At 40.4% G+C, this 144179-nt stretch overlaps 4 protein-coding genes and 2 pseudogenes across 8 annotated transcripts; 2 read left to right on the top strand and 4 right to left on the bottom strand.

The window, feature by feature from the left end:
• Positions 1 to 1732, top strand: part of LOC148843466 (L-type lectin-domain containing receptor kinase IX.1 pseudogene) — a 2239-nt pseudogene extending 507 nt beyond the window's left edge.
• Positions 1733 to 38870: 37138 nt separating this feature from the next.
• Positions 38871 to 41079, bottom strand: LOC148843465 (L-type lectin-domain containing receptor kinase IX.1 pseudogene; annotated as a pseudogene).
• Positions 41080 to 50230: 9151 nt separating this feature from the next.
• On the bottom strand, positions 50231 to 55519 carry LOC148843464 (cuscuta receptor 1-like). Its single transcript, XM_088959415.1, has 4 exons — positions 55372 to 55519; positions 54751 to 54906; positions 54130 to 54207; positions 50231 to 52491 (listed from the first exon to the last, which is right to left on the bottom strand). The coding sequence occupies exons 1-4, from the start codon at positions 55517 to 55519 to the stop codon at positions 50231 to 50233; spliced, it is 2643 nt and encodes an 880-aa protein (XP_088815541.1).
• A 7740-nt stretch (positions 55520 to 63259) lies between these two features.
• Positions 63260 to 96921, bottom strand: LOC148843463 (protein RRC1-like). 4 transcript variants are annotated; one of them, XM_088957800.1, is made up of 18 exons: positions 96783 to 96921; positions 96195 to 96296; positions 95957 to 96092; positions 95758 to 95803; positions 78434 to 78494; positions 78158 to 78304; positions 77775 to 77894; positions 77493 to 77658; positions 72640 to 72752; positions 72397 to 72468; positions 70201 to 70422; positions 70026 to 70084; positions 69822 to 69906; positions 69527 to 69664; positions 69047 to 69271; positions 68119 to 68948; positions 67847 to 68028; positions 63260 to 64279 (listed from the first exon to the last, which is right to left on the bottom strand). In XM_088957800.1, exons 2-18 carry the CDS (start codon positions 96267 to 96269, stop codon positions 63993 to 63995), a joined length of 2964 nt encoding a protein of 987 aa, XP_088813926.1. In that variant the 5' UTR covers positions 96270 to 96296; positions 96783 to 96921; the 3' UTR covers positions 63260 to 63992. The 4 variants fall into 4 exon arrangements, with proteins under 4 accessions (XP_088813926.1, XP_088813924.1, XP_088813925.1 ...); XM_088957798.1 differs by lacking the exons at positions 96195 to 96296; positions 96783 to 96921 and having other exon boundaries at positions 95758 to 95806; positions 95957 to 96088; XM_088957799.1 differs by lacking the exons at positions 96195 to 96296; positions 96783 to 96921 and having other exon boundaries at positions 95957 to 96088.
• Positions 96922 to 96924: 3 nt separating this feature from the next.
• Positions 96925 to 109545, top strand: LOC148843462 (cyclin-dependent kinase-activating kinase assembly factor-related / CDK-activating kinase assembly factor-like protein). Of its 2 annotated transcripts, none has more exons than XM_088957801.1 (6): positions 96925 to 97491; positions 97604 to 97815; positions 98208 to 98281; positions 98370 to 98473; positions 98682 to 98750; positions 109145 to 109545. In XM_088957801.1, exons 2-6 carry the CDS (start codon positions 97748 to 97750, stop codon positions 109409 to 109411), a joined length of 582 nt encoding a protein of 193 aa, XP_088813927.1. In that variant the 5' UTR covers positions 96925 to 97491; positions 97604 to 97747; the 3' UTR covers positions 109412 to 109545. The 2 variants fall into 2 exon arrangements, with proteins under 2 accessions (XP_088813927.1, XP_088813928.1); XM_088957802.1 differs by having other exon boundaries at positions 97303 to 97510.
• A 7204-nt stretch (positions 109546 to 116749) lies between these two features.
• On the bottom strand, positions 116750 to 143571 carry LOC148843461 (enhancer of rudimentary homolog). Its single transcript, XM_088956978.1, has 4 exons — positions 143306 to 143571; positions 140634 to 140727; positions 118097 to 118217; positions 116750 to 117277 (listed from the first exon to the last, which is right to left on the bottom strand). The coding sequence occupies exons 1-4, from the start codon at positions 143306 to 143308 to the stop codon at positions 117184 to 117186; spliced, it is 312 nt and encodes a 103-aa protein (XP_088813104.1). The 5' UTR covers positions 143309 to 143571; the 3' UTR covers positions 116750 to 117183.
• Between the last annotated feature and the right edge of the window lie 608 nt (positions 143572 to 144179).

Below are 144179 nucleotides of genomic sequence, written 5' to 3'. Positions count from 1 at the left end.
TTTGATCCAGTGCCTTACTCTGACAACTTAAGTCGTCCAATGTATCACGTAGGCATTGATATCAACTCCGTCAAATCTGTGACGACCGCTACTTGGACCAGTAATAATATCGGTAGTGGGAATATTACTTGGGTTTGGATTAACTACAACTCAAGTACAAAGAACTTGAGTGTTACATGGACGTATTCTGACAACCCAACTTCTAGCCTGTTTTATATAATTGATCTGAGAAAGTACTTACCGGAATGGGTTACCATTGGGTTTTCTAGTTCCACGGGTCAGCTTAAAGAAATAACTTCAGTTCATTCCTGGAACTTTTATTCGAGTTTAGAAGTAGAGGAGTCTAATTCTACTTCAGAGATCCCAAAAGCAAGCAAGACAGATAAGAGAGGGTTGATCATTGGATTGGTTGTCGGTGCAAGTAGTGCCTTGATCGGTGTGGTTTGGCTTGTCCTGTGGATAAAGAAGAAGAGAGATGTTACTGAAGAAGAGGATGAAATGGTGCTTGATGATTCAATGAATGATGAGTTTGAACAGGGAACTGGACCTAAGAGGTTTTTGTACAGTGAATTGGCCCGAGCAACAGATAACTTTGCTGAGGATCAAAAGCTTGGAGAAGGAGGATTTGGAGGAGTTTATAAAGGGGTTTTAAGCTATCTCAACTTGGATATTGCTGTTAAAAGAGTATCCCAAAAGTCTAAACAAGGGATAAAGGAGTATGTGTCTGAGGTGAAGATCATTAGTCGATTACGACACAAAAACTTGGTGCAACTTGTTGGTTGGTGCCACCAACGAAAAGAGTTCCTCCTCGTATACGAGTTGATGCCTAATGGGAGCCTTGACACTCATCTCTTTGGACGAAAAGCGTTGTTGACATGGGAAAGAAGATACAATATTGCTCTGGGCTTGGCATCTGCATTATTCTATCTGCACGAAGAATGGGAACAATGTGTCGTGCATAGAGATATTAAGTCAAGCAATGTGATGTTGGATTCTGATTTCAATGCAAAACTTGGGGATTTTGGGCTGGCTAGGCTTGTAGACCATGGGAAAGGGTCACAAACAACAGTTTTGGCTGGAACTATGGGTTACATGGCTCCTGAATGTGTTATAACAGGGAAATCTAGTAAAGAATCGGATGTTTACAGCTATGGAATTGTTGCTTTGGAAATTGCTTGTGGAAGGCGGCCTATTGAACCATGTGTTGAAGCAAACAAGATAATGTTGGTAGAATGGGTGTGGGAACTCCATGGGAGAGGAAAGATTCTTGAAGCTGTGGACTCAGGGCTTCTAGAAATGGGTTTTGATGAGAAACAAATGGAGTGCTTGATGGTTGTTGGACTATGGTGTGCTCACCCAGATTGCAACTTTCGACCTTCCATAAGGCAAGCGATTCAGGTGCTTAGTTTTGAGGCACCATTGCCCACTCTCCCATCTAAGATGCCTGTCCCAACTTATTGTGCCCCCCCACTGATGAATGTTGGTGATGATTCATCTGGTGGTTTGTTTTCTTCCGCTGCTGCTCCTTCTACATCCCTTTTGTACCCTCGTTAAGTAGAAGTGTTCTATCTGGCTTTGCCTTGTTCAATATATTTGTTCTTTTTCTGTTTTGTTTGGAAGGGAATGCATAGCATGCATGGATTGTAACATTTTGTAGTTTTAATTCCTTAGATGTTATGTTTTACCTGAAATTTTGTTTGTAGGAAATATTTTGTAGTTTTAATTTCCTTAGATGTTAGGTTTTACCTGAAATTTTGTTTGTAGGAAATATTTTGTAGCTTTAATTTCTTTGTAAGCTTTTTTACTTTTCATTTTCTTTTAGTCGCTTGTGGGCTTATTTGGTTATAGAACAGAATATTTTTGTTTCAGTTGTTTGTTTCTCTCCTATTATTATTATTATTATTATTATTATTATTATTATTATTATTATTATTATTTAACTAACTAAGTCATGGTAAGAGAGTTACCTTTCAGTATTGATAATTGGGTTATCACATCGTCTGTCCCCGGGTCCCATCCAATGGAAAATCGCCACGCCACCTTTTATACCTAAAACTTAAATTTAAACGGAGTTTCGGATCTAACGACCATCTGGACTCCAAAAATCATTTTAATTTTATTAACCCGCCCAGCCCTCCTCTCTTACCTACTTGGTTCTTTCTCCTCCCCTCTCTCCCTTTTTTTTCTCTCTCTCTCTCTCTCTCCCAAACTGCCATTTGAGTTCGAATTTGCACCCCATAAGGAGCCGCCCCACAAACACCCCACAGCACATCCCGCCGTATATTGTGAAAATCTCCATGATGAGCGGTTTCTTGTGGGGTGCAAATTCCAACTGTACTAAATCGGGACCCATCAAATCCCGAAAGTCCTTGTAAACAAGGGTAGGCATGCCATCTAGACCTAGTGACATTAGATTCCCTATTGAAAAGAGAGCTGATTTGGCTTCATCTTCTATAGGAGTAATAAAAAAATAATCATTTTCAGTTTATGTTGCAATAGGGTCAAATGAGGGAATTTTGAGCTACAATCGGGGTGAAGCGGATGGTTCTGACCCAAAAAAGATATGGTCGATCTTGTTAATCATTTAGGGCCCTTAGAATGTGATATTGACATTTTCGTTGTTGATCACCGTAGATTTGTGGTGGAATTCGCTACTTGATTGCTTCCTAGTGATTTTGAGGTGATGGATGTGTTGAATTTGATTTTGGGGGGTTGGAGTTTAAATGTCACATGGATCGGGGTTGTTAGAAAGGGGGCTAGTATGATGAATGAGGGATCTTTGTAGTTTAGTCATGAAAGTTGATATGTAGCTAAGTTATAGTTTTTCATATTTGGAGATGGTGTCTAATCGTACGTTGATGTTGATCTCAAGGTTGTTATTTGTCTTGTGGATTGTGAAAAATTAGGGTATGATGAATGAGGGATCTTTGTAGTTTAGTCATGAAAGTTGATGTGTAGCTAAGTTATAGTTTTTCATATTTGGAGATGGTGTCTAATCGTACGTTGATGTTGATCTCAAGGTTGTTATTTGTCTTGTGGATTGTGAAAAATTAGGGTATTTTGGACTTTGGCAAGTCTCAAGTTGATATGGTTGTGTTTCCAAGCTTTTGAAGTCTAAGAAGGGGGTACAAAGAGGTAGAGTGAAGGGATCGAGAAAAAATTGGATGCTAATAGAATTAATTACTCTCGCCTTCCTTACACATTGACCTCCTTGATCTATCGATTGACTTGGCCATTGGTGTCTACACCCTTGGGACCACATCTTGGGGCCTTTGACATTTTCTTTCAACATTTGTGGGTGGGACCCTTGATGTCATCATACGGAGGTAACGAAGTTACCCTTGTTGCTACCTTTAGTAGCACCAATATTGTATAAAGACTAAAAGATTATGTCGCTTACCTTATCAAATTCAAGACATGAAAAAAATGACCTCATTATGTTCGACTTTAGTAGTACAGAGTGCTTCTTACGTGAACAAAAATTTGGTGCCAAATGCAAGACATTAAAAAAAATGACCTCATTGTGTTTTGTATGTTTGACTTTAATAGTAAAGAATGATTACTGGGTAAGGTTGTATTTTCTTAAGGTGTAAAGTCGAACTATGGTATACTTTACACCTTGGTTTGATTTTGCAATCGTTTGGATAGTATATTTTACACCTTAAATCGATGCAAAACTCCATCTGAAGTCCTTTTACATTGATAGTCAATGTAAAAAATAGATCGAAACGATTGATTATCTAGTACAAGATTATACTCTCTCTCTCTCCCAAACTAGTGAATAGAAAAAAGTCGAAGAAGCAGTACCAAAGACCGATTAGAGAAATATGAACCAAGCGAATCCCTCAAATTGTTGCTCCTTTGTCTCCTTCTCAACAATTCATTCATCGCCAGGTTCAGTGGAAGAAAACTCCAGATTCATGCCTCCTTAGAGTAGGAAAACGATTGTAGTGTTAAACTCTTCCAAACCAGTGAGTAAAAAAAGGCCAGAGAAAAAATATCTGAGTTTTTACTTATTCTCTCCTCTACCTTCTCCTCATCTCTATTTTTGTCTTCTCTCCCACTCTGTTTTTATTCTCTTTCTTTTCTGCTCTAATCTCATCTTTTTTTGTTCTTCACTCCTCGTAAAACCCACTCTGAAGTTGCATTTATGGTTAGGATCATGTAAAACGTGAGATGCAGGATCCCAAAATCATGTAATCGGGGGGATGGGATGAGTAAAACGTAAGGTGCAGGATCCCAGAATCATGTAATTGGGATCGCACCAAAATAGTGTGGCCCTGATAGGAAAACTTGAGAAAATATTTTGGGCCTTCTTCAACCTCTCGAGAAAACTTGAGAGACACTTCCCTCCGTCAAAGGACTATTAGTTGCATCATTGATGATAGTCTTAGCAAGTGGTAGTTTTTGTCTTGTTTCATCAGCCATCAGGAGAGGTTTAATCCCTTCATAAAGGGTGGGGGTTTCAGTATTTAAGGAGGTTCAAGTCTTTTATAGTTTTTTATTTTTTATGAAACAATACACCATATAATTTCCAAATACATTATAGGTCCTATGACTGGCATGGTATTTTATTATTGGCCTAGGAATGACAATGAGGTAGGGAGGGATTGGGTTTTGCCAGCCTTGTCTTCGACCCCGAACTCAAATGCCTTGCCCTATCCCTAAATTTGCTCCAGGCCGCTCGATCATTTCTTCAAAAAACCCGCCCTGACTAGGGTGGGGCAGGTAGGGCCCCATAGGAATGGGTCAAATTACCTTGTAGAAAATGTGTATTGCTTCCTTTGCAATGGATAAGGAAGGTAATTTTCCCCAATTTTCATGATCCCTGTGGGACCCATTCCGAATGGGTCGGAATGGGGATGATTTTTCCTTATGGGGAAGGAAAAAATTTTCATCCTTATTGGTAGGGACGGGGAGAGTACTTCCTGAATGGCCTTGATCTCCACCTCATATATATTTATATATATGTATATGTATTTAAATCTTTTTTTTTTTAAGTTATAAATTTTAACTATTTTATTTTTAATTTTTAAATAAAATAAAAAAAACAAAATGATTAATAACATAAAAAATAACATGGAGTTAGAATCTTGTGAGAACAAAGATGGGAATAACCTTGTCCCCCCTTTAGGAATAGGGATGATGACAGTAGGCGGGTTAAGGATTTTTACAAGTATAGGTTGGGGAGTGGTTGAGACCTTGAAGCAATTTTTTAATGCTTATAGTGTGACTTGAACCAGGATCAATTAATAATAGCACCAAATCTCTTACTACTACTTTAAGCCACCAAGCCCTCTCACATTTTATGTTATTTAATGAAATAAAATAGGTTTTATTAACTTTTATGTTCATCAAAACAATATATATATATATATATATATATATATGATTAGCAATTCCAAATAAAAATTAAAAGAAATAATATTTAAAATTAGCATTTTATAAGTAAATGAAATAAACAATCTATTATATCCAAATTTCAAATGGTGATTTTAATCCCAATAAATTTATACAAATAAAATATTAGTAATAGAATAATTATCTTAATATTTAAAATTTATAAATTTATACATGATATATAATATAATAGGTTCATATTTATGCATCCCGGGTATCGAATACCCCAAAATCAAAATCCAAACCTATAGGGTTTTAATCTAAAATCCGAAACCCTATAGGGTTTATTGGGGCCGACTAGACACTTGAAAATTCCCGCAAAATTTGCATCCCTAGAAGGCAACCAATCCGAAGCACACTGAATCTTGATTATTAAAATATTGTCAATTTGATGATAAAGAAAGGATTTTGATAAGCTGCTCTAAAATTAAGTGTGATATTTGGCCAAGCCGAGTAGAGCATTGACCTAATTAATTTTCACTTTTTTGTCTTAAATTATAATCCAATAAATTATAATCTACTATGAGAGCCCGAATTCCCAAAAAGAGAAATTTGAGAAGAAGGAATCTATTCGATTCTCGCAACCACCATTTGGTGGGGGTGTTATTAATGGTCCGTTGGTTACCACATACCCCCCCCCCCCCAAAAAAAAAAAGAAAAAAAAAAAAACCTAACAAATTGGCAATTGGGTTTGCCACCCTAAAATTAAGGGTGATATCTGGCCAAGCCGAGTATTGGCCTGATTAATTTTTACTGTTTTTTTTTGCAGGATGTGATGTATAGGAAGAGGGCTACTAATAGATTATGTGGGCCTGTCATTAAAAATTCTGCATTAGATTGCAGATTACTTAGCCCGAAAAGAAAAGGAAACAAGTTGAAGAAAAAATCCAATAAATTATAGTCTAACTATAAGCTGAGCCCGAATTCCCAAAAAGTGAGATTCTCTATTCTCGCAACCACCACTTGATGGGGTGTTATTAATGGAGTGTTTGATGAGAGAGGAAAGATTCTTGAAGCTGTGGACATGGGTTTTGATGAGAAACAAATGGAGTGTTTGATGGTTGTTGGACTATGGTGTGCTCACCCAGATTGCAACTTTCGACCTTCCATAAGGCAAGCGATTCAGGTGCTTAGTTTTGAGGCACCATTGCCCACTCTCCCATCTAAGATGCCTGTCCCAACTTATTGTGCCCCCCCACTGATGAATGTTGGTGATGATTCATCTGGTGGTTTGTTTTCTTCCGCTGCTGCTCCTTCTACATCCCTTTTGTACCCTCGTTAAGTAGAAGTGTTCTGTCTGGCTTTGCCTTGTTCAATATATTTGTTCTTTTTCTGTTTTGTTTGGAAGGGAATGCATAGCATGCATGGATTGTAATATTTTGTAGTTTTAATTCCTTAGATGTTATGTTTTACCTGAAATTTTGTTTGTAGGAAATATTTTGTAGTTTTAATTTCCTTAGATGTTAGGTTTTACCTGAAATTTTGTTTGTAGGAAATATTTTGTAGCTTTAATTTCTTTGTAAGCTTTTTTACTTTTCATTTTCTTTTAGTCGCTTGTGGGCTTATTTGGTTATAGAACAGAATATTTTTGTTTCAGTTGTTTGTTTCTCTCTTATTATTATTATTATTATTATTATTATTATTATTATTATTATTATTATTATTATTATTATTATGTAACTAGCTAAGTCATGCTAAGAGAGTTACCTTTCGGTATTGATAATTGGATTATCACATCGTCTGTCCCCGGGTCCCATCCAATAGAAAATCGCCACGCCACCTTTTATACCTAAAACTTACATTTAAACGGAGTTTCGGATCTAATGACCATCTGGACTCCAAAAATCATTTTAATTTTATTAACCCGCCCAGCCCTCCTCTCTTTTACCTACTTGGTTCTTTCTCCTCCTCTCCTCTCTTCTCTCTCTCTCTCTCTCTCTCTCTCTCTCCCAGTCTGCCATTTGAGTTTGAACTTGCGCCCCATAAGGAGCCGCCCCACAATCGCCCCGCAGCACATCCCACTGTGTATTGTGAACATCTCCTGATGATGAGCGGTTTCTTGTGGGGTGCAAATTCGAACTCTGCCATTTTACCCTCCCACTTCTCTACAGGTGAACCCGTAGATCTCCTAGTCCGTCATTTGCTCCATCGGTGATCATTCTCACCATGTGAGAGCTAAGAGGATAGGTCTTCCATCCTCTCTATATTGTTTCGAAAAACAATCCTCCTTATAATGAGTGCTAGAGCTGATTATTGGAAAATGAGGTCATTGAAGCTTGGAGGAGAAGCTTTGAGGTGCATTTGAAGACACTGTCTTTAGAACGTTATTTGCCCCAATTCAAGTTCACTGAGTTTGTTGTTGGGTTAAAGGCAAATCCGTTCCCAGGATACAACAGAGCCATGGGCGAGAATCTGTAACCAACAAAGTTGAAGAGTCTCCAAAGAAACATTCTATGAGACTATAGTAGACTGGATTGAGAGAGAGAGAGTGATTTTCAAAAATGTTGTGTGAAAGTTTGATTCACTCTCCTTAAATAGTTTATGAAGAGTTAGGTAGAAGAAGGTGCTGGTTTAGAGAAAGACACATTTTTTTTATGAAATAAAAAGAAGTGTACTACACACAACGGGGGGTAACTGATGGAGGCCCATCCCAAGGCTCATCTCACCCTTAGGGGCGGCAGCTCCTAGGATAAGGTCAAGAGTCCAAGATAAGTCAAGAAAGGATAATTCAAGATCCATCAAGACTTAATCCAAGACTCCAAGACTTATCAAGAATTTAAGATTATCAAGACTCTTCCAAGATTAGCAAGAACTCAAGACTCCAATCAAGATCCAACAAAGACTCCAAGAAGCATCAAGAAATCCAAGACTCCCAGATTCATGCATAAGGAGAGCCAGGGAGATCGGACGGTGGAAGATCAAGCCCAAGAAATCCAAGAGGGTTCGACCTTATCAAGACAGCCCAAGAGGATCAAGATCAAGATCAAGATTCATGTTCTTTCTTAGTCCTTTTACAATTTCCAAATGTATTATAAATACTGCTATTTTTCCAAAGTTATTCATCAATTCATACTTTAGATTTTCAGAATTTCTTCAAGTTCTCTTCTTCCTATTTTCGCCACCTTTTCTCTCTCCTAGAGAAATCAGTGTTTTTCGCTAGGTGCTAGCGAACGCTCGGTGCTTGCATAGCCAGCTCCGGTTCTCATTGCTTCCACGCTGCGTCAGGTGGTATCAGACGGTAGCAGTCGCAACCCACCCCGTGACGGAGATCAGGGGTTCCCAGCTGTTTGGAGAGCAATCGAAGAGCAGCGTACAGCCACACGTAACATTGAACGACAGTTGGCAGAGGTGACTGAACAACTGCAAACCTTGTTACGGGAGGTTGTCCCACGAATCTGGGAAAATCCACAGCAGATCGCAGGAGACGACCACGACAGACCACCCGTCGCTACTGCGTCCCGACATCCAGTTCTTGACGATGACAGTGATGACGATTTCGAATTTGGTGGTGCTCCAGCTCTTCCCGGCAATGACAGAAACGGTAGAAATTGGCACAATCAAGGTAATTTCAACCCCCGTAGGAATAATGATGAATTTAAACTCAAGTTAGATATTCCTACTTTAGTGGAGATCTTGGTATAGAGGGACTTTTGGATTGGATCACAGAAGTCGATAAGTTCTTTGATTACATGGAAATACCAGAGGAACGAAGGTAAAATTAGTAGCTTTCTGATTAAAGGGAGGCGCATCTGTTTGGTGGGAACGGATGAGAGAGACCCGGATGAGAGAAGGAAGGGGTCCTGTTCGAACCTTGAGGCGCATGAAACAATTAATCAGAGGTAGATTTTTACCTCCTGACTATGAACAATATATGTTTGAATCTTATCAAAGGTGTGCGCAGGGTTCTCATAGTGTTAATGAATATACATATGAATTTTTGAGATTAGCTGAAAGAAATCAATTATCTGAAAGTGATAACCAGCAGGCAGCCCGTTATCTAAGCGGTTTAAGACCGTCAATCAGAGATAAAATTGGTGTACAAATGGTTCTTAGTGTGCAGGAAGCAAGGAACCTAGCCTTGAAAGCAGAATTAATGTTCCAGGACAAGGCACGCAGTGATAATTATCGCCGGTACAGCGGGAGCGACAACAGACCGACAACTGTCGACAGGAACAAATCAGTTTCGGCAGTACAATCTTCTCACCCGGCAAGTTTAAGTAACGCCGATAAGGCTACTACAGGAGGACATACTCGAGGTATTCCTTCCAACCCTCCTAAACCCAGTAACCCTTATGCAAGGCCTGCTCCTATTAAATGTTTTAAATGTAATGAGGTTGGACATAGATCCAGTGACTGTCCCAGGAGGAAGGCAGTTAATATGGTAGAAAGGGAAGAGGAAGAAGATATTGAGGAAGAAGTATATTGTGGACCTGATGGGGAGGATGAAGAGGGTCCATATGAACATGAGGAGTATACTTGTGTGGTAAGAAAATTAATGTTGTTCCAAAAAAATAAGGATACTTCTCAAAGGCACAGATTATTTCGTACCAGATGTACTGTCAAGGGAAAATTATTTAATTTAATTATTGACAGTGGTAGTCAGGAAAATATTATATGCAGGGATGTTATCCAACAATTACAGCTGATTCCTGAAAAACATCCCAACCCATACACAATTGGGTGGATCAAGGAAGGAGGCGGCATACGAGTGGAAGAACGCTGCAAGGTACCTTTTTCAATTGGTAAGTCCATGATGAAGCATATTGTGATATTGTAGATATGGATGCTTGCCATATTTTGTTAGGGAGGCCTTGGCAATTTGATACAGATGCAAGGCACATGGGTAGGAAGAATACCTACCAACTTGAAAAAGAAGGTACACGTTATACTTTGTTACCCATAGTAGAAAAAAGTATTACAAATACTCTTAAGGCACATGAGAAAAATTTTCTTACCATCACCCATCATCATGCTGAATTTGTTAAAGAATGTAAGGATACTCATGAGATACATTTGTTAGTAGTAAAAGGAGAAGATGTTAATGATGAAAATACAATTCCAGCTGAAATACAGTGACTACTGGATGAATTTAATGATGTAGTTCCAGAGGAGTTACCAAATGAACTCCCTCCCATGAGAGATATACAACACCATATTGATTTTGTTTCAGGTGCTAGTCTACCTAACCTCCCACATTACAGGATGAGTCCTAAGGAGAATGAAATTTTACGAGAAAAGGTAGAAGAATTATTGAAAAATGGACACATTCAAATCAGCATGAGACCTTGTGCAGTACCTGCCTTATTAACACCTAAGAAGGATGGCAATTGGAGAATGTGTGTCGATAGCAGGGCCATTAACAAGATCACCATTGGGTACAAATTTCCCATTCCTAGGCTGGACGACATGCTGGACCAACTAAGCGGAGCTGTAGTTTTCTCAAAAATAGATCTTAGGAGTGGATATCATCAAATCAGGATCCGTCCCAGAGATGAATGGAAGACAACCTTCAAGACTAGAGATGGCTTGTTCGAGTGGTTGGTCATGCCCTTTGGACTAACCAACGCACCCAGCACTTTCATGAGGCCGATGAACCAGGTATTGCGCCCCTTCATTGGTAAATTTGTGGTAGTCTATTTTGATATACAACAATTCTATCACTGAGCATGTGGGACATATTAGGGAGGTCCTGAAAACATTGAGGGAAAATAAATTATATGCTAATTTGGAGAAATGCATCTTTATGAATGATAATTTATTATTCCTGTGATTTATTATAAGCAAGGATGGTGTGAAAGTAGATGAGGAAAAGGTGAAAGCCATTAGGGAGTGGCCGACCCCATCCACTGCCACAGATGTCAGGCGATTTCATGGGTTGGCAACCTTCTATAGGCGTTTTATTAAGAATTTTAGTAGTATCATGGCTCCCATTACTGAATGCTTGAAAAAGGGGAAATTTCAATGGGGAGAAGAACAAGAGCAAAGTTTTGCTCTCATAAAAGAAAAGTTATATATTGCTCCTGTTCTTGCCTTACCAGATTTCAATAAATTATTTGAAGTTGAATGTGATGCCAGTGGAGTTAGCATAGGGGCTGTATTGTCCCAAGAGAAAAGGCCCATTGCCTTCTTTAGTAAAAAATTATGTGAAGCCAGGAGAAAGTGGTCTACTTATGACAAGGAGTTTTATGCTGTGATAAGAGCCTTGAAAACATGGGAACACTATTTAATTGCAAAAGAATTTGTTCTTTATACTGACCACCAGGCCCTAAAATATCTCAGTGGGCAAAAGCAATTAAGAAGTGATTTACATGCTAGATGGTCTGCTTTCCTAGACAAGTTCCCATATAAAATTGTGTATAAGACAGGACAGCAAAATAAAGTGGTTGATGCACTTAGTAGGCGTGTAGCTCTCATCAAGACCCTCAGCGTTGAGATTGTGGGTTTTGAGTGCCTAACAGACTTATATGCCCAAGATGAAGACTTCCAACAGGTATGGGAGAAATGTGTGAATAAGCAGTCAGCAGAAGACTTCTTTATTTATGACGGGTTCCTTATGAAAGGGGAACAGCTGTGTATCCCTTGCACCTCCCTCCGTGAAAAGATCATCAGGGATTTGCATGGAGGTGGACTAGTAGGACACTTGGGAAGGGACAAAACAATAGAAACTGTTAAGGGGCGATATTACTGGCCGAAATTGAGAAGGGATGTGTCTACCATCGTAAGCAGGTGCTATGTTTGTCAGACAACTAAGGGGCAAACCCAGAACACATGTCTCTACATGCCCCTACCCGTTCCTACTGCTATATGGGAAGAATTGTCCATGGATTTTGTGCTAGGCTTGCCAAAGACCCAGAGGAACATGGACTCCGTCTTCGTGGTGGTTGATAGGTTCTCAAAAATGGCTCACTTCCTCCCATGAAAGAAAACATCAGATACATCCGCAACAGCCAAATTATTTTTCAAGGAGATTATTCGCTTACATGGGGTACCCAAGACCATCACTTCAGATCGTGACACACCGTTCCTCAGTCACTTTTGGATGACCCTGTGGAGGTTGTTTGATTCATCACTTAATTTCAGCAGTACAGCCCATCTGCAGACAGATGGACAAACAGAAGTGGTAAATCGAACCTTAGGGAATTTAATTCGCAGCATATGCCGGGAACGGCCGAAACAGTGGGACTTCGCAATAGCCCAGGCTGAGTTCGCCTATAACAATGCAGTGTATAGTTCTACAGGCAGATCCCCATTCTCCATCGTGTACATGAAGGTCCCTAACCATGCGCTGGATCTAGTGAAACTACCCAAGGTACCCAGCACCAGTATCTCAGCAGAGCAGATGGCAGAACAAATCCAGTCCGTCCAAGACGCCGTGAAGCAAAAGCTAGAGCAATCCACCGCCAAGTACAAGATGGCCGCAGACAAACACCACCGACCTCAAGTGTTTGATGTAGGTGATGAGGTTATGGTTTTCTTAAGGAAGGAAAGAATTCTCGTAGGTAACTACAACAAGTTGAAGCCTCAGAAGTATGGTCCATACAAGATCGTGAAGAAGATTAATGATAATGCCTATATAGTGACATACCAGATCATATGGGTATATCCAAGACCTTCGACGTTGCTAACCTTCACCGGTACCTGCCAGAGATAACACTTGCCTATCCTCGTCACGACTCAGGGTCGAGTTCTCTCCAAGTGGGGGAGAATGATGGAGGCCCATCCCAAGGCCCATCTCACCCCTAGGGGCGGCAGCTCCTAGGATAAGGTCAAGAGTCCAAGATAAGTCAAGAAAGGATAATTCAAGATCCATCAAGACTTAATCCAAGACTCCAAGACTTATCAAGAATCCAAGATTATCAAGACTCTTCCAAGATTAGCAAGAACTCAAGACTCCAATCAAGATCCAACAAAGACTCCAAGAAGCATCAAGAAATCCAAGACTCCTAGATTCATGCATAAGGAGAGCCAGGGAGATCGGACGGTGGAAGATCAAGCCCAAGAAATCCAAGAGGGTTCGACCTTATCAAGACAGCCCAAGAGGATCAAGATCAAGATCAAGATTCATGTTCTTTCCTAGTCCTTTTACAATTTCCAAATGTATTATAAATACTGCTATTTTTCCAAAGTTAATCATCAATTCATACTTCAGATTTTTAGAATTTCTTCAAGTTCTCTCCTTCCTATTTTCGCCACCTTTTCTCTCTCCTAGAGAAATCAGTGTTTTTTGCTAGGTGCTAGCGAACGCCCGGTGCTTGCATAGCCAGCTCCGGTTCTCATTGCTTCCACGCTGCATTAGTAACACGTCCCAAAAAATCAGCAAAGCAAATAAGAAGGGAAGGGGGAAGGGAATTGATACAAAAATCTAGGGAAGGGGAAGAAGAAGAAAGAGCTTCATGAGCAAGCCAATCTGCCGCCTGGTTAGCTTCTCTGAAAATATGCTGGTATCGAAGACCTCCCTCGAGCAGACCTCTCCTCTTCAAGTAGCAAGAGATGATGCCTTGCAAATTCCAAGGAACATCCACTTTTTTGTTGAGGCACGAGATAACCAATAATGAACCACCCTCAATTATAATAGGATGCTCCCTATAGTTTGTTGCTTGATTATGTGCTTCCCATGCAGCCCATGCTTCCACTTGGTTGATGGTACAGGTGCCAAGTTTATATGCCTTAACCACTGTCACCCGTCCAAGATGGTCACGGACAATACTAGCCACAACACACTTGCTGTCACTATTACAAGAGAAAGGCACCTTGAACAGTCACAATGTTGAAATTGTGACTGTTTAAAAGGTAGTTAATAATTAATGACTATTAACTTTTAATTATGCCTCTTGATTACACCTGATCGAATCATGGCCGTTGATCATATCAACGGTCAGTATCACACCAAAAAGACAAAGCCGCCCTTCATGAACCACGCAGGTGTGAGCAAAGTGCGCCTCTAAAGTGCCTCATTGCACCACACACGCGCACGCACATTGTGCAATAGCAAGCCTCCATACTCTCCTCTTCTATTTCTAAGGAGTGTAAATCAGATCTTATTAAAAAACCCAAAACAAAACTTGTAATTTTTCAATGTGGGACAAATTCAAAACTGGTTTTAGAAAAGAAAAGCTATTTTTTTAAAACAAGCGTGCATGTGTAATTTCTCATGTAATTGACCAATCAAACCCATTGGATTTAATCTCTAATGAGATTAAAATCCAACACTGATAGCATTCCAAACATTGCTATCAACAACAATCTTCCTTGAACCACAACCACCATCTTCCAAAATGAACCAACAGCTGACAAACCCTAGAAGCTATTGTTGCCTTCATTGAAGTTTGATCTCCTCAACCTCCTCATCTTCAAAGAGTTGATCTTCTTGTCCAACTCTCTCTCCGTCTTACCCTTGGAAATCACTTTGGCAATGTTGTTGCGACAAAATGGACAGATTGGGGCAAGCATGCATGCGGTGTGATTCATGCAATGCTTGCAAATCCGGTGGCTGCAGTCTCTAACCTCGATTGTACAGACTTTGTCAAAGCAGATACAAAACTATTTGGTGTTATTGGCCTGCATGAGATGATTTTTTTTTCCTGAGTGAATTAGATTGCAATTTGCAAGTGCATCGATTGCTTGGGTTTCAATTTCTTTAGCAGACTTTTGTTGAATAAAGTTAGGTTTTTAAAGCCTAATCCTCCTACATTTTTGGGGAGAGTTAGTTTATGCCGAGCACACCAATGATAAGGGTGGGAGTTGTGGTCATTAGAATTCCACCAGAATTGATGAAAAGTTTTTTCAACAAGATATATAGACTTTTTTGGAAATTTGATAAGTGACATGGCATGGATAGGGGTTGCCTTAAGGACTGATTGGATTAGGACTTGTTTACCAGCTTGGCTTATTGCTAAGGCTCTCCATCTATTTAGCTTTGCTACAACATTTTCCAGGATAAAAGTTAAATTCACATGTTTATTCCTGGACCAGAAAAGAGGAAGTCCCAGATGTTTGGTATTTTCTGATAAAGGCTTCATGTGAAGTTGATGTTTGATCATTCTTTGAAGCTAGGGGTGAATGTTTTTACTACAATATAACCTAGATTTCTCAAAATTAATTAGTTGGCCTGATACATTTTAGAAAGTGTTCAAGATTTGGTTAAGATTATCAATTTCATGTCTATAGGCTCTGATGAAGAGCATGATGTCATCTGCAAAAAAACAGTGAGAGATCTTCGGAGCTAGGGAGGCAGAGGATAGGCCTTGGATTCTATTTTCCTTTCGGCTTTGTACAATAATCTAGAGAGAGGCCCTCCATAGCTAAGATGAAAAGGTAGGGAGGAAGAGGGTCCCCTTGTCTTAGGCCTCTAGAAGGATAGAAGTGACCTTTGGAAGTACCGTTAATGAGTATCAAGTAGGAGACTGACGAGATACATTCCTTAATCAGGTGACTGAAATCTTTAGAGAAACCAAGAAGGGACAAAATTTTCAATAGATAACTCCATTCTAGCCTATGATAGGTCTTTGACATATCTAATTTTAGACCTTTGTACCCTGGACCTTTCTTTTTGTGCTTTAAACAATGAAAAAGTTCTTGAGTTATGATGGAGTTTTTAGCCATTTGGCGATTAGGTACAAAAGCCATATAGTTTGGGGATATGCACTTTCCTAGAATAGGATGCAAACGGTTTGCAATGATGGGTCGAAAATCCTGAACTTTGGTATAATCAACAATTTTGGGGACCAAGCAAATAAAAGTATGGTTTATTTCTTCTTAGGAGCCTTTTGTTTATAAAGAATTCCTGCACCAACTGTACTAAATCGGGACCCATCAAATCCCGAAAGTCCTTGTAAACAAGCGTAGGCATGCCATCTAGACCTAGTGACATTAGATTCCCTATAGAAAAGAGAGTTGATTTGGCTTCATCTTCTATAGGAGTAATAAAAAAAGAATCATTTTCAGTTTCTGTTGCAATAGGCTCAATTTTCTCATCTAGGAAATCTAGATTGTTAGGATTTTGACTCAGAAATAAATTAGAGAAATAGTCCACAAAAATTTGAGCAATCTCCTTGTGATTAGTCTTCTACTCATTCTGAGGATTCTTAATTCCTTCAGTAAAGTTTCTCTTTCTCCTAAACAATGTACTATTATGAAAAAACTGTGTGTCGGTCTCCCAAATGCAACCAGGTTTGATGGGAAGTTTATCTCTAAAAGCTCTCAATTTGCTTATGTACCAGTCCATACTCTTTGTACAGGCAAATGAGATTGGAATATTCTTCCCGTTGTTTTGCCTATAAGATCTGATCCTCTAGTTGTTTGAGCTTAAGCTTTGGATCAACAAAGTGGGTTGATTTCCGAGAGATGAGGTTCTTTTTCATAGAGTCTAGTTTTTTTTTGTGATTCTATAAGCTTCATATCTTGTAATAGGAATATTGCAGCCATTCTCTATGGCTTGTTTACAGGAATGAACAATGAGCAACATTTCTAGGAAGCGGAAAGGCTTAGGAAGGTTAGCTCTGGGTGGGGAAAATTAAAGATTAAGGGATGATGATCCGATCCCCATTTGGTTCCTAAAGTCAAGCTGGCATTTGGGTAGGCTCTTAACCAGTCAAGGGAGACAAGGACCCTATCTAGATTTCTTTGAATGTGACCAGTGTAGCGCTTATTGGACCATGGGAGACCTCCTCCCTGGATATTCACTTGTAATAAATTGTGTTGAATAACGAAATTACGATACTGCTTGGAAGAAAGAGAAGAATGGTTAAAGGAAATAGAAGGCTCCAAAGAATTTAAAGTAGCTGCTTCATTAAGGTCACCAATTATAGCAAAAGGAAGGTTAGCTTGTTGAAGATACTCATTAAGTTTTAACTAGAGTCGGTTTCTTTGATGTTTTTTCGGTGGTCCATAAATAAAACCAAGAGTCCAAGACAAGAGAGAGTCCTGAACTTGAAATAAGACGACCCTAGCAGAAGAAGACAAAAAAGAAACCTGAGACCCTGCTTTCTAAAGGACTGCTAACCCTCCTGCTCTTCCTTCAAGATTGATAGTGACATAATTAGGATAACATAGAATATTCGATAAAGTATTAATTTTTTCTTCAAGGAACTTTATCTCGCACAAGAAAAATAAAGTCAGGATTGATTCGGTTGACAAAGTCCCTAAGTCCCTGAACTGCCTTGGGGCACCCAGCCCCTCGGCATTTCCAGCTGAAAACATTCATTGATAAGGGTGGGGCTGTTTTGGGCCAGCCACCTCCACCCACAAAGAAAAGAAATAAGGGAGCAATACAAGAGAACTTACTGAATGTTGATCTTTAGAGTTTTGGTTTTCCTCAGTATGGGCCACCATGTCGATCCTGAGAATACGGTCTGTATGGATCTCCTTAGATAGCTGATCTAGCCTATCATAAGTGGGCAGGTCTGGGGAGTCAAGATGCTCAAAATGGCTTAACTGAAAGGAGACATAGACATATTGTTGAGACGGGCCTTACACTTATGGCTACAACATCAGTACCTTGGAACCGATGGTATGATGCCTTTGAAGCGGCTGCATTCCTGATAAATAGGTTGCCCACACCAATTCTTCATATGAGCTCGGCTTGGGAGAAATTATACGACACTAAACCCGATTATTCACTTCTTCGAGTCTTCTGATGCGCCTGTTATCCCCACATTCGCCCTTATAACAAAACCAAATTGGATTTCAGGTCTGTTAAGTGTGTGCTCTTGGGCTTCAGCCCACATCATAAAGGGTACAAATGCCTTGAACCTAACACGGGCTGGATCTTCATTAGCAGTAATGTGGTATTTGATGAATTGAACTTCCCTTTTGCTGTGACCGCTAAGCCTACCCTATACTCTACAACCACCTTCCCTCATCCTATTGGGCCCCCACCTATAATATTTCCTTGCAAATCTACCCCTGATCCTGATAATTTGGGCCCCATGCCAGCCCACATGCAACCGCCAACCCAACCCTCAAGTCAACCCTCTTCACCTCAACTACTAGGCCCATCCACCTCCGATGCATCCAGTGCACTACCCTCACCTGCACTACCCCATCCCCCTTCCTCTCATCCCATGCTCACCAGGTCCAAGATTGGTGTTTTTATACCAAACCCTCATTATGCAATGCAAGCCAACCATCTTCTTGAAACCGAGCCCAATAGCTACACAAAAATCCACAAAGATCCTTGTTGGGTTCTAGCGATGTTAGAAAAATACAAGGCCCTCATCTATAACTCCACTTGGTCTCTTGTTCCCCCACATCCCGACAAAAATGAATTGGCAATCGTCGGGTATATAAAATCAAACGCTGAGCTGATGGTTCAGTTGGGCACTTCAAGGCGTGCCTGGTTGCCAAGGGCTATTCTCAAGAGGCCGGTGTGGATTTTGAAGAAACTTTCAGCCCCGTGGTTAAACCAACCACTATTAGAACTGTGCTTGCTTTGGCCACATCATTTCATTAGGAGGTGAGACAACAAGACATCAGTAATGCTTTCCTTAATGATTTTTTGAATGAGGAGGTCTATATGAAACAACCCATTGGGTTTGTGAATCCCCAAAATTCTAACTATGTCTGCAAGCTACACCATTCACTTTATGGCTTAAAACAAGCTCCTCGAGTCTGCTATACATGTCTACGTGACTCTCTTCTTCAGCTTGGTTTCAAGGATTCTAAGTTTGACACATCTTTGTTCACTCAATGGTGTGACTATGATGTCTTGCTGGTATTAGTCTGTGGATGATATTTTAATCATTGGGTCTGATGGCTTTGTTGTAACTTCTCTTATTAACCACCTCTCCTTTCAGTTTGCATTGAGAGATCTTGGCCTGGCCCACTATTTTTTGGGCCTTGAACTCCATCGCACTACAGCAGGAATGCACCTTACTCAGCACAAATATGTCCAAGATCTATTGGCGCAGTCCTAGATGCATGAAGCAAAGCCAATTTCTTCTCCGGTGGCAGCCTCTACCCGATTAGATGCTTCCTCAGGGGGTCCTCTCCCTGATCCAACCTTTTATCGTAGCATTGTTGGGGCATTACAATATGTCACCCTTACACACCTAGAGATTTCCTTTGTAGTCCACAAAGTATGCCAATTCATGAAGGCACCCACCACGATTCACTAGGCTGCTGTGAAACATATTCTAGGTTACCTTAAAGGTACGAGAGATCATGGCATCCTCTTCACCCCTTCTAAATCACTACAGTTGAAGCCTTCTCCAGTGCAGATTGGGCCAACTGCCTAGTAGATCGCCACTCACAAGGCGGCTTATGCATATTTCTTGATCCCAACCTCATATCATGGAGCTCCCGAAAGCAACCTACAATGTCTCGCTCTAGTACAGAATCTAAATACCATAGCTTGGCATCTGTGGCCTCTGATTTAGCTTGGATACAAATATTACTTCAGGAACTCGGTTTCTCTTCTCCCCTCTCTCCTTTGTGGTGTGACAACCTTAGCGCCACATACTTATCACTCAACCCAGTGCTGCACTCCAAGGCCAGGCATATTGAGCTCGATGTACATTTCCTTTGTGAACGTGTGGCCAACAACTTCCTTGTGGTTTGTTTCATCCCGATCTCCAAGCAGGTAGTAGATATGCTCACTAAGCCCTTGCCTACTACTTGCTTTCGTGGACTAGCTGCCAAGCTCACAGTCTGCAGATGGCCATTTCACTTGAGAGGGGATGTTATGAGTACATCCAAATGACATACCACCTTGAAATTCTCTTCTGAGAAGGATGAGGATTACTCAACGGAAGACTCCTATCTTGTAACTATTATTTAAATTTTAAATTCTGTAACAATCTTATCCTATAACTTGTCTATTTATACTAATTCAATCCAACCTAATTGAATGAGTCTTTCCTTTTCACTCAGTCTCAAGTTAAGATGTGTGGTGTGAGATGATGTTGGTAGCACTACAAGAAAATACATCTCTAGTGGCAGTTTTCGACTTGGATATTTGGCGACTGCCACTATAAATATTGATCTTTAGCGATAGTCGATTAAAACTGCCGCTAGAGACCAAATCGTTGCCGCTACAAAAAATGGTGCAAGATAGGTTTCATCCCTCATGCCCCTTCCACCCCCTCTCTCAGTCATCCCTTTCTTGCTCTCTCTCACTTAGTTGTCTCTCTCCTCTCTCTCTCTCTCTCACTTAGTCGTCCCTCTCTCGCTCTCTTTCTCTTGCTCAATCATTCTCTCCTTCTCTCTCTCTCCCTCTCTAGCTCCGTCATCTCTCACCTCTCTTTCACCCCACACTCTCTATCTCTATCTCTCTCACACACGGTCGTACATTAGCAAACTCTCTCTCTCTCTCTCTCTCTCTCTCTTCCCTCTTCATGATTGATGATCTGTGTTGTCTCTTTTTCTCTATTTGTTAGGGTTCCTTCATTATTGCCACCACTTATGCTATGTCTTCTTTGATAAATGCTACTCTGTTAGTCCAAGTACTGAGGAACTCTAAAGGACAATTTCAATTTCCCAAGGAGGTACTAAACTTGATCTCTCTTGCTTTCTCCTTCGCATTCCTCTGTTTTCTTTTTTCTTTTTATTTTGTTCCTCTATTTTGAATGAAAATTATACTAGCTGTTATTTTGTTCCTTGTAGTCAACAACTGTCTTAGTGGTTGGATTTGGTTGGTTAGTCATGATCCTGTCTACTTAGCATTATGGCTTCAAATAGGGCCTTAGAGAGCAATGGCTGTAGAGAGGTAGTTTTAGCTTTGAATTATTAGGGAAAATAAGAAGATACCAACTTTACAAAAAATGTCTGAATATGAAAGGCACATGTATGGCATAAAGGCTCAAGTGATTGCAGACTCATAAATGGTTTAGTACATTGGATTTGTGCTATCTCTTCTCTATCAGATTTCAAGAATTTGTTTGTTCAGTCCCATTTCAGATTCCTTCTTGTAGGCTATAGCCAAATTGGTTAGCAAGATAATTGAATGAAAGCTACATTTGTGCTCAGATCTGCAGGTCTCTGTTATGTCAATTCAGATTTTTTTAATTAATTTATTTTTTTATATAATGAAAGTGAGGGTTTGATGGAATTTCGTATTTTGCTTTGTCTATAGGTCTCTGTTTAATGTCAATTCGGATTTTTTTTCTTTTTCTTTTTTCATATAGTGAAAGTAAGCATTTCATGGAATTAATTGTTATGATACACCGTTTGAATGTATCAAATGGTTCTGATCTATGGAGTTCTATATTTGGAGTAGGAATAAATAGAAAAGTAAAATCCCCTACAAGTTATGATATACCAGGTACAGCTCTATGAACACATAAGAATAGAATAATAAATGATGTTTATCTACTTTTTACTGATTCGGTCTTTGTAGCTAAGCTTTAGATTTATGAGGGTTGTTGTTTTACCAAATGATTTTTCATATTCTTTCTTCCGTTTCCCTTGGAGATTCATAAAGTGCAATCAGATCTAGTATCAAACTTATCTGATACTTGATTAGTAACCGATTTATCTTTTTGTTGGTAAGCAAGTGACAAGATAAAAGTTCCTTGGTTCTGTCTACTAAAAGCAACCAGGAACAGTCACCTTTGGAGATGGTTCACCCATCAGAAGAAATATCACCAATATTTCCTTGGTTTAATCAGACAATATAATTGAATCTGATGGAGCGCGATCCGGCTGGTCTTAGCTGTCCGCTGCCTTGCTTTCGAACGGGGTAGCAGGGATCCTGAAACGGGAGAGATGGGAAAGCTCCGGGGGAACCCGGTGTAGAGGCTCCGAAGCTCAAGTTAGAACCTTTCAAAAGCAAGGTAATACCAGATAGCGCAAAGTTTGCATACCTCCGTTGTCGGGGGGCAGGGGGCTCTTATAGTCACTTCGCGTACTCGTCCCGAGGCCCTTGTCAGATCGGGTATGATTACCCTTGCGCTTGTCAACTCGGCCGTCGTCCCTTCTGCTGAGACAAAACCGTCACTGCCTAACCGTCTAACTGGAGATGGCGGCGTCAGTGGCGGTGGTAGGTGGCCATTTAGAGTGCTGCTGCCAAAACGTCAGATCCCAAGTCAGTCAGACGTGGCGCCCTCGGGCACGGACTTCCCTGGTGTCAGGCATGGTACGACTTGTTTGGCATTGGTGCCTAGAAGATGATGCGAAGTGTTGAGCGAGGCGGTCTTGAGCTCAGAGGTATCCCGAACTGTAACAAGGTGGGTCAGTTCGACGAAGTGTGTCCCGAGCTGTTACAAGGTGGCAGTTCGGCGAAGTCTACCCCGAGCTGTTACAAGGTGGGTGAGTTCAGCGAAATGTATCCCGAGCTGTTACAAGGCGGCAATTCGGCGAAGTCTACCCCGAGCTGTTACAAGGTGGTCAGTTCGGCGAAGTCTATCCCGAGCTGTTACAAGGTGGGTCAGTTCGGCGAAGTCTATCCCGAGCTGTTACAAGGTGGGTTAGTTCGGTGAAGTGTGTCCCCTTGTTCCCGCCTAGGCTTGACCCCTTTTGCCGAGCTGCCATTTCTGCCACGTGTCTCATAATAAAGAGGTCGGGCCAAATCTTCCTTCATCAATTGCCCCCCACTCCTTGCGCCGAGGGCCTTGCCATGGTGCGGGGAGTTTTCACGAGGTGGTTGTAGATTTGTCCCGTCCTTCAAACCTTCACTGTATGAGACGCTTTTGCTAGGGTTTTTTCGGTTTTCGAGAAGGCTGGAAACGTGCTTTACTCAAGAACGTTGGTGGTTGTGACCGTGCGTTTTAAATTTCAAACCAACTCGCACTGCTGGGACGTGACAGCGGGTCATTTCAAAAAGGCACGCCACTGCTGTACGTACGCCGTCGACTGTTAGGGAGACGTGCGGCGTGTCAGATTTGAAAAGACGCGTGTCGAAGCGACGTCGGTTTCAAAAAGACGTGCTGACGTTTTGCTTTTTTCGGAAAGACGTGTGCCAATCACATCTCGACTTTAAGGGTTGCACGGTTGGTAAGAACGTGGGCCGTCGGATCGTCTTCAGTCTGCACGGTCGATTCTTGGTTACTGTAGCTATAAATAGTGGGGGACCCCGGTTGGTTTGTCACTTCTGCGGTTGTCTATCAAGTTCGCGTCCAACCTTCCAACTCGCGTCTGAGTCTCTTCCAGCTCGCGTCAAGGCTGGTTATACAGTCTTCACGGTTCTTTAGCTTGTTCTTCAAACTTTCCGGTGAGTACTCTTGAATCTATCTTTTCCCCAATGTCAAGCTTTGATAGCTCAGACGATTCTTCGAGTAGGGCCGACGTAGGTTCCACCAACCGAGCCGTGTCCTCAGATTGCCTCAGTGATCCTGAGGTGGAGCTTGAAGACTATGAACTAGTGGGCCGAATTGCTTCGGGCAGTTTGGCGTCTACCTCCCGCCGAGGTTGGATGCTAGACAGGTTTGGTCCTTCGACCATGACGCCTGAGGGGCTTCAATCCATACTTCTGTCCTACAATCTTCTTGGGGGGTACATATATTTCATTCGTTCAGGTAACTTTCCTTGGTAACACGGTCCCGACGAGATCGTGATTTTTTGAGAGCAGCTCGCTGCAGGGTTGCGACTTCCTTTCCATCCCCTTCTCGTCGAAGTCATAAACCACTTCAGTGTCACCATTGGCCAGCTTCATCCGAACTCTATTCGGAACCTGGTGGGGACGATATCCCTTTTTTGCGAGCAGAACTTCCCCTTGGACTTAGAGATATTCTCCTCTATCTTGATGCTCAAGAGACAGGCGGGTCCTCTTCCTGGGGGGAGACGGGCGTATTACCTTACTCCTCGCCAGGGTTTTAAGCTTTTGCACGATCTCCCTAACAAGGTCCCGGCGTGGAAGCGGGACTACTTCGGTGTGCGAAGTGCACAAGGATGGCCCTTTCAGACCGGGTGGGGTGAGGCCGCTCCCGACTTGGGCGTAACTCTTGATAAAGAGACGGTGAAGGGTCTCCGACAGTGGGCATGGCAAGGCTTAAAGTGCCACCACTACTTAACGGAGGCTAAGCTTTTTGCAGCCGGCCTGAGTTCGGGTAGGTTTCTGGCTATGCGGTTTCTTGCTTGCTCTATTCCTTCATTTTTTCAGATGTCGAACTCGTTTCTGCAGGTGTGATGGATGCGGAGAGAACTCGCGGCGGGCATTTGTTCCAAGGTATGAAGAGGAGGAAGCGGGTCGCCAAGCGAACTCGTAACGAGCTGCCCCTGGATGAGGAGCCCCAAGCCGCAGACCATACGACAGAGGATCTGCCCAGGGAGCCCGAAGTGACTCCACCGGTGCACGAGACTGCCGGGGCGTCTTTCGCTGAAACCACCCATACGGGCGCTCCTGCGTACTCAAGTGCTCCTCACTCCGGGTCTGCTCATACGCGGGCTGGGCCCTCAGGCTCGGGAGCTCAAGGGGAGTTTAGGAGCGTGTTGATGCCGAACTATGCTCTTCAAAAGAGTAGGGACGCTACTTTCCCCGAGGAGGTCGCAGCGTGGACCGATCTTCCCTTGAATCAGGTCGCTTGCCGCGCCATAACACATGCCATGGTGGTAAGTGAGATTCGGTCTTTTTTAATTCCGTTGCTTCTGTTGTCTTTTTGCTCACTTATTTCTTTTGGTAGGTGAATTCTTCGATTCATGCCTTGGCGGCCCAAGTGGAGAGGAGCTCGCGACAGGCGCGAGCTGCTGAGGCTGCTGCTCATGCTGCTAAAGAAGCCTTCCGTGCTGCAGAGGGAAATACTCGGGCTGCTGAGGCGGCTGCTTACGCTACTGAAAAGGCTGCTCGCGTCGCGATGGCCAGACAGGCGAGGTCTCAGCGTGACGCCGAGGCCATGGGGGTAGTTGTCAAGCACATGGCGGACTTGAAGTTGGATTTGCAGCATCAAGTCGAGTATCTTCAGGAGGACATTAGGGAGAGAACACGGATTTTTTTCCAAGGCATTGAAGACGCCAAAAAGAAGGCAGTTGAAGACTACATTGCCTCCCCGCGTTTTGACGATCTGATGGTGGACTCTTACAGGAGGGGGTTCAAGTTGAGCCAGTGGATGATCCGGAATACATACCCCGACCTCGATGTAAGTGCCATAACCACTTCGCGCATAACTCAGGAGATGGCCAATGCTGTCGATGGCGAGCCGGACTCTGAAGGAGAGGCAGGGCCTTCGGGTGTTGTTGAAGTGCCTTCCGATGGCGAAGAAGTGGCTCCGGGCATGTAATTTTTTTTTTGCCAGTGTACTGTTTCTTGCAATGGAGTCTTTTTCCCCTTGCTCATCTTCCCCGAGCTGTTTCTTTGCCGGGTTTTTAAATTTCCGTGGCCTTTTATGTCGCGAACTGATTTTTGCCGAGCCGATAATGTGTTGAAGTTCCTCGGCTTGCCTTGTGGCACATGGCCTGATTTCGTCCACTTCGCTAGGTGGTTTATAGGTAGTATCGCCTCAAGTTCATGATGTTCCACGTTTGGGGTACTCGTTTGCCTTCCAAGGTTTCGAGTTCGTATGCACCCCCGAGCGTTGTTTTTACTTTATAGGGCCCTTCCCAATTAGGTCCAAGCTTGCCGACGCCAGGTTCGGGCACCATAATCTTCCGGAGGACCAGGTCGCCGACTCGGAAGCTTCGTCGCTTTACTCTGCTATTGTAGTAGCAAGCTACCTGCTGCTGGTATGCCGCTGTTCGGATGTGCGCGAGGTCCCTTACCTCGTCCAGTAGGTCGAGGTTGGTGCGTAACTCGTCTCCGTTCGTCCGATCGTCGTATGTTTCTAATCGCAACGTTGGTATTTCGATTTCCGCCGGGATCACCGCTTCAGTGCCGTAGGTGAGGTTGAAGGGAGTTTCTCCCGTGGCTGCTTTTTCGGTCATTCGGTGAGCCCATAAGACACTTGGTAGCTCTTCGGCCCACAATCCCTTAGCTCAATCCAGACGTGCTTTCAGTCCGCGCAGGATGGCTCTGTTCATTACCTCCGTCTGACCGTTTGCCTGTGGGTGCGCGACTGACGTGAAATTTTGCTGAATCCCCATGTCCTGGCACCACTCTTGGAACTTGATATCCTCAAACTGTTTGTTGTTGTCGGAAATTAGAACCCGAGTTAATCCGAACCGACATACTATGTTCTTCCAAAAAAGTTCTGTATGTTTCGAGCTGTAACAGTTGCCAGAGGTTCGGCTTCTATCCACTTCGTAAAATAATCCATCGCAACAACTAAGAATTTTCTTCCGCCTGTTGCTGGTGGGAATGGCCCAAGGAGGTCGATGCCCCATTGTGCAAAAGGCCACGGGCTGGCGAGGTATTTGAGGTCGGAGGCAGGTTGATGGTGGATGTTAGCATGCTTCTGACACTTGTCGCATTTTCTGACGAGCTCGACAGCTTCTGCCTTCATCATTGGCCAGTAGTATCCTTGTCGAAGTGCCTTTTGGGCGAGTGCTCTGCCCCCCAAGTGTCCGTCGCACAGGCCTTCATGAGTGTCGCGGAGTACAGACTCGGCTTCGGTAGGTCGCAGGCACCGCAAATAGGGGAGCGTGTATGACCGTCGGTATAACCGTTCGTCTATTATGACATATTTGGCCGCCTGGTGTTGCACCCTTTTGGCGGCATTGCTTTCTACAGGGAGGGTTCCGTCTATCAAGAAGCTCGCGAGTGGATCGATCCAGCTCAGCTCTGCTTCTAAGATGGGAGCGACCTCCTCTGTCCCCCCGAGAATACTAGGCCGAGGTAAGTCCTCTATGTACACAGTTCTCATATTGTTGTGACTCGTGCTGGCTAATCGGGACAGGGCGTCGGCCTCAATGTTTTTGGACCTCGGGATTTTCCTGATGATGTGTGACCGGAAGTTGAGCAGGACTTCTTTTACTTTGGCCAAATATGCGATCATGGAGAGATCGCGTGTTTCGTATTCGCCGGTAACTTGGTTTACCACGAGCTGAGAATCGTTGCAGATGACCAAGTGTTTTGCCTTAACCTTTCGCGCTAGGTCCAGCCCGGCGATTAGCGCTTCGTACTCTGTCTCGTTGTTGGATGCCGCGAACTCAAAGCGTAGCGCGTACTCTACTTTTGTGCCGCTCGAGCCGCACAAGACTATTCCAGCTCCGCTGCCCTGCCGGTTCGAGGAACCATCCACGTGAAGGATCCATGGCTCCTCATCCCAATTCACTCTTCGCCTGATCAGGAGAGATGCCACACTGGATGCTACTTCACGGGGTTCAAACTCTATGGGCTCAGGAGCTCCGGGTTCGCTGCAAATGGGGACCTCGGGCTCGACCTGTGGGGCTTCGTGGCTGAAAGTGCACTCGGCGATAAAATTTGCCAAAGCTTGGGCCTTGATAGCGGTTCTCGGTTTGTACTGGAGATCGTACTCGCTGAGTTTGATGGCCCATTTCGTCAGTCGACTGGAGACTTCGGGTTTGAGTAAAACTTGTCTGAGAGGTTTGTCAGTTAGGACGATGACTGTATGAGCCTGGAAGTACGGACGGAGTTTTCGAGCTGCTATTACTAGGGCGTATGCTAGTTTTTCTATCTCCGGGTACCTTGCCTCTGCTCCCTGCAAAATTTTACTAACATAATATATGGGTCGTTGGACCCAGTCTGTTTCCTTTATTAGTACCGAACTGACTGCCTCGTCGCTGGCCGAGAGGTACAGTTGTAAGACCTCACCCACCTCGGGCCGGGCTAAGGTTGGCACACTAGCGAGGTAACCTTTTAGTTCGTCAAACGCGAACTGGCAGTCCTGGGTCCATTCGAACCCTTTGCCTTTGACTGCCTTGAAGAAGGGTAGGCAGCGGTCTGCTGACTTGGACAAGAAGCGGCTTAGAGCGGCTATGCGGCCGTTCAGCCTCTGAACCTCTTTTACTTTCCGAGGTGGTTTCATATCTAGAATGGCTTTTACTTTGTCCGGGTTGGCCTCAATACCGCGCCAATTGACAATGTAGCCTAGGAACTTGCCCGATGTGACGCCGAAGACACACTTGTTGGGATTCAACTTCATACTAAACTGACACAGAATTTGGAAACAGAATCTAAGTCATGTATTAACTCTTGTGAAAACTGAGTTTTGACGACCATGTCGTCTACATAGCATTCTATCTTCGTACCAATCAGGGGCCGAAATAGCTTATTTACAAGTCTTTGGAAAGTTGCCCCGGCGTTTTTTAGTCCGAAGGGCATGACTTTGTAGCAATACAGGCCGAACTCGGTAATGAAGCTGGTTTTTTCCTCATCGGATGGGTCCATCCTAACTTGGTTGTAGCCCGAGTAGGCATCCAGGAAGCTTAGCAACTCGTTTCCCGAGGTCGCGTCCACTAGGCGGTCAATTCTGGGGAGGGGGAAGCAATCTTTCGGGCAAGCTCGGTTCAGGTCGGTATAGACGACGCACATGCGCCACTTGCCGCTTGCCTTTTTTACCAACACCAGGTTGGCCACCCAGCTCGGGTAGTGGACTTCCCTTATGAAGTTTGCTGCGATGAGCTTTTCAACCTCCTCGTCGACCGCTCTCCAGCGTTCTGGGGCTAAGTTGCGTTTCTTCTGTCTAACGGGTCTGACTACAGGGTCAGTATTAAGTTTGTGAGTTATCAGTCCGGGGCTAATGCCGGGCATGTCGGCCGTGGACTAGGTATATCTAAATTTTGGAGTAAAAAACTTACCAGTTCGGCTCGTAGGGGATCTTCGATGGAAGCTCCGATGCTTAGTGTGCGAGTTGAGTCCGTAGCTGAAGTCTGGATTGCGACTGTTTCCTCCGTGGGCGAAGCTCGCTCCTCACCTTGCTCCGCCGGCCGCTCCAGCTCGAGGTCGTCGACCGCCTTGGTTTTTCCCTTTAGGGCGGCAACGTAGCACTTGCGGGACTCGAGCTGGTCGCCCCGCGCTACCCCTATACCGAAGTCCGTAGGGAACTTCATGGGCAAATAGTAGGTGGAGACCGCCGCCCGTAGGACATGCTTGATCAGCCGCCCTATTATGGCATTGTATGGGGAGGGGGTCGCGACTACCAGGAAATCATGGTTGAGTCTGACCGCACAAGGCCATGTGCCGACTTCCACAGGGACAGTTATTTTCCCGAGGGGCCTAACTTCCTCTCCGCTGAAACCTACCAGGGGAGTGTTCGCGGGCTTCAGTTCGCTCCTCTTTAACTGCAGCTGGTCAAATGCCGATTTGAAGAGGATGTCCGCTGAGCTGCCCGAATCTACGAGTACGCGCCTGACCTCGAAATCTCTGATCCTTAGCTTAATGACAAGCGCGTCATCATGGGGGTAGTGGACTCCTCGCGCGTCGTCCTCCGTGAAAAAGATTGGTTCTTCGGTCTTTGGCCTCTTTGGGGGTTCCTTTCTTCGAGGGCCACTTCGCGAACTGAAGTCCGGGCTACTGCCGAGGTACACCCCGCTACTACGGATCCTCCCACTATTACATGGATGGTTCCCCGAACTGGCCTCTCTTCCGGAGGCTGCTTCTGCAACAGTTCGGCATGTCTGTTGCTAGACTCGGGTGCATCCTTTTCTTGCTCCCCTTGCCGACCTGCTTTATTGTTATTGTTGTGCTGTACAAAATTTCTCAAGTATCCGCGACGGATGAGTCCCTCTATCTCGTCCCGGAGGTTATTACACTGTTCAGTGCTATGACCATGGTCTCTATGGAAACTACAATACAAACTCTTGTTTCTATCGTTCGGATTTCCCTTCAGGCGAGGTGGCCACTTAACGTACGGAGCGTCTTTGATCGTCGTTAAGATCTCTGTCCGCCTCGTGTTCAACGGCGTGTAGTCCGTCCGAACTGCTAGGGGGCCCGGAAGGACTGGTTCGGCTTCGGCTCCCGGGTCGGGTTTTTTCTACTCACCGGGTTGGAGAGCTCGCCTTCTCTCTTTCTTTTCTCGTTCCCGCCTTCGGTTTGTTGGTTGATCTCCTCCTCTGTCCTCATGAACTTATCCGCGAGTTTGAGGAATTCGGCCACGGTCGCGGGCTGGTTGGCCACCATGTGTCATTTGAACTCTTTCTGCGTCACCCCTCTTTTGGCTGCCGCGAGCTGCACTGCGGGGTCCAACCGCGGTATTTGCAAGCATGCCTCGTTGAACCGCTTGATGTAGCCCCGAATTGATTCTCCTTCTCTTTGGACCACTCCAAAGATACTTTCCTCTGTTCTGGGGCACCGTCGGCTGGTGACGAAGTGTGTGGTGAAGATTTGCACGAACTGGGCCCAGCACTTTATCGACCCGGGGGCCAGGTTCCTGTACCAAGTGCGGGCTACCCCCCTGAGGGTGGTGGTAAAGGCCACGCACATGCACGATTCGCTAGCCCTGGCGAGGTGCATTTGCGATTGAAAGGCGTCAACGTGGTCGTTGGGGTCGAAGGACCCGTCGTACTTGTCCAGAGGTGGGAGTTTGAAGTCTCTGGGTAAGGGGACCGCCAGGAGTTCCGATGCGAGGGGGGAAGGAACGGAGAGAGCCGGGGTAGCCCCTACCTCGTCCGAGCTCGTGGCTTTGCCTCTGAGTTCCGACAAGGCGCGGGTAGTGGTTTGGCGACTTCGCCGGCGCCTTTGCCGTTGAGCGGGCCTTGTGCTGGCGCTGCTGGCCTCCGTGTTACCGAGCTCGATGGGCCCGGAATGCTGGTAGTCCGCCGCCAGGGCGCTGAATCGATTTTCAGTGAGCGGGAGCTCGGGCTTGGAGCGCCGGGGTGCCGACCTCGCGGGCGAGGTTCCCGACCCACCCGCGGGTTGCGAGGCGGGGATGACATTTTTCTCTCTTCGGCCTGGGGACGAGGCTTGGATGTTGGGGTGGTTTTGGGGCCGAGAGGCCTTCGCCTGGCGAAGGCGCCCATCCTGCGGGGAGGCCTTGACCGGCCTCGGAGTGGGGTGGCGAGGTGGAAGTAGTGGTTGGTTCAGTGGCAGTTGGGGGAACTGCTGTTGGTAGTGATACTGGGAGATGTTGTGCAGCACTTGGTGCTGGTGAAGCTGGTGTTGATGGAACTGTTGCATTTGGGCTTGCATTGCCCGCATGCACTGCATCAGGTCCTCCAATCGGTCTTGGCTAGCTGCTAGGGGGACGGTAGTTGGTTCAGTGAGAGTTGTCTCAATGGGGAGTGGAAAGGGGACGTTTGTGGTAGGAGGGTTTACGGGTGCCACTGCTTGTGGTGTGTTCAGGATGGGGATCCCATCCGCCGAAAGGGGAATGGTGAACTGTCCAACGCACACTACGGAGACCTGAAGTTGCTCCCCGGTGGAAATTGTCTCCGTGCCGCGTCCGGTGTTGCTGGAGGAGGCCATGAGTGTTGGTTTTTTTGAAGAAGAAAGGGGGTATCGAAGTTTGGAGGGAGGCTTTTTGAAGCGTTCTTCCCATAGACGGCGCCAATTGATGGAGCGCGATCCGGCTGGTCTTAGCTGTCCGCTGCCTTGCTTTCGAACGGGGTAGCAGGGATCCTGAAACGGGAGAGATGGGAAAGCTCCGGGGGGAACCCGGTGTAGAGGCTCCGAAGCTCAAGTTAGAATCTTTCAAAAGCAAGGTAATACCAGATAGCGCAAAGTTTGCATACCTCCGTTGTCGGGGGGCAGGGGGCTCTTATAGTCACTTCACGTACTCGTCCCGAGGCCCTTGTCAGGTCGGGTATGATTACCCTTGCGCTTGTCAACTCGGCCGTCATCCCTTCTGCTAAGACAGAACCGTCACTGCCTAACCGTCTAACTGGAGATGGCGGCGTCAGTGGCGGTGGTAGGTGGCCGTTTAGAGTGCTGTTGCCAAAATGTCAGATCCCAAGTCAGTCAGACGTGGCGCCCTCGGGCACGGACTTCCCTGGTGTCAGGCATGGTACGACTTGTTTGGCTTTGGTGCCTAGAAGATGATGCGAAGTGTTGAGCGAAGCGGTCTTGAGCTCGGAGGTATCCCGAACTGTAACAAGGTGGGTCAGTTCGGCGAAGTGTGTCCCGAGCTGTTACAAGGTGGCAGTTCGGCGAAGTCTACCCTGAGCTGTTACAAGGTGGTAAGTTTGGCGAAGTCTATCCCGAGCTGTTATAAGGTGGGTCAATTCGGCGAAGTCTATCCCGAGCTGTTACAAGGTGGATTAGTTCGGCGAAGTGTGTCCCCTTGTTCCCACCTAGGCTTGACCCCTTTTACCGAGCTGTCGTTTCTGCCACGTGTCTCATAATAAAGAGGTCGGGCCAAATCTTCCTTCATCAGAATCCATAGTAGTTCAGGTAACCGGCTGATTCAAGTAGACATACGGATTCAGTGGTTAAATTCCAGTTCACCAATGATGCACAGAAAGGAACATTAAAATTCTTGGAATTCATTATCATAACATAATATGTAAAAATTATAAAATCATACTTACATGCAAGACTAATCAACTTCACAGAGGTTTTGTCGGATCAGCAGAATTTTGTGATACAGGTATTGTCAGATGTATTGACTTAGGACCTTGAATGGTACTTCGTTGGAGTGGAAATTAGTTTTTTGTGATGGTCAGCTCACTTTCAGGCTTCATCAACTTTCTAGAGGTTGATTTTGCCCAATCCCATGATCTTGATCCAGCTGCACATTTCACATGGTTTGTCTACTGGTTTTCTTCTGTTAGATGACACCAGTTTTGTCTTCTCAGATTTTTTGTTTTTTGGCTCCTTGTTCTGCAGCCTATTATTCAAGGAAGCAGAAGATTTCATCGTATTACGACATGCCTTCTCCTTATTTTTAAAGCTTTTTGAATCATAGGACAGCCTATGATTCAAGGAAGCCAGATTGTTGAGGTACGAGATTTCTTTATCTTCATTTCTGTTATCATTTTATTGTTATTGCCTCATGATCACTATTATTGGTATTGATAATAATCCAGCTTTAGTGCTGAAAATTATCCGAATTTTTCTTGGATTCTTGGAACTTTTTGAACATTTTCTTCATTAATTAAATGATTTGGATTGACTTGTAACAAAAAGGCAAGCTATCTTGGTTATGACACAGCTCCTATTGTTAGTTGTCCTTTTGTTTTTCGATTTTAATAGGGATGGATGAAACAGATTCTTAGGTATTTCTTCTTCACATAAAAACAAATATACCAATTTTATCTCCTCTCCTGGCCAGATTGTATCAAGCTGTATTTGACTATTTTTAAGACAAACTCTCATGCCATATATCCGAGCTACTACTCCAAACATTCCTATTTCTTTTAACTAAAATGTGAAATTTAATTTTCAATCCATTTGTCTACAAAACATTGCATGAAAATTGACCCATTATTTGTCTACAAATGGATCAGAATTTAATTTCCTATCCATTTGATTTCCTTTGGGCTTTCTGATCATTAAGTTTCTTTTCTTTGGTATAACAGGAGCAAAAGCATGTAAAACAGGATCTGAAAGGAGGCAAAAGAAGAGATTCCTGAGTACGGTTAGATGCCGCTGAAGATGCAAAGACTCAAATACTAGCGGAGCTAGACATACCAACAGACTAATAGGAGAATTGAAGTTGAGCCTAGAGAGAACACAGACTGAGGAGAAGCAGGCAAAACAAGATACTGAACATGTCAAGCTCAGGTTGGCAGAAATAGAACAAGGGATTGCAAATGAGACAAGTTCTGCAGAAAAGCGACAGCTTGATGTAGCAAAATCCAGGTACATAGCTGCAGTAACAGAGTTGAAATTTGTGAAAGATGAGTTGGAAGCACTCTGTGGGGAGTATGCATTTTTTGTTACTGAAAAGGACATGGCAGTAAAGAAAGCTGAGGAGATTGTTTCTGCACCCAAGGCAATTGAGAAGATAGTGAAAAATCTAACTCTAAAACTGATTGCATTGTGAAGAGAACATTTTTATACAAATCAAGAATTTATCAAATTGAAATTAAGATGTATTTGTGATTCAAATGTTTTGAATGGAGAATGGATTTTTAAATTTTATTTGTAATTAATGTTTTTTTTTTTAATTTTTGTATTTCATTTAAATTTAAATGAATATAGAGAATTAGAGAAAGTAGGTTATTTGAAAAAAATAAAATAGGTTATTTGAAGAAAATTAGAAAAAAATAAAAAATAGGTTATTTGAAAAAAAAAGTATACCTTTAGCTGTGACACTAAAGAAGTCTATAGCTGCCCTAAAAAGCACGCACCAAACTTATAGCGGTAGTTGATTCAGTATTAACAGCGGTCACAACTGCCAGTAAAAATACTTTTAGCGGGAATTTAAAATTTATACTGGAAGCTGAGAAAACTACGGCTAGAACGTCAGTTATAGTTCTTTTAATGGTAGTTTGCTGGCTGCCGGTAAAGTCTCTAGTGATAATTTTAGGGACTTTTAGCGGTAACCTCTAAAAATCATTTTTCTTGTAGTGTAGAGGGTTGGAACGTATTTTGTTGGCAGAAAATCTCAATTCTGGTTAATGGCTCATTTTAGAATTGTAAATGTATTAACAAATATTTATAATTTAAAAATTAAAACAAAAAAAATGCAAGAAATTTCTTACCCTTTCTTTCCTTGGTGATCTTTCTCTTCTTTTAGATGAAGACCACTATTCGTAGCCTTATTCTCTCCTTTCTTCGTCCATTTATAATCCTTTCCTCCCTTTGGAGCCTCCTTAGTTTTCAAAACACTGGATTTATTCAGCACCACAGTTAAGACGATTTGTACTTGGTTTTCACAAACCATTGTACCGTCAGACTTTTCCTGGGTTAAGGCAACCTTTGGACTTGTATTTTGGTTTTCATGTGTGATTATATCATCAAACTTTTCATGGGTTTATGTAATCTATCGACTTACATTAACTTTTAGCAATCATTAATAATTTTTGTTTTATAATTTAACAACTTGAGGTAGATCACACTCCTTAATATAATTTTACCCTCCATTGACATCTAAACTCCTAATTTAAATTGCCAAAATAAACACTTTTGGAGGCAACTTTTTCATGGCTGCTACAATTTTCCTAAATGTTGTTAAAGATTTTGTTGCCAATTGATTGGTGTAGCAACAGTGTTAATTAATTGTTGCTAAAATTGTTTTCTCTATCTCTCTCCCTTTTCCCATCCAATCCCATCATGAAGTTGTTGTCTTCTTAAATCCAGTCCAATCTTAGTTTTTCAAAACTCTTATTTTAATTATGTTTTTTCTTGATCTCACTTCTCTTCTAAGAATATAAATGTTAGACAATGTATGCTCTTAGTTCCAATTATATTAATGTACATAGGCATTTCGACATGATAAAGAAAATTACATTACTATTTTATATTTAATTGGTGTATTGTTTTGAATTACTCCTTAAACTAGACACTGAAGAGACTTATGTTAGTTTAGAACATTTTTAACCATTAGATAGATTTGAGAAGTATATCTTGACACGATTGACATTAATGTACTATCGAATTGGTGGAGTAGTTTGCCTCAGTTGCTTGAGTCTAATCCAAGTATAGTCATGGGTGTTTGACACTAAACTTGGACTAATTTCCAGTTATGCCTTATGCTTTGGAGACAAATGGACAAAAATGAAAAGTAGCACTTAACCCTAGAGTTGATTATGATATATATTATAGTAAGTCTTGGACTGAATTGATTTGATATGCAAACCCGTGATGTCCATTAAGGGTCAAATAATTGTGCATGTTGGAATAGTTTAGGAAATTACTTGAGCGGGTGATTATAGTGATAGAATCAAACCCCTTGCCAGATAAAGAGAATACTAGTGTTTACATTTTCTTTGATGGAAACCTAGATTTCTGTCAGTGGATTTCAATAGTATTTGAAATTTAATTTGCAAAATACATTCATATATTATATTATATTTTATAAAAAATATTTGCAAAAGGTTTTAATCCCGAAATCCATCTGAGCAAAGTGTGACATTGCATTTTGTAGTTAGGAGAGAGGTCATTCCCTATGAATAGTATTTTGGTCATTATGGACCGAGAGGTTAAGAGTAAGAAACCATAACATGGCCGATTATCTGATGTGATTCATCTTGCATTAGCCCATTATCTTTACGTCTTCATAGGGTGGTTGAATCCAATGATCATTTATGCTCAAATGGGCCCAAACTGAACTCAAGTTGATTGAGTCAAAAGTTTACTGCCCTTAGGTAGTGAATTCGGTCAATCCCTTCCAAGGGTGGGGCCAAATTCTTATGAACTTATGTGAGATCTTTGTGGGTTCTATGCTATACAATATTTACACTTAAAGTGGCCATGCAATACCTTAGGACGTGAACCATTAAAAGAAATGGACCTTAGGCCTATTACTAATATGATTAGTTAAGAGATAACATGATAACTGAAGATGTCATGTGGATAAAAAGTAAGTATGGATTTAGGTATGGAGAATTCACTCTCTTAAAAATGTAATGTTTATTTAATTAAAGATAAATCCTACTTCTAATTTGATTTAGATAAACTCCTAATAGAATTAGGAGAGTGCTCTATATAAAAGGATGAGAGGGATGGGGCAAACCATCCAATTCTGCCCATTCTCTTGAACTCTTTCTCTCCTCCCTTGCACCCAATAAACCCTAGTTCACTTTGATCTAGTCACATTGGTAAGGGAGGGGGCAAATCAATGGTGATCATCTTGTACCCTCAATAACCACTCATCTCTAGTAATTTCGGCTACCACCACCCTAATTACATAAATCAAGCCCTGAATATCCACTGCCACTGATTTTGGCGAGTCCGAAGGAGCACGGGCCTAAATTGTCAAATAGACTACCTCAACATCCTTCCACCGAAGAATTTTAGCATCAAGATCTATGAAGCCCCCCAAAATATCTTCCAACTCTTTGAAAACACTCCACTCCAGTGTGAAGGGGAAGGCCGGAATACCGTACCTGCTTCCATTTCTGAAACCCATTAAAGACTCTTTCTTGTATTATTTTATATGTATTTATGCGATACATTTTTGTATTTGTACTGCTTCCAAACTGAGCCTTAAATATAAAAGATTCAAAGCCTTCGTTTCTGATTCAAGAATAGTAAGAATCTCCCACCCGTAGAGTGACGAACTCCACCTCTCCGTTGTCCACAACTGAGGAAGACCACCCACTTTGCTCAGAACCCCACCCAATACTTCCTTCGATAAGCCTAGATCTATTAGAACTTGTTACATTTTCCATGGGCTTGAACCCTAATGGCCTAACTAAATGTGTGGAAATTGGAAAGAGAGGGGAAGAAGAGGGAGAAAGGAGCAAGAAACGTCAATATTCATTCTCCTTTTTGGTTGGGGCCACTTTTTTTTTTTATTATTATTGTTTTTGCTTTAATTATTTGATCTGCAGTTTAGGAACACTTAAAATAACTGAGATCACACAATAAGTGAAAAATAAGTACTTTTTCATGCTTGGAAAATAAGTCCAGAATAAGTATTTATTTAAGGCTGCATTTGGCATTCCTTATTTTAAGAATACATCTCCTTTTCTGCAGTTGAAAGCTAAGTGTTCAAAAGGAGATAAGCCCTTAAAATAAGAAATGCTAAATATAGCCAAAGTGCTTATTCAATAAGCAAATAAGCACTTATTTCTTTTTATTTGGGACAAGACTGTCCCCAACATTTTGTTTGTTTTCCATGAACTGCCCCCATCTTCAAAAGATATTCTCTCCATTATGTCAATATATTATTCATAAATATCAGATATATGCCTATATTAAATTAAGGTTACAATTATCATTTCTTGAAATAGAAATATCTATAATGTGAAAAAAATATGATATGGAAAGAGTTTTGACCAATCAAAATCCATCTATGAATTTTGATAAATAATACTTGATTCGATACCAAGTTTATGATTCCAGTTGACTGATCAAATGTTTTTCAGATATCATATATTTTTCATATCATAGTCGAACCCGATTGAAATATAAATAATACTTATTAAGGACTCATTGCAACAACACTTGTTTGCCAAGCATAGTCGAAATAATTAAAGAATTAAATCAATTAAACATAAATCACAATTTGTTAGTTGAGTCTATACTTAGAGGACTCCGGATTTCCTATCTACAAAAACTTTACATGTGGGTGGCTGTGGATAGAGTCACCGTGGGTAGGAGATCCAGACTCTAAGCTTTACATATATGCATGCTTATATGGGACAGATGTCCTTTCTTAATAGGTACACCGAATAGGTACATAATTAATGGGCACCCAGACGGCATACATATATGCATGCTTATTATACATACATGCATATTAATTATGTATAAACTATTATATCCCATTAATATAAGATCATTGAATTAAATGTTTATATAATTTTAATTATTTATGGGACTTAAAAGGTGGTCAATTCGACTTGACTTTGTATTGATTGTGAAAAATAAAATAGGACCTAAATTGATATGATCTTACCTATATATGATATATATATATAGCGAGAGTACAAATTGGGAGTAGTTAAACCTCCAACGATCAAAGATAGGGTGTGGGTTATTCATCTTTTTTTAATGTTTATAACTCTGCAATGGAAATAAAATATCTGCATGGGACAAATCCGTCAAATATATATCGAGACAGGAACTTTGCAATAAATTGCAATACCATTGGCACAATCATTATTGAAACAAGGGTAAAGAAAGTTGAAATGTATCAGATAGATAAGCACGACGACAATACAACAAGAACTGAAAGAACTGAAAAACGCCTTATAATGAAAATTACAACAAGAGATCAAGAAATAGAATAAAGGAAAAGAGGAAAAATAAATTTAAAGGAGACATTAAATGATACGAACTTAGCAATTAAGAGCTCAGAGATCGAGCCAAAGGGGTTCTGCGGAAGAGATCCTAAACCACACCGCTAGGTGATGCAGTACGAATAATCACTGGAGTTGGGTATTTTAGACGTGAGATCGGGCAATGGAGCTTGAAAAGCAAGAACCTGTAGCGCTTCACTTATGGAAGCAGGTCGGAATTAGGGATCTGGGTAAGCACACCACAGCCCAACAACCATCAGAAGTTCCGTCTCTTCCACGTGATCAAAGCCCATACTGCAGCCAAGTCTTGAGTCTACCGCTCCATGAAGCCTTTTCCCTTCATAGAGATCCCAGACCCACTCTAATAAACTTCTTTTGCATGCTTCTTTCGGTGGATCACTAGGGCGCCTTCCACGCACAAACAATTTCCAGAGCAACAATGCCATAGCTATTATAACCCTCTCTAAAAAATTCCGGACCCACGTAACCTGGAGTGCCAAGTAAAACAGTTGTTTTTGCACCTTGGCCATGGTCTACAACTACAAGCCTCGCCAGCCCAAAATCCCCTAATTTAGCATTGAATCCGGCGTCCAACATCACATTACTAGATTTAATATCCCTATGCAACACACACTTCTCGCACCCTTCATGCAAATAGGACAATGCATGAGCCAAACCTTTTGCTATTTCGTACCTTTACCTTCCATGTCAATGATTCTGCTTTCTCTCCAAATAAATAGGAATCGAGACTCCCATTTGGCATGAATCCATACACCAGGAGTAGCTCATTTCGTTCATGGCACCACCTCACTAGCTTGACCAAGTTCTTGTGCCGTAATTGACTGATAATCTTCACTTCAGCCATGTATGCTTTTGTCCCTTGTTCAGAGTACCCTTCATATATCCTCTTGACTGCTACCTGCATGTTTTCATCTTGCAGAATACCTCTATAAACCTTTCCAAATCCCCCCTGCCCAAGCTTTTGTTCTTCTGCAAAGTTGCCGGTCGCCCCAGCCAATTTTTCGTATGGGAACCTTCTAGGTCCTACAACTTCCCTTTCGAATTCTTGGCTCATTGAGTCGTTGATGATCAGGACCTCACCATTATTTCTTTCCGTATCTCGAGACAAACTTTTTTGGTCGTCCCGCTTGCTCTTCATACTTTTGACAAAGCAGCAGCAAACCATGCCCGAGCCACCAATCAAGATAACAGCAGCAACAACAACCAATCCAATTGCAATGCGCAACTTTTTTGTCTTGTCTGTCTTCTTTGTCTCTGGTGCACTCTCTGATGTATAGGACGACTTTACTTCCAAACTCGAATAGAATTCCCGGGAATGAAGTTGATGTAGCTCCACCAAAGAACCAGTAGTAGCTGAAAACCCAATAGTCACCCATTCTGGTAAGATCTTCTTCATATCAACTATATAAGAAAGGTCTGGGCTCTCACTGGATATCGATACTGGCTTTTCAGCATATGTCAAGAAAACACTTAGCTCTTTTGTATTAGAATTAGAGGTAATCCGCGCATCAACTGTGCTCCCATTGGTAATATTACTATACCACGCAACACTTTTCTCAGATTTAATAGAATTGGCATATTGTAATCTGGATACCAGTCATTTGAAAAAGTGTCGAACTCCACTGCAATAAGTTGATTTTCTGATCTGTTGTCGAACCAAAAGTCGTAACTGAAAAGACCAAGACAGCCACCTCCCGATTGTGGAGGGATGATAGAACCGTTTGGTGCGAGGAAGAAAACAAACCCATCACCAAAGTTGCTGTCATTCAATGAATTAATGGTAAAGGAGAAATGGGTGTTGAAGTCTGTGAGTTCTCCCGTCTCATTGTCCCAGAGGCGCACCGGTTCTTTATATATAGCTCGACCTTCGCTACCGTTCAAGCCACTGTCACGTTGGTTTATTGTGAGCTCGACGCCATGTTTAGAGAACGAAGCATCGCCTTTCAATATTAAGTTGTCTCTTGTCTTGTCGTCGGAACTGGAAAAGTTGAAGAATAATGAATTGGAACAAGTTATTAGCAATAAGAAAACCCAGGGACATTGAAACAGAACCAAAGGAAGCTTTGGGGGTTGGATATGAGAAGTTCTTGCGTAGCAGAGAGCCATTACCCAAAGTCTGCTTGCGCTCTGGGGAGTGAGTACCCAACAATTGACCCCTTTGCTGTCGGTATACATACTGTTTCAGACCGAATCCGGTAGCGTATCATTATCAATCGTTGGAAAAAGTGGATATTTTCCCATACCAATACATCAATACATAATCTCACCTAGTCTAAAAAGGAAAATCTATGATGCCAAAAGATATGGTATGGGAAGAGTTTTGACCAATTAAAATTCACCCATGAATTTTGATAAATAACACCTGATTGATTATTATGTTTATGATTCCAGTTAATTGGTCAGAAGTTTTTTCAGATATCATACATCCGTCCGGCAGGATTGAATACCTTCAAGATGATTATTATAACTTACTCTTCCACTCGTCATTCGTATTAATCTAGGGGAAATCTATGATACAGAAAAGATATAATATGGAAAGAGTTTTGATTAATCAAAGTCAACCCATGAATTTTGATAAATAACACCTTATTTGCTCCCACATTTGTGATTTCAGTTTATTGGTCAGTTATTTTTCTCATATCATATCTTTTCCAAAATAACTCATATCATATCTTTTCCATATCGTAGTTGAACCCATCTATCTAAGATAATTTTGTTTTATACTTATTATTTACGTTATATGTTTTTTATGTAAAATCTTTTGTTATGTGGATTTTTATTTAATTTAAAACATTAAAATAAATCGATTTTATCGGTTTTACATCATTTGAATGAGTTTTTCTTTTTCTCCTTTTTAATTAGTTGAATTAATTACTATGACCTTTTTTAGAGTAGAAGTTACTAGCATATGAATCTTATACGTTTTATAATTATTTAAAGTGGATAGATACATGTCTGTCAAAAACACTTCTATATGCAAGTGCAACTAACCACTCTTTTGACATATATATAAAGAGGTAGGCCCAAACTTGTGGGAGTGTCCCATCCTCACCCAAGGGCCCAGCTGCCTCTGTAATGTGTGTTATGATACAAAAAAAAAAAAAAAATTGAGGTGGGTATGAAGACCATTTTGCAGGGTGGAAATCCCTATACCCTATATTCAAAGTCTGAACGGGTCGAATGAGTTAATGGTTGATCACCTGCGTCAATGAATCATTGATTGATTCAATGATTTCTGGTCAGAGAGGAGATTTGGGGTAAAGTAGAATCGGTTGCTAGATAGTTCTCAGGCCAAATAATCCGACCAACCGAATACAAAAATAATTCAAAAACCATGATTGGCAAAGTGGTACACTTAATTTAGGCAAATATTTAATTGAATCATTAGTATTTTAGGGTGATTAAAGATAATCTTATATTTTTTAAATGACACCTTGAGAGTAATTTAAGTTGACAGATTTGCATCGAAAACAATTCCATTTCTGTGTTTTATTTCATGGGGAAATATTTCCAATGAAAGGCTATCAAAGCTGTTCGAACGGCGTTGCACCAACTGAATCCGATTTTCCAAAACCCTATTGTGGTATAATGGTACACCCAACTTACGCAAATGTTTAATGAATCATTGATATTTTAGGGTGATTACAGATAATCTTATGTTTTTTATCTGACAACTTGAGAATAATTTATGTTGACTGATGACTTCACAAATAAAACAATCTCAAAAAGAAAAAAAAATTCCAACAGATTGTTATTTTTTCATGTGATTCTCAGTTGGCAAAGAAATTTCCATGCCCCTGCTGATAACTGATTGACTCGGATGCATCTCCCAGTATAGTAGAATAATAATATAATCTGACCAGCTACCATGGGCCGGGTCTATTTGAAGTAAAACGGTCTAACTCTAGAGTCTGTCTATGTTTAGGAGAACTCGATAAACTACAGTATTATGGATTTCGAAATTTAAATTAATTAAACAAATCCCAATAGCAGTCAACAAAATTAAACAAATCCCTATTTTATACTTAACCAGTTGATTTGGGTTAGGGATAACAATTTTGTGGGAATTTTTGGGTATCCGATCCATTTTGATCATAATAAAATCTGTTTATCAGGAGTTTGGGATTTTAGATTAAAACCCTATAGGGTTTGGAACGAGTTTGAGTTTTGACTTTAGGGTATATGATACCTAATACACGAGATGCATAAATATGAACCTATTATATTATATATCATGTACAAATTTATTTTATTATTAATATTTCATTTATATAAATTTCATGGGATTAAAATCATTATTTGATGTAAATTTGGATTTGATAGATTGTTTATTTCATTTACTTATAAAGTGTTAATTTTAAATATTTTTTTTTATTTTAGTTATATGGATTGATTGTTTTGATAAACACAAAAGTTAATAAAATCTACTTTATTTTATTAAATAACACAAAAGTTGAGATGTCTTAGTGGCATAAAGTAGTGCTAAGAGATTTGGCGCTATCATTAATTGATCCAGGTTTAAGTTACACTATAACCATTAAGAAATGTTTTTTAGTAGAAAATGTTTGGTCAAAGGGTTTAATGGGTGGGACGGGTTTGGGAAATTGAGAGAAAAGGTTGAACGGGTTTGGAATCAGGGTTACATGGACGAATTTGGGAATGGATAGGGCAATTTGCATAGGTACCCTACCTGTTACCATTCCTAATTCGGGTTCATCTCCCAATTAGGCCCGTAAACAGTATTCGAAAATCCGAATTTGAAATCGTGATTTGGTATAATCAAATCAAATTCAGATATATATTGATCTGATCCGATAAATAAATAAATAAATAAATATATATATATATATATATGTATATATAAATGATTAAAGGTTTAAAAAGAAAAAAAAGGAAAATGAGAAATGACTAATGAGTTCGAAAATCTCAAAATCAAACTCTTTCATTTTATTGAGTTTGAACCTTACCAGTTACCTCTCAAAACCCTAAAATTGTAAAACCCTAACCCTTCATCACTCTCTTCGCCATCGTCAGACGCCGCTCGAGCAACCACCATCAATCCATCACCACCCCTCATCGTCCGAGCAACCACCAGCCCTTCGTCGGATGCTATCGTTGACATCTCATCTTTCCTCTTACCTCTATCTCTCTTCTCTTAGATTCTCAGTGAGACAATCACTCACCGCCCAAGCAACATCACTGATTGCAGCGTTAGTGATAGCGGTCGAGCACCGATCACTAGCCATAGCTCAAGCTCAACACCGTCTCTTTCGCACGTTCACCATTGCTCAAGCTCAAGCAACCCTTAGGCCTCAACCATTCAGCATCATCGGCCTTGTACTGCAACCCACGACTACCACTGGAAACCCATCGCATTCCCACCATCGGGAACCCATGCTTGCCGCAGTCCCTTGCCTCTTTTCTCAAGGTAATTTGATTTTCATAGATTACAATCTTACAAATTGGTTCCCATGATAAATTTTTTTAGATTTTTCAGTTCATCTTCTAATGAGATAGTGATTTGGATTTTTTAGCTCTTTTCCTATGCTAAATTTTTTAGATCACAAATTTTTGTTAGTGATTTAGATAATGATTTATTGGTTTTTTGATTTTTGGTTATGAGCTATATTTTTCAAATTAAATGATATAGAATAGATTACATTTAGGAATTGGTTTATTTAATTTCTTATTTCATTGAGATAGAATAGATTACAATTTTTTGAATTTTGACAGTATTTTAGATAATGATTTATTGGTTTTTGGTTATGACTTATGAGATAGATTTTTCAGCTTAATGAGATAGAATAGATAGAATAGATTATAGATTTAGGAATTGGTTTATTCATGTAGATAGTGGTTATGTTGCAATTTTTTTGTCCTAATTCCTAAATGATATTGTGAATATTTATTGCTTCTTATTTTTAGTAATTTTATTTTATGATTATCCATTTACCTTGCTAGTTTTAAACTTCTAATATTTTTTAAACTTTATTTTGTGTAATCTTTATTTAGGTTGCATTTTTACTTTTGAAGAAAATATTAAATGTCTGGATCGATTAATCCTTCTCAATTTAGCATTGAACCTAATGCCAGTAGTGAAAATGGTCAAAATGTGAATAGTGTGAAAGCATTGCCTCCATTGGTCCTTAGAAAAAGAAAAAGAACATCTGAAGTGTGAAAGCATTTTGACATAATCCTTAATGCAAAAAACGAGGAAAGAACTTTTTGCAATTATTGTAAACAAGATTTTAATGCAACAAGCACTAGTGGGACCACTCATTTAGCTAATTATGTCTCAAGGTGTCCACGAAGATTACCAAAAGGGAAAAGAAAAATTGGACAGCAAATGTTGACAATTTCTACAAATGTAAGTGAGTCAACCCGTAGAATAGAGGGATGGAGATATGATCCCATAAAGAGTAGATATGACTTTGCAAGATACCTAATCAAACATAACCAACCATTTAGCATGGTAGAGCATGAGTTTCTTGAGATTTGGACTACTGGTCTTAATCTCATGTTTAAAATGGCTTCACTCAATAAAATTAGGAATTGTTGCATGAAAATCTATGAGGATGAGAAAGAGAAACTTTATGGCATTCTTGATAGGCTTGATTCTTGGGTTAGTCTCACTACTGATATGTGGACATTAGGACAAAATATTGGATATTGTTGTTTAACTACACATTGCATTGATGACAAGTGGCAAATGAGAAAGAAGATTATAGGTTTTTGAACTATCAGAGAGAAGGATGATGTTGTAAACCTTACTAGGGTCATCAAAGATCTTATTTTGCATTGGAACCTTGATAGTAAAGTGATGGCTTTCACTGTTAATAATGATTCTATGAATGATGTTGTAATTAGAAACATGAAAGAGTGGTTTTCTGGGCAGGGTAAACTTCTTTTGTCAGTGGAATTATTTCATGTGCGTTGCACAACACATGTTTTGAACCTCATTGTGTAAGATGGGTTGGATGTTGTTAAACACTTGATATGAAAAAGTAGAGAATCATTAAAAAATCAATTTGCTCGATTGAAACAAATTGATAAAGAATATAATATTAATCCATCTTCTGAGGAGTGGGATATTGGCCAAGTTGTTTGTGAATGCTTGAAACATTTTTATGAGGCAACTAATGCATTTCCGAGAACTAAATATTCAACATCCAACATGTTTTTTCCCAATATTTGTGAGATTCATGTGCAAATTAATGAGTGGCTATTGAGCAAGTATGATTATATTCAAGCAATGGCTAGGAAAATGTTGGGAAAGTTCAAGAAATATTGGGATGAGTTTAATTTACCTTTGGCAGTAGCAGTGGTTCTTGATCCAAGATACAAGTTGGCATTTATGCAAATTATGATACCTCATCCACTCCTAATGAAAAGAGTAGTCCCCTTGAATCATCCATAACAAGTTCATCTTTGGGTGTGATGCAAGAAAGTAAGAAGAAGTATCTCACTACTCCTCGGTGACTTGCTTCTTTGCCTAGTCCTGCTTGTGCTTTCCTCTTCTTTAGTTTGCTTACTCTTCCCCGTTGTTTCAGGCTATGCTCCTACTACCTCTTCTTCCTTGATGAAGTTGTGAGCTATGTCAAGGAACTTTTCCATGGTAACTGGTGGATGCAGTTCAAGCTCCCATTTTAGTTCGCGATGCTTGACACCTTTATTTGTTGCTATGAGCTATACGACAGGATCCAGGTTCAAAATCTACAGTCGCTCCATATTGAACCTTCGAATATACTTCCTGAGCGTCTCATTGGGCTTCTGGACAATGTTGAATAGGCATGTTATTGATTTTGAGTATCACTTGTTGGTGGCAAATTGGTTAATGAAGAGTTTGGCGAACTGATCCCAGTTTTTTGTGGATCCTGGTGCTAATCCCAAATACAAAAGCCATGCTTCCTCCTTCAGTGTGGTGGGGGATGCGATGCACATGCTGGCGTCGTTTTCTCCGTAAAGGAGCATAAGGGCTTGAAAGTTGTTTGCATGCTCTACCGGGTCTGTCTTTCCCCGGTAAGACTCCAAAGTGGGAGCTTGAAAGTTTTTCGAGCGCGGCACTTTAAGAATTTCTAGTGTGAGTGGAGTTTTGCGAGTTAGGCTAGGCTGTACTAAAAGGGAAACCATATTATTGATTGCTACACTACTCTCTCTAGGTTGGACCTCGCTGTTCGCACAGGCGAGCTGTATTTTTCTCTCTGTGTGGTGCATATGCTATTCCTCTTGGTGCATTCGGTGGAGCTAGTTGCATTAGTTTCGACATGAACCTCGACTTGGCTCTCTGTAGGTATCTGCTCGTTTCGGGCTACCGCGTCTTCTTTGTCTGGGATTTCGTGGGCGAGGTGGGTCTTCTTGATTCAAGTTATTATTCTGTGGAGGGAATTGTTGGCTGTTACTCGGGATCTCTTGGTTATTATTCGGAATGTATTGATCGTTGAATCGGATTTGTTGGCTGTTAAGAAGCTAACTGTCTTGTCTTGTGGTATCTGCTGACCGTCGTGCAGATTTGGCTGATTTGGTGCCACGAGGTGCTGTTATTGGCACTGTTGTCGTTGTTGATACTATTGTTACTGTCCTGCTGCTGTTGTTGAAATTGTTGCTGTTGTTAAAAAAGTTGTTGCTATTGTGATTAGAATTGTTGTTGCTGCTGTTTAACACCAAAGACGAACCTATTTTCCCTTTACCGAATCTGCTGGGTTGTTGAAAGATGCCATTAAAAGATTTTTTTGAGAAGAATAAGGATTTCTTTGGCGGGACTACACTTGACTACTCTCCGACCACAAAATTCGTTGTCTGACACTTCCTCCCTCCTGAATCTCATCACCCCATTCTAGGCTTCTACTAATGTTTAGACCTGCCATGAAATCATGTTTAAGTTGTGAAAGGGCGTTTCTTTCTTTGTCGAAGCACCCAAACAACCCTTGAAACTGAAGCGCTAGTATTATGAAAAGCACTTATTATCGAAATATCTCGTCATGTCCGTCGTCACCTGGTTTCTTGGGCTGGCTCTGCTCTTCTCTCTCTCTTTCATCTAGAGAAGAATTAAAGACTAAGAAAGATTTCCATCAGTATATATCTTGTTGTCAAATGCATAGTTTAATTTGATACAAAGACATACATCCCTTAATATTTTATCTTTGCAGTGACCCTTGGATGCGTGGCGGGGATCTCTCCTCTTGTTCATTGAAATCGTGAATCACGATTTTTGGTTTAAAACCACGTCCTATGAAAAACAAAAACAATAAAGAATCAAAAGCAAAAGTAGTGAAGTACCCACTTTGTAATTTATATATCCAAAAAAAATACCAAGTATAGAATTGCTCGATGCAAATTTCTGATTTATGCTGTAGAGCTATGAACATTTAAAAGGACCGCAACCCACATTCTATGCATCAATGTTGACTTGTGAATTAATTCTGAACTGGAACTTACCTTGACAGTACTTTGAGCTTATAAATTCTGACCCTCGACTGATTCCCACTTACTAAAAGGAAAACAAAGTTTTCCAATGTTTCCATTAGATTTTACTTCCTTTCCGCCAATATATTAATTTTTTTTTCTCCACCATTAATTCCATTTCGCCAATATTTTCAAAAACACTGAAAATAATGCTTAAGGTAGACTTGGATTAGCTTATCATATCAGAAGGCACCTCTTGCTTAAATTTTCACTCAACAAAATTTGTACATCCCATAGATTTTGACTATATTGAAATATGGCACGTAGAAAGGGTAGGAGGTGCAATTCAGGCGGGTTGGGCCAGGTTTATGGTCAATCCAGGCCCAGCTCTAAAATTTGGGTTTAAGGCCTGAATCGGAGGTCAAACCCGATTTTTCCAATTCGAGCTCAGCCTACTTTGTAATTTGATGCATTCGAGTTGGGCTTGGGCCCGGGCCAGGCTTGAATTAGTCAATGAACCCACTCTAAAATATGTATGCAAAATATCTATGCAAATGTTATATATACAAATATGTATGAATATATATGTAAATATGTATGCAATATTTACATATATATATATATACATATATATGTATAAATATATATAATTGAGCCGGGCTTGGGCCAGGTTCAGGCTACGTAAGGACTAGGCCTGAACCCAACCTGAAACCCAGTCCAGAGACCAAAAATCCAAACCTAGCCCTTGTAAAATTCCGGTTTGAGTCGGTTCGGGCTCGGGATAGGCCCCCTCAAGTTGCACCCCTAACAAAGAGTGCTTGCATCGTCTGTCCCCCCAATAGGATTCCAACAGGTCACTTTGCTCTCCCAAATCTTAAACAAACGGAGTCCAGAACTAACGGCAGCCTGGACTCCAAAAAATAGTTTAAATTTTGTTAACCCGCCCAAATCTTAAACAAACGGATTCGGCTTTCTTCTTACCTCTCTGATTCATGCAACTCACCGCCCCTCTTCCTCCCTGCAACCCATGACTTTGAACTCTGGAATTACATACTTAACATTTGCTTTTAACCATTTTATTCAGCTTCTTTAGATGGGTACTTACTTTCTTAATCTCACTTTATAACTATTCAGAAACCTATAAACCTGTGAATAAAGATTAAAAACCGAAAGGATTTCATGGGTATACCCATCTTCTTTTGGAGCAAAACTGAACTTTCAAGGAAGAAACTGTCGATAAACTGTACTCTTTATCTGAATTGTTGTACGTTTACCGGTTTTCGCACAACTTCACAAATGTTTTGGTTTAGAGACCCGTTGTGTTGTGTCCTTGGAGTATCTTTAGAGAAAGCACTGGACGCCACAAACAGAACGCACCAAGGCAGGGGCCTTTTGAGGAACAGAGATAACCCACACCCACTTCCCTTATTGACGTTTTTCTTCCCTTAACGTTACAGGTTAAAGAATTCGGGTTAGCTGAATGCCCCACCAATAACTCACACTATAAATCCAACAATTAACTTGATCTGGTTTATGGGTTTTTTAAATTCCAATTTTGATCTCAACCATTTAAGTGATCTAGGTTCATGTGAAAGATCAAGATCCAACCATTTATATGCCAAGAACAACTCTCCATGAATAAATGATTTGAATATTTATCATTATCTAATATTTCCAAGTGGTTTACCGAAACCAACCTAATGAATGCTCGGATATTCGTTTAATTTGGTCTTAGTTATGTTTACCTATCAATGGCTCAATGTAAACAGGAGATCATGGCAACATTGTGAGCCTTATTAAGAGAACAAAACAAGCGAAATATAACAAGGAAACCGAGTTTAATTAATATATTCCTCTACTTCAGAACATTGGTAATAAAGTGATAGCAAGAACGAATTCGCACTTCAATGAAATCAAACCACATCCTCCTCCAGTAAGGATTCATGTATAGAATAGTCATGGTAATAAAGTGATAGCAAGAACGAATTCGCACTTCAATGAAATCAAACCACATCCTCCTCCAGTAAGGATTCATGTATAGAATAGTCATGAGTCCCAACAAGCACATGATGTATGAAACCACAAAACTTGTTGAGAAAACAGCGATATCAATGCCACTGTCGTTCTCCTCATCTTCACCTGAAGGTTTTTCTGGCACAGGGTCTGATGATTCTCCATTGTTGGTACATTTATTCTGTAATGGAGGTCCACAAAGCAAAGGGTTTCCTTTGTAGCTGCTGTTGTCGAACGTCGCAAACTGTGATTTAAAGTCTGGTGTCTTACCAGATAAATTGTTATGAGCCACAGAGAAGACAGCCAAAGAGTTTAGCTCCGTCAGTTCCGAAGGAATTGATCCACTCAAATTATTGTAGGAAAGGTCCAAGCTTTCTATGTTCCTTAGCTTTGAAAAGGTTGTCGGGATTGATCCGGTAAGCTGGTTATGAGAGAAGTTCAATGCACGAATCCCACCTAGATTTCCTATTTCATTGGGGATTTTACCTGTTAACTGGTTGCAGGAGAGATCCAACCCAGACATGTAGTTAAGAATGTCACCCTTGTAAGATCCAGATCTTCTCTTTGTTGTGAAATCCACTTCTTCTTGCATGGAGTACTGTACATAGAATATGTTTAATTTCTCCAAACGATAGCCTTGTACTATCTGTTGAAATGGATTTTCTGTGTCATCTTTACTCCCGAAGTTGATGTTACAGAAGCATTGGGGTATTGTCCCTGAAAAGGTGTTATGGGAAAGATCCATCAACATTATCTTCTTCAATTGGCATAATTGATACGGAATTGGACCATTCAAGTTATTTCCCTTCAACAGAAGAATACGCAGCTCAGAAAGCTCGCTGATCATACTGGGAATACTACCAGAGGAGTTGTTATAACTCATTTCCAGTGCAATCAAAGACGAAGATGAATTTCTGAGAAGAGTAACTGGCAGAGATCCTGTGAATTCATTTCTTTGCAAGTTTACATATTTTAAATACTGTAGTCTCAAGAAAGAAGAAGGTAAGGCTCCCATGAGTTTGTTCCCAGAAAGGTCTAGAAGTTGAAGAAATTCCAATTGTCCAAGTTCAGTTGGGATTTTTCCTTGGAAATGATTATCTCGCATGATAAGAGTGTCCATAAATGAGAAGTTGGAAATCCAGCCGGGAATGCTACCTGATATCTGGTTGTTTCTGATGTCCAACATACTTAGTTGACCAGAGTTGGACAATCCATTATCTCTCAGATTCCCCACGAAAGAATTATTATTTAACTTCACCGTCCGTAACTTGGTCATATTAAAATACGGTGGAAATATTTCTCCATGCAATCTATTGTTTGATAGTATCAAAGCCATTAACATGGTGCAACCTTTGGCCAAGTGCTCTGGTATTACTCCGGTCAAATTGTTATTAGACAAATCTAGAGTCGCCAACTTTCTCATGTCACCAATTGAGGGAGGAATGCCACCATCAATAGAGTTTGCTGATAAATTTAAAAATAGCAGGTTTGGAAGCACCTCACCGATATTTTGTTGAAGCTGCCCATCAATGCTGTTGTCGGAGATATCTGCAGCAATTAGCTTGGGATAACGAGAAAGAAGATGAAAATGGCCAATTAGCCAGTTTTTCTTCAGGTGTAGTTGTTCCAACATCGTATTGTTCTTCAAAATCCAGGTGGGGATTGTTCCCTTCAAGTTGGTATAGGAGAGATCAAGCACTCGTAAGTCATATTGATTGGAGAGAAATCTTGGAACAACACCGGAGAGAAGAGTACAATTTCTTAAATACAGCTCCTTCAACTGAAAGGTAGGAGTCGCATGTGGATGTTCTTCTTCTACTTGTAGCCTGTTGTCTCCAAGGTCAATCACTAGTAGCTTGGAATGGTTGACAAAGTTGCTGAATGAGAATGAACCCGAAAATTCATTATCACTAAGAAGGATGTGCTCCAGTGATGTAAGACTAGTTATGAAAGATGGAATGTTTCCTTTAAATTGATTACTGGAGATATCTATCCTTCTAAGAAATGTCAAGTTGTTGAAACATGGAGGTACAGTACTAGTAGTTACTCCAAAGTTGTTGTAACCAATATTCAACTCTTGGAGGTTCTTCAGTTCACAAAACCCTGCAGAGCAGTAGTGAATTAAGTGTATATTATTTTTAAGATAGGGCTGCAAATGAATCAAGGCAAAAAGGTTGGATTGGAGATGGCATTGAACACACACAAGATGCATATGCATAGTACTCGCACACTAATTTGGAGCAAATCCAAATTCAAATAAAGCAATTTCAATTCTACAAGTAAGTTTGCTAAGATTGTAAATTAAGCCTATGAGGTTTATAATTAAGCATAGACTTTTCACTTAGGCATAAATAAAATTAATCAAAACTAAGGCTCGGTTTGCAAGGAGTAGAACAAATTTGTAGAGTCAAAACCTTGTATTTTGTATTATTTTTTATGTATTTGTGCTGTATATGTTTGTAGTTGTACTCTTTCCAAACTTAGCCTAAATTGTTTGTTTTTGAATATGATGTCTACAACTGGCTTAGAATTGTGTTGCAATCTTTTTATAAATATATAGGGGTGAATTACTTGAATCTCCCTTATGTTTTCTGACAAATGCTTTCAAATTCCACCCTTGACATTTTGGAGGAATCATACAGCAAGCAGATTCCTTTTTTTGGTTTGACTTAACATTTTAAATTTCCTCATCTGCCCATTTGCCTATAAGGCTCAGTTTGGAAGGAGTACCAATACAAATATGTAGAGTGCAAATACATACAAAATACAAGGATTTACACTTTACATATTTGTATTTGCACTCCTTCCAAACTTAGCCTAAATGACAATATTGGAGTGTCTATCAATTGGTAAGTGTTTAATCACCAAAAATACCACAAAAGTCTCTTTTACATATTTCAATAAACAATAAAATTTAAAGTTCCTTTTTATGGTATTTTGTTTATAAATACTCCAATATTATCAAATTATCATTTAAGGGACAATTGGAAAATTTAAAGTGGTTAAAAATATGACATGCATTAAATTAGTGAAAATGGAAGGGATCTGTTTCTGTAATTTCTTTGAAATGTCAAAGGTGGACTTTGAAGAGATCAAAGTATACAAGGGAGGTTAATGCAGATATCAGAAAATTGATACAAAAGGGAGATGAGTAATTTACCCTCTCTCTCTCTCTCTCTCTCTCTCTCTCTATCTATATATATATATATAGGTGGCCTTTAAAAGTAGGGTAAAATACAAAAACCTCCCCTGAAGTTTCTGATAATCATAAAAACCTCCCCTATAGTTTCATTTTAACAAATACCTCCCCTGAACTTTTGAGAAATTCAACAAAAACCTCCCTTCCGTCATTGTTCCAGACGGAAAACGTTAGATTGATGCACCAGTTTTTTCCAAATACCCATTCTACCATTTTATAAATTATTTTACATATAAAATTACTGAAATAACACCACTTTAACTCAACAAAAAAACATATTTCAGTAATTTTGTATGTAAAATTACTGAAATAATCATTAAAAGAGGTTTTTGTTGATGCCTGGGAGGTTTTTATGATTGTCGGAAACTTCAGGGGAGGTTTTTGTATTTTACCCTCAAAAGTATTAGGTCATGCCTCTATTAGATCTACTTTGGAGATTAATCTCTTTTCTTGCATATGTAAAGTAATTTAATTTTGAAAATGGAGTATGCATCAATGCATCATCATTTATATACCCAACAAAAAAAGAGTTTTTCATATACCTTGCAATAAATTCGAACCACTAAGCTGCTGATTCACACTCAAATCAAGAACCTCCAAATTGATCAGATTCACCAGTTCTGAATTAATTAGCAAAACAAATTTAAAAGAATAAGAGGACCAGAATTTGAATATTAAAAGGCTTAATGTAACAAATTATGAGTAGATGTACCAAGTATACATTAAAATGCATCCAAAATCAAGGGGAAAAAATGCTTTCACTTCTAAAAAAGGAGAGAAAGTAACCTCCACAATTATATATATATTATAATTGAGCCTAAGTTCGATTAGGCTCGTAAGCCTTGTAAGCCGAATTATATTAGGCTTGAGCTTTGCTCGATTAAAAATGAGCCTATAAATTAAACTTGGCTTGAGACTTGATTTAGGCCAAGCTTAATCAAAATTTTCATGAGCCGAACTCAAATAGCTTGTGAAAGGCTGAATTCATTTCTACCCCTATAAGTAGGATATCTGGAATGATATACTTAGCCCTTACGTCTTGATTTCCTCTCAAATCCTGTATATATGGACTTACGTGGCCACTGCAAATCAATGAGGATCGCAGGAATCCCATTGAGAAATTTAAAATTTTAAAAAGAAAATAGAAACCAACATCTACATACCTTGCGCAAGAAAGGAATCCATCAGGTCGTTGAACTTAAAAGAGAGTTTCTTAAGGGATGTGAGAGCACCCAAAGACGGCAGCATGCTGTTATTGAATCTATTCAAACTCAAGTCCAAGACCTCAAGCTTTTTCAGTCGAGCCAACTCTTCAAAGCCTGCAGGGGGGTATTACAGAAAAAAAAACATACACGCTTAGTAGTTAATAAATCTACATGCATTAAACTAGAGAAATATTGGTTATTGGAAATCCTGGTCTCTGCAAATTATTGGTGCTAAATTAAAACTCCGTCGATTTCTTGATCCATTGTTGAGCTGGTTAGAATCGACCAAACTTTCCGAAACGTATCCGAACGGCATGATCAAGATATAGAGAGCAGGTTGGACTTATGGGAAAGATAGAAGTGATCAAAAACAAAAAGATGAAATGTTGAATCAGAAGAAGTGAAATAATGAATGACCTGTTGCTGAAGCACTACAAGGCCCATTAGTCTTCTCAATGTTTCATACAAAGTGATTGTTAAAATAATCGTCAATCAAATGAAGTTGTTGCTATCTAAGATTATTGGTCCAATCCAGAATGTCTTTTCATTGGATCCCCAAATTATATACAACATTATTACCCAAAAGGTTGTACGTTGTTTCTATGAAAAAAACGAAGGAAACATTTTCAATTCTTATTACTGTAACCTGATCAATCAAAAGCTTATTATCGAGTAGAATGAGACTTTCTACTTCTGGACACTTCTCTCGCTGGTTTCTCACAATCATTTTGTACACACATCGAGAATTGTATAGTTGCTATCCTTATGAATGGAGAACCTGAAACAAGTGAACAAGGCACAAGGGTGTCTTTTATCTCCATTTCTCAAGCTAAACCATCTCTTTTTTGTGTATTGGCATGCTTGTATTTGGACGGTGTACAACCAAAGAGGTTACTTGTTTGAATGCACTATTGAACTTATTTTCAGTGGTCCAATCAAGCTGTAAATTTAATCCCACATCTATTGTATAGCCGGGATCCAATGGCCAACGAATGCATTACTACTTTCACCTGACCCAATTAGATGCTATGCTAATTAGATGTCATACACCTTAAGTTTATGTTTGGTTTGAAGAAAAAAAAATAAAGAAAGAAAAGGAAAGGAAAGAAAAGAATATCTTTTTAAATCTTGTATATGTTTTTCTGTATTTCTCTTTCTTTTTCTATTCTTTTTCTTTAAATCAAACATAGCCTAAAATTCTAGTGGTGACAAGTGAACAGTCTTTATTTCATTGATGGCACCCTTAAGAGACCATGAGCCCATGACCTAATTGATCCAACTCAAAACTTTGTTTGACTCAGTAGCACGAATCAAAAAGGAAAAAAACAAAAAAAAAAAAGTGATCAAGAAAATTAATACATGTATTGTCTGATGATTGGACTGTAATTAATATGCAAAAATATAGAATACCATTTCATAGTACAGGAATTGGATTGGACAGGGAGTTGGAATATGAACGAATTAAATTAAATTCGAACCGTAGAAGCACGTACAGAATTATAATAGCATTAATAGTATTCAAACAAGTTTTGTGGTGTTGACCGCACTTCAGCTCCATCTCTCCACCGAAAATTGCATTGGGGGGGCCACGGTAATGACATTTTGTGGTCCCACCCACGGTTATAATGACATTATTGTATGTTGTGTATTTGTCATGTTTCATTGACTTCAAAGTGGATGGAAATAACACTATTGTGACTTGTGTATTTGTTATGTTTTATTGACTAAGGCCATATTTGGCAAATCTGTACGCACAGCTTCCGGCTGTGGTCAGAAGTCCGAATTTTGAGCCTTTTCTGTTTGATAAATGATAGATTTATTCGAAAAAAGATGCAGTCTGCAAAAGACAAGAAAAGCCCGAATTTGGAATTTTTTGGGAAATTTGAAATGAAACTTTTGTGATTTTCTGTTTTCTTCAAACGTGTGGCACGATGTATACACTTGTGAGAAAATCCAAATCCTTTGACCAAAACTTGTAGTAGTTTCAAGCCCTAACTCTCAGTTCCACCATTGTCAATCTGTCTAATCTTTTCTTCCTCTTCTTCTTCCCATAGGCTAATCTTTCTCTCCTTTTTGTAAGTATACCATCGAGGGTAACTTGCTAGAATTGAGGGTTTGAAAACTTGCTAACAAGACAGGTACAACCCCATTTTCCCTCTTCATCTCTTATTGATGCTGTTATAGTATAAACCCTTATTCGTCTGGAACCCCTTAAGCCGACCTACAGCTTCCAGTCCGACCAAAACTGTTGCCCTATTATCCTCCTTGATTTTCACCTAAATTGTTGTTTTGTCCCCAAGTTTTCACTGCGATTCCCTGATTTTCAAAAAATTTTGAGCATTTTCATTATTGTCTAATGTTTGCCTACTTAAGTCCATTCCGCATCAGCACTCTCTTTTAATAGTGTCAAAAGTGATGAGGATTTTCCATTGCACAAAGAGATGGTGGATTTCCTGGGCTGTAATTAGAACTTAATGCCTCCTTGATTGATAAGCCACTTTCTATGTGATTGTGGGTGTGGGTTTGGGTGTGGGTAGGTGGGTTTTGAGTGGATGAGGAAGTTGATAGTTATCCTGTCATTTTCACTTGTTTACTTTAGCATTTGGATGCTCTGGGTTTAGGAAAGGAGACAATTCAAGATTGTTTCAAATTTGGTTAGGCTATAACATATTATTGATAGCCATCCTATTATTATTATTGTTATTAGTGAAGAAGAATAAACTATTTTTTTGATAAAATGCTATTTTATTATAAGAATTCAAAGTATATTAGAACGTATTTTATGTGAATAGATAATTAACAACAGCATCCCTTCAACTTGCATTTGTTTACAGGCTAAAACTCTATTGGTTTGGAAATTTGAATTAGCTTTGTATGTTGGACTTTGAATGATTCAAACTACTTTTATGATTGTTCTTTTTTTCTGTGAATAACCAAGCTATGAAGGATATACATAGTTGGAATTGCATGTGGGGCCTATATTATGAATTATGCATATATTGAAATGTTTGTAGGGTCCATATTACGTATTATATATATTTTGAAATGTATATGGGGCCTACCTTAAAAAGATATTTGTGTACTTCATAGTGAAGGATATGCATAGGTGGACTTAACGTGGGGCCCATTTATGGTGAGTGCACATGGGGCCGCAACTATGAAATTCATATTTAGACCTATATCTGGGCTCCACATGTGTTAAATGAATGGTTTGCTGGCCCATACATGAGACATTCATAAATACATAACTCATATTTTTCATCACATTATCAAACGGTTTTCCAGCTCTCATGGTCTTTTCGGAGATCTATGAAAAATGTTTCAACCAAACAGTCTTTGGTCTTCCAAGATCTATTTGCAAAAGCTCACCTAGTCTTTTAACCATCAAATCAAACAACTGATGTTCTGAAAAAGACTTGCCAAACAGGCACTAAGTCCACGCGGTAATGACACTTTTTGGTCCTGTTGGCACCCCTCCATTTTAGTTAGGACCCATGTATGCAAAGAAAATTTGAAAGATTGAATAATTTTATTCATTATTAATTAATTGATAAATTATTAATTAAAATTTACTATTAGTTAATTAAAAAGTATTCAAAGTTATTGTTAATATCTAAAATTTTAATAATTATGTTTTTCATTTAATGTTGATATACAAAATATAATTATTATTAATTTAGTATGAATCAATATTTTCTAATAAATTTAATTTAATTAATCATTTGTAGCAATTTTAACAACTATTATTATTTTCATTATTTTTAAATAAAATTTTGATTAGCTTAAAATAAATAAAAATAATTACAAAAACTAATATCTTTATTAATTTCACTAATAATTAATAATTATATAAAAATGGCAATGGGGCTAGGCACCCCATCCCTACTCCGACCCTGTAGTCAAAACACTCTACCCCATCCCCGCCCCATCCCCAATGTCAGATGGGTTTGTGTAATTTTGAAAAATTATTCAAATTTATTTTTAAATTGTTGTTAAATATTTTATCTTCTTTTTGAAAGGTTTACTTGCAGAATTAGTGAATTACACTAATTTATCTTATATTTCTTATTCTTTTGTGTTATTTTTCCAATTATTGTCTATTTTATTTTTTATCTTATGTTAATCCAAATTGACATTTCAGTTATTTCTTTTCTTTTAATTATTTTGGTTGAATTGATATTAGTGTTAAAAGTTTCATTTTGCACTTTTGTCTAAGAGAACTAGCAATAAGTGGTTGCAAAGTAGAGGGGGTGTTTCAGTAATAGATAAACTATAAGGTAGGTGTTAGCTATATAGGGGCTGATTTAGTAAATGATCCCTACTTTTAATAGTGTAAAAAACCTATATTTTTAAAACTGAAACAAAATTATTTCTTTTGGATGGCAATTGAGTAGTTTAACCTTTTTTTTATTTCTTTTGAAGGGCTACAATGCAGGGTGGGGGTAACCTAGGTGCAGGCAAGATTTGATTCCAAGTCTCCGCTATGACCAGAAAGAGACCTTACCAATCAGTTGGTTGGCACCTTGCAAAACCATTTGGGTCAAACAAATGGATACATGATGCCATAATTAAATGTTTAAACTTTAGAAATATAAAAATAATGAAAATTGTAAAAACTTTGGCACATCTTCTGATATTATATATTGTCATGTCAAATAAAAACAATATGATATATGCAAAGTATTTTGTTAATGACAAAAATAGAATAAACAAATTAAAAATGACCTAGAAATGAAACCATGTTCTTGTCTAACTGGTGGGTATGTGAATATAACAATTTAAACTTTGATTTTTAAAAGTAAAACTTTTAATGACAATGATACTAAAATAGTAAATTATATATAATGTTAATAAATCAACTATTATTAAGCAAAATTATCTTATATCTTATCTATCTAATTTACCCTTTTAGACAAAATATAATAAAATTACAAGAAAACTAGAAAACCTTCTTATATTATTAAAAAATAATAATCAGTTTAGACTTGAATTGGTTCAAAACAAGCATGAACTAGAACCATTATAATCAGTTCGATTGGGTGAATCAGTCGAGTAGAACTAACTCATTGATACCCCTGGTTTATTCTAAAGTACCTTGTACCCCTAGAAATTCATATTGAGTGTTGCTACCAGATTTCACAATAAGTGTAAAAAAGGGATTTTATAGCTAATACTAGTTGTGAGACCCACCTACAAGAACAAAAGGATGTTAGAGGCCACTTTAGATCTGTGCCCCACAAGGGAGCACCCACAACGTCCCACAGCACATCCCCACCGTGTATTGAGAACATCTTCCGATGATGACATCATTATTTATATTAAAAGATGATGTGCTATGAAACATTATGGTGCACAGATATTCCCAATACATGACGAAGATGTGTTGTGAGACGTTATGGGGCACAAATATAAATTCATTAGAGGCCCTAGGGTATGGTCCCAATGGCAAAGACTTTGTGGGCAAGTTAGCTAAGGTGCCAAGGTGAATATAAAGTGCTAGTGTGAGAGTAACAAAGAGCGTAAGAGAGGATACTTCTTGCTTCTTAGCCTATTTATAGGTAAGTCGACGGTAAATGTAGCATTGAAAGGGTTTGTAACATCTCCTCACATCGAATAGCATTGAGTGTGTGCCTCAATAAAGACTAGTACCACATGGCCGAGTGTTACCCGAGCATTAAATGAGATGGAACACCGCTCGAAGTCATAATGGTCAGAGCTCAGAGGTGAGCCCTTGGTAGTTTCTCTTCTCCTTCTCCTAACTTGAGGTCTTGGAGTCCAAGACTAGGACCTCAAGTTAGCACTCCTTCAAGGTGGAGAGGTTTGTATGTGTAAACCTAGGTCACCATGAGTCAAGGCGGACGAGGTTAGTAGTCTAGCCCAAGTAGAGAGTGAAACAATTCCTGTGGTTGCCAAGGTTATCGTACCCAATGAAGCTAAGCTATATTAAAGTTGGAGAGCAACCTATGACCCATGGATGTAGAGAGAATACGTCAACAATACCATCTCTTCGACTGATTGAATCCCTGAGGCCGGAGACAGACCTTGGACCTACCATGAAGGAGAAGCTCCAAGCCAGATTAAAACATCATTTCCATCCCCTAATCTAAGAGGTTTTGAACTAATATGAGATCACCATCAAGTCAACTGTCTCCAAACACCACTTACAAGGTGTAAGTGTCAATCATAAACTTTTCAAAGTGTTACTCTGCCTGAGAACCCACCCAACAGCTGAAGGGTGACACTTCATGGCTCGTACCTAGAAGATATTGGACAATTTCCCATCTTTCATCTATGGGTGGAAGAGTAAATTCTTCTTTTTGTGTCCTGTGTTGAGGGTTGGCTCATTAGGACAACATTTAGACATCATGTTTGAGAGGCTGCCCCCAATGTTGATTTCCAAGACCTTATCAATCATATTAAACAAAAATAAGTATGATAAACAAGAATTATTTTTATACAAAGGGAAACATATTATTAGTATCATCATCACCTAAAATATCATGTGCAACCTACACATTTGCTAGTATAATATAAAATTACATGTTTCATTTTCTATTTTTACATTATTCATATATTTTCCAATTCATATTTCATCATACATGCCTCAATCCCAACTATATGGAGTCGGCTACATGAATCTTGTTTCATCAATCCATTCTATTTAAAACCTTATCCACTATTAAATTATTAGTGCTTAAATCATTTTTTACTACTTCTACCAATGTCTTTTTGGTTTACCCCCGCTCTTCTAACCCCTTCAACTTGTAAAAAATCACTTCTAATTAGAGATGTTTGTGGTTTTCTATGCATGTGACCAAACCATCTTAGCTTGCACTTTCTCATCTTATCACTTATTGAAGTTACTCAATTTCTATAGATGACTTCATTCCTAATCCTAACATTTCTAATTTTTCCACTCATCCATCTTACTATTCATATTTCTACCACATTCTTTTTTTATCATGATTTTTTTTACTGTACACTACTCCATACAACATAGCTAGGCTTTACAATTATTTTATAGAAATTTTCCTTTTAATAAGTATTATTCCCGTATCACAGAAAAGTCTAAATGCACCCCTCCATTTTGCCCAACCTGCTGTAATTCTCTCTGTGACTTGCTCCTCAATCTCTCCCTTGTTATGAATTGTTGAACCAAGATACTGAAAATGGTCACATTGAGTTATCTCTTGGTCCAATCTTAAATGTATCATGATTAACACTCCTATTATTACTAAGTGTATCCTGATTTTCAAAATCACACCTAATATCATTAATATATTTGTAAGACTTGTGAAAATAGGGGTGCAAGTTGGATGGGTTGGGCCGGGTTTACGGTCAACCTAAGCCTGACCCTAAAATTTGGACTTAAGGCCCGAGCACAAACCAAGCCTGAGGTCAAGCCTGATCTTCCCAACCCACAGTGTAATTTGATGCATTCAGGTTGGGCTCAGGCCTGGGCTAGGCTCAGGCTGATCAATGAAACCACTCTAAAATTATATGTATATATACATTTATATAAATATGTATGTAGGTAAATATTTATACAAATGTATATACATACAAATATATGTATATATATAATTGGGCCAAACTCATGCCAGGTTCGGGCTAAGGGCTAAACCTAGACCCAGCCCAAAAAAAAAGCCCAACTTCTTGGGCCCGAATCCAGGCCAAGATAATCCAAACTAAACCCATATAAAACTTTGGACCAAGGCAGTTCGGGCTCAGTCTAGGCCCGCCCAAGTTGCACCCCTATGTGAAAGCGTTCTTAATGTTCCAAAAGTATAGAAAAGAGTATACATTCCAAGCAAAAAATAATACGCTATCGATGTTTTAACTTTGCCCATTGTCAAAATTGTCATAATTTGGCAAAATAACAGAATAAAAGGAAGTATTTTTAACTCAAAAATCAAAAAGGTAGGTTGGCAACCATTCGTTTATGAATTCCCATCCCCTTTCAACCAGATTCCGTTAGTCTTATTAGAGAGTTCATATATATGCTTTGTTAGTCTTCAGTCTTGGTATCATACCATGCAATTTTGGGGTTGCAGATCCCCCAAATCTAAACCCTGAAAGATTTACTAAAATTACATTCAACCAAAAAAGATAAAACCAAATAAAACAAAAAATTATAATGAACATAGGGTCAGTACAAGGAATCACAGCCAATGGGTCGGCAACCACAAAATCCAACATTTAAACCATGCCCCCAAAGTTGCATGCCACGGTAAGGCGATCATCCCACATTAAATACTAAACTAAGGAAATGCTTGAATAGGGACAAGAAAGTTTGTCCTTTGGCCAAAAATACAACCACTAAAGGCATAGATTTGGACAGTCAGGAAACTCTTGTAGTCAGCAAGAAGAATACAGCTCACAACAATCAGTTTAATAGGTCAAAATCAGTGCAGGAAAAAAAAAGGTGCCCTGCCTGGGAGCACATCAAAATAATGTAAGAATCAGATAGGAAAGTCTTGATTATCCCATTAAGTAAATTGCTCCAACAGAATAGTATTCACTGCAACAACTAGATCAAAATCCGAATCAATTACAGCTAAGAGAGGTTAAGGGAAAACCAGTCCTACAATGTTCTGACTATGACATCACACCCTCATATGATTAAAAGAGGTCATACTAGCATAATTCTAACTAAAAATGTGGCTTCTACAATGCATAACATAATCCTCTGATAGTTCACCATTGTCAACTTAATTGAGGCGCCAAGTGGACTTATCTACAATTTTAATCTGCCAAAAACTTAAAAGAAAGGTTGAAACAAGATGTTCTACAATCACTCGTTTCTGGTGCTTAGAGTGGATACTTTGAGCTCATTGAATGGAGAAACCACTGGAGATGGAATCAAAATATCGACATTTTATCTTATCATCATCAACGAAGGTTTCCTTGCATCACTCAAGCTGCCCTTCCCTCATCAAATTTCGGCGTTCCAATTGATAAAACCAAGCTCCAATAAAAAAAATATGGCTGCTGTGTGCTGCTTCCAGTGCTCATTCTCCTTTGCAGGCCATCTTTGAAAATGCCTACAATACCGCCCCACCACACCCCAACCAAAAAATACACCAAAGCTTCATCCCGATACTTATTTACTCAAGGATTTTTCTTAATACTGGAAGAACATCTCAAATTTAGTTTCAAGTTGATTCCGGAGAAGCAACTATTCTACGAGGTTGTCTCCTTCATTTTCCCCTTCTCCTCCTATCCCTGTCTCTTTCTCTGCTTTTATCCCTATCATGATCATCCCTCTCCCTGCTTCCACTCTTCTCACGCTCCCTCACCCTTTCATTTTCTGGTTCGTGAGATCTATCACGGTGCCTGTCCCGATCCCTCTCTACATCATTTTCCCTTTCTCTGTCTCTAATTGATGGCTTACACTGTGGGCTCCGGCTACCACTCTGGCTACGATGTCTCTTTCTTGAGTCACGGAAATCATCTCTTCTGTCCCTCCTCTCCAATGATGACCTTTCTGCAGTTTTAAAAATTTAATTGAATTCTTGAGTATTCACATGCCATGCAAATATCACATGCCAAACCATTAGCAATTTTTCACAAGCACTTAATGCACATGAAAAGAAGTATGATGTTCATGCCATGTCACAGATGAAATATCAAGATAACTAATCTACATACACCTACATATAAACAGTCATACATGCGTCTGTCAATATGCATAATGTATAACCACCCAAACTGCAGTTGCCTAGTTTCTGGACTTGAGTTCACAGCGGAAAATAGGGGTGTTCACATTAAATGTCAAACCAACCAAACCGGCCTGACCCAATCCGAGTTGGTTGGTTTTTTAAAACCACTGGTCAGTTTCGGTTTGTGTGAGAAAATAAACCAACTCGGTTCGATTTTGGTTTTCATGACAGAACTGAACTGACCCAACCCCCTCTGAGAACCCCCTATTTGCTAACGTTGTTCATTCATTCATTCCAATAAAATATCTTCTTAAAAGGAAATTAAAGTTATAAAATCATTATTTTTTGTGAGAACCCCCTAGAAGGCAATATGTTTTACATCACATTAGCTACTTGAAGCAATGCAATTAAGGAAAAAAAGAGATTGTAGGTTTTATATGCTTGAAAATGCTTTATATGTTTGCTTTTATTTTTAACTTTTCATTTGAATACACTTTACATGTTATGTTTATGTATTTTAATTTTAGATTATAGGTTTTTTAAAATATTTATTTTAAAATTTAAGTTTAATTTTTTATTAACATTATGTTTAATATCTTTTTTAATTTTTTGCATTTTTTAAATTTTGGCATTTTTTTGAATTTTCTGACATTTTTTACTTTTAGCATTTTCTTTGTAATACCGCCTTGCTTCAAAAAGGCACATACCTCGCCTTGCACCTTGTGCCTCAGGTGCAAATTGGCCCTAGCGCTTTTAAATCAGTGGATGGGATGCTGGCATATCGCATCGAGCTACGTTGGCAACTCCTTGGAAAGCAATCCAGAGTATCCTCCCTCAATATCTCAATTTTGTGGTATGATGTCAATTCCGGTAACTCTGTTTTATTTTGGGAAGATATTTGGGTGGGTAGCTCTACCCTTAAGGATCAGTTTCCATCTCTCTTTTTCTTCCAACACCTGTCTCAGCCTCCTCCTTAAGATAGGACTTTGGTTTTCATAGGGGTTTGAGGGATGATGAATTTATTAGTGTTTCAGACCTGTTGTCTCTTCTTGGCAGTGTTTTTCTTGGACCCTCTTAGATTGGACGTGAGATTATGGTCCCCTCATCCAAAAGGTTACTTCACATGTTCTTCCTTTTTGAAGGCCCTTTGCTCTTCCCTGGACAATTGGGTTTTCCAACCAAGGAGATATGGTCTACACCTGTTCCACCTAAAGTTATTATTTTCTATTGGGAGGTGTTTTATAGAAAGATCAATACCTTGGACTACTTGTAGAAGAAAAGGTGTTTCATGTGTTTGTCCCCTAACTGGTGTGTACCTTTCAGGGCTAGTGGTGAGGACTGTTCCCACTTACTGTTATCTTGATCTTTTTCTGTTGCTATTTGGAGTTGGACTTTTGCTTTGTTTTGGTGCCAATGGAATCTAACTAACCACAGATGTAAGCTAACTATTTGATCCTTCCTTTTCTGTGTGGCCTACGAAAAAAAAGGTAGAACCATGTGAAGATGTATTAGAGCAGCTGCCTTGTAGACAATTTGGGAAGAAAGAAATGTAAGGTTATTCAAAGAGAATGAAAGAAGCATTCAGGCTGTAGAGGAATGTATTTTGATCAGTCATTCATTGGTTGAGAACTCTGGACTCCTTTCATACCTTTTCTTTTGATGATATTTGGAAAAACTGGATAGTTGTGGCTAGTAGTCATACTATGAAGAACAGGATATCAGCAGTGTAGGTGCCTCCGTCTGAAGGTTGGGTAAAGCTGAATTTCGATGGAAGCAACCAAGGAAATCCAGGCCCATCAAAGATAGGAGAGATGCTGAGAGATAAGGACAGTAACATTTTAGCCTTGTTTTCAGGCCCTGCAGGAATAGGAGACTCTAATAAAGCTGAGATATTAGCATTTGTACAAGGTATTCAGATTGCAGACCAATTAGGAGTTCAGAATTTGGTAATTGAAGGTTCCAGAGTTGTTGTGGGATGGTTGACAAATCCAGGCTCAGCTATATGGTGCTACAGAGACTTGTTGAGGAAAGTTAATTGGTTCACAAGGAGCATGACTATTACCTCTCTTTGGGTGGGAAGAACAGAAATACCTTAGCGGATGGGTTAGCTAAGCAAGGGGTCTCAAGGGAATAATTATTATGGGCTGCACTGTAATTTTTATTTTTGTTTTAGTTTGATGTAATACTTTGTTGGGGGAGGTAACAGCTCGTGCCTCTCCATTCATAAAAAATTACATGAGGGCATTCTGTCCATTTTATCATGACTCATTGGTTTTGGGGCCTCTGCAAGATCTAAGCTGCTAACAGTCTTACAGAGGCAGAGACTGCCAAACTGTGGGCATGTCCCTTGGTTACAGTTGTGGAAGAGGACTCCCAGTTAGTACTGGGCTTGTTAAGGAACAATAGCCAAAGCTCATGTCAATATTGTCATTTCATGAGGGAAATAAAATTCCCAGTTAGGGAACTGGGGACTATCTTTTTTTTCATCAGCAACTTAAAGAGATTCATTAGAACTTAAAAAGAGAATAGTACAAGAAGTTGTAAGAGATAACACCCAATACAGCAGAGAGCCCCATTACCCAGCTAACATTGAGCCCAAAACAAATGATGTCTATTCACCCCTTCTTTAGCTAAGCCGTCCGCCAAACCATTAGCAGACCTCCTCACCCATCTTAACTGGTTTTGCATATGATCTTGACAGCAACTTGAACCACCTGATATCATTCTCTTATTTTCAGCCATCCAATGACTATTTTAGAATCTCCCACTATTAATCTTGTAATCCCCATTTCCTTAGCTTTTTGCACCCCAACAATAGCCGCGCAAAGAGTTCAGTTCTACAGAGTCACACTGCCCAATAGGCCCCGAAAACAAGCCACAAATGATCCCATTCTCATCCCTAATTACTCCACTAATTCCGGAACTGGGGACTATCTTTAAGCACTAAAAAGTCAACAAATAGTTTGGCTAATGCAATGGCCAGATAAAGGCTGAAACAGGGAACAGCTATTTTGGGGCACTACCTGCTAATGAATGCTTATAATTTGTAAGAAAGGGATTAGGTAGCAGAATCTAGCTTAAAACAGAGAAACTAGGCACTCTGCAGTATGTGAACCATTTTATCACAATTAAAAAAAAAATGACGTGTTTTCAAAGGTCAATAAAATTTGATTATTAACAAGCAAAAAATAATAATTACTTTTACAGCACATTTGTTTTAATCATTGTCATTCTGAAAACAACAATGTGAACCTAATATGCAATAACATCAAGGAACATGGCAAAGAACAGTTGACAGAAATAAATAACACAATGTATGATACAATAACAAAAATGAACAGATGCAAAGTTCAGGTGAGCTGAGATTTTATAATACCCATCAAAGTACTTACGAGATGAATGCTTACTGCTCCCTGAACCATCTTCATTAGTATCTGATAACCCAAATTCAGCCTGTAGCCGTCTTCGGTGATTTGCCACTTTCCTTTCAATTTCCTCTGAACTTTTAATTCCCTTCTCTTCAAGAGACTCACGATATTCCATCACAGCAACCTCTAGACGCCTTAGCTTTTGTCTGCAAAAAATAATACATATAAGCACTCAAGTACCATTTTACTTCGCCACAACATGATGGCTACATAAATGTATTTAAACTCTGAAGTACCTCTGTTCTTCATTCATGCCACTCTCAGGGTGAGGTGGGAAGATTGGATCAGTTGCAACCTCTGTCCCATCATCCTTACTTGGACCATCACCTGCATTTTCACTTCCAGAAGATGAGTAACCTAACCCCAGACCTTGAGCATTCCTCTTATCTTCATCTTCACTGCCATCATCCTCTCGAGCCCATTTTGAAACAGGTAAAACAGGATCAGATTTCTTGGAGAAAGCTTTTAATTCAGGCTGTGGAATAGGAATAGTTCCTGCCAAAGGTGCAGAGGAAACTTTGCCTTGTGAATGAATCCCATCATCCCCATAATGATTCCATCCGGATGAGCCAACAGGTTCCATCCCAAGGTTGGTCTCCCTATGAGTAGCACTATTTGCATTCCAGTTATTCTCCTCCCTTGCATATTTACTCGAGTTAGAATAGCTTGGTCCATATTTCAGATCATCATCTCGTTCATAGCTCCTCTGCTTTTCTGCCTCTTCAAGATAAAGCAACCGTGCAACCATCATTTCACGACCACCAGCAAGAGAAAGCCCATTGTGTCTGCAACGTCTTTCCAGCTCAGCAAGTGGAAGATTCAACAACTCTTTCATTGCAGCTCCCTTCCCCATAGCCAATGCAGCATCTTGGTTGAGCTTACTCCCCTCAACTGGATCTTCAGAACTTGTTGTATTTTCAATTTCTGGCACATCCCCACATAAAGAATGAAAAGGGACCACACCGGAATTTCCAGATCGAAGAAAAGTAGCTCTAAGTCCATTTACATATGCATCTGAAAACAGAAACCAGTCTGCCCATACTTGGAGAACCTTCATAACCCTTTCCTACATTGTATCAGAAAAAAATGAACTTTACCTTCAGGACATTAAAAGAAAATTGGGGTGAAGGGAAATCCAAAAGAAAACTGCTTAGTAAAGTTTACCTTCAGTGCTTCAGCAGTAATCCTTCCAGTGATACTACGGTACAAGTCATTGAAGCTCTCCATTATGTCAGGTAAGGTTGCTTCAAATTTCGTACGGTATGCAGATGCATTTTTTACAGGAGCACTACTGTTATGAAGAATATCAGAGACAAGCATAAGTCTTGCAACTTTGGTTGGTATTGGTGTCTCTTTAAGCGTCAAAGATTCAGTAAGAACCTCAACTATCTGCAATGGAAGATTATGTTAGAAACTGAGGAACATTACATATACTGGTCTATCAAATTTATGGAGTCGTATATCAAAATGGCCTTGAAAGAAAGAAGAATGTTGAGTTGCATAAAGTGCTAAATGTTTTAACCAGAACAAATTAATGAGTCAAACCTAAAGTCCATAAACCCAGATGTTAATTGGAAATAGATGGTACATCCGTCTATAATCTATAAATCTATAAAAGAGAGTATAAATCAGTATCAGCATTACCTCCCCTGCAGCATCAGCATTATCTAAAGCAAATCCCATAGCTTCTTTTATCTGGCTCCTTTCTAATGTCAAAGCCCGCAGCATATCCTCAAACTCGTCTCTCTGTTGATCTGTCAATGTCCGTTCCAATTCCAAACGCTGCAAAATCAAATAAGAAAAAGAAACAAAAAAGTGTTGAATCAGAAGAAAATTGTTTTCCAACAATCGAAAAGGTATTCACAGAACATGGCTGTATCACCCATATCGCTAAAAAAGACATGACAGAAGCAATACAAATCAAAACAAGAAAAATTACCCTGCTTCTTCCGGCTGCAAATGTAGTACCAGACTCTTTCTCATGCTCTGGGCTTTTTGCAGCAGGCAGAGGTGGTGGTATCCATCTGAATAAAGCAGCAGAAAGAAGCATTTCATCATATAATCAAGTTTTCCATGTCCACCCCAAATAATTGTAGAAAAGAGGTTGCTAGGAACTTAGGAAGTAGCCTGGCAAATGCATTACCTCCCACTCCCAGTTATCATGATGAAAGGCTCTGTTCGCCACCTCTGAAGCGTATCACCCTGAATTTGTGAAGCATAAAAAGCTTATAAGATAATCCAAATTTGCAGTGTCTCCATTCCTAACATAAATGACCCAAAGAAGCTAGATATCCAATTTAGAACACAGTAAGCTGTACCTGAGCAAAGGAGTAAAGTCTCCAAACATAATATGTATGCTCCTTTGAACCAAGTTCAAACAAGAAGTTGAAAAGTGGATTACCACGACCTCTCTCCATAATTGCTTGTTCAAAAGCACATCCTCCATCAAGAACAAACAGAGCCATAGTATCAATTACATGGCGGATGTGATCGTTCTCAGGAGGTACAACCATTATGTCAGGAACATTGGGAGTAAGAACCTATATACCAAGATCAAGCCACAGTGAAAACAAATCAATTTACTATATTCTAAATTCAAGAAATGGGAAATTGAACAGAACATAATGAACAAAAGAACATTGCTTTACATAATCATACAAATACAGAAAATAAAACAATAAGAAAAAGGATAAAGAACCTCATCAAGGAGATGTGAAATGAGATTGTGTACTAGAGATTCATCCCAGGTTGGAAGCCTTAAACTCAACTTTGATGGTTGCAACTTGGGGAACCCGGGTGCATCTCGGATTGAATGTGCTGTAAGGAATGGGAACGGCTTCATCTTATTAAGCTTCTGTAGTGCAGTTGGCATGGGTTTCTCACTAAGGGCCGAATTGTTAGCAGTGATTCGAGGTCTCGATTTATTGGTACAGAGAATTGGACAGGTGTGATCATAGGAGACTAAAAACCGTTATATCTTGGCTCAATTTAGAATTAGAACTAGCTTAGAATTTCAGATTTATGGTAGGGAAGCCCAATTGTTAGGAAGAAACCTGAACTGCCTGTTCCAGTGGGTTCCAAGGTTGGCTAATTTCAGGAATTCTGCGTCAGGGGTTCAAGTGTAATTAGTGATTTTTGCACATTTTTTCTTGTATTAAGTTCTTAGTTGGCATTGCACTTCCTTGTTATCTACTTTGGACAGCTAGGGGCTTCTTATATTTATATTCCAAAAACTCTGTTACTTATTAAAAAAAAAAAAAAGATGATTTCTTCTCAGGTTTCAGATTTGAATGCTTTTACAGATGAAAAAGAACTCATTATCTTTTGTCCCATCAATTCACAGGTTTAATAAATAATAGAAAAAATTAATAAAATTAAAAGTTTGTGGCTGGATTAATGTTATGATAAGCTTAACAGCATGGTAGAGAAAATAAAAAAGGGCAAAGGTGTAAATTAAGGCACCAAGACCCCCAGATCCATGAGGTTTCAGGATAAAGGAACATCATTCCTAAATAGAATAAATTCCAAAGAGAATTTTCAATTGAAACTTCAACGTGTCTAAGTGGAGTATGTTGGCATGTGCATCTTCAACAATACCTTCTGTGAATACCAAAAAAAAAAAAAAAGTGAACACATAAAGTGCTGCATAGCATGAAACTAAACCCTATCACTTTTAGAGATGCAAATTGACCAAGAGAAGCCCTCATCCATGATATTTCCCCACCTAGCTCTGGTTAGTCAATTACATCAAGTATTTATTAATAAGGCTTTAGGCTAAGCAACTGCAGAGATTATCAAGATTTAAAAAATGGAAACTGGGATCAAGAAGTGCACAGTAATTTTGACTTAAGTTACAGTGTGTAAATCAGAAATTACATCTTAAGTGCTGATGATCAAGAGCAAGAAAGTTGCTGCAGAATAAATTCTACAGTAAGACCAAATGATTGGTGACTCGGTACAGTCATTGGCTCATTCCAGCAGAGACTTGGGATCAAATCCAGTTGCCACCAGGGTTGGGAGTTATGGGTATGGGAGATGTGCTAGCCCACATTGTGTAGCCCAATGAATCAAAATAATAAAATAAAATAAAATCTCACAAAACTTCAAATATAATGAAAATACAGAACAGAAATTGTGAGATCCATCCTGCATCCAAATAACTATAGAAAATGACAGATATGTTGATTCCAAGCTGATTACACATAATAAGCATAAGATCAAGGGGAGAACCTAGCATGTTTCAAACATTCACATTATATACACTGTTATTACGAGGAATCATTTTGTTTCTACTTCATCAATACTAGTGTAACGACATGTTGAAAGTAAATGGCAAAGATATAACTAGATATTGCATATCAAATTTAACTTTTATAACCCACACCAAAGCCAAAGCAAGTATCTTCTTTATAATAGTATAGATATATGTGTCAAAGATAACCATGATAATTACATGTTAATGAAATTAAAAAAAAAAAACAAATGTAGAACTCCAAGGTATTCATTTGACCTACCAGCTCAGAACTCTGGTTTGTCACTGAAGTAACTGGTGGACCATCAGGACCAGACAAAATAACAGTACCACCCTGTCAACGCATTATATGGGCTTCAGTTTCATAGTAAGGGATTTTGAAGAAAAGAAGCATTTCAATTATCCTCTGAAATGAAAAACTCATCCATAAGATTAAGCATGATAAAATATGAATGCCTGTGAAGAACAGGCACAATAATGTAAAAATGATATTAAAACTACCAACCTCCTTACTCCTGATAGCCATATGCCCTGGTGGGGGAGCAGGTAAGGCTTGTGCTGGAAGAGAGACAGACTTGCCCCAACCAATCTTCAACTCATATTCATAAACAACAACTCCTGGAGCAAAAGAACTTCCATTAATACCAATGTTGCAAGCCTCAAAAGTGGCTAAATAAATGCATATAGAAACTTAAATGATCAAGACAGAGATATATTAGCTAAAACCTCCCCCTAATAAAAGGGAACCAGTGTTTTGCTTCATTCTTGGTCACCAATGAATGCTTTCTTATGGAGTTGGCAGCTGAAAGGACTTGGTAGAAGAGGGAAGTTGTTTGGGTACTATACCCCTGGGCCCTGGCATTGGATTGGAACATATTGACAGAAAGAAACTCTCCAATTTTTTTAAAAACAAAATAAGCTGACAAGATTCAATTGAAAGGGTCCTAAGGGGCAAGCTATACTCATGAATGGCAGTGCACAAATGTTTTGAAGTGTACAGTATAGGATTTCTTTTATCCATATGAATAAAAAATGTTAGTTACACATTTTTGTAACTAACATAGAACAGTATTGTGTTGTCGCCACATTACAGCATCTTGCTATGATGTGACAGAGATGCTCTCTATTTTATTTTTAATGCAATACCTTACCATTATTAAAAGAGGGAGGGAGGAGGGGGGACCTAATTTGGCCCTAATCCAACATGAAGTTCAGCATAATCTGGCAAGTCCAATGTATTACCACACAAAAATCCTCTAACTTTGTTAATCAGAAAGGTGCATAAGACCAAGTTTTCAATGAATTTTTCGGTAATATAATAGTTAAATAAATAAAACAAACAATAAAATAAAAGATAGAAAGCAACCCAAATGGATCAGGGAGGAATCATAATCAACAAAATTTAAGTGGTTTAGAAGGAGAATAACTCAAGGTTCTTTGAAAACAGAGGAGCTAAAGAAGATTAAGTAATTCAGGGAGCTTCTGTTTTGCTTCATTATTGGTCACCAGTGGATAATTCCTTCAGGGCTGTTGCAGGCTTCCCCATTTTTTTTTATCAATGACACATTCATTAAATCATCAATAGAAGATTTACAAGAGGAAGACAAACACACTTATCTTCCAAGAGCAGCAAAGAACCACAAGAAAAGGAAAAAAAGAAAGAAAAAAACACTTAAAGTTACAGCTTAGCCCAAAACAGTGAATCCCTTTCTGCCCCTTGTTTAGCTAAACCGTCAGCTAGGGAATTAGCCGATCTTTTAACCCAACATGTCTTAACTTCCATCTCCCGCACCAGCCACTTGAATTTCCTCCTCTCATTATTGTACCCATAAGCCATTGTGATCTTTAATCAGCCACCCTATCACCACCTCTGAATCCTCTTCAATTATGAGTTTCCTGATGTTCAACTCCTTAGCTTTCTGGACTCCTTCCATAACTGCAAAGATCTCAGCTCTAAGGGAGTCACCCACTCCAATTGGGCCTAAGAACATGGCAGAAATGACCCCATTTTCATCCCCAAAAACACCCCAAATCCCCGATTGTCCCGGATTTCCCCTACTACACCCATCAAAGTTTAATTTCATGAATCCACCAGGTGGAGGGGTCCAACCCACACTCATTACTGACTTGGTCTGCGTGCAAATTGCAATTTCACCCCACTTCCTCAACATGTCATCCACAATGTAATCTGTGAAAAGCTCCAAAGATTTCAGCCACTATACAGCCCTAATATGTATGATAGCCCTCAGATCTGTTGCTCCTCTCTGAGCTTCTGAGAATATCCTGGAGTTTCTTTCTTTCCAAAGTGTCCAACATACTGTAGCCCTTAGTCCTCTCCCCGTTGTCCTTCCCTTTTTATCTGCCACCTGAAAAAAAAGGGGAAAAAAGGCCCTGCAAGTCTGATGGGGGATTCCAGCTACATCCAAATAGGGAGAAGGCTCATTCCTAAATTGACCTCGCAAAATGGCAAGACACCAGTAGGTGAAAACCAATCTCCCCAGCTTCTTTACAAAGAACACACCACTGAGGTGACAAACAAGTATTGGGTCTCTTCTTTTGGAGTAGATCACCAGTGTTGATTCTTTCCAGATAGGCTTCCCAACAAAAGCTACCAACCCTAGGAGGTATTGCTCTGCACCAAACCTCATCAACAAGGAAAGGGGGGAAAGTAGGACTGGTGGACTGACTTAAGACTTTGAAGAAAGAAACACAAGAAAAGATGTCATTGGGGGTAGGTGTCCAAATTATAGAATCCGCCCTAGTGGGGTCTAAGACAACGTTATAAAGAAGTGCAATAAGGCTCGAAATATTGTCGAAGTCCGAGTCCCTCAAATCCCTTCTTAGACCCAAGTTCCACCCAATCCCAGAAGTGGAAGAGGACAGGGTGGTGAAAGACCAGATTGGCTCATTTTTCAAATCAGAAAGAGCATACAAAGAAGGAAAGTGATCCTTTAGAGGGGCACTCCCCACCCAGGTTTGTTACCAAAATTTTATGGAGTTACCGGAATTCAAATCATACCTCTGATATTAGGGGAGAAAACTGGTAGCAGGTCATGAATAGCTTTCCAAAGAGAATGCTTGTGGTCCTAGCTCTAATTCCAACGTCCCATCCATTATGCTCCAGCCCATGTATACTTGCCACTATTCTAGCCCATAGCTTCTCCTTCTCCGTAGGGAATCTCCACAATCACTTTCACAACAGAGTCATATTCCTTCTCCTAATACTCCCAAGCCCCAAACCACCATAGGTCTTACTCCTACAAACTATCTCCCAGCTAACTCTATGATCCCTCTTCTCCTCTCCCGGCTCCCACAGGAAATATCTCATTAGCTTCTCCAATCTATTAGCAACCTTCACTGGGATTTTAAACACCGATAGGAAAAAGATGGGTAAGTTAGCAAGCGTGGCCTTAATAAGTGTAATTCTCCCACCAAGAGAGGTATTTTTTTTCCAAGAAACCAATCTTTTTTCAAACATTTCCACCACCGGTTTCCAAAAGCTCTCTCTCATGGGATTATCACCTAAAGGCAACCCTAAGTAGTTCAAAGGCCACCCCGAGACTTCACACCCCAGCACTTCAGCATTCTCCCTGATCTCTCCCTCCTCCAAATTCACCCCCACTACACAGCTTTTCCCAAGGTTAACCTTCAAGTTGGACATTTGCTCAAACAGTTGTATCACCGACTTCAAGTTCCTGATAAAGCTCACATTACCGCATTCACAAAACAGAATCGTGTCATCAGCAAACTGCAAGTGAGTGAGAGGGGTTTCCACCCTCCCAACTCTCCAGCCTCTAATGAGCCCCCTAGAATCTGCTCAGTGAATCAGTTTCCCCAAAACCTCTGCAATTAAAACGAACAAGAAAAGAGAACGGGGGTCTCCTTGTCTTATACCCTTACTGACTGGAAAGAAATCTACCACTGTCCCATTCACTAGCACTGAATAATGACAATTCCGGACACAACCCATGATCCACTTACACCATCTAGCCCCAAACCCAAATTTAGTCAAAACTTACACCATCCACTTACACCATTCATAAGCCTTTTCCAAGTCCAACTTACAGACCACTCCCTTCTTCTTATCCCTCTTAAAGTTCTCCACACTCTCATTAGCAATTAAAATCTAATCAGTAATTTGTCTTCCACTCACAAAAACTATAGTGTGCAATGATATCTAGCAATACCTTCTTCAGCCTCAAAGACAACACTTTTGCAATGATCTTATACAAGCTATTAACCAAGCTAATTGGCCAAAAATCCTTTGGGTGAGAAGCATCTTTCTTTTTTGGAATTAAGGCTATAAAGGTAGAGTTCACACCCGGATTGACAATTCCTCTCCTAAAAAACTCCTCAAACACCAACAAAAGATCATCTTTCAAGATATCCCAAAAGTCCTGATAAGCAGGCTTCCCCATTTCTTTATGCAGAAAATTTTACTTAAGCCTGGTTTTGTATCTCAATTCAAGGGTGTGGACTATCTTATGTATATAGTCAGCTACTCAGTGTACTTGTATTGGAAAAACCTGTACCACCCTAGTTTCAGTCTTTCCAATAAATTACCTCATGTTAAAAAAAGAAAAAAAAAAAGATTTGATTGAATAAGGAATTTGATGGATAATTCCTTCAGGTTTGTTGCAGGTTTTCCCATTTTCTTTATGCAGGAAATTTTACTTAAGCCTCGTTTTGTATATCAATTCAAGGGTGTGGACTGTCTTATGTATATAGTCAATTAGCTACTCAGTGTACTTGTACTGGAAAAACCTGTACCACCCTAGTACAGGTAGATGGCAACTTTATTGAAACAAATGAGAATACTTTGCCGGTTCATAAGGACAGAGTCATAATACACATAGAGCACAATCCCGTGATGTACACCTGGTTGGATATGTTTAGATTGACCAAAGACAGTAAACAAGTGTTCAGTTTTACAGAACATCCAAAATCTAGAGCTAGAATGGCAACTTTATTGAAACAAATGATAATACTTTGCCAGTTTATAAGGGGAACTTTTTTTGTATGTGTATAATCTGTTCAGAAGGAACCACTGCTTTGTGTAATGGAAAGGCTTGGTCTGCAAAGCAAGAAAACACATGTTCAAGTCTGAGAGTGCCACCTTTATGATAAAAAGAAATATGCCAAAAGTATAGGACTGTATCTAGTCTACCCCCCCCCCAAATACACCAGATAGATGGAACCAATGTTGGGCAATGGCCTTTTTTTTACCTTTCTTATATTCTGTCCAGTAAAATAAACATGCATACATGCTCATCTTTAGAAAACATATAACCGGTTTTTTATAATACTGATCAATGATCATGGTATCTTTCAGAAGCAACAACCAGAGATCTAATAAACCTTGCATTTCATCCTTTGCAGCCTGCCCATCAGCTCTATTCATAAAAGCAACAAAACCACAGTTCCTTTGCCTCCTCCTCTCCTCTTCTGTCCGAGGCCACATTATCTTTACACTAGCAATGGGCCCAAATCTTCCAAAAGTCCTCAAGAGGAAATTCTCATCCACCTTATAAGATTCAGGCAACACAAATACATATTAATATTTTCATCAAACTCCAAATTGCAGAAGAATCACCAAACTAAAGCAAAAGTTAATGACACAAAAGAATATTATGGTGTCACCTGTGGTGAGAGATTTCCAACGTATAGATTTGTAGTTTGAGGGTCCCCATCATCAAACGATCCAGGAAGCTTCCCGCTTGGATCAAAATCATCTGGAAGTTCATCGAACCGGCTAGGTGGCTGCACAAAGAACCTCAGCTTTCTAAGGGTCATACATACATTCAGTGAAGATGTGATATAAACCCTCACAAAACAAGAAATAAAACCATACTGGAGTCACAAAATACTCATTGAGTGAAACAACAACAATAATAACAATGATAATAATGCAGTGGAAACAGCTGCTCCGGCCAGGAGTTGCAAGAAATAAATTGATTAACCCATTAAGGTCTGTTTGCCTCTCATAGTCTTGGAATGCCAAGTAAATATCAGAAACAACTTACAGCGGAATTTTCACTATGGCGCCCTTCCCGCCTTAGTTCACGCTCCTGATTTCTCCTTTCTCGCATTTCTTGCTCAAGCTTCAGTTCCTCCATAAAATTATCTATATTCCTTGACCTTCCCTTTTCCTTCTCCCTTGGTCTCTCCTCCTGCAAGTTGTATTATAGAAATCCAAGGTACAACTGTCACTACTAGAAAAGAATAAAGCACAAAGATCTAGGAACCTGATCTACAATAAAACATAATAACCTAAAAGTAAATCAACAAAACGCACTAACCTTCTTCTCAGGCTCTTTTCCCTTGGTTGCCAAAGGAGGTGGAATAAAAGATGGAACATACCTGAAAAGAAAAAAAATTAGACTTCCATTTCACAAGAACAAAGCAATTACTTCAACAGAAACTGTTTTACTGTCCCAATTGAGAGTAACCTAGACCTCCAAGAAATAAGCAACCATCACATGAGCTATATATCACAGTACTGCTAAAATTCCCATTTCTACGTCATTGTCAAAAACATCCTCCAATATATCAAAAATGTCTCCAAACTAGTATCCCAACAAATCATAGATTCAGCCAAAAAAAAAAAAAGACTTTGAGGTTCTAGATAGCTGGGACCAGCATTCCGTTATGGCCTTCTTAGCATAAAGAAATGTTAAATATTTCTTTATGCTAAGAAGGAATTAATTCCCTAACTTTCAAGTCAGGGTTACAACAAGGAATTAATTCCCTAACTTTAACAGTGTTGAAAGAAAATTCCTAACAAGCCCATAATATCAAATAAACTTAAAATAATGTATAACCCAAACAGATGGGTTGGCTAGTGGGCTAACTAAACCCATTAAGACTACATGAGGTGTCCCATACAGGACTTCCCTCTCTTTAAGTGGGAAGGCCAGGTGTCCTTTACCTAAGGGGAGGGAGTAGTTGCATAACTACCTCACTCCCTATTTAATCTCCTTAGAGTTGTGTCTTAGAGGATAAGACTCCTAGAGAATCCTAAGAAAATCCATAGTAAACATAAAAGATAAAGAGAGGTTTTTGGGAAGAAAGAGGAAGACAGAGAAAAGCGAAGTCCTCTCTGGCAAGTATCTCCTATGTGTCTTATATTTCCACATTACATATTGTTCTCCTTCTCTCTTTCATTTACTCGCAAGTCGTAAGAAAGAAAGTAGAGGAAAAGAAACCATCCACCACCAGGTGCTTCTACTTGCTTGATTATGGTTCCTCTACCAAAACAGGTTAGGGACTAAGCCATCTACAACCTTATTCCCAAACGCTGATTATGGTTCCTTTCAAATGCAGATGAATAAAGGAGGGATAAAAGTCATCTATGGTCAAATGTTCAATTTGATTGACTATGATTCCCTTCCGATGTGCAAGTCCAGGAAATTAATGAATTTACAATCACAGTTTTGTCCAATTGACTATGGCATATAGTGAAAATATGATGTCATAAATTCTTTCAATTGTAATTTTTTCATTTCTCATTCTTGTACACTTAAAATATGTAAAGAAATGAATCCAATGGACTTCACACTGAGAAGGTCCATGGTAACATCATCCAATCCTTGATGCAGCATCCTCAACCAGTAACACAGGGACTTCTAAGATAGGGGAAGTATTCAGAGTTTTGTTTTATTTAGAAAGTATTCAAAGATGACAAAGGCCTCTTGGCCTTGTATTTGGGACCAATTGACTAATGACAAGGGTGACGATAGAAGCTGTTTTACATAGTCTGAGCCTAGCCAAGCAACAGAACTATAAAAAAATTGAGGTGAAAGCAGATTACAAAATTATTTTCAAAATATATATTTTGCAGTCAAATTATTTTTTGTTAAGGGCATTTCAGTAATATATCTATTTGTCTTATTTCCAGTGTTTAGAAAACCGGATCGGACTGGCCGGTTGAACCGTGACTCAGGGCACTGACCGGTTCGATCACACCCCAATAACCAGGTGACCATCCGGTTTAACCGAAAAACCGGTGAACCAGTCCTGGTTTCATGAAACCACATGGATCCATACATAAGTGAAATTTTAAAATGTTGTTAACAAGATTTGAACCCAAGACCTCTTATTTTCACAGATTACTTAATTACCACTAATCCACCTCTTTATTTATGCTAATTAATGACCTATTTATCTTTATCTTGCCAAACACAATGAGAAAACATGAGACGATAAGCACCAGTTGGACCTCCTCCTTTGAAGAGCCTGATAATACAACCTTCTTTGCTGATGTTTCTACCCTCTCCCAATGCTTCTGACTCCAGCAGCATAAATTAGCCTCTTCATAATAGTAATAAAATAGGAAACACCCAGAAGAAAGCAAAGTAAAATTGAACCTTGATGGGAGCCCCTTGGTAACACAGGTAATGGCAGGAATAGGATAGGTAATCAGAAACTCTGAGAACAGGATATTGGCTCTATTTTCAGGACCAATTGGCATGGAAACTCCCTGAAGCCTGAATTATTGGCATTGCTGCAAGGTCTTCATTTAGCAAAGCAACTGAGTTATAGACAGGTGGAGGTACATGGGGATTCAAAAGTAGTTATTTCATGGGCAAACTGCAATAGACATATCCCATGGACTCCCAAACATGTTCTAAGGGAAGTGGAAAGAATTGTTAAAGACAAATACTGAATTCAAGTGCACAACAAGGAATGCAAATGGTTTAGCTGACCCCCTTGCCAAACAAGAGGTACTGAGGCAACAAATTGAAGGTGACTCTAAACTGGTAGCAGAGATTGCTAGAAAGTTGAGCAATGAGAGATTGCTAATTGAAGGTGACTCTGAACTGGTAATTGGATGGTTGAAGGAACTAGAGAGAATGGCTTAGTCTCATATGGAGTCTTTGTGAAGATTCAAGTGGCTAACAACAAATATGACAGTAAGTTTTCAATGGAAAAGGAGATTGACAAATTGGTTGGCAGATTTTTCATCTACACAAGGGGTGCATTTTTTTTTGAAAGTACAAGGGTTACATAATAATCAATTATTTTGGGCTCAACTGTAATTTTGGTTTTTGCGGTTGCATCTACACAAAGCCTTTATTAGTAACTCTCTTTATGAATTTTAATAAACCATCTATTACTTATCAAAAAAATAAATTCAAACTTCAATATTGCTTTAAAAGTAGCACTTAATTAAATTTAAGATAATATTCTTAAGCATAGCATTTAATTAAAAGCAAGGTAAATTTGAATTTGAATAATTGCCTTAAATATATAGGAGCTAGAGAGAGAGAGAGAATGGGCAATATAATAAAACTCATAATATATTGCTGGTACATTAAGTGTATCAGTAGGTATCAGGCCTATATTGGTCAATATAGACCCAAAACGACCCTATAAAGGCTTGTACAATGTTTTAAAAGCACAAAGTGCAAAAAAAGCGCAAGGGCCAATTTCCACATGAGGTGCACGTCGCAAGGCAAGGCCACGCCATTTTAAGAAAGGCGCAAAATTACCAAAAAAAAAACTAAAAAATAAAAAATAAAGTCAGAAAATTCAAAAAAATGCAAAGTTTTCAAAAAATATTATACATAATGTTAATAAAAATATAAACTTAAATTTTAAAATAAATGATTTAAAAACCTATTATCTAAAATTAAAATACATAAACATAACATGTAAAGTGTATTCAAATGAAAATTTAAAAATAAAAGCAAACATATAAAGCATTTTCAAGCATGTAAAACCCACAATCTCTATTTTTCCTTAATTGCATTGCTTCAAGTAGTTAATGTGATGTAAAACATATTGCATTCTTGATTCTATGAGTAGCCTTTGTACCATGCCCCTCGAGGCAAGCACGAAAAAGTCTATGCTAGGGTCTGAAATTCTTATTTCTCACATAAAAATAATGATTTTATAACTTTCATTGCCTTTTAAGAAGATATTTTATTGCAATGAATGAATGAACAACATTAGAAAATAGGGGGTTCTCAAAGCATGGTGCGCCTAGGCGAGCGCCTGATGCACCTTGCACCTCAGCCCGGGCTTGCGCCTTTTTAAAATGTTGCGCTTTTTGCATTTTTTAGTCTAATGGCTAGGCCGGGGGAAGCGTGCGCCTAGGCGAGCACCTAATGCACCTTGCACCTCAGCCCAAGCGTGCGCCTTTTTAAAATTTTGCGCTTTTTGCTTTTTTTTAGTCTAACGGTTGGGTCGGGGGCTCTGCCCCCAAACCCCAGACCACACCCCTCGAGGCAAGCCCGAACAAGTCTATGCTAGGGGTTTGAAATGCGCCTCGCCTGAGGCGCACCTTTTAAATCAATGGGTTTGTATCATCCCAATACAAACAAATAAGTACAAAACAACTAATTTCCAAGCGTCCGTCGTCTCAACCCCTCATTGGAATTATGTGTATTGGCTGATACATTCCAATACGTTGTGAAATTTTAAACAATGGAAAGAATACAAGACAGAGAAGATTATCTTATTGTGCATTGAACAAATATGGTGTGTATTCCCCATCTTTGGAGTGAGATACTAGAAGTAGACTCACCAAAGAGATATACCCAAACTAAGGTTTAATAGCCTTCTACATGGAGAGAGAAAGGGAAAATAATAGAAGAGAGCAAGGGGTGGGAGAAGAGAGCAGTGGCAGATGAATGTTGTGAAATGATAGAGGAGAAAATAGGGAAATGATAGGATTAATAAATTAATTTTGATTTCTAGAAAAGAAAAGAGTGGCCATGGTTGTCATAACATGAGCAAAGCTATCATATGAGTGTTCAAAGATGTGAATGATTTTCATTAGGCAATAACAACAGTGTTGAGGTCATAAACTCACAACAGATCTGGACTCCTCCAAGTCAAGCAATCGAATTCTAATATTTCTCTGACTCATGCCCAATCACTTGACAAATCCAAACTCAATTTCCATTGACAACTGCACAATACTTGTGACATTCATATTTAAAACACAAGGATTGTGTTTGGCATGTTCTTTACTAGATGAACCAGATAAATTAATTATTATTTAAATGACATACATGTCTAATTTCATTTTACAACCAGCAAGATTTTTGAGGGACATTGCTTGATGAAATGGTAAAATCTTGGACCAATAAGCATGAGAAAACAAGTTCAAGAACGGCCACTTTATGGAAAGATAAAACGCCAAAGGTTAGGTAACCCAAGTAATGTAAATAATTCTTCTCTTTAGCAAGAAATATTTTGGAGACCCCAATTGAGGTGTTAGGCCTTTTTGAAACAAATAGTTTGATTTGCAATATTCAAAGACAAATAATATCATGGAAGTGTGTGCAGTTAGCAGTGTTATGGAGTTTGTGGAATGAAAAAAAACAAAACAATAATATTTGAAAGGAAATCAAGGAGTATTGAGGAGCTGATAGATATCATCATGGTAAGAGTTGCTCATTGAGCTCTAACATGTGAGGGTTTCAGAGGTGTCTCACTAAATGACCTTATAAGGGAGTAAGGGGGTGGCAAATCACTGCTAGACACCAAGCCAGTAGACAACAAAGGATGGAAGAATGGATAGATCCTGCTACAGGCAAGGTTAAATTTAATTTTGACAGGTGCTGCCTTGAATATCTAGGAAATTCAGGAGTTGGGGGGGATAATTAAGGACTATAATAGTAATATTCTGCTGTATTTCTAGGGTCCAATTGGATATGGTAATTCTTTAAAGGCTGAACTACAGGCCTTGCTTCTGGGACTAAAGTTGATGAGCATGATACAAATGAGAATGCAAAACCATAATCTGCTGGATGAGATCCCAACAAAAGATACCTACAAAGTTCAGGCCATTGGTCAAACAAGCACAGATTCTAGGCACCAACTTGAATGGCCCATTCAATTGGGTGCCTAAAAGTGCAAATGCTTTCACAGATGCTTTAGCAAGGGTTGGGGTTGCTACCAGATTATTTGGTATGGGATTGTCCCGAGTCAAGTTGTTAACAGCTTTTTTTTACAAGAACATGATTTCATTAATAGTTTATAAGCATCAAATATACAAAGGAATATACATCACTGACGAGGAAAAAAAAAACCTTTCCCATTAGAATAATATTACACAATTACAACTCATCCCCCCCAAAAAAAAGGTTCCTATTCACCCCTTGTTTTGCCAAAGAACCAGACATAGCAGACATAGCATAGGATGATCTTGTAATCCATTGCACCTGTACCTGCATTTTTTCTCACCAACAGAAAAAAATATATATATTAATTTAAGGAGCACATGTGCCCGCATTCCTTGATTTCATTTCTATAAGTCCAAAGGACTTTCTCCTAATTCTTCAGCCAGCCCACAACTACCTTACAGTCTCCTTCTATTACAAGCTTTTCAATCTTCAAGTCTCTTGCTTTTTGTATCCCTTCATTCAAGGTTATCCATTCTGCTCTAGGTAAACTCCTCTCCCCTACTGGCCCAGAAAAAGAGCCTTTTATCAATAACAACTGCTTTTCATTAACAGAATTAAGGGACTAGTACACAAATGGGGAGATAAACTTTCTTAACTCTCCCATCCAAGAAGACCACCCAACAGGTGGGAAGAAAACAAATGCAATTACAATTGAGCCCAGAAAAAAAGAAACTGTTTTCACCCTTTGTTTAGCTAACCCATCCATAAAAGAACTAGAAGATCTTTTAATCCAAGAGAATTTTACATCAGCATCCTTTGTTAGCCACTTGAACTTCTTCATTTCATTGCTGTTGCCACAGTCCATTCATTTTATTCTCCAGCCATCCCACTACTACCTTAAATCTCCTATAATCAACTTTCTAATACACAGCTCTTTAGCTGTTTGTGCTCCTTCCAAGGCCGCCAAAATCCCTGCCTGAAGAGAGTCACCTGTTCCAATTGATCCAGAAAAATGTACAACTACATCTCCATCCACGTTCCTGAAAACTCCCCCAATGCCTGAAGGCCCAGGATTACCAGCACTGCTACCATCAAAGTTCAATTTGATAAAGCCACTAGCAGGAAACCAAATAGGACATGTAACCTCATTTGCTGGGGCCGAATTTTCTATCTCAACACATTTCCTTCGTAAATCTACCACTGTAAAGTCCTCAAACAAGTTCAGAGTCTTCGGCCAATGTACAACCTTTATTTCAAGCACCTCCAGTGAAGTTTCTAGGATTCTCTCGTTATCTGAGAAGACCCTTAAGTTCCGTTCTTCTTATATTGTCAAACATACAGCCACCCTTACACCCCTCCACATCACCCTACTCCCTTTCTTTGGCCAACTAAAAGTTGTAGAGGCAAGCAAGTTTTGCAATATTAAGTGGGAGCGACCACCTGAATCCAAACAAAGAAATAAACAATGACCAAATACTATTAGCAAAATGGCAGGAGAAAAAGAGCCTTTATAACACCCTTCTCAACTCCAAAAGCTCCCCCGATGCCTGAAGGGCCCAGGTTCACCATGCTACTTCCACCAAAGTTAATTGGATAGAACCTTCATCTGGTGGTGCCCACAACTTCACAGTTTTCTCTTTTTGTAGCTTGAACCAGACACTTCCCCCCACCTTCTAATAATATCATCATATGATAAAAGGTCATGTATTCTAACATAATGAACCACTCTAGCATTTCTTTCCAAGGATCTTTCCTGTCTCTTTAAAAATTCTTGCATTTCTTTCCAACCAAATAGTCCAAATAACTTCAACTCTTGTCACCCTCCTCATTTCTTTGGCCTTCTAAAAGCACAGTTCAAACTTCAAAATATCACAATGTATCAGTGCACATTGACCAATCTGTATAACGTTTCAGGATCACTGACACATTGGATAAGAAGATTGGGTTACTTGAATGATTTCAAATGTTGTCACCCTCCACAACAACATTCGAAAATTCTTTCATTTCTTTCCTCCCAAATAGTCCAAACAACCATAACACTTGTCAGCCTCCACAACAACCTTCCTTTTTTCTTTCACCTTCTAAAGGCATGGTTCAAACTTCAAAATATCACAATGCATCTATGTGTATCAACCAATCTGTGTCACCTTTTAGGATCACTGATACGTTGGATAAGAAGAGTTGGGTTATTTTAATGACTTCAAATGTTAGATATTGATCTGATGGGTTTCTTGTCAAACTATCAAACCAAAAGTAAAAAAAAGGTAAATTTTCCATCAAAAGAAACTCTCAATACACAATTTGCATATTAAAAGTATTGATACATTCAAAGAGAAAAAACTCTCTTAAACACAAAATGAAAAGGAGATTCATAGATGGTGGCAAGTCTCACTACTAACTTTAAAAAGGACACGCCAATAGGAGACACGCACAAAGAAGGCATTTTTTTGTAGTACATCCAAAGTGTTAATCTTTTCATGAAAAACTTCCCTACAAAAAAAGCCCCAATTTTGGGAGGGTTTGGTTTGCATAAAATGTCCTTGGCGTGTAAATGAGCCACAGAAGGAACAGGATGACCAAGGCCCTTAAAAAGAAAGCACAAGAGAAAGAACCCAACAGAATAAAAATCCATATCTGACAATCAGAAGATGAATATTCAAGATCCCCTCAAACAAATCCAACAAACTGATTACAGCTAGAAGTTCTGGATTCCTTACAGCTCTCCTAAAGCCCATATCCCAGTCGCAACCAACTGATGAGATTGATTGGATAGCAAATTTAGATACACTTTCCCCTTTGAAGGTTGAAGGTTGGAAACAACCATGGTTTAAAATGTCCCTAATTTCCCTAATATTTCCACGACATATTTCTAGTTCCATGGGTAGCAACACGAAATTTTACCAGAATCGACACATTCCTCAATGAACACTACCAACATTTTGCGGAATACATGAGATAGTTTCCACAACAAATTTCCATTTCCAATTCCATGGATAGCGACATGAAATTTTACTGGAATCAACATATTACCCAGTGAGCACTACCAGCACTATGTGGAGTACAAATAGTATTAAAACATAAGTTGGTAACAATGTCGTTGGGCTACCTTGTAATTGTGTTTCAGGCTTGTGTGTGTTTATTTCTTATGGTTCAGTCCTTGGGGGAGGTAACACCCCGTGCCTCCTCCTAGGCTGAATGTACTCTCTTTATTTGAATTAATAAAATTGCTCTCCTTTATCCAAAAAAAAAAAAAAAAACCAATGTTTTTGCCTACCTAACCTACATGATTACTGCTTTGAGCTAGCTCAATATTCATTTTAAATATGAAGTTAAACATTAGTTTTTGATAGTGTAATAGAATATTTGGTTTATTTATTACAATAATTTACATTTTCTATGGGATTAAATTTTCCTTGACCCATTCTATCATGAAGCTCTAAATCATAAGGTCTGCAGGTTAACCTCAAAACATATTTTTTGTCTATAACATTAGTTTCTTAGCTTTGTTTAATAATATGGAACAAAATAATAATTTAAAAAGGTGTACCTACATTTCTTTTATCATTTCATAAAATAGCATTATATACTTTGCATATTTTACAATGTTTCCACCATGTCTATAATTTTTATAATAGTTCCATATGATATTTCTGACATTTTATGACATGTTTCTTATATTTGGACAACCAACATTTCCACTGGCACCGACATTTTAAACATTGAAAACAACTACAAAACCTCTCCTTCAATGGAACCTCGGCCAACCAGGTATCTTCCCAAAAGTGAATAGAATTACCAGAGCAAATATCATATTTTATGCAATGAAGAAAATCATTAAGTACCTTGTGAATTGCTTTCCAGAGTTATGCCCAAGTGCACCTTATGGAAACTACTACATTCCATCCATTTGTCATAATCCCATGAATGCTGACTACTACCTTTTTTTTCAGATCAGTAACTGATAGGCTTTTATTAATTAACCAGAAAGTAAGCATATTACAATAATAATAGGAAATTAACCTCCCTAACCATGTAATGAACCCTCAAATTACAGATTCCCCTTAATTAACCAAACCCCAAAATATCAGTTATCTTGTTGCCCCTTGATTAGTTAGAACATCCGCTAAACTGTTAGCAGATCTGTGCACCCTAACAGCCATAGCTCCCAATACAGGCATTAAAGTTCTTACTTCCCACAACGGGTATCTATACTTCCAAGCTCCTTCCTGTTCTGTTAGCAGCCATCTTATGACCACCTTAAAGTCCCCTATTATAATTAGGTGCCTGCAATTCAGTTGCTTGGATTTTTTGGAGTCCATACCTATCACTCTCCAAAGTTAGCATCCACATCATTTCCCCATTAGTGCTTCATTTTTCCTCTCTAAAGTTCCATATCCCTAATCCACCCTTTTATCTTTCTGCTCCTTGTTTTTGGAGCTTGCTTTGTACTCTTTTGGCCTACTGTCCATTTTTTGGGCAGTGTGGAAATTTTGCTCTAATGAAATATTTCTGTTATTTAACAAAAAAAGGTTAGTCGTCCATTCCATCCCTCCCAAGATCCCAGATGTCTTGGGACAAACATTTGATAACGAGTTACTAGCATGTTTTTCTGTGTTTGGATTTGTAATTCATGATTTTTTTATCAATAACAGAATTTCATTAGATTAATAAGAAATACGTACAGCACTCCAGAGAGAGTTAAAAAAGCTTAACTCTCTATAAGAGAGCAAAGTAACATCTCACAATACAGCCCAATGCAATTGATCCCTACCCACCCCCTGTTTTGCCAAAGCATCTGCAAATGCATTTGCTGTTCTTTTCACCCACTGAAATTGGATGTCCATCCCCCTAGTTAGCCATTTGATTTCCTTACTTTCATTAGCAAACTTCCAAAGACCCCTTCCCCTCTGTAAGACTGTAACCAGCTTACCAACTTTGAGTCCCCTTCAATAATTAACTTCTGTAAATTCAGTTCCTTACTCTTTCCCTCCAGAACAGCATAGATCTCAGCTCTAAGAGAGTCCCCAACCCCAATGGAGCACAAATACATTGCTAACACCTTCCCCTCCTCATCTCTGAATACACCCCCTACACCTGAAGGGCCTGGGTTACCTTCACTACTCCCATCAAATTTTAACTTTATATAACCATTGCCAGGAGGTGACCACACAGGAACAGCAGAAAGCCTAGTCGACGCAGAGTTAGCAACTTCCATCCAGTTGTTCAACAGCATAACCGTAGAAACATCATCAAATAGCTGTACAGATTTTATCCAATGCACCACCCTGACTGTTATGACCTCAATAATACTTTCATTACTTCTTTCCTTTTCAGAAAAGATTCTGGAATTCCTCTCCTCCCATAGAGTCCAGCAAGTAGCAGCCCTCACACATCTCCACATAATCCTACCCCTCCTCTTTGGCCATCTAAGGAACAAGGAGCTAAATAAACTTTGGATGTTTGACGGGGGGGTCCACCTGCAACCAAAAAGAGAAAGAAACCAATAATCCCAAAAAACAGAAGCAAAATAGCAAGAAATTAATAAGTGGTAGGAACATTCACCATTAGCCTTACAGAGAATGCACCAACTAGGAGATAAGCACCAATAAGGCTTTTTCCCTTGGAGTAAATCACAGGTATTGCATCTTTCCAAGAAAAGTTCCCATTAGAAAGCCCCAACCCTCAGAGAAATCAGCTCACGCCAAAACTTCCTTAGCTGGGAAACTTTTAGCAAAATTACTGGTAGAAAGCAAAAGGGAATTAAAGAAGGAAGGACAAGAGAATGTCCTGGAGGGAGTTCTAGTCCATGTCTCTTATCCCTCCCAAAGGGATCCAACACCACCCCATTTAGGATTTGAATCAAATTCATTGCATTTTCAGCTTCCAAATCCCTTAGGCCTCTCCTAAACCCCAGATCCCAATCAAACCCAAAGTTGGACTGAGAAGGAACCAGAAAACTAGACACAAACTTTCCCTTGTACTAGGAAAGAGAGAAAAGAGAAGGAAAGGTAGAATGGCAAGAATGGATATCAAGGAGAAATTTATAGCCACATTGTCTCCCAGCACGACTACTTTGCAGAAGCCACAAAAAAAGAGGGACAGATCTTATATGTCCTTGATTTTTTTATCAACTTCTTAAGTCCTTGACTTCAAGAAATACATCTTCCCTAGGAATCAATTTAATACAAGTGGCGTTATTTCTGATATTGATCTTAACAGCCCTATGAAAATCCTTGAAATACTCAATTAAGTCCCCTTTAATGATGTCCCAACCAATGTTTTAAAAACCGACCCGAAGGCCGAACCGTTTTTGCCTCCAAGTTGTGGGTCACTCGTTTGACTGGCGACCCGATCACCGGGTCGAACCGATTGGGTTGAACGGTTCTTGACCAAGTCAACGTTTTTTGACCGTTTGGCAGGTCTTGACTGAACCAGACCTAGAATCCTAGCCGAGTGACAGTTCGAACGGTTCGGTTATGCCACGTCAGTGCATATATGTAATAAGTGTGTGTGTGTGTGTGTGTGTGTGTGTATATATGTGTGTGTATGTGAGTGTGTGTGTGTGTGTGCACGTCTAAATATATATTTTGGCAATAAATAATGTATAAATATTTTTTAGATATGTTATATGTATTATTTTATATTTAATTTTTATTTTTATTTATAAAAAATATTAAAAATTGCAATTTGAGGCCAAAAATGGGATTTTTCACAAAAATAGTGGGGCAAGGCACCTCTGGGACACAGATCTCAAAAAGTTGCCCAAATAAAAAAAAAAATCTCACCAATCAAACATCATAGTGCAAATTTATAGCCTCTGAAAGTTTGCATGCAATGCAACCCGCGACCCAATCATCGGGTCAAATGGGTCAACAATCGAACCGGTCGGGTCAAACAATTCTTGAACAAGTCAATGATTTTTTTACGCTTGGCGGGTCTTAACTGAACCAGACCCAAAATCCTAGCCAGATGACAGTACGAATAGTTCAACCGACTAGGTCAACGGCAGGTGAAAACATTTGTCCCAACACTCATGAAAGAAGACTAAGAAGAAGCAATCTGGGAATGGGGCTTTGTCTTCTTCCTCAAGAGAGAAGTCACCTTGATTTCAGCTTCAGTAAACTCCTCTTCCAGCTTGTTCTTCTTCTCCTCAATAATCTTGGGACATTCCAAGACTCTAGGGTCAGCTTCCAACATCTATCAGAAGAATATAGCTTATGGAAGAAAGTGAGGATCTCATCCATGATTAAATCTCGATCTTCTTCTTCCACACCATGAATAAGTAGCTTGCAGTTAGGTTCTTTCTGTATCTACCATTAGTTGACCCTTCTACTCCTTTTCATCAAACATAGCTATTTCTCCCAATATTGTCTTCTTCTCTGCCAATGACTCAAAACTTTGATTTACTCCACTCCTCAAGCTTTTCTTTAAGAAATTACAGATTCTTCTCAAACTTTTTTTTGATACATAGTTTCTTCCCAAACTTAAAACCAGCCCAACCATCAGGATTACATAGGTCCCACTATCAGGCCACTTCATCCTTGAATTCATGGAGGAAGATCCAAAACTTCTCAAAACAGAAAGGAGGCTTTTACCTCAGCTTCCGATCTGTGTCCAAGATCACCGGCCAATGGTCAGGCATACATCTCTGATTAGTGAACTGTCATTGAGAAGTGCTCCTCCCATCTCAAAAAAAAAAAAAAAAAACAGAAATATGTCCAATCTAAAACTGATGGGACTTAACCAATGATTCAAGCGGGTCAAGCTCAAGTTCTGAAGGGAAAGGACAACAATGGAATAATCTGTAATGATATTGGAAAAAATCCTCATACTTCTTGTTAGTCTTCCACCACTAGGTTTCTCATGAGCAAACCTCACTACATTAAAGTCCCCACCACACACCAAAAGAGTTGAGCATGATATCCGATAGCTTCCAATTCTGGCCATAAAGACTCTCTTTGTCTAGGATTGTTAAGCCATAAACACTAGTGAAAATCCAAGTAAAACCATGATATATTTTCAAAGAGAAGGGAGAGTAGATACCTCTATCCACTTCCATTCCTTGAACCTTGTATTCATCCCACATAATCAGAATACCCACAGATATCCTCATAGCACCAATAGCATCCCAAGTTTTTTGTCCAAGTGACTGAGTCCTCCTCAAGTTGCTTCTCTTGTTCTTCGTTTTTCAATGTTTTGTTGCAATATACTAACTTAGGCCCTGTTTGGCGGTACTTTGTCATTTGTACCTTCAACAACACCAAAGTACAAAGTGCATGGTATACTTTTGGTTTTGTACTTTTACTTCATAAACCGTTTGGATGAAAATTTTCCAAAAACATGTTTTTCAAAGTAAAAGTAAATGATGGTGTTTGGATACAACAAAATGCCAAGGGTGAGGTACCTCCAAAGGTGAGGGCCTTTAGTTGGGAAGTGGTTCTCCAAAAAATTAACAACTTGGATGTGCTTCGAAACACAAAAGACCAAACAGGTGTTTATCCACCCATGCCTGTAGCCTTTGCTTGAAGAGTGGTGAGACTGAATCATCTATTAATCTATTGTCCCTTTGTTATTCATATTTGGGATTGGCTCTCCTCTCATTGATTGCATGTGGAATCCTACCACAAACATGCAGACTTTTTTTACTCTAGCTTTCTTCTGACAACCAAAGAAGAGGGTAAGGGTGATGTGGAGAACAACGAGGGCAGTTATCTTGTGGGCAGTTTGGGGAGAGAGAAATAGCAGGATTTCCCAAGGGCAAGTGAGAACAGTACTTGAACTTATAGAAGGGATCACCATCAAGGCCATACATTGGCTGAAAACTTTGGATTTATTCAAGGATGTTTCTATAGATGATTTAACTAGAGGATGAAGCATAGTAGTGGGTTCCATTTCGTCTCCTACCATTCAAGAGAATTGATCCCCTCCTCTGCGATGTAGTGTGAAACTGAATTCTATAGGTAACCCAGGTCCCTCTAGAATTGGTGGTGCTTTTAGAGATTGGAAGGAAGAACTCTGGCCATTTTCTCTGGCCCAATAGGATTGGGTGACTTACTTAGAGAAGAAGTATTGACACTCCTCCAAGGGCAAAAACTGGCTAAACAGTCAGGTTTCAACAATTAGAAATGGAGGGAGACTCAAAATGTGTAGTAGGTTGGATGCAAACAAATAGTTCAGGCACTTGGTCCCTTAGACAAACTATAAAGGAAATATTGAACCCAACAAGGGAGCTAGGAGCACAATTTAAATAGACTTGGAGGTCAGCAAATACTTTGGCTGACACTTTAGGTAAAGCAGGGGGCTACTAGGGAAGCTTTATTCTAGGCTTGTTTGTAAGTTGATTATATGATGTGGGGTCACCTTATGTCTTTGAAGGTGACAGCTGTATTACATCTCATTTTAAGATTAATGAAAGTTGTTGTTTCCTATCAAAAAAAAATCTCAAGTTTTGTTCCCAGCATCACAAAGAGAGTTAATAAGTCTGCAGTCAATTGGAACCAAAACATCTAGAATAGACTTCCTGGTAGTCTCCTTAACCATGCATCTCTTACAAGCACCGCCCAGTTCTCTTACATTCCAAGACAAAATCTTCATTGGAACCCTACCTACTCCCCAATTTCCTGTAACAGCCTTCCTCCACAACATTCCTCCCCTTCCACTTTAGATCATTGTTAAGTTTCCTCCCCTAGAAAGTTTCTAACTTTTTTTTATCAGCAACACAAAAGATTTCATTAGATTTAGATAAAAGAGGTAAGGGACGCAGAAGGTTTCTAACTTTCCACTTCTTCCCTTTTATCCACCAGATAAATCCCCAATTTATTAGCCACCTTATACCTTCCTGAGCTTACTTTCTCCATACTTACTTCATTCCCCTGCATCTCCCCTTGTGTCCTTGGGCTTCCATTCATAAACACATCTACTAGAGGATTCTAAATTTCTAACCAGGAGGAGGATGGAACCTGCACCTAAACTGGAACTAACCACAGAAGACACATTTGAGAAGCAACTTTCAATGGAAGGAGAGAATAATGACATGACCAAGAAGGCAAGAAGGGGGAGGATTGTCCCTGAACAATTGGTTTGAAGCAATAAAGAAGGCTCAAATATTGGGCAGCGCAACATAGCCTTTCATTGTGAAGACTCTAGTTCCAAGTCATGCATAGAGCTATAGCAACTAGCCTGGTTGACGTAGAAAAAGCTGGCTGGCTGATCTCATTTTGCTTCACAAATCTCTCAGATGAGCTTTCTAGGCAACAGCCCTGGCCAGTAGCCAGCTTCTCCCTCAGGTACGCAAATGCCTCCGGTACACTATTGTCCACTCGAGAAGGCAGCATGTATATATCAGCCCCTCCGATTTAATTTCAATTGGATCAAAATGAATTTATCTTTGAGAAAGATCTTCTTGTCTATTAGGGTTTTTAAACCCACTTAAGACAATGCTCCAAAAATCTTAGGATTAACACTAGTCTCACCATCTCTAAGCACCAAACAAAATGGGACCAAAATCCTTAATCCTCTACCTCTTTTGATCAAGCAGTAAAACCCTTCACAGGAAGCTGGGGATAAAAAAAATCGAAGGTCTTTGCCTCAATAGAGGGATTTCCTTTTTGGTTGTGTGCTTATGGGGGACCACTCCCCATCAAGAAAGAAAAAACATTTTTGGACGACTGTTTACTTTTTGGGTCAATCACATGGTCCTAAAATACCATTTACGTTTTAGGATCATCAACTAAACAATTTGAAGATGCTTTCAAGAGGATCAGAGATTTCAAATGTAGAGCTCCAGATGCTTTTTACTTTTTAAGTCAATTACAATGGTTGTAAAACACCATGTACTTCTTGGAATCATCAACCCAACAATTTGAACATGTTCTCAAGAGGATGAGACGTTACAAATGTATAACTACTCCAAGGAACCAATAAAATAATTAGCAAAACAAATACATTAGGGAAAGAAAATGAATACTAAACAATATTGAGCACACTATTTAGCAATTCAAAACACAACATTTCTCTTGATAATTGATATATGGAATAGACATTCCTTTCTTTCATCTCAATTTGACAGTAAAGCATCTCACGCCCCATGTTTTGGGGAAAAAAGGGGATACAGTGTACAGAAGGAAACATTCAAAATTACAAGTAAAAATTATTAATCCCCACCCTAAAGAATTGCACGATACATATAGCATCCATAAACAAAATGTTGCAATTCTAGAGTGCATATCACCACAATTGATCTAATCAGTGTAAAATAGAAAGGACAATTGCAGAATCCATCTCCCAATACATAATTATGCTAATAGCATGAACATCTGATGCAAATGTTACATGATCTATGAACTGTGAAGGTCAACAAATTCATATGTTCCACAGAAATAATGGCCCATCCCAACTACTGTACAGAAGACAATGAAGTTTCAGGGTTTCATCATCTTTGACTCTAGCAACAGTAGAATACCCAAAACTGCATCTCCAAATGAAACAGAGGAAAGAATAACCTCAATAAATTGAAAAATCAAGCATCTTGTGGATCTAAGACTAAACTTGGTATATCCATATAGAGCTTAAAAGTATACACCAATTCCAATTTTCTACTACTCAAAAACCTAAAATAATACAAGCTTCATCTGACAGATACAACTCTATAATACAATTTTCCCACATAGAAAAGACAATGTGTTATAAGATGTGCACCATAACATTTCTAATCATGGAACATGGCTAACACCAAGATCCATCTTTAAAAAACAAGTACATTCATTTACCTACTTCCCTTCTTTGGAACAGATACCCCATCTTTGGAATTTCCACCTGCTGTCGAATGAATAAAAAGGCCCATATTTTTATTAATGTGCCCTCAATAGAAAATCACTCTTATATCCATAGAGCGAAATTAAATAAAATATAATACTTAAAAGGAAAACTTCTAGTGAAGAAAAAATTCCTTAAAATGCAAAAACTAACCTTCAGAATCAGCCTTCAGTTTCTCATTGGGATTGATTGTTCCTCCTCTAACAAATGTCTTTGACCCAGGCGTATTATCCCCTTGGAATGACTCTACAAATTCCGCATACAAGCGTGCAGTTTCATCCTCCGCTCTCTGCAAAGCCAATAGTCCAGAGGTATTAATTACTTAAGTCACACTTACTGAGAACCGACAGCTAACCGGAAGGGGGGCGGGGGAAGGAAAATAAAAACATGCCTTCTTCTTGGCTTCTTCCTCCTCTCTGTGCTTTTGAAAGGGGGTTTTCTTCCGAGTAACAGAAAACGAATTCATCTTCTCTTTTCAACACATGCTACAAACCTAAGAGGCATAAAACAGTAATTATCACAACCAAGTAGATAAATTGCATCCACAGATAAAACCCCAAGGCCAAAGAGCTAGAAAATAGCGATTTAACAAGTCCAGGTAACGCCATGATCGAGAAAACCAAACAAAAGCAGCTCCTCAACATAAAAACCGTTCCAAAAGTTAAAACCCACGTCTAAATTTGCTTCCCCCGATCAACCGCTTCAGATTTATAAGCTAAAACCCATAGTTAACAAAACAAAAAATGCTCCACATAATGCATCATACGAAGTAGGGTTCGAGCTTCAAAGGCACACATAAAACTTGGAGTAAATAAATGGGATATAATAACACCGCATGGCTAAACGTTGCAGATTACACTGTAAAGAGAATGGATTCTCGAAATTAAGTTTGAAAAAAGAAAAAAAAAAAGAAAACTATATATATATATATATATAGAGAGAGAGAGAGAGAGAGAGAGAGAGAAGATGATGCACGTACTGATAGCTGCGAAAATAAATAGAAACGCTGTACGGGACCCAAGTGATTGCGGGTTTCTAGGGTTTGAGAAGACTGCAGGAAGAATGTTTTACAGTGATTTGGAGGGGAGCATTTGCAAGGCGGCCGATTCGCGTTAATGAACGCTGTGAAACCGGAAAAGGAAAATTGTACTTTTCGCAGAGGGTTCTCGTATTCTAGACTTGTACCAGCGAAGACCCGTGCAGTAGACGGGGTTTCTCTTCTTTTTTGAGTAAATAGTAGAAATCCCCTGTTTTTTGGGGGCGTATGAGACTTAGCCCCTTATACGGTTATACCGGTATCAAACATTCCAGTACCATAGATAATCATGCCTTCTCGGTATTTTAGTGGACTCGTCGTACTTCGTAGTGTTTTCTCGGAATATCGATTCAATCGTACGGTTCAAACTCGATCGTTGATTTCATCAAGTAAATCCTTCCGTTCCTTTAGGATCTTTTTGTCGCACATCTTTACATGTTTTCCCCATTCTATCCCGTCAATTCCCTTTCTTTTATCAATCTAACGATGTCAGTTCCGTCACCGTCTCATCTCCGTCTACCCAAGTTCCCAAAGCTCAAGCAGACCTCCAAGTGAGGCGAACGGAAGAGTAGTAGAAGATTTCACAGAGGAATAGAGAGGAGGAGAGAAAGAGAAGAAGAGAGGAAAGCTATCATCGCCATCAGCCGTCAAGGTTGCCGTGGATAACTTCTGTATACTAGAAATCTCTCTCCTTTATCTGTCTCTTCAGTATTCGATCAGTTGATAACAATTTATTCAAGAGAACATCTTTCATTTGGTTACAGGTTTCTCTGCTTCTTCTGCCCGACATTTCCCGTCCCGGTGATTATTGGGCCGTGTAATGCAGTTAGCATTGCAGCAACCATCAGCTTAGCAAGGCTCGTCAATCTTGAATGCAGAGGTAGTGAGAAGAAGGGCAGAGAGAAACCATGGTGGTGGCCTCCGGAACTAATTCCTATACTAAGGAGATAGCCATCCGTAGGAGGATTGCCAACATGTAAGATCCCTTCTCTCTTTCTCTACTTGCTTTTCCCATGACACCCAGTTTGCGACATCAATGAAAATCAAGGCGAAATGGTGCTTATGCCTCCTCTTTTCCTTTGTTTTATTCATTTTTATTTGATTTGTGTTCTGGGTCGTTTTGACAAACTTTGATTTCTACTCCTTCAGTTCGTACGATGCTTTTTTCTAGTATAATCTCGTATATGATTTAGTTGAAGTTGCATAGACCAATTTTGGGTCAATAATTGATTGCAAATCATAGGTCTGGTGACCGTGTTAAAAATGAAATGAATCATTTGCAAACTAATTGAAGTTTTTTTTTTCTGCAACTAATTGAAGTATTTAAGCTCTAATTGTGGAGCCTTTTCTTTGTTTTCAATTTCACAGATATAATAAGAGAGAAGAGGATTTCCCATCTTTGAGAGAATATAATGATTACTTGGAGGAAGTGGAGGATATGAGTAATTCTATTAGGATTTTTTTCCCTTCGTTTTTTCACTGATATACCGAACTTAAGATTGTTGTTCTGACCAATTTTTTCCTCTATAGCTTTCAATTTGATCGAAGGAATAGATGTCCCTGCTATTGAAGCGAAAATTGCCAAGTATCAGGAAGAAAATGCCGAGCAGATAATTAATGCCCGAGCTCGTAAGGTAATTCATAATTTCTTTTAGTCCCTCTCTAATTCTCAAGTTCAAAAATGATTTTAGGTTATATTTTTTATCCATCACATAATATAACTACTATGCTGTAAATGCTTTGAAGATAGTAAGATATGATGCTAATCTTAGCAAACTGTAGGCTGTGTTGAATCCCATTTGTCACTCTCCTTATTCTAACTGTGGTAGATCCTTTGTTCAGGCTGAAGAACTGGCAGCAGCTTTGGCAGCAAGCAAGGGACAGCCTGCACAAGCTGATGTGGTTGATGTGGTGAGATGATTTTATTGTTTATGGTTAATCATTTGTAGAGTTAGCATTGGTGATGATTGCACAACACTTCTTTTCTGGAACTACCAAGAGTTCATATAGAATCTGCATCACATTAATTATTTTCTTTTCTCTCCTGATTATTTCACGCTCAGAACATATTTAGCACAAGTTTCCTTTTTTTATTATCCTAGGATTGAGGTCATAAATTATCATGTCTTCGTTTTGAGAGCTTGAGCTTGTCTAGAGGTAAAATGTTCAACCTTTTGGCTTGCTTCTAATATGTAAACCAATATGACTTCACCATCATAGTTCTGCCATTGTTTTTTTATCAACATGTTGCTGCTAGTTAATTAAGCAAAAAGATTTTCTACTTTGTACTAGATTTTAATAATCAGAAGTTGAGTGTACCATCTAAAATGCACCAAGGCGTCTTCATATTAAGAAACTCAATGAGTTGTGATTATGGTCTTCCCAACAAGGCCACAATTTCCTCCCATAGAGACGCAATACAAACCTTACCTTCACTCTTTTTAAAGACCCCAGCCTGCACTGCTGCTCAACATGGATGCACCATCTACATTTTGTTTTTTTCCTTGTTTTTGATGGTTACTGTCTGTATTAAGTTTTAACTTCCAGCAGTTCAATGTCTCCATCACTGGTCAGACCATCTACTAAGAGTGATTGGCTTGTTCTCCACCTCAGCCCAAGATAAAGACTTTGAACTACCAATCACTGCATGTCAATGCAATTAGCCAATCATTACGTTTGCAGGATATATGTCTACTTATCTTTCTGATCTAATTCAGGACCTTCTTACTGACTCTTTTCTAAGGTTAAGCACATCAGCTTTCCTTCAAATCACTGTCATGTCCTCTTCTATATCACCCAAACTATAATGTTTGGGGCAATTCCAACAATGAATGCTTAATGATCAGCTACCAGATTACCTTCCCTATGTAAATGAGACACGTTATATCTGAGTAATAAGGGTTTTGACCGACTGTTTTACTGCATATAACTCATTCTTTTATTCATGTAATAAAAAATCATCGTTACCAATAAAAAAATGAGTAAGAACAGCTCCACCTTATCTCAGAATGGTTTGTGTCCTTTTAATTTGATGAAATGAATAAAAAACTAATGAAACACATATTGATCAATAAAATCATAGATCAATATTTCAAGATGATGTTTTTGATGGCCCATAGCAACTCTTGTAAATCCCATGGTAATGAAACAACATAAGATAAGCCTCCTTCCTACCATAAACAACATAGATGAACTGTGGGAACAAAGTAAATATCATGCCAATTGTCACCTATGTCAACCAGCTGGATGTGAAGTGAACCTGAGATAATCACAAAGCCCAAAGATGAAGTTGTCTTTGTGATCACATACCCAATGTCAAAGGAAGAAGGGACTTCAATGGAAAGGCCATCAAAATTTACTTTATGCAGGGCACTAGGGGGCAAAGAAATCAAATAAACCTTGTGTAGAGAACATTGATGTGGGCCCCACAGCTGTGGTCCCACTCTGTCCGTAGGGTAGAATGTATCTAGTCACAGCTGTGGTCAATTTGTTATTTTGTTATTCCTAGTTGCTATTTATTTTTCAGTTTTATATTGTTTGTTATGTGTTAGCAGTTATGATGTAAACACCAAGGGCAGATATGTCCTTTCATGTAACTAGCATAACATATATATATTAAATTAAAGTGGCGGCGGCAGAACATTGACATTCTGTTCTTCTCAAAATCCGTGTTCTACTGCTCTCTCACCACTCTTTCTTCTACTTCTTCACTTTCTCTTCTCATCGAATCCGAAACTTCTTAGTGATCAAGACTGATAGCAGTCTTGAACACCTACATGGTATCAGAGCCAAGTTAGGGTTTCTCATGTGAGCCTAATACCAGCCGACCACATGAGAATCTCCTAGGACTGGAAGCTGAAAAGGAGGAGTTCGCAGACTGATTCTTGGAGAACGCATGAGGTGCTAGCAGCTATTGGAAACCTGCTAGGGTTGCAGAGTGTTGGTGGTCAGGAAGGATCGGAGAAGACTAGGGTTCGGGTAAGCCTAGAAGGCAGCAAACAATTTTTCCTTGTAAGTTTACTTTCTAAGAGAAGTTCTATCAGAGAAGATAGGTTGGACCTATCTAGAGGGGAAGGCCGAACCATTCTAGGTTTTTTCTCTCTTCGACTCATTAGGGTTTTACAGCAAACCCTGGACCAAACTGTCTCAACTGTGTTTCTCTCTACTCTAGGGTTTGAAAGTGATCTTGCGGCAAGCCCTAGTGTTTGATTGAACCATGTGATCTACCTAGAGCTACCCTTAAGTTTATTGGTAGGTCTGATCAGATTCTAGGGTTTCTTATTAACCCTACTGCAAGCCTATCTATACAGTTTTGTTTGGGTTGTGCAACTGAATTGTTTACTTAAGGACTGATTAAATCCTACTGCAAGCATATCACATTTTTTTAAGCTGTTCTCAGAGTCCTAAGGGGTTAGAGCTCTACGAACAGCTACTGTTGTGTTGGCTAGTTGGTTTCAAATCAGAATTATCTCAGTTTTATGCACATACGCTGAGAATACAGATCAAGCCTATACTATTTTGATTGAGATTGGTAGTTCAAGTGCAGTTTGGAGACTTGACAGAAATGGAGTTTAAAAATCAGGTAGAAGGCAGCCTTGGGAACATCAGTTATGGTAGTGTTTCTGAGATGGGTGGTCAGATTACCACCGTAAAGTTTGATGGATCAAACTATTTGGAATGGGCCCAATCAGCCATGATGGCTATTGGTGGAAGAGGTAAATTAGGGTACTTCTTGGGAGACATGAAAGAACCTCCCGAGGGAAACCCGACATATACCAAATGGATGCAAGAAAACTACTTGGTTATGACATGGCTGTGTAATTCTATGCAGCCTCATATTAGCCGGAATTATTTGTGGGCAAAGACAGCTAAGGAGATATGGGATGTTATGAAAGAAACTTATTCCCAACCCCTTAATGTTGCCAGAGCATATGAATTGAAATGTGAAGTGAAAAATCTTAGACAATGAGAGAGACCGGTTTCAGTATATTTCTCTACCTTGCAGTCCCTGTGGCGTGAAATTGATCACTTAGAGACTCTTGAGTGGGAGAGTCTCAGAGATGCACACATATATATAGAAAGCAGGTTGAGACAAACCGGGTATTTGAGTTTCTGGCAAGCTTAAATTCAGATTATGATATTGTCCGGCAACAGATTTTGACTAGAGACAATGTGACTCTCTCTCAGGCATACTCATTTGTACACAGTGAAGAGACCAAAATGAAGGTTATGATGCAACCTCAGCCACCCACACCAGCCTTTGTAGCGGTTACACCCAAATCAGGGGGTGATTCAGAGAAGGACGGGAGGAAGGAAGACAAGAAGGATGTGGTATGTGAACATTGTAAGAAGCCCAAACATACAAAAGAGACATGTTGGAAACTGCATCCTCACTTGGTCCCTGCGAAGTTGAGAAACAAGAAGGGCACTACTCATGTAGCCGTGAACACTGATTCAGCATCCTCATCTGGCACAAAAGGAACATCTTTGGAGACCTTAGCTGCAGTTCGAGCTGCCCTAATGCGGCTTGAAAAAGGAAGTTGGAAATTCAGCTCAGCCACCGCTGCCTCCATCAGCCCCTGCCACATCTGCCTTCGCCCATTCAGGTACTCGAGCTTCAGCCTATCATGCCTCAGCTCCAGGTACTACTGAACCTTGTTGGGTAATAGACTCAAGTGCATCTGATCACATGACTAGCTTGCCTTCATTGTTTACTACTTACCATTTGTCTTCTGGTAGGGATAAGGTATCTATTGCTGATGGCTCCCTGGTTCCTATTTCTGGGAAGGGTGACATCAAGCCTTCAAATACTATCTCCCTGTCATCTGTCTTGCATGTACCTAAGCTTGATACTAACCTTCTTTCAGTCAGTAGTATTACCAAGCATATGAATTGCTCAGTAACCTTCTTCCCTGACCGATGTGTTTTTCAGGACTTGGAGACGTAGAAGGTGATTGGGATCTATCTGCTCGAGGAGTGGTTCTGTCAGGGAGAGTCAGTTGAGAAGATGTCTTTTGTTTCTCAAAGTGTGAGTCCGGTTATGCTTTGGCATAACCGATTAGGTCATTTGTCTTTTCGATCTTTATAGAGTCTATTTCCTGCTTTATTTGAGTCTATTGAGTTGTCTCAATTGCAGTGTGAAAGTTGTGAGTTTGCTAAGCACTGTAGAAAACCTTATTTATTGAGTAATAAAATGAGTGATAATTCTTTTGATATTGTGCATACTGACGTTTGGGGGCCTTATCATATCCCTTCCATGGGTGGGTACAAATATTTTTTGTTATTTGTTGATGACCATACCCGTTTTTCTTGGGTTTATCTCATGCATTCACGAGATGAGGTACCTTCCCTAACCCAAAATTTTCACCAAATGATCCTAACCCAGTTTGATGCCAAGATCAAAGTTCTCAGATCTGATAATGCAAAGGAATACTTTGCTAAATCATCGACATCTTATCTTCTTCATCATGGGGTTATCCACCAGAGCTCTTGCCCTCATACACATCAGCAGAATGGAGTTTCCGAAAGGAAGAATAGGCACATTTTGGAAGTGGCTAGAAGCCTCATGTTTACTTCCAATGTTCCTATTCGCTTCCGGGGTGATGCTATCCTCACGACGGTATACCTTATTAATCGGGTCCCTTCCAGGGTCCTTGATATGCGATCTCCTTTTCCCCTCCTACACCCACGTGAGGACTTGTTTTCTATTCCTCTTAAGACATTCGGTTGTACTTGCTTTGTTCAGCTTCTCGGACCTCATCACTCCAAGTTCGAACCCAAAGCCTCCAAATGCATCTTCCTTGGTTATGCACAAACTCAAAAGGGTTATTGCTGTTATGATCCTGTCTCCGGGAGGAAGTTTGTCTCCATGGATGTCACTTTCTTTGAGGGAACACCCTATTATCCTCGGGTTTCCCCTCAGGGGAAGAGCAGTGAGAGTGGGGGTTTGAGTTCTTGTCTTCAGGGGGAGAGCAGTGAGAGTGGGGCAGTTCCTTTACCTATTCCATTGGGTGATGAGAGCTGCAATGGTGAGGGTAGTTAGAGGGATCAGGAGTTGAGGGAGAGCTGCAATGGTGAGGGAGGTCAGAGAGATCAGGAGTTGCAGGTTTATCACAAGCGGTGCAGGCAGGTTGATCATGATCATCAGTAGTCCAGGCCAGTTCCAATCTCATCTACGGCTCCTGGTCCAAATACTACAGTCCCAGAGCCCACAGAGACTTCCCCTACAGATGATCTTGACCTTCCGATTGCAGTCCATAAAGGGAAACGACATTGTACCACATCTACAGCCCACTGTATTTCCCATTTTTTATCCTATGATCGCCTATCTCCTACCTACAGGTCCTACCTTAGTTCCATTTCCAATGTCCCCATTCCAAGAACAGTGCAAGAAGCCCTATCTGTCCCTGAATGGAAAGATGCAATGCAAGTTGAGATGGATGCCCTGTTGAAAAACAACACTTGAGAGGTAGTTGATTTGCCCAAAGGAAAGAAACCAGTTGGATGCAGATGGGTATTTACGGTGAAGCATAATGCAGATGGATCTATTGAGAGGTATGCAAGAGGGTTTACACAAACTTATGGCATAGATTACTTGGAGACCTTTGCACCGGTAGCCAAGATGACTACTATTCGAGTCCTATTGTCCCTTGCAGCAAGTCACACTGGCCTTTATACCAAATGGACGTGAAAAATGCCTTTCTGAATGGAGATCTGCAGGAAGAAGTGACATGCGTTTGCCTCCTGGATTCTATGATGCAGAAATAGGTAAGAAGGTATGCCGGCTCAACAAGGTTTTGTATGGTTTGAAACAGTCACCTAGGGCTTGGTTCGATAGATTCATACTAGCTCTTGTGAAATTTGGTTATGTACAGGCCCAGTCAGATCATACCCTATTCATCAAGAGGGTGGAATCCTCTTTGACACTACTGGCAGTATATGTTGATGATATTGTGGTCACAGGGAATGATAGCCATGAGATTGAGTCTCTTAAACAGCTTCTTCATCAAGAATTTGAGGTGAAGGACCTTGGTGTACTCCAGTATTTTTTGGGTATTGAGGTTGCTAGGTCCAAACAAGGGATCTTTATTTCTCAAAGGAAATATGTCCTAGACCTGTTGGCAGAAACTGGAAAATTAGGCGTCAAGCCTGCAGATACACCAATTGAACAGAACCACAGGATTAGTGCCGAGAGTGGGGAGCTTCTTGAAGACAAAGTTATGTTCCAACGGTTGGTTGGAAAGCTCCTATATCTCTGCCTCACTAGGCCAGATATCAGTTATGCAGTCAGTGTTGTCAGCCAGTACATGCATTCCCCTAGAACTATTCATCTTCTTGCAGCAGAGAGAATATTAGCATACTTGAAGTGATGCCCAAGTAGAGGTATACTGTTCAAGAACAATAATCACATGAGGGTGGAGGTCTATACAGATGCTGATTGGGCCGGGAGTGCTGATGACAGGAGGTCTACCTCTGGATATTGTGCCCTTGTGGGAGGTAACATTTCTCTTAGAAGAGTAAGAAACAAAGTGTTGTTTCCCGCTCTAGTGCTAAAGCTGAATACAGGTCAATGGCTAACGGAGTTGCTGAAATCCTATGGCTGAAATCAGTACTTGAAGAGTTGGGTATTGATTATGAGAAGCCCCTGATGCTGTACTGTGATAATCAAGCCGCCATTAATATAGCACATAATCCAGTACAGCATGACAGAACCAAACATATTGAAGTTGACCATCACTTTGTACGAGAGAGGGTCTCATCTCAAGAAGTATGCCTCCCTTACATCACATCCAGTATGCAACTAGCAGACATCCTCACTAAAGCCGTATCAAGAAAGAAACTAGAAGCGGGTCTATCCAAGTTGGGAATGATGAACATATACTCCCAACTTGGGGGGGAGTGTAGAGAACATTGATGTGGGCCCCACAGCTGTAGTCCCACTCTGTCCGTAGGGTAGAATGTATCTAGTCACAGCTGTGGTCAATTTGTTATTCTGTTATTCCTAGTTGCTATTTATTTTTCAGTTTTATATTGTTTGTTATGTGTTAGCAGTTATGATGTAAACACCAAGGGCAGATATGTCCTTTCATGTAACTAGCATAACATATATATATTAAATTAAAGTGGCGGCGGCAGAACATTGACATTCTGTTCTCCTCAAAATCTGTGTTCTACTGCTCTCTCACCACTCTTTCTTCTACTTCTTCACTTTCTCTTCTCATCGAATCCGAAACTTCTTAGTGATCAAGACTGATAGCAGTCTTGAACACCTAGACCTTGTAGTAAACAGGATACAATGTGAAGGGTTGAAATGTATAAAATTAGTGCTAAGGTCAATTTTATTGATGAGGAAAGTAGGGCCAGGTGTGATTGATGATGGTTTGTAGATGCCAGTGTTCCTGGTCTGCCATGTAAACCATAAGGTGCAGCAGATGAAGGGTTTAAACAAGGGATCAAGGGTGTGAGTTCCTGAACACTGAGCAAGTTAGCCACTGTCAAAAGGTTAGCAAGGGAGTTGTAGTAGGGTAGACACTAGAAACCAGATAGCATGAAAAGAAATGCTGCATAAAACATGTGGGGTAGACTCTGGTTTCGAAGGCAGATGGTAGTGGTGGCTGAATATTAAATCTTTCAAGGCTAGTGACCGAGAAGTAGGAAGTTAATATCAATAACATTCCCTGAAGAATGTTTAGAATTTAGGTGCACAGAGACCAAGGAAGATGCCAAAAGGACTGGAGAGAAGTTGCAAGAAAACAATTTTGTAAATGAAGTTCAGAAGAGCAGACAGTGAACTGATCTTTTTTTATTAGCAACAGTGAACTGACCTTCATGAGAAGGGAAAACTAAAAACGAGTAGCCAGGGTTGTGAGGCAAGAAGAATGGCTTAAGCATGATTGTTAATATTTGGAGGAAAAAGGGATTGCAAGAGAGATGTACTGCAGGTCTCTCTTGTATGTATTGATGAGATTAGATACTTACTGTATTTGGTCGTAATCAAATGAGGCGGCCTAAATTAGAAGAGTGATGGTATGAAAGGAAGTTATTCCAAACCTAAGATGCCCAGGTAAGGATACAAACATGGACAGAGATATAGGAAAGGAGAATATAACTCTCTTGTGATCCAAAGCATGGATATTCATACAAGTATCCCATCTAATACATTAAATAATACTGTTATGTTTAATTTTTTAAAGCCAAAGTATCATTTCTCAATATTCATATATTGTCATATTTCATATTCTAGTTTGATGGATTCAATAATGGGGAATTGGAAATGAATGGTCAGGCAATAGTTCCATCTGGCTTGGACAAGGTCAACTTCCAGAGGGAAGAGCTCAAGTTGGAGGCCTCCTGCCTCATAAGGAAAATAGCAGAGGAAGCCAGTTCCTGTTGGATGGAGTTCAACAGAGAGCTTATTTGGGAAGGATGAGATTGTTCATGAGAAATTGTAGTGTTATGTGAAGGGTTAAGAGGTTGAGAATAAGGAAAGGCTAGGTGGAGCTCACGAGATTCACTATATGGGGAGAGGAAGAAGGAAATGAGAGCTCTGGATTAGGCAATATTAAATATACTTCTAGTATTACTATTTAGTACCATGTAAAAACATCATGGTGCTATTACTTGGTGTGATGGTACAGATTTGGGCTAAGCATGAGAAGGTGGGTTTGAATCTGAAAGCAGCCACGTTGTGCAAACAATGTCAGAGGTTAGGTCCATATCCAGTCCATTCCTGATGCTGCCCAAGACCCTGGATAATGGGGACTAGCATTGGCTAATGAACTTTGTAAAGCATCATCAGACTCAGTTTTCATTTTATGGTTGTTACACCGGCTTCAAGTTGGTCACTAATTGTATTAAATTTCACCCAAAAGGAAGATAAGAGGAGAACCGTGGCCTCAACATGTAATCAGACACACAAAACACCTTCCATATAAAAACTTGAAGAAGAAAGACATCCAAAAGAACCTTAGTTTTGTGCTTTTTTAAAGATCATATCCATATACCTTATATAAAAGAGAGAGTTCCGCGCTCTCTCTTTTGAAGTCTCTTTTGTCCATAATGGTATTTTGCTTTTCCAGATTTGTCCTCGTGAATTTCAATTTTTTCTCTGTCCTCTTTTATTTCTCTTAGTGTGTGGAGTTCTGATTTCTTTCCCTAGATTACACTACACTAAACAGAGAAGCTTCGTTTCTCTTCTCTTTTTCTAGAGGATTTTACCCATGCCAATGTTCGTTTGAATGGTGTCAGAGGCCACACAGCATAACAATTTGGAATGTAGTGCACAAAACCTGTTATTTTGAGTACTTATTTGGCTTTATGTTTGGAAGATGAAATAAGCCCCTGTTGAATTTGACACTTGTACCAATTTTTCAATGTCTGAGTGGTTGGATGGATCCCTACACTCTATGGTCCTTGTTTTTTCACTTTATTTTTTCTTTTCTGCTCAAGCAAGAACAACTCATTTTGGACATACCCAGGATGCAGGATACTTCCTTCGCATTTACTTAAAATCACAAATTAGATAATGTGGATGTGTTTCATCCATGAAATCTATAAATTTGTGAAAAAATTATTGCTTAATTTTTAAATATAAAGCTTTAGTAACAAGATATTAGAATTTGAAGATGCAAACAAAATTGCACTTTAAAATATTGATAGAAAACATGTATGCTTTAAAATGGTGTTCTAAGTTCTGGACGCTTGAGAATTAGCAGTTTTGGATTCTCTATCAAAAAACAAAACACAGTTTTGGATTATACACATGCACATTACATTCCGGGTCTTTCAAGTTTGTTCTCTGCATCTCCAAGTCATGTTTACAATGGAGGAGCTGATTTCTTGACATTTTCAACTTATACATTATATTTTATCATTAAATGAGATGTACAGTTTTTCCTTTCTTAAACATCTGTTGTATTGATGCATTAAATGAAGTAAAAAATAATAAATAAATAAATAAAACTTTAACATTAAGTACCTCACAATATTCTTGTGATATTTGAAATAATAAACTGTTCTAACATACAAGCCTTCTGGTTTATTGACGTCTGCATGTCTGACACTAACATACAAGCTTGAGTTAATTTTTTCCAAGTGCATGTTTACAACAGATAAGGGTCAATGATGAAGTTTCAATGTGCCTCTATAGGTGGTTATGGCCTTACTCGAATCCATCTTTGCCATTGGAGGCTACCTGCTATTTCTCCTCTAAATAGTTGACTGTTTCTGTAAATTAAGTAACTTCAAATATTGTTTTCATGTATACTACTGAACTTTTGTTGTCCTGTGAAATTTTGGTTATGCAGACAACAGGTCAGAGCTCTCAAGCAGGGGTTGCACAGGGGCAGTATGCACCTGCTGTGCCTGGAGGTGCACTTGGGCAACCACGACCAACAGGCATGGCCCCACAGCCTGTCCCAGTTGGAGGTGGACCTGACTTGCATGGTTATGCAGCTGATGATGAAGAAATGATGAAGCTCCGAGCAGAGAGAGGCGGGAGGGCAGGCGGATGGACAGCAGAACTGAGCAAAAAGAGAGCACTCGAGGAAGCCTTTGGTAGCATTTGGATTTGATTTCTCCATACAATGGTATCAGTGTCCTTGTTTGGGAAATGCTGAGCATCTCTTTTGTCAGATTCTGATTGTGTAAAGAATCAGTTTTGTCAGCATTATTTGCTGTGTTGTTTCAATGCAAGAACTTTCCAACACATGAGTTCATTCATGGCGCTGAGGGTGAAGTTACTAATAGTAGTAGTAAAAATTGCATTGCTCCTCTGTATGCATGCACATACACGCTCACACCCACATGGCTGAAAAGATGATCTTCTGATCAAGAGCTGGGTTGGGCGATTCAGCCCAGAAGTTTCTCTGGATCTACAACGAATCTGATCAAGAGCCAATCTGAAAAGATGAGCTTCTGAAGAGAAAAGTCAGATATACGGATTGCATTTGGTGGGCGAAGTAGCAATTTCAGATCGGTTAGGAACACGTAAATGGACCAGTGCCACAGCCCATAATATGTGGGTGAAGCATCTTGAAAGAACGGTACGTCACGCACAAAGCATGTCCCTTTGATGCACAAAAGCTGACGGTGTGTTAAGCTACGCTCGATACTTTTGATGGCTTCCATCACTTGGATTTTCCTGAAAAGCAGGTGATTTGTCCGTACCAGTTATGCTCTCAGAGTTAAACCTGCATTCTCAGGCTTGTCAACATGAGATTTTACCAAATTGAAAAATGCTGCAACTGCGGAAGAAAATTACTAGGAGACAAGGAACCAATCTCTCGATGTGACTCATAATTTGAGTGTCTTTTGTATTATATGATGATAATGTCTAGCCAAAGCAAAATTTTATGAAGAGACAACTAGCTAAGTAGCAGCCTAGCCCAGACAACATTAAGGGTTCAACAGGTTCAAAACATCGATATGCCCGATACGCCGGTAGGGGCTTATCGGGTGTTTTGATAATTGTTTTTTTATTTTTTTTTTCAAAACTGATTCAGGGGAGCCGGTCTAGGACCCTTCCATCCCCCGAACCAGTCAAACCCCCGATACATCCACTGTAGGGGCATATTGGAAGGGGTCCCGGAACGATACGTATCAGCCAATATGGGTCAATACATAACGATACTTTAAATCTTGCTTCAACTATCATACAGGAAAGTTATGATGCTGGAAAAACTTACAGCCAATCAGGTGGTATTCATCAAATTCATGGGAGTGCTTTCATTGGTCAAATCTCTTCCCATTCTATGTCTTCCGGTATTATAGATTTTTTTTTCTTTTAATTAAAGATTTAAAGTTTATCACATCGCAGTTCATCTTTTCTTGGTTGATCAGTGAATCCAGCCACAGATTTGTTTGTGTAAATTACATTCTAGTCCATGCAAATGCAAAGTTGGTTTCTAGTCAAAGATTTTTAATTGTGATAGGTGCAAAGTGCAAACACAAATCCCAATACTGGAATATACATTTATTTTAACATTCATCAAATTTGAATGCAAAGTTTATACCCATCTTTTGGATGCAAACTTTGGTCTCAATCTCAATGTAAACATGTCTTAGAATCTGCATTTGGTGTCACATCATCAACACACAAAAGCATTCTCGCAAAACATTAGCACTGAACCAGCATTTGCACTCTCAAGACTCCTTTTGCTAAGAGTACAAATGCCCGTTCAGTGCTAATTTCCATGCCGATTTATTAGATCGTGAGCTCCTTAAATTGTTTTATACGATCTGGATCCAAGTCATCCAACGGATACAATTCAAGGTTTCCAACTTCAAGAAATAGATCAGAGATGTATGTGGATCAAATCACCTTAATCCATGAATTAATTCACAGTGAAGGTGCCAATTATCTTGTTGGCAAGGTCTCTAGCAAGTTGTATAATATACACATGGAGTGTTACGACACATTGACATGCAGAGGCTAACATGATCTTTTGCTCTAGGATAGTTGGTGGAGAGTAGCAGAATTGCAGAGTTTGTTACAACAGAAATATTCCCTATGCATCGTTAGCAATCATTAGCCTTTTTATTTTGTCTTTTCCATTTCGGTTGTAATGGCCATCAAGCCTGAGCTCTATATATGTATCCAACCACAATCGAATGGGTATGAGAGATTTACCTTCCAACAAAACTATCATTGTTTATTTTCCTTCCGAGAGTCGTGCCTAGCACTATAGCTCGAGGGAAGAAGCCGACCTCGTCCCGGCGATGGGAGGAGGTCGATATTAGTCTGGTATCAGAGCCAGACATCCCATCGGGAGAGGAGATGTCGAATCTTGAAGAAAGGTTGAACTTCCTGGAGAGAAACCAGAAGGGAGTCATGGCCAAGTTGGCAGAGCTTCTGGAACATCTGGGTCCTCCACCTCCGGTATGAGGGAATCCAGAATTGAACACCAATCAATCTGTCTCAAAAGGTGCGGGTGACCGAGGCAAGGAAACAGAAGGGACCAAAGTTGGAACCCCCCAAGTTCAACGGGAAAAATCTCGATGGTTGGTTGGTGCTGTTGCAATAATACTTTTCTCTACAAGGCATCACCAAAGACCAACGGATTCAGGTCACTAGCTTGGGCTTTCAAGGAAGAGTAGTGGAGTGGTATTGCTGGTTCATTGAGCACTATCCACAACCCTCTTGGGACTAGTTTGTGGATGCACTAGATCATCGATAGAATGGCGTGCAGGGGACTAATATAGCAGGGAGACTCCAAATTAGCTCAAACCACCTCGGTACAAGAGTATATGGATCAGTTCCAACTTCTATCTAGCCAGGTTAAAGGACTGAACGAAGAATACCTTACGAGCTGCTTCATTTCTGGCCTGAAGCCTGAAATCCGAGCTAGAGTGGAGAAGTTCGAACCCACCTCTCTCACCCGAGCATTTTGCTTGGCCTTGCAAGAGGAAGAAGAGTGGACAGTCAAGTGCCGACAAGTACATGGTGAACTACTGAAAACAAAACCTCTAATAATAAATTCCTCTACTACCACTAAACCAGTTCTAGAAATCAAAAGGCTGACTCCGACAGAAGCACGGGATAGGAAGGAGTGTGGCCTTTGTTACCACTGTGACGAAAAATGTCCTTGGCCACCGTTGCAAGACTCAACAGCTGTATTGGGCCACGGGACTGATGGAGGGAGAAGACCCAAGTGATGAAGTTGAGGAAGATCCAAACGAAGGGGAGGTGTCAATTCTGGAAATATCCCTCCATGCAATCTCAGGGTCCAGTTCTCCAAAAACCATATGACTCTAAGGACTGATTAACCAGCAACTAGTAACAATGTTGGTGGATATGGGATCCACCCACAATTTCTTGGATCCAAGGATGGTGAAGAAGGCAGGAGTGATTCCAGTGACACAAACACAGTTCGAAGTGTTGGTCGCCAATGGAGAAAAGATACAAGTGGCTGGGAAATGCCCACAGGTATCGATCAAAACTCAAGGAACCACCATAATAGCTGAACTCTATCTACACTCCCTACAGGGCTACGATGCAGTATTGGGGGCCTGATGGTTAAAGACACTGGGACCAGTTGTGTAGGATTTCTCCTCTTTGTCCCTACAATTTGAAGACAGCCAAGGCCACCACACCTTGAAGAGATTACAAACACAACCCCCTCGCATGATTGACGCCGCCAAGGCTGCTAAGGATGTTGAGAAGGGGACCTTTCTGTTCTTGATTCAACTGAAATGAGGAAAGGAACAACAGATGAACCCAGAACCTCAGATTCAAAAGCTATTGAAAGAATATCAGGATGTGTTTGCTGAACCCATGGGAATTCCCCCTCCACGTCACTGTGATCATGCCATTCCTTTGAAGGATAACAAGCCCATCAACGTCAAACCTTATAGATACCCCTATTACCAAAAAAAATTGAGATTGAGCAGATTGTAAAGGAGTTGTTGAAGGAAGGGGTGATACGGCCAAGTACCAGTCCTTTTTCATCCCCTGTTCTTTTGGTCAGGAAGAAGGATGGTGGGTGGAGAATGTGTATGTGTGTAGATTACAGAGCCCTGAATCAAGTGACCGTGAAGGACAAATTCCCAATGCTTGTAGTAGACAAACTCCTGGATGAACTACAAGGAGCTATATTTTTTTCAAAGATGGACCTGAGGTCGGGTTATCATCAAATCAGAGTCAAAACCGAGGATGTTCCAAAGACAACCTTTCGCACACACAAAGGCCATTACGAGTACTTGGTTATGCCCTTTGGGCTGTCTAATGTCCCCTCAACCTTCCAATCTCTTATGAATTCCATCTTTAGAGATTTTCTTAGAAAATATGTGCTGGTGTTTTTTTATGATATCTTAATTTACAGTAAATCTCGATAGGACCATGTTGAACTAGTTCTCAAACAACACCAACTACATGCAAGAAGAAGCAAATGTCAGTTTGGGGTTGAAAGGATCAAGTATCTAGGCCACATAATATCACCATTGGGGGCAGAAGTAGACCTAGCTAAGATTGAAGATGTTCTTCACTGGTCTACACCCAAGGGAGTTAAAGGCCTTAGAGGTTTCCTGGGTCTCACTAGTTACTACAGAAGATTTATCCAGAATTATGGCATCCTAGCCAAACCACTAACACAACTGCTTAAAAAGGGAGGATGGAGATGGAGTGACGAAGTCAAGGAAGCTTTCAGGAAACTCAAGAGAATCATGACCATGAAACCAGTACTAGCTCTCCCCAACTACCAAGAACCATTTACAGTGGAGACCGATGCTAGTGGAATTGGAATAGGAGTTGTTCTCTCTCAGCAAGGGCGTCCAATGGCCTTCTTCAGCAAGGCACTACAAGGAAAGTACCAATCCTTGTCAACATATGATCAAGAATTGCTAGCATTAGTGACAGCAATGCAAAAGTGGAGGTCCTATCTCCTGGGTCAAAGGTTTAAAATTTTGACAGACCACAAGAGTTTAAAGCACACTTTAGAGCAAAAGATTACAACTCCAAACTAGCAAAGACTTATTAGCAAACTTCTGGGTTTTGATTATGAAGTTTGCTACAAAAAATGGTCAAACAATTCAGCTGCAGATGCTCTATCGCGCAAAGAAGCAAGGGAAGTAATGGCCATATCTGCTCCAATTCCAAGCTGGATTGAAGAGCTCAAGAGAGAGATAGCAGAAGATGGACATCTATAGAAGATGATATCAGACGTAGCCAGGGATCCCATAGGAAAATACTCAATTAAAAATGGGCTGCTTTGGAAGGGGGAGAAGCTAGTAATCAGTCCAAATTCAATATTTAGAAGGAGACTTTTTGAGGAAGCCCACTCAGCCCCAGGGGGGGACATTCAGGGTACTACAACACCCTACAAAGATTAAGGAAGATTTGTTATTGGAAAGGCTATCGAGCTGAAGTAAAATATTGGGTAAAGGAGTGTGAAATCTGCTAGAGAAACAAAGTAAAAAACCTACCATGCTCCGGACTGCTACAACCTCTACCCATTCCGAAACAAGCATGGTCTGAACTCTCAATGGATTTCATTGAAGGCTTACCCTCTTCCATTAGGAAAACTACCATTTGGGTAGTTGTGGACCAATTAACTAAGTTTGCACACTTCATTGCCTTAACCCACCCTTTCTCTGCTTCTGGCCTAGCCAAGGTATTCATCCAAGAAATTTTCAAATTGCACAGAATGCCCAAGACAATTGTAAGTGATCGAGACCCTCCGTTCACCAACAACTTTTGGAGAGAAATTTTCAAACTTCAGGGAATACAGCTACATATGATCTCTTCATACCACCCTCAGACAGATGGACAGATAGAGGTCCTTAATAGGACTTTGGAAACCTACCTTAGATGCTACACCAGTGAACAACCACAGAATTGGAGTAGATAGTTGCCTTTAGCAGAATAGTGGTATAACACCACTTTCCATTCTGCCACCAAAACCACCCCTTTTCAGGCACTATACGATATCCCCCACCAAACTTGATCTCCTACATCCCAGGAACAACTCAAGCATCAGCAATGGAGGCTGAATTATAGGAAAGGGAAAGGGCTCTGCAAAAACTTAAATAGAATTTACTCTTTGCCCAAGACAGAATGAAGAAAATGGCAGATCGGAAGAGAACAGAAAGGAATGTTAACATCGGAGATTGGGTATACTTGATGCTGCAACCTTATTGACAAAGCACTGTGATAGTTCGTAAGTCTCAGAAGCTAGTAGCTCGTTTTTGCGGACCATTCAAAATAACAGAGAAAATTGGTCCAGTTGCACATTGCCTAGCATTACCAGAAGGTTGTCGTTTACATCCTGTTTTCCATGTGTCTTGGTTAAAGGCCAAGATTGGAGACAGCTCTCATACCCAAGCCACTCTTCCACCACTAACGGCTAACGGTACACTCCAACCCCAGCCAGCTGCAATTATTGACAAAAGATTGAAACAACAAGGCAACAAGGCAGTAACAGAGGTACTGGTTCAATGGCAAGGAACCCCGGCAACAGATTTGACTTGGGAAACACTCACGGAACTGCAACAGAAATTTCCTCAGTCTAGCCTTGAGGACAAGGCTGCTTTCGAAGGGAGAGGGTGTTACGACACATTGACATGCAGATGCTATCGTGGTCTTTTGCTCTAGGACAGCTAATGGAGAGTAGCAGAATTGCAAAGTTTGTTACAGCAAATATATTCCCTACGCATCATTAGCAATCATTAGCCTTTTTATTTTGTCTTTTTCATTTCGGTTGTAACGGCCATCAAGCCTGAGCTCTATATATGTATCCAACCACAATCGAATGGATATGAGAGATTTACCTTCCAACAAAACTATCTTTGTTTATTTTTATTCTGAGAGCCGTGCCTAGCACTATAGCTCGAGGGAAGAAGCCGACCTCGTCCCACGACGGGAGGAGATCGATATCATGGAGACCCCCGGAAACTTCAGGTCCAAGATGATTTAGTTCCAACTACCGATCACTGAAATAGAAAGCAAAACAACTAAATTGCAATTTTCATTTTCCTATTAACGTTTTTGTAAAATCTAGCTTCAGAATTAGGTGGTATTTAATCTAATAAAAACAGGGAACCTGGCCACCTTGGTAAAACAGTCAGAATCAATCGCACCACTTATATCTGTCCATCAGTCCAAGTCAATGTTGAATTAGTTCCTAGGCAAAATTATCAAATCAATTTAAACCATGAGGATACATAGCAAATAATCCATATGGAGACTCTATTGTTGGATTTTTTATAAAGGTTCTGTCCAATGACAACATGAATCTGCAATGAGAACTAGGTAGCAGCTAGTCAGCTACCACTGATGGAAAGACAGTTAATTTGACTAGCCGAACTCTATTGAGGTTACAAATTTGTAAGTTGCAACACCACCCATAGAAAATAGAATTCTAACCATCATCCATGATATGGGAACAGATCCAGCTTAAGTTTGCAAATTGAGCTCATGTCCATCATGTAACCACTCTAATAAATATAATAAACAGTTTCCAACATCAAACTTTGAGGTTAAGCATGTTCGACAACATTCATGAACCCAAGCCATTAATATAGTCTTAGAAACATGTCTTGAAATACCTTGAAAGGAAAAAATGCAAGTTTCGTGCATTAAACAAGTACCATGGCTACAAAATACACTAATCACACAATCAAGGTGGTTGTGCCACCATCCACCTCACCAAACTAGATGACCATCAGTGTCCAATATATGTGCAGGTGGGAGGAATTGATCCATATAATCCATATTCCCATAATATCATGACTGAATATCCAAGCAAACCAAAACTCCAATTCTATAACTAGTTTTCTCCTTTCCTTTCTGTTTGACCCAGTTTGTAGATCCAGGTATTAATTAATTAGTAGTCAAAACAAACGCATTATTTCAATGTATTGCCAATTTCTTGAGGTGCTGAAAGGTTCGCTGTTTAATCCACTGTCGATCGTATGGCAGGTAAGCCTGAATTGAGTGGTCATAGCTGCAGTTCCAAACCAAGTAGCATAAGCATCAGTTTCCATACTTTTTTTCCAGACAAGGTACCAGATCTATTACCTCGATTCTATGAGTAGGGTTGGAAATGTACCAGGGCAAATAACGCTGATCCAAGGACAAAGCCATAAAGTACAATAGACAAGATTAAGCAGCATAGGCCAGCCACCATGACTCGAATACCATCCAATCTAGCCCTAAGTATGGCCAGATTTGACTGGGCTAGGAGACAAATGCTGATATTTATTGTCTAACACTAGTCCAGAAAAGGAATTACCTTTCCATTTGTGAAATAGAAAATAAAGATAAAACTAAGATACCTTAACTCGTTAATCCAGTTTACAACCAAATGCAACCCAATTGTGTTTGGGTCTTCCCAAAACTGATTGAAAATAGTCAGGTGTGCTCCTTGGGGTGGTTTCAATCCACTCCTACATTACAAGTTAATTCTCTTGGAATGCACAATAGATCCTCCCCTCCCAAACATACACAAACACACAGAAAAGAAAGAAAAGAAAGAGAGAAACCATCCGACAGAATGCCAAGGCTATGATAGTAGCCACACTCCATATAACCAAGTTTCTGACACAAGATATAATAAATAATCATATCCCAGTATGATTCATTTAATGATAGGACCTTACTTTGATATGCTGCCAACACACATATCAGCAGTATATATGCTCAAGCTATTTCCCTTAATCAAACCTTAAGACTTTCCCCAAAAACAGATGCAAAAAATAATATAATAATAAAAGATTGTTAGTTGGGAATTAATTGAAAAGTAGGTCAGAGTTGTCAGACATACATTAATGCACTCAGGTCTGCAAGCCCATCAATGAAATTGTAGAGATCAGCAATGTCATAAGTAATGTTTCTGATGGCTGGATTGAGTTCCTTAAGCTTCCTCTCATACAGTGCACAGATACCTGTCCATGGTAGATAGAATCATCATACTGTCCAAGGTTGATAGATATCATAATATCTACTAAAAGCAAAAATAAAGAAATAGGAACCAAGGGTTTCCTTGATTAAAATCTAATAAGAAATAAGGGAAATTGTTCAGAAATTCAACTACCATAGAGATGGATTTCTGTAACTGCTAAATTAACAACCAAACTGACAGCCCAACTACTTGGAATTTAAATATCTAAAACCCCTAGAACTCGTGACTAATTGAACCATTTAGTTTAAAATTTAAACTTTAAAGCTCCTACTTAAAATTCAAATCAGTTGACGTAAATAAAATTCTATCAAGATCTAGCAGAAAAACCAAATGGGATGGGTAAAACCAGGCAAAAACAAAAATGGAAGAATGTTTTGTCAGTACAGAATCAAACCTCAGTCAAAATCAATTGCAACCCATTTGACCAAGAAATCCAAACAAAAGAAAGGTACAAACAAATCCAAACGGTACAAAGATCAGCCAAGAAGCAAAGGTAACCATTTTATGTACCAAATCCATGAATCATATACTTTTTACAAGTACATAAAAATTATGAAATATGTGAATTATTGAGGATAAATGTATACAATTTCATAAAGACAATCCAATTCAGGACTTTACATTTCAGATACTGATGTAATGATCCAACATGAAGCACAGGACAGAAGTAAATTTCACAAAGATGAATCTTGTCATGCAATGTAGCCATGGAATAACACAGAGAAAGATCTTGGTGAATTTCCTTGGTGATAGAGTAATCTCCATTGGCTATATTCCTCAATATTTAGTTCCAATATGGGCATAGAGGTGTCCAATAACTTTTTTAGGGGGCTAGCAAGGGCGGTGGTTGTTGTTAGGTGCTCTATAGTCCTACAATTAGGATTTTCTACCTCTTTTCTTTTGGTTGGGCTAAGGAAATAAGGGGTGGTCATGGTGGTCTACTGGTCCTTTTAACTTGCCTTTCTATCTACATAAATCCCTAGGTTGCAGCATTAGGCATGCCTGGCTGGCCATACTTTACCACAACAAGACATAATGTTCAACTACAGATGGTTACATGGTGCTGTTTGTGTGCCAGTTTCCTATTTCTCATCAGTGATCACATTACTTACACGTCATGCATCAGAAGACCCTGTAACCTTGCATCATACCTCTACATTTTAAAATATTGCAACTAAGCAGGTGAATGGGAAGACAGATATCCTAAGTTGATTCAGGAAGCCTCCTTTGCCGTTTCTAACCATATATCAATTATGCTAAGCTGTGGTAGTAGGGTATTAAAGCCCTCCCCATTCAGATTTGAATGCATGTGGCTTGATGTGGATTTTTTTATTACGGGTTTGATGGAAAATCCGTGGAGCTCCATGCATTTTGAGGGGTTGTCTAGTTATGTGATGGGCAGGAAATTAAAAAGTTGAATAGGGGGTATTCGAAAAAAATGGAAATAAAAAGGAGGAATGTCTTGCAACTCATAAATCTTAGGATAGGGGTGAAGAAGCTTGGGCTTTAAGTGTGAAGGAGATAAGGGAAAGGAAGCAGCAAAGCAGTTGTTTTTCCTGAAAGACTGCTTTTTCAATATGTTGGTGATATTTCAGATTTCATTGATAGGCTATATTTAAGGTTTAAAGTTTTAGAATATTATTACAAACTTTCCAATGTGTTTTTAAAATCATTATAATTTTTTACAAATGCTTTCCTAAAAGAACCATGGGGAATTGGTGATTGAATAATCAGCTTACTATTTTGATATTATTAACTTACCAAGTCATTCTAATTCAAAAGAAAAAGTAAATTGCATATATAACTAAGTAGTCGATCAAGACTACAATCAGTCTTGAATCCCAACTGATTTCGGATTGAGAAAATAGAAGGAAGAGGAAGAAGAAAGGAGAAAAAGCAGAAGTGCACAAGGGTTTTGAAAGGAGGGACAGATTGAATGAGTCTGCCGCCGCCACTCTCTTAATATTTATAGGTTATGTTCACTACATGTAGGAAAGGACAGAACTGCCCTTAATACTTATATGGCAAATAAAACAAATAAAAGACTGAAATAACAAGCTGTCTAAGATAACTACCAACTAACACTGACATGACTAACAAAGGTTACACATGCTGTCATACAAACACAGTGGGGACCACAGCCGTGGGGCCCACATCAGTGTTCTCTACACTCCCCCTCAAGTTGGGAATAGATATTTGTCATTCCCAACTTGAATAGGCCTGCCTCTAACTTCTTCCTTGGTACAGCCTTGGTGAGAAGATCTGCGAGCTACATGTTGGAGGTGATATACGGGAGACACACTTCCTGTGATGAGACCCTCTCTGACAAAATGTCGATCAACTTCGATATGCTTAGTTCTGCCATGCTGCACCGGATTGTGAGTTATATTAATAGCCGCCTGATTATCACAATACAGCATCAAGGGCTTCTCATAATCAATACCCAACTCTTCAAGTACTGATTTCAGCCATAGGATTTCAGCAACTCCGTTAGCCATTGACCTGTATTCAGCTTCGGCACTAGAGCGGGAAACAACACTTTGTTTCTTACTCCACCAAGAGAAAGGTTACCTCCCACAAGGGCACAATATCTAGAGGTAGACCTCCTGTATCAGCACTCCCGGCCCAATCAGCATCTATATAGACCTCCACCCTCATGTGATTATTGTTCTTGAACAGTATACATCTACCTGGGCATCTCTTCAAGTATGCTAATATTCTCTCTGCTGCAAGAAGATGAGTAGTTCTAGGGGAATGCATGTACTGGCTGACAACACTGACTGCATAACTGATATCTGGCCGAGTGAGGCAGAGATATAGGAGCTTTCCAACCAACCGTTGGAACATAACTTTGTCTTCAAGAAGCTCCCCACCTTCTGCATTGATCTTGTGATTCTGTTCAATGGGTGTATCGACAGGCTTGACACCTAACTTTCCAATTTCCGCCAACAAATCTAGAACATATTTCCTCTGTGAGATAAAGATTGCAACCTCAATACCCAAAAAAATATCGCAGTGCACCAATATCTTTCACCTCAAACTCTTGATGAAGAAGCTGTTTGAGGGACTCAATCTCACTATTATTATTCCCTGTCACTACAATATCATCCACATATACAGCAAGCAGGGTCAAAGAAGAGTCCACCCTTTTAATGAACAGTGTATGATCTGACTGGGCCTGTACATAACCAAATTTTCCAAGGGCTAGTCTGAATCTATCAAACCAAGCTCTAGGGGACTGCTTTAACCCATACAATGCCTTATTCAGTTGGTAAACCTTCTTACCTGTCTCTGTATCATAGAATCCAGGGGGCAACTGCATGTAGACCTCTTCCTGTAAGTCTCCATTCAGAAAATCATTTTTAATGTTCGTCTGGAACAAGGGCCAAGAATAACTTGCTGCAAGGGCTAATAGAACTCGAATAGTGGTCATCTTGGCTACTGGGGCAAAGGTCTCCAAGTAGTCTATACCATAAGTCTGAGTGAACCCTTTTGCAACCAACCGGGCTTTGTACCTTTCAATGGAGACATCAGCATTATGTTTCACAGTGAATACCCATCTACATCCAACTGGTTTCTTTCCTTTGGGTAGGTCAACTAGCTCCCAAGTATTATTTTTCAAAAGGGCATCCATTTCAACTTTCATTGCATCTTTCCACTCTAGAACTGATAAGGCTTCTTGCACTGTTCTGGGGATAGGGATATCAGCAATGAAAGTGAGATAGGACCTGTAAGAGGGAGACAGGCGATCATAGGATAGAAACTAGGAAATGCAGTGAGTTGTGGATGTGGTGCAGCGCCGTTTCCCTTTACGGACCACAACAGGGAGGTCAAGGTCATCCGAAAAAGGAAGGGAAGTAGCAACAGTGGAAAGTATCTCAGTGGGCCCTGGGACTGTAGTACCTGGATCTGGATCCGCAGAAGGAGCTAGGGCTGGCCTGGACTGCTGATGACCGACATCAACCTGCCTGCATCGCCTGTGATAGACTTTCAACTCCTGATCCCTCTGACAACCCTCACCAGTACAGCCTTCATCACTCAATGGAATGGGTAAAGGAACAACCTCAGATGAGTTAACCTCACGCTCACTGCACTCCCCCTGAGGAAAAAGACCCAAATTCTCATTCTCACTACTCTCCCCCTGAGGAGGAACCCTAGGATAATAGGGTGCCTCCTCAAAGAAGGTGACATCCATCGAGACAAATCTCCTCCCTGAAATAGGATCATAGCAGCAATAACCCTTTTGAGTTTGTGCATAACCGAGAAAAATGCATTTGGAGGCCTTAGGGTCAAATTTTGAATGATGAGGTCCAAGAAACTGAACAAAATAGGTGCACCCAAAGGTTTTAAGAGGAACAATAAACAACTCCTCGTTTGGGTATAGAAGGGTAAACGGAGGCTTCATATCAAGAACCTGTGAAGGAACCCGATTAATGAGATACACTGCCGTGAGGATAGCATCACCCCAGAAACAGATAGGCACATTGGAGGTAAACATAATGCTTCTAGCCACCTCCAAAATGTGCCTATTCTTCCTCCCGGAAACCCCATTCTGCTGTGGTGTATGAGGACAAGTGCTCTGGTGAATAACCCCATGATCAAGTAGATAAGAGGCCAGTGGCTTAGCAAAGTATTCTTAGGTATTATCAGATCTGAGGACTTTGATTTTGACCCCAAACTGGGTTAAAATCATCTGATGAAAGTTTTGGGTCAAAGCAGGAACCTCATCTCGAGAACGCATAAGGTAGACCCAAGAAAAACGGGTATGGTCATCAACAAACAACAAAAAATACCTGTACCCACCCATAGAAGGGATGTGATATGGCCCCCAAACATCGGTATGCACAATATCAAAAGAATTATTACTTCTTTTATTACTCAAGGAATAAGATGTTCTACAATGTTTGGCAAGCTCACAACTCTCACATCTCAAATTTCATATCTCAACAGACTCAAATAAAGTAGGAAACAAACTCTTCAAAGACCGAAAAGATAAATGACCTAATCGATTATGCCAAAGCATAACCGGACTCACACACTGAGAAACAAAAGACTTCTTATCCACTGGCTCTTTCCAATGAGGACTCTCTCCAAGCAGGTAGATCCCATTCATCTCACGGCCAGTCCCAATCACCTTCCTCGTCTCCAAGTCTTGAAAAACACATCGATCAGGGAAAAAGGTTACTAAACAGTTTCGATGTTTGGTAATACTACTGACTGAAAGCAAATTAGTGTCAAGTTTATGAACATGCAAGACAGAAGATAAAGAGATAGTATCAGATAATTTGATGTCACCCTTGCCAGAAATGGGAATAAGAGAGCCATCAGCAATGGATACTTTATCTCTACCAGAAGACAAGTGATAAACAGTGAACAATGATGGTAAGCTAGTCATATGGTCAGATGCTCCTGAGTCTATTACCCAACAGTGTTCAGTATTACCTGGAATTGAAGCATGGTAGACTAAGGCCCGGGTACCTGAATGAGAAAATGCAGATGTGACAGAGGCTGATGATGACTAAGATGGCTGAGCCGAATTCCCGATCTCCTTTTCCAACTGTATCAGGGCAGCCCAAACAGTAACTAAGGTATCTAGGGGTGTGCCTTTTGTGCCTGACGATGATGCATAATCAGTATTCACAGCCATACGAGCATTACCCCTTTTATTCCTCAGTTTTGCTGGGACTAAATGAGGATGGAGCTTCCAACATGTATCTTTCGTATGCTTGGGTTTCTTGCAATGTTCACATACCAGATCCCATTTGTCTTCCTTCTTCATGTCTCTTTCTGTATCACCCCCAGACTTAGGTTTAACTGCTGCCAGGGCTGGGGGAAAGGGTTGATGTTGCATCATAACCTTCCTCCTAGTCTCTTCACTATGCACCAGGGAGTATGCTTGAGAAAGGGTCACACTGTCTCTTGTCAGTATCTGTTGTCTCACAATGTCATAATCTGAATTCAGGCCAGCTAGAAATTCAAACACCCTATTGGTCTCGACTTGCTTTCTATGGGTCTGTGCATCTTTCGGACTTTCCCACTCAAGAGTCTCCAGATGGTCAATTTCATGCCACAGTGATTTCAATGTAGAAAAATACACAGAGACTGGTTTCTCTCCTTGTTTAAGGTTATTCACTTCACACTTTAGTTCATAGGCCCAAGCAACATTAAGGGGTTGGGATTAGGTCTTCTTCATGACATCCTATATCTCCTTGGCTGTCTTTGCCCACAAGTAATTTCGGCTGATATGTGGCTGCATCAAGTAGTTCTCCTAAACCCACTTGGTATACACTGGGTCCTCCTTGGAAGGCTCTTTCACATCTCCTAATAGATAGCTAAGTTTTCCCCTTCCCCCAATAGCCATCATGGCTGATTGGGCCCATTCCAAGTAATTGGATCCATCAAATTTCACAGTTGTGATCTGAAACGCAATCTCAGACATACTACCAGAACTATTGTTCCCAAAGACACCTTCTCCCTGATTTTTGAACTCCATTCTTGGTCGAGAATCAGTAGTTAAGAACTATTAGGGTTTCCACACTAGAAAACAGCACTGATGCAATCGATCACAATCAGAAAACTGTATGAAATCAGTTCAGGTCTAATCTGAAACCAATCGGCAATCAGAATATATGCAGTCTGATAACAGTTCTCACTCTCAAAACAGGCTCGGAAGCCAAAACCAGGTCTGAAACTCACTTAGAATGTACTCTGTAGAGCTGAGGCAGAATTAGGGTTTCAATCGTAGGGTTAGGAAGAACCTTGTGAGAACATTAACAGTGCTCAGCCGCACTTTCCAAGAGAATTCACAGAAAGGAGAAGAAGCAGAAGTGCACAAGGGTTTTGAAAGGAGGGAGAGATTGAATGAGTCTGCCGCCGCCACTCTCTTAATATTTATAGGTTATGTTCACTACATGTAGGAAAGGACAGAACTGCCCTTAATACTTACATGGCAAATAAAACAAATAAAAGACTGAAATAACAAGCTGTCTAAGATAACTACCAACTAACACTGATATGACTAACAAAGGTTACACATGCTGTCATACGAACACAGTGGGGACCACAGCCGTGGGGCCCACATCAGTGTTCTCTACAAACTACAAAAGAATATTCTCAAATTAATCAAAACATATAGTAACAAAAATAGAAAAAAAAAAGTGAAAATTGCAAGTAATTGACATATTTAATGATGTGAAGATGGCTAAAAGGATAAAATGGAGACAGAGAACGACACCATTAAAGTCTCTCAATTTTCTCCAATTTGATTTATATAGTTCTTTGCTATGGTTTTTTTAGCCTTAACTGTGCAATTATATTTATTCTAATGATTCTTTGAAGGTTTAATAATTAATTCCATATTTCCAGAAATCATTCCTGATTTTTTATATTTTCCAAATATCTTAGTGAAATTAGAAAAATATCCATCGATATCAAAATTGTGAACCATGTCTGGACACCTTCAGTTGGACTGGATATTTCCTCAGTCCTTTTTGCTGAGTTGGAAGATCAAAGGTCCAAACAAAAGAGGTAGAGTGGTGTGGGCTTTGGCTCCTAGGGTGGCTGTACTTTAGTGTATTTTGAGAGAAAGTACCGTTGGCATTTTTGAGAATTGCTCTTCTAGTATCCTGTTGATAAGAATTAAAGGAATGCTCTGCTCTTGGTTATTACCCCATAAAGAATTCAGAGAACTGCAATACAGCAGATTTTTTATAGGGATGCTTTATTTTCTTGTTAAAATCTTGCTAACATTTTGTATAGCAATATACTCAATGGGTGTATATGGTCTCCTGATGTAGGGCCTGTTTGGCAAGTCTTTTTGAGAAGATCTTCTCGTAGCTCTGACAGTCAATAGATGCATTGAGCTTTTGACATAAGATCTAGGCAGCCCAAAGACCGTTTGGCAGACGCACGTCATTCCGTGCATCATTTCAGGTCTTTCCACGCGAGATTAAAACATGAAAGACGTAAGAAGCTTCATTTGGAGCTTCCAGAAATCAGCCCAAAATGGGCTTCGCGCGTTTTTTCGGCGCCGCGTCTGTGCCAAACGGGAATAGACCGATTTTCGGTCTTCCCAGCTTGTAAACAGTAGAAATACCACGCAAAAAGACGCGCCAAACGGCATTGTAATCTTTTTGTTCATTAATACAACAATTTACCTTTCACATAAGGATAAAAAGGTCTCCATGTGCATCCATTTGTGATTTTATCTTTTCTAGAGCACCATTTAGTTCAAAACCTTTTACATGTTCATCTTTGCTAAGGTTTCCTTGAAATCCAACCTCAACCAAAGCATCTCCGCCTCATCATCTGTCTAGAGTTCATGATACTTTTTACATCCAAGCTACAATCATCGTCATAGTTTTCAAAGCACCAAAGCGAGGCTAGGCAACAAGGGGGGCGCCTTGTCGCCTAGTCGCCTGGGCGGGTGCCAAGGCGATGGATTTTTTATGTAGAAAACATAGTACCATAACCTTTCCTTAATAATTATTCATAATTTTCATAATAAAAGTATATTCATGTTAAAGTATAAAAAATCAACATATTCATGAGAAGAAAAAGAAAGAAAACAAAATTCAAAAAATATAGGGGTTGAACCCTTATTTTTGTTATAGGAAAAGAAGAAAAGTAGTAGTAGTGCCTGGCGATAATAATAAAAAGAAATGTGTTGATTAGGCAAAATTTTAAGTTCTTCCTTATTGGTTCAGGTTTTGAAGTCTTTGAGAGTTCAATACAGCATTTACAATGTTTGTATTGATTAAACCCTAACAAGTAAGAAAATAATAAAAAGAAATTAGTATATAAACACACAAAATAAATATTTCAGTTTAATAGTGCCTATTTTATGATTATAATGTCAAAAATAAAGAATAAAAAAGTATTTTGTAATACATAGTACAAAACTGCTCGCCGATTAGGCAAGGCAAACCTCAAAGGGTGCCTTGTCACCTAGTGGGCTTGACAACTATGATCATTGTTCTCATCTATCAACTTTTTCCTTAAAAATATATATCCCATAATATTGTCCTCTCTCATGGATAAATGTTGCAGTCCCTAGTCTTTGCCCCATTCACATTGATACATGCAATACCTATAAAACCACAAATTTCTTTTTTTTTTTTTTGAAACAAGTAATGTGAGAAGAATTTCATTAAGACGAAAAGAAAAAAAAAAAACATGTACAACAAGGAGCTGACACAGGAATTTACAAAAACTGCACCAGCAGAACTATACCCCCAAACCCTGATTTACAAAAAGATTCCCAACAGCAAAAAAAGAACTAAAATTTCTGTCCTTGAATACATTGTTTACTGCTAACCAAGAAAATATTTTTCCCAAAACTTTCTGAAACACTGTGTCTGAAGAGCTGCATTGCTTCTTGAAGATCCTTGCATTCCTCTCCTGCCAGATGCACCAGAAAACTGCAGGAGTCAGGTTCCAAGCCAACTTTCCCTCTTTAGTGAGACCATTGACTCTCCAACTCTTCACAAAATCTGCTACTGATTCAGGGCAACAGCTGTTCACCTCATACAAGTTCTTGACTTTATCCCAAACCTCACAGGAGAAACCACAATGAAGTAGCAGATGGTTGACTGACTCAGTGTGGTTCTGACAAAGCACACAGACAGTTGTGTCCAGCAGCATACCCTTCTTTTCCAGATAATCCCTAGTTAAAATCCTGTTCAAGTAGGCTGTCCAGACAAAAAACGCCACCTTTGTGGGCACACCCTTACACCATATGGTATTAACTGGGATTGGCTCATCCTCTGATCTGGAAAATTAGTTGTAAAAGGATCTAACTGAGAAGACCCCCGACTTCTCCTACTTCCAAACTCTGCTATCCTCTCTCCCTATTTCCACTGGGGTGCTATACAGCAGGTGCAGCAATTCCACCAGAGACTCCACTTACCAATCATTCAAATTATGCCTGAAGATAGGTGCCCAAACAATGTTTCCACTCTGCACCTGCAAATAGTCTGAAACAAGAGCATCTTTATCCGATGCTACTTCAAAGAGGGTAGGATAAGAGACCTCCAAGGGTCTATTATCACACCATATGTCTTTCCAGAAAAGAACCTGCCTCCCATTCCCAAATCCCAACCCTAAAGAGAATTCCATTTGAAAAGAGACCATAAATTTTCCCAATCCCTTTCCAAACAGAGCATCCATAGGATTGGTTTAGCTCCCCCAGGACCCAACCAGAAATTTCATAACCATAATTGGCTGCTATCACCCTCCTCCACAAACCACCTTGATTCTCACCAAATCTCCAAAACCACTTTCCCAGTAAAGCAGAATTGAGATTCTTTGTTTTTCTCTAGAACCACAAATCTTACTAAGCAATTAACTTAATAACACCAAAAGATTTTGATGCTGCGCAATCCGAGCACTCCTAGCTGGCGGCTGACTGGCTCCTATCTGGCGACGGACGATACCTGAGAAGAAGACGGTGAAGGATTCCCGGGGGACTTGCCCGGTGGGAATACTCCGATGCTTAAGTTAGAACGCTGGAGAAGGCAATAAAGAGTGCAAAGAAGTCTAAGAGTGCAGGTCACGCTAGATCACTGAGTGTTCGAGATTAGCTCGAGATAGAGCTCAGATATATTCAAGATGTAAGATAAAAGATATAAGGTATAAGATAAGATACCTTTTCCCCTTCGACCAAGGGGCTCTTAAATATGAGCGTTCTTGTCAAATCGGGCGTAACTACCACTGGGCCTCTGTCGCAGCCGTTATCTACCAGGGCTGCGCAGGTAACGGTTGCAGAGTACTATCCAATCGGATGAGTGACACGTCCCGGAAGGACAGACACACCACCATCTGTCGAGAGACGTGGGTGCAGTCTGTCGGGCTGGAAGGGACTACGCCGTCAGTCAGGAGACATGGTGTAGTCTGACGGGTACGGTCTTGTCAGATAGAAGCTTCCTGAAAACGTAGTGTCGCTTAGTAGCGAGTTGCCTCATAGCAGGCTATCCCGTGGCGAGCTGCCTTGTAGCGAGCTATTTTGTTGCGAGCTACCTTGTAGCGAGCTCCCAAGGGTACTTCGAGGTGATCCCTCTTGAGGTTGCCCTTAGGGCAGTTTTTCTGCCCAAGTGTTGGAGCGAGCTGGTTATCCTAGCTCGCGAGCTGGGATAGACTTGTCTTGGAGTATTCCCTTTCAATACATTGGGGGTCCTCAAGCTCGCGCTATAGCGAGCTCACCCTATGGCGAGCTGTCCTGCGGGCTCATTACCTAGTCGCGGTCAGGCTGTGGTGCTGAGTTGTTACTTGTGTTGAATCACGTCCACGTGACACCGTCTCAAGGGGTCGAATCAAATTACCCTTCATCAATTGCCCCCCACTCCTCGGGCTAAGGGTGCTACCTTAGCATGAGGAGTTCATGAAGTGTGACAAGTGGATTTGACCCGAAGTTCAAACTTGATTGACTGGTCGCATTAAATGCGCACGCAAAAGTCAGGGGGTCTCTGGACCTTTTGAATGCCAAAAAGAATGTGTAGAAGCGGCTCTCAGTTCTGGAAGACGTGCAGTCGTCATTACCTTAATCATGGGAGATGTATAGCCAGTCACATTTCGGTTTCAAAAGACGTGCGGTCAGCTTGACTGCGAACCGTCAGATCTCTCAATCTGAGTCGTCGATTTGAGGGCACAATGGCTATAAATAGGAGGGCCCCAGGCCTCATTTTCTTTTATGCTAACTTGCCTTGTTTTCGGATTCTGAGGTCGCGTCTCCATCTAGCTGCCCGAGCTCCTCCTGTTCACACCGTCTCTTCAGTTTATTTCTTCCCTGGTGAGTCTTATCATTTTGTTAGTATGTCTGGATATCTGTACCACATCCTTTCCCGGGGCGATAACCAGGATGACGCCCCCTCGAGCTCAGGGGGAGCTTGGGGGCAGGCTCCGGAGGCTCGGGAGGCCTCCAGCGAGATGGCTTCCACCTCTCGAGGCAGGTAGCCCAATAGCTTTGGTCCTTCCTCCATGTCAATGGAGAGACTTAGGTCCTTAGTCCTTCATTTGTTTTACGAGTCCTTAGTCACTTCGACGTCACTGTTGACCAGCTTCACCCCAACTCCATCCAAAATGTAGTTGGGACTATCTCTTTGTTTTACGAGTATTGTCTTCCCCTTAATCTTGACATCCTTTCCACCATTCTATGCATTAAGAATGCTTCTCCCGGAGCGCCGCCAGAAAGGCGTTCATACTATTTTTCTCCCCGTCGCGGCTTCAAGCTCTTATACGAGTTGCCGAACAGGATCCCGGCCTGTAAGCGGGACTATTTTGTAGTTCGCAACCCCGAGGGGTGGCCCTTCCCAACTCACTGGAGGGCTGCCATCCAGGATTCAGGGGTAGAGTTGGACCCCGAAGTTCGGAAAATGCTGCAGTCCTAGGCAGCAGTTGGCTTCCATTGGTCGGACTACTTGACCGAGGAAAAGTTCGCACAAGCTAGCCTGAGCCCAGGTAGGTTGCCTTTTAGGTCACGTAGTGCCTTGTAAAATATTTTTTTTTACTAATACCTTGTGATTTTTTGCAGCCATCATGTCTGGTGTAGACGCACGCCGCCTTCTATCCAGCAACCAGAAGCGCAAGGCAAAGAGGTCACGTTCTGACCGAGCTCCCACTTCTAGGGGCGCTGAGTTCGAGTCTGCTGACCCGGCCTTCGCTTCTCCACCACCTGAGGTTCCACCGATTCCATTCGAGGGAGTTGCCACGGAAGGTGGCGCAAAAGAGCCTGATCTCCCGGCGCAAGGGCAGTTTCCTTCGTCTGGGTCATCCCGCCCCTTCCCCTTCCCACAGTTCCCTACCGGGAACTGGGAGGGTGTTAATGACTACATCGTGGCTGCACAAAAGAGCCGAAGGGTGATCTGCCACGAGGAGGTCGCCAGCTGGGAAGAGATGGACCCCAAGGAGCTCGCCAGGTTTGCCTCCGCTCACTGCATGGTGGTAAGTGTCCTTTCTCTTCTTTCTTTTCTCTCCTTTTCTCTTTTCTGACCTTAGTCTCCTGTTGGCAGGTGAACTCCGCCATCCACGACATGGCCCTCCAGACCAACATCCACTCCGACAATGCTCATGCTCAGAGGTCAACCGTGCAAAAGCTCCAGGGCGAGCTCGACCGGGCCCGAGGTGAAGTTCTTCAGGCTCAAAAGGGGAGCGAGGCCCAGGAACTGCTCATCCGGGACCTGGAGGTGCAGATCGCCTGGCTATCTAAGGAGAGCGCTCGCTACCAGGAGGAGTCGTCGAGGGTGGCAGCGGAGAGGGAGCTTCTTCGCCAGTAGGTTCGAGACTTGGAGTCCACGCTTTAGGACCGAACTCGAAACCTCGACACCAGGGTGGAGGCCGAGCGAGCTAAGGCGGTGTGGGACTTCAAGGACTCCCAGGAGTACCACGACCTCCAAGTGGAGTATGGCTCGAGCTCTTACCGCTCTAGATTTAAACTCTGCAGCTGGCTGGTCCGGAAGAAGTTCTCCGGACTCAACCTTGACGGCATAACAATGAAGGGTCTGGATCCTGAGACGGCAGACCTAGCAGAGGAGGAGGAGCCTGACTCTCCGGAGGATGATGATGATGTGGAGGCGGTGGATCCCTGAGGTCGGTGGCTCTTCTGTTTTTCTTCTCTGAATGGATTCTGGTGGTTCTCGGGTGTCAGAACCCGGTTTTAAATATCCTTCTCTTAGGCGGTTGGGCCCTTATTTTGCTTTTGTTGAACTCATCCTGGGCTGTTAAGCCCCGTTCTTTTTTTATATGAATTAGTAATGGAATTTTTATCCTTTTCTGCTAAGTATAGTGTGCTCTTTACTTTCTGCTGAAGCGATTTTATCACTCGAGCTGTTAGAGCTACATACCCGAAGTAGGATTTTTTGGCAGTTGTTACCCCGAGCTGTCCCTTGGTGCTTTAGGTATTTTTATAGTATACCCCGAAGTAGTTACCATGTATGCCCGAACTGTATGTTCACAGTTCGTTCCTTGTTGGGTTCAACTGGTATACAGAGACGAGCTACACTCCATAGGGTTCAGACCCGAGCTACCTACACCTCTGGTACTTAACTGTTTCATTGGCATATTAAGTCTTCCACAGTGCCGAGGTCTTAGTTAGCTCGACGTTTTAGCCCTTAGGCTGATGGAGTGACTTATAGTCCACTCTTGGAGTTCGCCCATGCCATAGAGGCGACTGGGTCTTATCACGCCGAGGTCTGTGTTAGCTCGGCATTTTGGCCCTTGGGCTCTAGGAGTGACTCATGGTCTACTCAGTAGTTTGCCCATGCCATAGAGGCGACTGGGTCTTATACCGCCGAGGTCTGTGTTAGCTCAGCATTTCGGCCCTTAGGCTTTGAGAGTGACTCGTGGTCTACTCAGTAGTTATAGGTAATATTGCCTTAAGTTGACAATATTCCATGCCCGAGGTACTTGTTTCCCTTCTAGGGTTTCAAGCTCGTATGTTCCTTCCCCGAGCACCCGTTTCACTCGGTAGTGTCCTTCCCAATTCGGTCCAAGCTTGCCAACACCGGGCTCAGGTACCATAACTTTACAGAGGACCAAGTCGCCAATGCGGAGGTTCCGCTTCTTAACCCTGGCGTTATAGTACCGACCTACTCTTTGTTGGTAGGTTGCGATCCCGATATATGCGAGGTCCCTTACTTTGTCGAGTAGGTCGAGGTTGGTACATAGCTCGTCTTCATTTTCCTTGTCGTCATGCGCTTCTAGTCATAGTGAGGGAACGTCGATCTCGGTTGGAATGACTACTTTAGTGTTGTAGGTGAGGTTGAAGGGAGTCTCTCCTGTAGCGGTCTTCACTGTGGTTCGGTAAGCCCATAGAACACTGGGTAGCTCGTCAGACCATAGTCCTTTAGCTCAGTCTAACCGTGCCTTCAGTCCACGGAGGATAGCCCTGTTTGTAACTTCTACTTGACCATTTGCTTGAGGGTGTGCGACTGAAGTGAAGTTCTGTCGAATTCCCATGTCTTGGCACCAGTTCTAGAATTTAATGTCTTCGAACTACTTACCGTTATCAGAAATCAGTACCCGAGGTAACCCGAAGCGACACACTATATTTTTCCAAAAGAAGTTTTGTACGTTTCGAGCTGTGATGGTCACGAGAGGTTCAGCTTCTACCCACTTGGTGAAATAATCCACTGCTACCACTAAGAATTTCCTCTGGCCTGTCGCTGGTGGAAACGGTCCGAGTATATCGATGCCCCATTGTGTGAAAGGCCACGAGCTGGTGAGATACTTGAGGTCGGCAGCGGGCTGGTGAGATACTTTAGGTCGGCAACGGGCTGATGCTGGATATTGGCATGCTTCTGGCACTTGTCACACTTTCTGACGAGCTCAATAGCGTTTGCTTTCATTGTTGGCCAGTAGTACCCCTGTCGCAACGCTTTTTGGGCGAGGGCCCTGCCCCCCAAGTGTCCGCCGCACAGGCCCTCATGAGTGTCGCGGAGCACGAGCTCGGCTTCGGAAGGTCGCAAGCAGCGCAGGTAGGAGAGCGTGTAGGATCTTCGGTACAGTCGTTCATCTATCATGACGTATTTGGCCGTCTGACGCTCTACCCTTTTGGCGGCATTGCGGTCTGCAGGGAGGGTCCCGTGTAGCAGGAAGCTCGCAAGCGGATCAATCCAGCTCGGCTCTACTTGAACGACAGGAGCGACCTCCTCTGCCCCCCCCCCCCGAGAATGCTAGGCCGAGGCAGGTTCTCTATGTACACGGTTCTCATGGTATTATCACTGGTGCTGGCTAACCTGGACAGGGCGTCAACCTCAGCGTTATCTGACCTCGAGATTTGCCTGATGAAGTGTGACTGGACGTTGAGCAGAGCCTGTCTTACTTTGGCTAAGTAGGCAATCATAGTTGGTTCGCGAGCTTCATACTCGCCTGTGACTTGATTGACCACGAGCTAGGAATTGCTACAGATGACGATATGCTTGGCTTTCACTTCTTTGGCTAGAGCTAGCCCGGCTATCAACGCTTCGTACTTCGCTTCATTGTTGGATGCCACGAACTCGAAGCGTGGTCCATACTCCAGTTTTGTGCCGCTTGGGCCATATAGAACGATTCCGACTCCGTTGCCCTGCTAGTTTGAGGAGCCATCTACATGAAGGATCCAGGGCTCTTCATCCCAGTTTGTGTTTGGCCTAACTATGAGAGATGCCGCACCGGTTGCTACCTCACGATGCTCGGACTCAATCGGCCTGGGAGCTTCGGCTCGCCCGAACTGGGGGCCTCATGCTCAACCGGCCTGGGGACTTCGGAGCTGAAAGTGCATTCCGCGACAAAGTCTGCTAAGGCTTGGGCCTTGATAGCAGTTCGCGGCTTGTATTGGAGGTCGTACTCGCTGAGCTCAACGGCCCACTTCGTCAATCGATCAGAGACCTCGGGCTTGAGCAGAACTTGCCTCAGAGGTTTGTTGGTGAGGACGACAACAGTATGAGATTGGAAGTACGGACGGAGCTTTCGAACTGCAATAACGAGTGCGTAGGCCAGCTTTTCTATCTCCGTATATCTCGTTTCTGCTCCCTACAACACCTTACTAACATAGTAGATAGGTCGTTGGACCCAATCTACCTCTTTAATTAGTACCGAGCTGACCACTTTGTCACTTGCCGAGAGGTACAACTCCAAAACATCGCCCTCCTCGGCCCAGGTTAAGACCGGTATGCTAGCGAGGTACTTTTTGAGCTCGTTGAACACGAGCTGGCAATCTTGGGTCCATTCAAACCCTTTGCATTTAATTGATTTAAAGAAAGGTAGGTAGGTTTGCCGACTTGGACATGAAGCGGCTCAGAGCAACTATCCAGCCATTCAGCCTCTGAACCTCCTTCATTTTTCGAGGTGGCCTCATGTCTAGGATGTACCCCAAGAACTTACCCGAAGTGACACCAAAGGCACACTTATTCGGGTTTAACTTCATGTTAAATCTACGCAGAATTTCAAAAACTGAATGCAGGTCTTGTATTAAATCACATGAAAACAGGGTTTTGACGACCATGTCGTCTACATAGCACTCTATTTTTCAGCCAATCAATGGCTCAAACAACTTATTTACTAGTCATTGAAAGGTTGCCCCAGCATTTTTTAGCCCAAAGGGCATGACCTTGTAGCAGTACAGGCCAAGCTCGGTTATGAAGGCAGTCTTTTCTTCATCAGTCGGGTCCATCCTGATCTGGTTGTAGCCCGAATAGGCGTCTAGAAAGCTCAGCAACTCGTGCCCCGAGGTCGCGTCCACCAAACGGTCGATCCTGGGGAGTGGGAAGTAGTCCTTTGGGCAAGCTCGGTTCAGGTCGGTGTAGTCGACGCACATGCGCCATTTACCGTTAGCCTTTTTTACCAGAACGGGGTTGGCCACCCAGCTCGGGTAATGGACTTCCCTGATAAAATCGGCTACAAGGAGCTTCCCGACCTCCTCGTCGACTGCCCTCCATCGCTCTGGGGCTAGGTTGCGTTTCTTCTGTCTAACGGACCTAACTATAGGATCAGTGTTAAGCTTATGAGTTATAATGCGAGGGTCTATGCCGGTCTATGCCAGGCATTTCTGCCGCGGACCATGCAAAAACATCTAAGTTTTCAAGTAAGAAGTGTACCAGTTTAGATCGCAGGGGCTCATCAATGGAAGCGCCAATCTGAAGTGTTCGGGTTGGGTCCTCTAACGATGCCGGGATGGAGACGGTCTCTTCTGTGGGCACAGCTCGCTCCTTGCTCTTCTCCATAGGTCGCTCCAGCTCGAGGTCGTCGGCCACCTTGGCTTTCCCTTTGAGGGCGGCAACGTAGCATTTGCGAGACTCAAATTGGTCACCTCGCGCTATCCCGATTCCGAAGTCCGTGGGGAACTTTATGGCCAAGTAGTAAGTGGAGACCACAGCTCGTAAGGCATTGGTGATCGGCCGACCTACTATGGCATTACACGGGGAGGGGGTTGCGACCACTAAGAAATCGTGGTTGAGCCTCACTATGCTAGACCAAGTGCCGACTTCCGCAGGTATTGTAATCCTTCCCAGGGGCCTGACTTCCTCTCCGCTAAAGCCTACCAGAGGACTGTTCGTGGGCTTCAGGCCTCTCTCTTAAAGCTGAAGTTGGTCGAAGGCTGCTTTGAAGAGGATGTCCGTTGAGCTGCCTGAGTCGACGAGGACGCGCCTGACTTCAAAGTCATTGATCTTCATCTTTATGATGAGCGCGTCATCATGGGGATAGTGAACCCCGCGCGCGCCATCTTCTGTGAAGAAGATTGGGTCTTCCATCCTTGGCCGCTTCGGGGGGTTCTGTTCTTCCCTGGCAGCCTCGCGAGCTGATGTCCGAGCTGCAGCTGAGGTGCAGCCCGCCACAATCGAACCTCCAACAATCACGTGGATGGTCCCCCGAACTGGTCTCTCTTCGGGGGGCTGCTTCTGCGGCTGTTCTGCCTGCCTGGTGGACTCGGGAGCATCTCTACTCTGCTCCCCCTGCCGACCTACTTTATTATTATTATTACTTTGTACAAAGTTTCTCAGATATCCGCGACGGATGAGTTCTTCTATCTCGTCGCAGAGGTTTTACAATTCTCGGTGTTGTGACCGTGATTTTTATGAAAACTACAGCACAAACTTTTATTCCTTACATTAGGGTTGGCCTTCAGCCGAGGTGGCCACTTCACGTACGGGGCGTCCTTGATCGCCATGAGGATCTCGACCCGCTTTGCGTTGAGGGGCGTGTAGTCCCTTTCTGCCGCTAGAGCTCAGAAAGGCGGATTTGGCTTTGCCCTCCGAGCTTGGTCCTTCTTCTTGTTGTCGCCCTGAGTTGGGGGCTCTGGTTCTCTCTTTCTTTTCTCAATGGCCTACTCGCCCTTCTGGTTGATCTCTTCCTCCGTCCCAATGAACCGATCTGTGAGCTTTAGGAATTCGGTCACGGTCTTGGGCTGATAGACAACCACGTCCCACTTGAATTCTTTATAAGTAATACCTCGCTTGGCTGCGATGAGGTGAACTGCAGGGTCCAGATCGGGTATCTGTAGACAAGCGTCATTAAACCGCTTGATGTAACTCCGAATGGACTCCCCTTCCTTTTGAACTATGCCAATGAGGCTTTCTTGAGTTCTTGGGCACCTCTTGCTGGTGACAAAGTGGAAGGTGAAGACTTGCACGAACTGCGCCCAGCTTCTTATCGATCCGGGCGCAAGGTTTCGGTACCATGTGCAGGCTACCCCTTTGAAGGTGGTGGAGAAAGCCACACACATACAGGATTCACTAGCTCTTGCCAAGTGCATCTGGGACTCAAAGGCGTCCACATGATCATTCGGATCGAATGATCCATCATACTTGTCCAGTGGAGGGAGCTTAAAGTCTCTTGGCATTTGGACAACAAGAAGTTCTAGTGACAGTGGGGGAAGAGACTGAAAGGAGAGGAGTAGCTTTTACTTCATCTGAGCTTACCTCCTCTTTACCTCTGAGCTTGGGCAAGACGCGAGTAGTAGTTCGGCGAGCTCGTCGGCGTCTCCACTACTGCTTCGTCGGCTCAATGTTGGTGTTGCTTCAGTATTACCAAGCTCGATGGGCTCGAATTGCTAATGGTAGCTCTGAACCGAAGGGCCCTACCTGTAGTTTGCGGCCAGGACCTCGAACGGGTTTTCTGCGAGCGGGAGCTCGAACTGAGAGTGGTGGGGCGATGTGGGCTTGACCGGCTGGGAGGCCCCCGACCTACCCACAGGCTGCGAGGCGAGGGTGGCTGGCCTCTCCTTTCTGCCATGGGATGAGGCTTGGCTCTTGGAAAGTTCCTGGGCCTAAGAGGCTTCTCCCCGACGAGGTCGTTTGCTCCGACGGGAAGGCTTGGCTTGCTTTGTGGCCGGGTGTCGAGGGGGAAACGGTTGTTGGGCCTGAGGCAAGGAAGGGAACTGTTGCTGGTACTGGTACTGAGAGACCTGATGCAGCACTTGTTGCTGGTAGAGTTGGAACTGCTAGAACTGCTACATTTGATCTTGCATGGCTCGCATGCACTGCACTAAGTTTTCCAATTGGTTCTGGTTGGTCACAGGGGCACGACCAAAGGTTCAGCAAAGGTCGCTCCACCGTGGAAGGGAGTGGAGCGTTCACGGGTGCCACTGTGAGAGGCACGTTCAGGCTAGGGATTCCGTCCACAGAGAGGGGGACTGTGAACTATCCGATACAGACAGTGGGGAGTTGGCGGCTGACTGTCTCCTAGCTGGCGATGGATGGTACTAGAGAATAAGACGGTGAAGGATTCCCTGGGGACTTGCCCGGTGGGAATACTCCAATGCTTAAGTTAGAACGCTAGAGAAAGCAATAAAGAGTGCAAAGAAGGCTAAGAGTGCAGGTCACGCTAGATCACTGAGTGTTCGAGATTAGCTCGAGATAGAGCTCAGATATATTCAAGATGTAAGATATAAGATATAAGGTATAAGATAAGATACATTTTCCCCTTCGACCAAGGGGCTCTTAAATAACAGGGTTCTTGTCAAATCGGGCATAACTGCCACTGGGCCTCTATAGCAGCCGTTATCTGCCAGGGCTGCGCAGGTAACGGTTGCAGAGTACTATCCAATCGGATGAGTGACACGTCCCAGAAGGACAGACACACCACCATCTGTCGAGAGACGTGGGTACAGTCTGTCGGGCTGGCAGGGACTGCGCCGTCAGTCAGGAGACGTAGTGCAGTCTGACGGGTACGGTCTTGTCAGATAGAAGCTTACTAAAAACATCGTGTCGCTTAGTAGCGAGTTGCCTCGTAGCGGGCTATCCCATAGCAAGCTGCCTTGTAGCGAGCTATTCTGTTGCGAGCTCCCAGGGGTACTTCGAGGTGATCCCTCTTGAGGTTGCCCTTAGGGCAATTTTTCTGCCTAAGTGTTGGAACGAGCTGGTTATCCTAGCTCGCGAGCTGGGATAGACTTGTCTTGGGAGTATTCCCTTTCAGTACATCGGGGGTCCTCGAGCTCGCGCTATAGCAAGCTCACCCTATGGCGAGCTGTGACGTAGCGAGCTGTCCTGCGGGCTCGTTACTTAGTCGCGGTCAGGCTGTGGTGCTGAGCTGTTACTTGTGCTGAGTCACGTCCACGTGTCACTATCTCAAGGGGTTGGGTCAAATTACCCTCTATCAGATTTCATCAAGTCCTTGCACAACAAATCAATTGAATAATGCCAATTATCATAACAACTTCTTGTATCGGTTACCACATATATTGAAAATGGTGTATTTACACTCCAAGTTAGCTACATGAAAGATATCTATTGACCTTTCTGTCACCACCAATGGAATTTCAGCACATTTAATTTGACTACAAATGAAGTACATATCTTGAAATAGCACTAGTAAAGCTTCTAATGCTATTCAAGAAATGGTATTAACTGTTAAGCCAAAAACATTTACATCCAAGTCTAGACTTTGTCTTGTACTTCTACTGTCTTTTGATCTTCTACTAAACTATTTCCATGATTGACTCAGAAAATTTAAGAAATAAAAAATCATAACTAAGCATTTTCTACTCGGTTGCAAACAAAAAGAGCAGCAACAATATCAAATAGCAGCCACTTTAAAGTTTCATGGAAGACCTTGCAATCAAATGATGGTAATCTCAATCAAATACAAAAACCAAAAAAAAAAGAGCATTGCTTATGTCAGCACATCTTGATCAGTGTTGTATGATTTTTAGTTTAGAACATGAGACCAAGCAGTGCTTTAAAAGCAAGAAGTGCAACTAAAATGAAAGGGGTTGGCTCCTAGAGCCTGAGGCATGAGACACAAGGTGAGGTACACTCATGAATGAAGTGGAATGCTAACCATTTAGAACAAAAATAGAAGAAAAACTTCATATATAACAATATGCAAATTTAAGATCTGAAATAAGTTCAACACTTTTAGCTCAACCAAACAGAGCATCATGGTATTGACAAAAAGGTTACAGCTTGTAGGTACAACTGTACAAGTATAGCATAGGCTAAACTGTTCAAGCTCCATAGTCATATTACAACCTATAATATGGCAAATTACTTATTGAAACGTTCAATTAAATATTAAAAAGGGAAGCCCACTGCACAAGGCTCCTGCCAATGCAGGTTAAGGAGAGGGACAGATGTACGCAGCCTTACCCCTGCAAATACACAGAGAGGTTGTTTCCAAGATTTGAACCCTGCTCACCCAGGTTGCAATGGAGCAACCCAAGCATTGCACCAAGGTCCACCCTCAAACACTTAATTTGAAAGTTAATTCATCAAAACATAGCAACACTCTAAGTGAGGTGCATCTAGGTTCAGGTGAGGCAAGCCCCACAAATGAACCTTACCTGTGAGCCTAGGAGTGCCTTTTAAAACACTGTGACCACCTTATCAATTCATAATCCATAAATGTTCAGTTTCGTAATCATGGTATTTATAAGCCCTTAATATTTTGAACATATATACAAGGATATAGTTCAAAGAATCATATTTGATACCACCCATGGCTTGGCTTATCGATTCATAATCCATAAATGTTCTTGTTGCTCTGTTCTGAGATGTCTGCATCAAAATAATGGTATGCCTATTGGCCTGCATATGACAAGAAAAGATAGCCACTCAGAACACACTGAACTACAAGAAGTTACAGGTTATTATTTATAAATTTCCAATTCTAAAACAGGAAAAAAGTTGCGGAATATTTATTTTCTGAAATTCATGGCTAAGAGACAAGTAACAAAGAGGACAATTTGATAAATGGTTTATATTAATTAGTTTGCTCTGATAGGAAATAAGTTCAAGATGGGAGAACAAACACAGACTCGGCCACCAACTTTGGTTGGGTGCTAACTCACTCTATAGTTCACCTAAAGAACTTCCATGTGAAGTCATACCAATGATGCTCTATGTCATGTTTACTTTAGACGTACAGCAAATAAAATCAATAATTGGTGCCAGATCCACAATTTCATTCCAAGGCAAGTAGAACCTCTGCATTGGTAAGCATCCCAAAATCGCAATATCAAAATTCAACTTTTCACATGTGGTGCTAGATGTGGACGTGCATTTCAATGAACTTTTTGTTTTATAGGACCAGTTACACAAAAAACAGAAAGAACATTAAAAGAAATAAAACATTTCAAATGTAAGAGTATCCAAACTTATTTTAAGGAATGGACTTCATTCAGAGCTCCTACTGTAGATAAGATTGTTCTTGAATGTACAAAATGCTAACAAATATGTTTGGTAGATAAGAGTGTGGAACTTTTGTTTGACTAAAATACCCCAATGTTTGAATTTGATTGCTCTCTAATTGTAAGGACAAAAATGTAATTTGAACAACCATGTTTCTCTTTATTCAAATCCCTCTCATTAAGTCTTATATTTAAGGTATTAACTCTATTAACATTCATCGAATCCTATTCTTGACTACAACACCCCTTTTTGAATATGGTCCCTCTCTAATTGTGAGGGCACAAAATGTAACTTGAACTATTACATTTCTCTTCATTCAATTCCCTCTCATTAAGTCTTATATTTAAGGTATTAACTCTCATTTTTTCATTGAATCCTATACTAATTAACCATATCAAAAAAAAATAAGTGTGACAAAGAATAGTTGTCTTTATTGGTGATAGAAATAAAATACAAATTTAAAACCAACACAGAAATGGAGTTTTTTTCTTGGTTGGTTGCAAGTCAACAATTCAACCTTTTTGGGTCAAATACGTAAACCCTTGATGTCATAATTAAATAATAATAAAAAGGGAACAAGAAAGATGAAAACACACAAAAGTATAAAAAATACAAAAAAAAAAATGTAGAAAACATTTGGGCACATCTCTAAAATATCATATATTCATCATATTAAACAAAAATAAGTGTGGCAAATAAGAATAATTTTTATAGACATAGGAATATAAAAAAATGTAGAAAATTTTGGAAAAATATACTTTACTATCATCATCATGTGCAGAGCATGTGATGATAAAACTGCCAAGTGCAAAGCACGTGCACACTTACTACTTACTAGTATGCAAAATGTACATATATATCAACACCTTCTGGTGCTTTGTCTATTTCCATTTAATTATAAACTGTACAAACATCCCAAATGCCTTTTCTTTTCTGCACTTTATCTTTCAACTATCTGGTCTTCTTTTTATTGATCCATTCCAGAAAGCAGGAATTGAGGAAGTAATGCCACAGCCTACAGGTTTTTTTACCATAGAAAATACCAAACACACTTTCATTGAGATTATAGGAACCAAAAATTAGATACATCTCTGCCTCCTAGCTAGATGAAGGGCAATAAACAGTACTTACTGTTACACAAATGACTTACAGAGCATAAGAACCAAAACAGAAAAGGCCCAACTGTTTCAGATGGATTCTTTGTTAAATACAACAAATGAATAAAGTTCCTATAGAAAATTTCCTGCTTGCACAATCTATTCCTACAAAAGCAACATGAAGCTCGGTATAACCAAAGCACTGTGCAAAAAAAAAAAAAAAATACACCTTTATTGGATTCCCAGGAATCCCAAGAATGACAACACATGTGCACTTCCCCCATAATGTACCAGCAACGAACAACACATATCAATATTTTCAGCATATCAAGTCATATTAAGACTACAATTATCTCCATTCTCTAATTAAAGTGCAAACATGGAAAATCACCTAGCACCCAAGCACCACCCAAAAAAGTTCCTGCACCTACACTCAGATAAAGACCGCTGTCCATCAAACTAGGAAAAGATCGCCCTATTCAAAACTAATACAACTTCCAAATAAACCACCAGGCACCAACACTCAAAGAACTCGTCTTGTAGGCCAAACAACCATTGCAATTCACCCTCCTCTAATTAAATTTTATTTTATCTTCAAAAAAAAAAACAATTCACCCCCTCTTATAAACCCGTTCTCAGAATACCACCAATCCGTGTTCACTATCAAAAACCCAGAAAGTCAAGCTCAACCATGAAGTTTTGGTCATTCAATCATCAAAAAAATCATTGCAGAAAAACCCAAATATGCAACAGCTTAACTGATTCTTCATTTACGAATAGCAAAAATCCCTAATTTCCTATAATAGTTGGTGATTTACATACTATTACCCGATTAAAAGAATACAAAGCTGAAAAAACGGAAAAAGAGAATCACTTACCATGTTGAGCGACGGACGGAGATCAGAGAGAGAGTGATTGTTGCAGAAATTGGATTCTACAGAGAGAACGAAGAGAGCTTGTTATGGGATTGCGTCTTGCAGACAGAATCTGTCACACGACACGCCTGGAACGCAAGAAAGAACCAGATTCCATTCCCTCCACCTAGAGTCCAAAGACCCCAGAACCAAAAGTTTCCTTTCGTCTGCACTTTCTGGAAACTTTTGTAAAACACCATGAATTTTACAATATTCATGATTTTCCCCGCAGCTATTTTAGTATTTTCGAGAAAAGTGCTTACGTAAAAATGCGGCAGGCAGCAACGTCATAGTATTTTCGTCCCACTGAAATCAGAGAGTCGTGCTGAAACTGAATGGCTGAACCGCTGAAGTACAAATATCAAAAAGACAAAAACGAATAGCTGAAGTATAGTCAACTTTCCGTTTGAGAGGGAGAAAAACAGAATTCGCCCCGTACATTGAGCTGCATTGACTGAGCCGTTTCGGAAAGAACTTTATCTATACGAATAGAGGGTGTTTTAAAAGATCCTGATTCTTATGGTTTAATAAATGCTTTATTTTAAAGCTTTTTTTTCATTGAATCAGTTTTTTTTTGGAAAATTTTCGATTAGTATCATGTAACTGTTAATCAGTCATTAAGTGACATTTTAAAAAGATACAAATATCATTTAAATGTCATGGCATTTAATCTTCTTTATCAACTATCTAAACATTGACAAAAAAAAATTAAAATGCCAAATCAAACTTAGATGGTTGATCAAAAAAATTAAATGACACTTAAAGGGCATTTGTGTCTTTTTCAAATGTCACTTAACAACAGGTTAATTGCTGATTAATGGTAGGTACTGGATTGTCA

The sequence above is a fragment of the Nelumbo lutea genome, chromosome 8 (genome assembly GCF_056320005.1).
Source record: "Nelumbo lutea isolate HS-2025 chromosome 8, American lotus-T2T, whole genome shotgun sequence".
NCBI lineage: Eukaryota > Viridiplantae > Streptophyta > Magnoliopsida > Proteales > Nelumbonaceae > Nelumbo > Nelumbo lutea.
This window is presented reverse-complemented; position numbering and strand designations above follow the sequence as displayed.

Coding starts and splice junctions, on each gene's coding strand:
- LOC148843462 (XM_088957801.1), top strand. CDS start 97,748: ATGGTGGTGGCCTCCGGAACTAATTCCTATACTAAGGAGATAGCCATC. Junction 97,816..98,207: donor CGTAGGAGGATTGCCAACAT/GTAAGATCCCTT, acceptor TCAATTTCACAG/ATATAATAAGAGAGAAGAGG. Junction 98,474..98,681: donor TTAATGCCCGAGCTCGTAAG/GTAATTCATAAT, acceptor TCCTTTGTTCAG/GCTGAAGAACTGGCAGCAGC.
- LOC148843461 (XM_088956978.1), bottom strand. Junction 118,218..140,633: donor GATAAGCCAAGCCATGGGTG/GTATCAAATATG, acceptor TACCATGGACAG/GTATCTGTGCACTGTATGAG. Junction 117,278..118,096: donor GCAGACCTGAGTGCATTAAT/GTATGTCTGACA, acceptor TTGGAACTGCAG/CTATGACCACTCAATTCAGG.
- LOC148843463 (XM_088957800.1), bottom strand. CDS start 96,269: ATGAATTCGTTTTCTGTTACTCGGAAGAAAACCCCCTTTCAAAAGCAC. Junction 77,895..78,157: donor GCCATAGTGAAAATTCCGCT/GTAAGTTGTTTC, acceptor TTCTTTGTGCAG/CCACCTAGCCGGTTCGATGA. Junction 69,665..69,821: donor TTGCAGCCGGAAGAAGCAGG/GTAATTTTTCTT, acceptor TTGATTTTGCAG/CGTTTGGAATTGGAACGGAC.
- LOC148843464 (XM_088959415.1), bottom strand. CDS start 55,519: ATGATTGTGAGAAACCAGCGAGAGAAGTGTCCAGAAGTAGAAAGTCTC. Junction 54,907..55,371: donor AACAACGTACAACCTTTTGG/GTAATAATGTTG, acceptor ACCCCCCTGCAG/GCTTTGAAGAGTTGGCTCGA. Junction 52,492..54,129: donor TGGTTCGAATTTATTGCAAG/GTATATGAAAAA, acceptor ACTGCTCTGCAG/GGTTTTGTGAACTGAAGAAC.